The sequence below is a fragment of the Cebidichthys violaceus genome, unplaced genomic scaffold, assembly GCF_023349555.1.
Source record: "Cebidichthys violaceus isolate CVI_PGR_0920_01 unplaced genomic scaffold, fCebVio1.0.p SCAF_31, whole genome shotgun sequence".
Taxonomy (NCBI): Eukaryota; Metazoa; Chordata; class Actinopteri; order Perciformes; family Stichaeidae; genus Cebidichthys; species Cebidichthys violaceus.
In genome coordinates this window covers 2,882,117-3,003,890 of record NW_027176495.1, presented here as the reverse complement: position 1 = coordinate 3,003,890, position 121,774 = coordinate 2,882,117, and the positions used below count along the sequence as shown (strand labels likewise).

General features: G+C 43.3%; 8 protein-coding genes and 1 long non-coding RNA gene across 17 annotated transcripts; 3 read left to right on the top strand and 6 right to left on the bottom strand.

Moving 5' to 3' along the window:
* Positions 1-3,939: 3,939 nt before the first annotated feature.
* si:dkey-71h2.2 (low density lipoprotein receptor adapter protein 1) lies at positions 3,940-39,839 on the bottom strand. Its single transcript, XM_068724669.1, has 10 exons — positions 39,659-39,839; positions 23,499-23,641; positions 21,252-21,364; positions 15,283-15,397; positions 14,806-14,878; positions 14,055-14,141; positions 12,100-12,227; positions 11,077-11,111; positions 8,331-8,359; positions 3,940-7,931 (listed from the first exon to the last, which is right to left on the bottom strand). The coding sequence occupies exons 1-10, from the start codon at positions 39,741-39,743 to the stop codon at positions 7,885-7,887; spliced, it is 855 nt and encodes a 284-aa protein (XP_068580770.1). The 5' UTR covers positions 39,744-39,839; the 3' UTR covers positions 3,940-7,884.
* Positions 39,840-41,229: 1,390 nt separating this feature from the next.
* On the bottom strand, positions 41,230-62,288 carry si:ch211-278j3.3 (E3 ubiquitin-protein ligase RNF19B). 4 transcript variants are annotated; one of them, XM_068724665.1, is made up of 11 exons: positions 62,055-62,288; positions 54,853-55,145; positions 54,542-54,721; positions 53,423-53,922; positions 49,926-50,131; positions 49,666-49,813; positions 47,362-47,524; positions 46,772-46,886; positions 43,731-43,862; positions 42,959-43,229; positions 41,230-42,828 (listed from the first exon to the last, which is right to left on the bottom strand). In XM_068724665.1, the coding sequence occupies exons 3-11, from the start codon at positions 54,692-54,694 to the stop codon at positions 42,564-42,566; spliced, it is 1,953 nt and encodes a 650-aa protein (XP_068580766.1). In that variant the 5' UTR covers positions 54,695-54,721; positions 54,853-55,145; positions 62,055-62,288; the 3' UTR covers positions 41,230-42,563. The 4 variants fall into 4 exon arrangements, with proteins under 4 accessions (XP_068580766.1, XP_068580765.1, XP_068580768.1 ...); XM_068724664.1 differs by having other exon boundaries at positions 54,542-55,145; XM_068724667.1 differs by having other exon boundaries at positions 42,959-43,208; positions 54,542-55,145.
* A 2,472-nt stretch (positions 62,289-64,760) lies between these two features.
* znf513a (zinc finger protein 513a) lies at positions 64,761-72,548 on the top strand. Of its 2 annotated transcripts, XM_068724688.1 has the most exons (4): positions 64,761-64,890; positions 66,131-66,265; positions 69,301-70,071; positions 70,211-72,548. In XM_068724688.1, the coding sequence occupies exons 1-4, from the start codon at positions 64,851-64,853 to the stop codon at positions 71,167-71,169; spliced, it is 1,905 nt and encodes a 634-aa protein (XP_068580789.1). In that variant the 5' UTR covers positions 64,761-64,850; the 3' UTR covers positions 71,170-72,548. The 2 variants fall into 2 exon arrangements, with proteins under 2 accessions (XP_068580789.1, XP_068580790.1); XM_068724689.1 differs by lacking the exons at positions 64,761-64,890; positions 66,131-66,265 and adding an exon at positions 66,280-68,692.
* Positions 72,549-73,338: 790 nt separating this feature from the next.
* Positions 73,339-92,145, bottom strand: snx17 (sorting nexin 17). Of its 2 annotated transcripts, XM_068724691.1 has the most exons (16): positions 91,819-92,145; positions 91,378-91,591; positions 88,057-88,131; positions 86,029-86,146; positions 84,439-84,503; positions 83,130-83,240; positions 82,232-82,322; positions 80,039-80,126; positions 78,468-78,537; positions 77,853-77,945; positions 77,480-77,683; positions 76,071-76,199; positions 75,901-75,978; positions 75,595-75,669; positions 75,469-75,510; positions 73,339-75,354 (listed from the first exon to the last, which is right to left on the bottom strand). In XM_068724691.1, the coding sequence occupies exons 2-16, from the start codon at positions 91,435-91,437 to the stop codon at positions 75,235-75,237; spliced, it is 1,419 nt and encodes a 472-aa protein (XP_068580792.1). In that variant the 5' UTR covers positions 91,438-91,591; positions 91,819-92,145; the 3' UTR covers positions 73,339-75,234. The 2 variants fall into 2 exon arrangements, with proteins under 2 accessions (XP_068580792.1, XP_068580791.1); XM_068724690.1 differs by having other exon boundaries at positions 91,378-92,145.
* A 691-nt stretch (positions 92,146-92,836) lies between these two features.
* On the top strand, positions 92,837-95,730 carry atraid (all-trans retinoic acid-induced differentiation factor). The gene is made up of 7 exons (XM_068724585.1): positions 92,837-92,938; positions 93,081-93,214; positions 93,577-93,645; positions 94,063-94,134; positions 94,212-94,333; positions 94,420-94,520; positions 94,624-95,730. Exons 1-7 carry the CDS (start codon positions 92,840-92,842, stop codon positions 94,726-94,728), a joined length of 702 nt encoding a protein of 233 aa, XP_068580686.1. The 5' UTR covers positions 92,837-92,839; the 3' UTR covers positions 94,729-95,730.
* Positions 95,731-96,089: 359 nt separating this feature from the next.
* eif2b4 (eukaryotic translation initiation factor 2B, subunit 4 delta) lies at positions 96,090-100,227 on the bottom strand. Of its 2 annotated transcripts, none has more exons than XM_068724582.1 (13): positions 100,187-100,227; positions 99,722-99,759; positions 99,447-99,618; positions 99,154-99,360; positions 98,985-99,067; positions 98,155-98,246; positions 97,948-98,062; positions 97,649-97,725; positions 97,440-97,542; positions 97,198-97,325; positions 96,834-97,011; positions 96,547-96,727; positions 96,090-96,433 (listed from the first exon to the last, which is right to left on the bottom strand). In XM_068724582.1, exons 1-13 carry the CDS (start codon positions 100,206-100,208, stop codon positions 96,234-96,236), a joined length of 1,596 nt encoding a protein of 531 aa, XP_068580683.1. In that variant the 5' UTR covers positions 100,209-100,227; the 3' UTR covers positions 96,090-96,233. The 2 variants fall into 2 exon arrangements, with proteins under 2 accessions (XP_068580683.1, XP_068580684.1); XM_068724583.1 differs by having other exon boundaries at positions 99,154-99,357.
* A 1,366-nt stretch (positions 100,228-101,593) lies between these two features.
* Positions 101,594-104,188, bottom strand: LOC137882369 (uncharacterized). Its single transcript, XR_011103943.1, has 2 exons — positions 103,304-104,188; positions 101,594-102,039 (listed from the first exon to the last, which is right to left on the bottom strand). It is a non-coding gene; the product is annotated as an uncharacterized lncRNA (long non-coding RNA).
* A 6,307-nt stretch (positions 104,189-110,495) lies between these two features.
* On the top strand, positions 110,496-112,688 carry nme6 (NME/NM23 nucleoside diphosphate kinase 6). Its single transcript, XM_068724658.1, has 5 exons — positions 110,496-110,887; positions 111,345-111,447; positions 111,589-111,628; positions 112,057-112,217; positions 112,320-112,688. The coding sequence occupies exons 1-5, from the start codon at positions 110,795-110,797 to the stop codon at positions 112,469-112,471; spliced, it is 549 nt and encodes a 182-aa protein (XP_068580759.1). The 5' UTR covers positions 110,496-110,794; the 3' UTR covers positions 112,472-112,688.
* Positions 112,689-112,728: 40 nt separating this feature from the next.
* On the bottom strand, positions 112,729-116,901 carry baalcb (BAALC binder of MAP3K1 and KLF4 b). 3 transcript variants are annotated; one of them, XM_068724659.1, is made up of 5 exons: positions 116,747-116,901; positions 115,818-115,996; positions 115,176-115,395; positions 113,831-114,030; positions 112,729-113,488 (listed from the first exon to the last, which is right to left on the bottom strand). In XM_068724659.1, the coding sequence occupies exons 3-5, from the start codon at positions 115,354-115,356 to the stop codon at positions 113,324-113,326; spliced, it is 546 nt and encodes a 181-aa protein (XP_068580760.1). In that variant the 5' UTR covers positions 115,357-115,395; positions 115,818-115,996; positions 116,747-116,901; the 3' UTR covers positions 112,729-113,323. The 3 variants fall into 3 exon arrangements, with proteins under 3 accessions (XP_068580760.1, XP_068580763.1, XP_068580762.1); XM_068724662.1 differs by having other exon boundaries at positions 115,818-115,947; XM_068724661.1 differs by lacking the exon at positions 116,747-116,901 and adding an exon at positions 116,319-116,572.
* Between the last annotated feature and the right edge of the window lie 4,873 nt (positions 116,902-121,774).

The window sequence follows — 121,774 nt, the reverse complement described above, 5'->3', positions numbered from 1 at the left end:
CATTAAATGCTGGCCGAGACCTGCAGTACAGTAGAAAACTGCACTTCATGGAGAAAATGCTGGCCAAGTCACAAAAAGTGTTTTAACGCAGGCAATACTTCAAAGTGGTATAAATGAATTTGGTAATAATATGTTAGTTAAAATTACCATAACAAAATGCATATAGTGCAGGGCAGTGAGACAGTAAATCCTGACGGGGGCAGGATTTCAAACACAGAATTGTTTGGTGGAATTTATTTTACTGCATTAACACAATTAATGTTTAACATTAGATGACATTAAGTAAGCATAAATAAAGGAGCTTCCTTTGTTTGGATTCATCTTAAATCAAGCGATGCTGTTCTCTAAGTGATGCGTTTGAGACCAGAGAGGAGTCCTGGCTGTGATGTGAGGAATAATAAGCTCTTCAGTTCAAGAGTCTCTCTCCAGTCGAAAAGTTCCCTTGATGCTATCAGAGATGCTGTTCTGTGACTCACTGGATATCCATGTGTGTCGGACTGACGTTGGCCACGCTACCAAAGACTACAGTATACTCCTACTGGTCGTTCACTGTAGACACATATGAAACCATTGTATCTATGTTCCTTCTATCAAAGGTACAGATTTCTTAAATGTATTGTGCAGACGGCACATCAAGCGGTTATCTCACTAACAATTGCTACATTTATCCACAATGAAGCAGAAGTTACGAGACGAGGCTGTCTGCTGCAGTTCAAATAGGACATTTCACCCGGCCTTTAAACCGGAACGTTCCTAATCAAAAATGCAATTACACCGACCTAAGAATACAGCTCAACCTAAGGTAGAAAGTGACTGCAGCCTCCTGGGGATTAATAGGTCATGCTGTACACCATCTATTTTTCCCCACCCTAACTTTATCACTGCAGACTTCTTTCCATTAGTTGTTCGGGGGATTTATGGGATGTTGTTATGACTGAGATAAGCTTTGGTTAGAAGTGATTCAGAGATCCAAGTATATGCTGCATCTATAAATAAATAAATGCATAAATAAAGGGTTTGCATACAAGTCTATACTTTCATTATTATACTTGGTCCCAAGTGTTCATGAGCAGCAGTATTAGCAGCCTCCTCTGTTCTCCATATGTACTTTATTTCACTTGGAGCAGAAATAGATGAACAAGAAGGCCTGATATTTAAATAGGAGTCAACATTAACAATTTTAAATTTGCTAAGAAAAAAAAAACTATAACTGGTAATATTTAATGAGTTGTAGAGATCAAAGTTTGTTTAGGTTGAAAACTCCTGCTGCCTGTCGTGAAATGTTCAAGAAAAATAAAATGTCTTTTAGACCAAAAATACATCTTACAAACAGCAGAAACGAGACAGATGCGTCACTGCTGTGCACTAAATAACCTGCAGTCACACCTCTAACGGTAATGGGTAAAATTGGGGCAATATGGAAGTTATTTTCTTCCATATTGCCCTTTCTCAGAAGAAGTAGTTCAGACTTTAACGTATGACCTCCACAAGCCAGTCTCAATAGAGTCTCAATATAAACGGTACAACTGTTGCCAAACAACAGTGAGCCATAAAGCAATGTGAAACACCTTCTCAGTAGTGACGTAGCCATTTCAAAATAGAATTCAATAGACAATGAATTCATTACAGTTATGAATACTAAATGAGCTGCTCATTCGCAGATCCCAGGACAAGAACAAATTCACATTATAATGAACAGATTGCCCCCAAAGTTAAACAAAAAGTCCTAAAATAGAATCTAATGAATTATGAATCGTTTGTATTGTGAGAATAGTTATTAAGAATAATCTTGTAATAGAGTCTGAGGTGGTTTGAAGTCACTGCTCAGGACGCCAAAGAGTGACAGTGCTGCAGAGAGATTTAAGAGATAAAAGACATCCTATCCATTGTTCTTCATCATTACAGCAATATTCAGTAATCACACAACAGATAAGAGTCTGATGACATGCAGTATCCTGTTTGCAGTGAGCTCAGATCTGCAAAATATCAGCAAAAAGAGCAGTAAGCAGTTGAAGTCGATGGCTCATTATTAACTCACCATCTCCAGTCATTCCTGTGTACTGATCACAACAAAGCTGAATATCAAAGTCATTCTACAAACCTGAAATTGTGAAATGTTGTCACCACACAAATGTAATAATGCCACAGCGAACAGAAGCAGCAAACAAGCAGCGACGATGCTGTGGTTCTCAGTGCAGCGCATGAAGTAACACCAAGGCGCTTCTCAGTCTCCAGTGACTTCTCGGAGAATATCAAAGTTCCCTTTTTCTACTGCTTTTCTTTGGTGCTCACTGCAGGCTGATGCTTCTCCTGAAGACAGGCCTTCTTCTCCACAGAGCCTTTGTTCAAACACAAGACAGGGTGATCGCATCAAGTTCTCTGTACAGTCCGGTCCTCCAGGAGTAGAGACCACATTGTTAAGGCCAGAGTCCTGCAGAGGCTACAACCACAGTCACAGACTGATACGAGTGGACAGGTTTATAAATGTGAAATAAATAATGCACTTCTAAGTCATTGGTATTTACCACAAGGGATCTTCCAGATACAGATTACAGACACGTTTCAAACCCCTCTGTTGGTGTTGCATAGTCTGACAACGAGATTGAAGGAATGCCATGATGCAGCCTCCATGTCAAAAATGAAATGAATATTTACATTCCTCTACAAACATTCATCAGACTAAACAAACACTCTAAGAGCATCACACACACATTTGATTTGATTGGGTTTTACACCAAATATGAGAGGAAAAAAGCCCCAATCTGAACCAAGCTGCAATCTCCGGTTCTGACGAGTGAAGCCAATGCAGGTGCCTCAAACGTATTCTCTCTACTGGCCAGCAGGGGGCGACTCCTCTGGTTGTATAGAAGTCTAGTCCATAATGACTCTACTTCTCTCTTGATTTATTACCTCAGTAAACATTGTAAACATGACTTTATGGTCTGAATCACTAGTCTTCAATACTGCATGATGTTCATTTCGTAAATTGTGGTTTAATTTAAAGTAGAATAGACCATAAACCTGGGTATGCTTTAGGGCGGGCTTACTGTGATTGACAGGTCGCTGCCACTACCAGAGCCATATAAGGTGTCTCTAAGCCACTCCTTCGCAGTCCAAATATGGTCAATTTCCGTTCACTGGTTGCAAAAAGCCAAGATGGTGACAGCCAAACCGCTGATCTCGAGGCTTCATGATGTCACGATGACTACGCCCACTTCTTACATACAATCTGAAGCCTTGACAACGTTTCTGAGTTTCAGGTGAACATAATGTTCATGTTCATTCTTAATACCACTGGGAAATTCAGTTTGTTAAAATGCATTTCACTTACAAATACAACAAGCTTCGTTGTGTCAGGTTTTTTTCTCTATATATTACCTTAAAATGAACTTTAACTGCGTTAGGAATCAAAGTTCATATGAAATGTTCTTTGTTGTGATTGAGAGAGCAGAGCTATTGTTGCTTTGCACCTGGTATGAATTATTTGAGTTTTCATCATGAGCAGTGGGCAGAATGAAGACACATCGATGCGATTGTGTCAGTCAGACGGCCAAACAAGAGGCTGTCCTCGCTTTGCATCGACCGCAGTGAGCTGAGAAGTGTTTGAGAGAAAAACATCATGGATTCAAACTCTATGTTCAAACTAAAATCTTCTGGACAGATCAACGATGGCGACAAAGAGAGCGCTCGTCTGCACAGTGAGCTGTGATGGTTTAATTGGTTCTTTCTCAAGCTGAGTAGTTGAAACTCATTATTGATCAAATTATAGAGCAATTCTGGAATCAAATTGATTTGCTACACTTCGCAATCATATTGTCTGGCATTGCTGAAGGCCAAAGTGTCTTTGCAACTGTACTGTGAATGAGAGAAGAAGCTTTTAACACAAGACCGGTTTCTTCAAATGGTATTCTAGATTTGAAAAATCACAGTTGAGTGCAATTTAATATTTGTACAAAGTATTTTATTATGCATATGTAACAAACCATAACAGTTTCCAAATTCTGTACACTTTTTTTATAAACAGTTCAGGACAACTGCTTGTGGTTTATAGACACATTGCTGTTATTATAACACTGTTAAAAACCCACTAATTGCATAGATAGAAAATAAGCACCTTCTTTGAAAAGTAAACCGATACTGTAAACATCAGAGGGTAATTTGGGCAAGAAAATCTTATCTGAAATTTCTGAAAGGCTCAAATGTGTTCTGGCCTCAAACCTTCACGGTCTGATTTGTATTCAGCGCACTTTATACTCAAAGTGGCATGTTATACCTCCAGGAGCAGGTCGGTCTGTTCACCCCCACTCCTGCATGGAACATTTTCGGCTGAGCCAAAGAACCACATCCATTCAAGATGTGCTGGGTGTCAGTGTGCTCAGAATACTGGCTAACACGAAAGAAAGCTCTTCAGCTCAGCAGATCAATTCACGCCATGATACAACATATACGGTATGTATATACGGTATGTAAGCGGTATGTATATACGTATGTATATACGGTATGTATATACGGTATGTAAGCGGTATGTATATACGGTATGTATATACGGTATGTAAGCGGTATGTATATACGGTATGTATATACGGTATGTATATACGGTATGTAAGCGGTATGTATATACGGTATGTATATACGGTATGTATATACGGTATGTAAGCAGTATGTATATACGGTATGTAAGCGGTATGTATATACGGTATGTAAGCGGTATGTATATACGGTATGTATGCTGTATGTATGCGGTACATAAGCGGTACGTATGCGGTATGTATATACGGTATGTAAGCGGTATGTATATACGGTATGTAAGCGGTATGTATATACGGTATGTAAGCGTTATGTATATACGGTATGTAAGCGGTATGTATATACGGTATGTAAGCGGTATGTATATACGGTATGTAAGCGTTATGTATATACGGTATGTAAGCGGTATGTATATACGGTATGTAAGCGTTATGTATATACGGTATGTATGCGTTATGTATATACGGTATGTATGCTGTATGTATGCGGCACATAAGCGGTACGTATATATGGTGATTGATCAATTCTACATAATAACCCAGAGGGCGCACACTGCTTTTCTTCTATGAAAATCGATTTAAAAGGGCAAAGTCTGGGTGAAGACTATATCCAAGTGTAATATCTAACAGTGACCTGTTAGGTCTCTGCACTGTATAATAATGCAGCTTGTGGTGAAGCTTCTCCTTTTCGCTCCTGGACAACAGCCCATCTCCAAATACCACTCAATACTGAAGTGTCCACACAGGAATCAGTCGATGATGGAAAACGCGAGAACATTTGCAAAAATTATTTCTATACGCGAGGAAAGATGAGAAAGGTAAGGCAGAAATGACGACGTTGCGTTTTGACGGTGCACTCTGCTGAACAGTCGATACTAAAATGCAAACATGGCTCGATAGATCTTCCATAGATCTTCCAGAGGCTATTTATGAGACCCAAAACAGCAAAGAGCTTACTTTCAAAGATCAGCCAGTCAGGAATGAAACAATGCAATTAAGCTTCATGGTGTAACCTGATAAAGCCATCCAATTATTCTGCAGCGGGTGTCATGACAACGACACTGAGCCTCAGTCATGAGACATGAATACAGAGAGAAGGACCACTTCAGACAGACTGGCAAAATATAATATCCTCCCGACAGCGAACGTCATCCGAGAGTCATCTAAAAATAATTCAGAGCAATAATCCATACATAATAAGATGTGGGAAGAAGGACGTGTTTGTGGCACAGAGAGGAACATGTAAACCGTGTGGATGGATGTAACAGGTGATCACTCAATTGAGGACAGGATTTTGAATAATTGAATACTGTACATGGGTTACTGATGGCTATATTGAAAAAATAAAGCAATTCCTGCGGTGATGAAAACCACGTACGATTATATTTTGTACAAATTGTCTAAACTAATGCAAAACATACAGGCATCTACACATTCACATCTCAACAAGAGCGATAATTATTAAACTCTATTCATCCTACTTCTTTTATAATGACACCATATTCATACATAAATTACACAGCTTTGACATTGAAAAAATACAGAGTAAGGAAATATGTTTCTTTACTCTGATAATTTGGCCTTGCCATACACTTGTCCTGTTAACCGTACATCATCGCTATTCTTTAACAGTAGCATCATCTTTATGTACAGTGGCAGCTGAGTGACTGAGGAGACGGCAGAATGTAAAATAGTATTTTGTACTTTGGTTACATAAGCCATATTCATATAGACAGTGTTGAAATATACGTTTTACAGAAATGTCAGCCTGTCTGCTGTTGTGCTGTGGTTTTCTTTACATTGCAAACAATCTATTGACATTGTTAACATAAAGCAAGCAAGCACATGGGAACAGAATGGAATATCAATTTTGATCATTGATAATCCACATCTCTCACAATAGTATGGTTGTCTTTGTGTGTGTTTCAACATTTTTAAAAACAGATTAAGACGTGTTTACCTTAAAGGGGCACTCCATTGATTTTAGTTCAGTTGGTTCCTTATGATTAGTACTACTCAAAAACAGTTGTATTATGTCATAGCTCTTAAGTCTGGGAATAACCCTAATGATGTCATAGTGATGTCATCAGGATTATCTTCACTTTAACTCACAGCCTGTCTTATAGAACTGGGAGCGTGAAGCTTGGCATATGTGGGTGTTTAGCAGGCAGGCAGGCTCTCATAAAACACGCTACCGAACTGCATTATGGGATATGTAGGATCCAGTGTTTTTGGAGCTTGGCCCATACAAGGGAGAACAGGTGAGGACATCTCTGCCTCTGCTGCCTAAACCTTTTATAAATCGGTCTCTTTTAAATCACTCAATATTATGGAAGTGCAATACTAAATCACTGGGGTGCATTGCTATTGACCCTAAGCTGCAGTTTACTGGACCAAGCTTGTTTTTTAGCAACACCTCACAACCTTTGTCCGCAGAAAAAGTTGCTCTGTTGTCATGCTAGTTCGGTTTAAAGTCTCCGATACACGAAGCAAGCAGCAGTCCTGTTTGATTTGATGGTAATGAAATATATACACGGTACCACATTCTGTAAATGTTACATGTATGCCTCTTATTTCCAAAGTGGATTCTGGCCTTTTCTTTAAGACACATTTATGTTTCAAACAATAAAAAGATGACATATGGGTATAGTTTGCCCATATGTCATGACTTTATCACATGCCGTTTCATTATTCAAAGAACTGCTTGAATCAGCACAACAAGCTGAAAGGTGAACACATAATTCATAAAATATCATGACTGAAGATGTGTCCCAGCTTTGCTGATGATCTCTGAACACTGGACTTCTTCCAGTGACGGCCTTTTATGTACAAACATCTCTAAACTACTTGATGCTGAGAATATCTTCATCTAAATTCCACTTATCTAAGTGGAAGTGAAAGTGTTTTTTTACAAGTTCAGATTAAAAGAAGGAGACCATCTTAAGAATCTTCTGTGGAACTTCTTTGAGTAGAAACATGTAATTCGTGCACGTCTTGCAGTGCTGTGTTGTACGTCGTGTGCACGGCCTTTCGTCTGGCAGTTGGTGAGAGTAGGAATATGGAGGAAGATGGCTGTTTACACTGAGTGGAGTGTTGACTGGCAGGCATGGCAGTTTATATTATCAGGGCATCCATTCTGTCTTCTGCAGCAGCCACAGAAAATCAAGCAGAGCCTCACTGATTCAGGTTGTGCACCGGGAAGCGTGATGCGTTTTGCTGTCGGCTCAAGTGATGTTTGCCGTTTTGTGTTGTGATTCCCTTCTTTTTTCGGTGGTGCTCTACGTTGGGGCCGCTGTTTCAGCGTGTGTTATTCAAACTCATTGTTGTAACAGATTCTCGCAGGAGACCTCGCCGGGACTCAGAGCTGCATTGTTAGAGACGGGTTCGGAGCAGGACTCGGCCAGTCTGAGACAGAAAAGAGAAAAGTAATATTGCTAGAAGTAAAAGGCAGGAAATATGTATTCATCCAAGGGGTTCACAGGATATGCTGAGCTTAAAAACGGAGAGAAGAAAGGATAGGATGTGGAATGACTTGAATGACAAAACATAGCTTTTCAATAGAGTTTGTAGGGAGAAAAAGTCAGTTTGTCCTTATGTACTCTACAGGCTAAATAACTTGAATGTGGCTTTGTACAGTACAGTGTGGGTCCTTGAGGCGTCATCACAAAACGTCCACCAAAGACGACCACCTATTTAGATGATTTTATTTCTGGACAGTCTGAAAATTAGTAGCATTCTAAATGCAGGGCCTCATGCAACATGCAATATCAAGCATGCAAATAACATGCGAGTCCCATCACTTACCGGTGTCCATCTCCTCTACTTCCATGTTGCTGCGCGCCAGATAGAAGAAAGAGGGAATCGTGACCAAATAGGAGAGGTTTAAAAATGCTAAAACACTCAGAATGTCTCTTATCAAATAAAGAAGCATCCAATTACATACAATTGTAATAACTCATCACATTTAGATGAGATTCAATAATTCAATCGACTCATTCCAAAGGCGCAAATTAGGCTTAACTCTAAGGTCGCCAATGAATGAAGAAATCTTAAAAAGAAATGAAATTATGAAATAACCCTATTTGAACAGAAGTTCATGTCAACAGTTGAATATACTTGAATAACTATCTACTATTCTTACAATTAGATTTGTTCTCAGTCCCTAACCCTGACCTGAGCTTATACAGTTAATTAAAAGTGATGGAAGTGGTTTAACAAGTTAGAAGAGCATTGCTAGTGACCTAGAGGATGTGCTGCTACACACAAATAAAGTGAAATAAAGTGAACCACCAACTGGCCCCAAATGCTATAAGAGGCTAAGCAGCACATTGGCTCAAGAGGCCTGATGGTAAGGGTTTTCTTACCATCAGGCACAAAAACCAAACCTAAAAAGATACAAATGACGCCTCTTTAATTTGACTACTGGAAGGTTTTATGTTAAAAGCCACACAAAGCTCTCACAAAGGACCGAGCAGTTGAGAACCAAACTGCTCACAGCTGTGGGAACAAAAGGTAGACAAGATAGGCAATGACAATGTCTTGAATCTTTTAGTGTGCAAAACGTTGGCATGCTTCTTTGTAACCAGAGCAACATCTGATGTTTGGCCATTGGCTGGAGCAGTATTTAAAAGTGTGATCCCTGAACATTTCGTAAAGGAGCAGAGAGCACAACCCTCCTCTGCTGATCTAAAGGTACTCCTGAAGTCACACGTCACACTGAGGAGGTGTGACAGCCATGACAACTGAAGGTGATCCAGAGTCTTCCACAGATCAGGGCACATCTTATCCACCATTGGTGCACCGCCACAGCAGAGCCTGACATCCGTGCTGACCTCTGCAGGGGCGGTCAGCTCTAACATTCCCACAATCCTTCAGCATTTCCTGTAGGATGTCAAATCTAAATGGAAGTGTCACACCTTCCTCCATTTGGAGTTCACACTTGAGGTCAGCATTTCCTCGTCAGGAATGACAATGCCTACCTCTTCTGACCTCCCTTCACACCCGGCCACACTTCTGTAAATGATTCAAAGCGTTGCATGCTCCGACACAACAAACATACATTGGCCACAGGCTACACGACTTAATGAGTTGTGGTCTCTTTAATGTGTGAAAGCACCATCCCTCCGCTGCTCTTCTCTCTTTATGGATGAACAAAACAGCACTGCAGGACACATCCGCACATATCGGCTGGTAATAGGAGGAAATGAAAAGCCATGCAGAGTTTGACCTAACAGTTTGTTGTGCATGGAGGCACATTATCAAAGAGTATGTCAGAGGGAGCAAGTGCACGATGTTGTAAGTGTTGATATCATGTTTTGTGTCTTTGTACGTCTCAGAAGCAGGATTTTTATTACGCTAACCAAGTTTTACCTGTGTGCCTCACATTTCACATTTTAGTCTTTCTGCAGGTTGTAGTTACCAACAGTAACTAAAGTCTGTATCCATGTTCAGGTTTGACTTCTTCTTTCCAATGGTAACACTGAGTTTTCCCTGCATACAGAGTTAGGATGAGGCAGCCTCCGTTACATTTCGTTCCGCCTCCAGCTCTCCACAAAACTTTGCCTGGTGTCTTCATTGAAAACAATATTTTCTAACAAGCGTCGCACTTGGTGGATTTACGTCTTTTGTAAAGGCAGCAGCATTACGCCGATGTAGTGGCACTGTATCGCAATCAGCATAGTGAACAGGGAAAGGCGCTGCCAAAACTGTCAAAGAGGAAGAAAACAACCGTCTACTTAAGTCACTGACTGACTGACTGACACATGGTAACGTCTTTGCCACCGTAGCACATTCCGCGATCAATCGGCACACGGAACGCCGGTGAGGTCATTATTAGTCTCCTATTCCAATGTTTTAATATAGTTTTACATCAACAGCTGTTAATGTGTGCCTGAACGCCATCTTGCACTGAGACTACAACGCCAGTGAGTGTTTGTTTACATCAGTGAAATGTAGGAAAATAAGGTATTTTTTTATGTTTGATCAACTTTTTCCCATTTTATAGAATACAATAGTTCTGTATAACATATTCATTAGATTACAATATATCTGAGAACATTATAAAAGTAAATAGGTCTAATTTAAATTACGAAAAAAAGGCTGTGCAAGTGTCTTGTAAAAGTATTACTTAATAGAAATGTATTTATTTATTTTTTTTAAATACATTTCAAATGTTCAGCTCATTGCCATGGAGTAACATGTAACACAGAGCTACCTAGGACAAGGAGACTATTGCATATGCCTGTCTGTGTCTGTGAATTTCAATACATATTTGTGTCAGTCAATCTGTCAAATCAAGTTTTTCTTATCTAAAAGAGTCAGAAAGATCACTGACAGCTGACCATCACTCTCAGTGCAACCGTCAACATTGCTGGACAGCATTCAAATGGTGATCTACTGCATTTCTGTTTAGAACTGCAATCAACATAAAATTGGTTTCATAAATTTGGTTTTAAAGGAGGAAACATTTACGTATGTTGTGTGCGCGAACAATCCCATCTCCTTTCCTAAATAAAAGAATAGATCCGCAGTGTTCATAATCAAAGGTTACCTTGAGAACGCATCATCAAGGCCATCCTCCACGTCCTGTTGGGACATAAACAATACGAATCAATACACACGTACATTACCTCAAATAACAATCCTGCTGCTCCTGTGGCTCTTCACTGAGTCAAAGTATTTTATCCATGTGATACACAAATTCATGTATGAGCTAAAGAATCAAATACTGCACAACGCAGGTTTTTGTAATATAATATAAGTCATATGGATAAGAATACTTTTTTGCTCTACATTCTCTGCACAACGTTTGGGAAAGCAAGTGATCCAGCCAATTTAAATCTTGCATGGATTTAATTTATGAGATACTAATGACTATGATAAATAAAATAAATATCATTCTGTCCAATTCACACTGAAAATAATACACAAATGAAGCCGATGTAAGGCAAACATGGAGGGATTATAAAGAACAGTAAGAGAGAACGAGCTGATGAAATCTGACTCAATTAAAGAATAAGTTCTGCCAATGAGAGAAAAATCCCATAAAGGGAAAATATGCAACAATGAACACAGATGGATTTGTGAGATCAGCCTGTAGGTGAGATATTCTAGTGGATATAGTGCCACCTAGTGTTAAGAATCTGTAAGTGAAAACCAGGCTGGTGAGCCTCTGCAGCATAAACATTAAAACGGTTACATGTAACTGATCCGATTATACAGACGTCAGTGTCAAAGATCACTTATAATTCTCAGTATTTCCCCCACAAAACACAATAAAGGGGCTAAATTGTTGAATTTTTAATTGAAAATGAAAAAATGAAATGGCATCGTTACCGTATTATGGTGAGGTTCAGTACATTACTTTACTGTGCTCCATGGAGTGAGGTGTACATATTTAAACTTTGGGAAAAAGACACTAGCATAGGATCGGTACCCTGAGTTTCAGGTATCAGGAGAGAAGAAGTTTGATATAATGCATCCATATCTGTCACCAAAGCATTTAGCCACTTTAACCATTATTTTTGTCCCAATCAGACCAATCAGCAGTTTGGAGGCAGATGGTGTGACCTACCCAAGAGTCGTGTTTGATTGGTCGCCTTCGAGTGGGGTTACTGCGAGGTGAGGGCGAGCTGAGTGAAGCGGAGAAGAAGGGCCTCCGGAGCTTCTCCTCCAGCCCAACAGGCTTGCGTTCCTCTGGATCTGAGGGAGGTGGCAGGTGTGGACGAGAGGTTGACAGGGACACAGGAGGTGAGACAGAAAAACGGAAAAGGACGGGACGCATACAGACACGCGACAGAGAGGCGAGAAGGAGGGAGTTGTCAGTATTTTCTGTCTCTTTAAATCTCCCAGTCTGCAGCATCGAAGTGAAACATCATTCCTGCCTGTGGCTTTCACAGCTTTTTCTGTAACAGGCAGAATTTAATTAACCTCTAAAACTTTCATACGACTCTCTGTGCCGAGTTACTCCAAAAGTCCTCTCTGTCCTCGGGCCACTACCGCTGGAAGTAGAGCCAATTTGAATTGAAAGCAGCTGGGAAAGCCAGCCCTTATCTAACAACAAAGTGAATGGATGATTATGTCTCATTTAGCAGACCCTGTGACCCCCTAAGCAGTGGAGAACATTTTGACCTATAAATGTCACAGCTATTGGATAGTACTTAAAATCTCCAGTCCCCCGAATGACTAAATGAGTGGCGTACAATTAGGTGATTTGTCCTAAGTGAGAAGTGATTGACGGCAGTTAAACTGTGAGCATACCGTCTCCCGGAGGTTGTAGCGGGCTCATTTTAATAAGTAGCTAGAAGATGCTAGTATTTATATGGAACTGAAAAACGTGAGGCTGTGAGGCTGTGAGGATGTGAGACTGTGAGGATGTGAGGATGTGAGACTGTGAGGATGTGAGGATGTGAGACTGTGAGACTGTGAGGATGTGAGGATGTGAGGATGTGAGGCTGTGAGGGTGTGAGGGTGTGAGGGTGTGAGGCTGTGAGGATGTGAGGCTGTGAGGATGTGAGGATGTGAGACTGTGAGGATGTGAGGATGTGAGGATGTGAGACTGTGAGGATGTGAGGATGTGAGGCTGTGAGGATGTGAGGATGTGAGGCTGTGAGGATGTGAGGATGTGAGACTGTGAGGATGTGAGGATGTGAGGCTGTGAGGATGTGAGGCTGTGAGGATGTGAGGATGTGAGGCTGTGAGGATGTGAGACTGTGAGACTGTGAGGATGTGAGGATGTGAGACTGTGAGACTGTGAGGATGTGAGGATGTGAGGATGTGAGGCTGTGAGGGTGTGAGGATGTGAGGGTGTGAGGCTGTGAGGATGTGAGGCTGTGAGGATGTGAGGATGTGAGACTGTGAGGATGTGAGGATGTGAGGATGTGAGACTGTGAGGATGTGAGGATGTGAGGCTGTGAGGATGTGAGGATGTGAGGCTGTGAGGCTGTGAGGATGTGAGACTGTGAGGATGTGAGGATGTGAGGCTGTGAGGATGTGAGGCTGTGAGGATGTGAGGATGTGAGGCTGTGAGGATGTGAGGATGTGAGACTGTGAGACTGTGAGGATGTGAGGCTGTGAGGCTGTGAGGCTGTGAGGATGTGAGGATGTGAGGATGTGAGGATGTGAGACTGTGAGGCTGTGAGGATGTGAGGATGTGAGGCTGTGAGGATGTGAGGATGTGAGGATGTGAGGATGTGAGGATGTGAGGATGTGAGGAGCGGTTAAAGGAAACACTGAAGGGAAGCCAGAGGATCTTGGTAAATATATCTGAATTTTATTCAAAAGTTGAACATTTTCTGCTTCTAGCGCCACTGATTCAAAGGAATGAACAGAGTAGTAAGTGTATTTCACAAAATCACCTGAAGAATGATAAAAAAAAAATGGTCAAAGTTAACTTCATCTCATCTTGTAGTAATTATAAGCAAGACATTCTGCTGTGTCCAGTTCAACTGTTCAGCCTTTTACAAATAAATAAATAATGAAATGACTGCAGAAATGCACTGTGGCTGAGACAACATCAAGTGAACTTACCTGCAGGAACACACTGAGAGTCTGTTGTCTGTGTCTGACCTTTGCTTGCTGCACAAGAACAGCAGCTTCTGGCTTTTTTGTTTTTGTCTGAAAACAGAAAGAAAGTTTGTCAAAACTAAACCCTCAAGAAAACTATGGGATGTTTGAAATGTGTTGGTATTTGATGATACTCGCATTTTAATAAAGCTGATAATAATCATATGATCACAAATGAACGCCACTTTTTTTAAGCATGAATACAAATCGTCAGAAAGCTACGGCAGCCTAAAAACAAAGCGTGAGTTTACACGACGGGGCTGTGAAGGCGGACTAGTCAGCGATGATGTTTTGTCGTCTCATTGAGCCACTTCTTAGCAACCATCTTTTTTAAAACATGTAAAAGCTTCACAATTCAAAAGAAAAAAAAATTTTTTACTGACGTATTTTATAATGTAGAACAAAACTTAACATCTCTTCAGTTGTGTTAAACACATATCTTATTTCAGGCATCTAACCAGAGATGAAGTGCAAAACTGCTGACTCATTTCTGGGTGTGGCTGACCATGTGAAACATCTCCCTCAGTTCTTTTGATTGTTAAACACACTCAATAACTGCCCTCCCAACTTGGCTTCAAAACCAAAAGGGTTCTTAGTTCGATTAGTCACAGACTGGCTATAGTAGAGCCTTCCCTTACTTTTTAAAACAGTTCAAAAAGAAAAAGCTTTCATTGAACCGTCTCAGTGTGGCCTTCTTCCTGTTCAGTGAACTTACCTTCCTGAGCAATCTCCCACAGATCGAGGGCTACTTTAAAGGCCTGAGCCACCGTTAATGTCACAGCCTGAGCCTGAAGACAAAAGAACAGGGAACAACAACACATTTATGAAGAAACATTCATAGTGAAAATATAAAGCGTATGGAATAGCTGCGATTCAATTTGGTGCTCAAGAAAATGCTTTGCTTAGACATCTTTAGTCCGATTACTTAACCGTCCGCCGTGATCATACGTTTTAAAGTGAAACTATTTCTCTAAATCTCTAAATACAGATTGATGAGTTGTGAGGTGTCCTGCCACAAGATGGAGCCATACACCATCTACATTTACACCACTCGCTTCCCCAGGAGAATTATAGACTCAGTCCTCAAACAAACTGACCGTAAGTCCAAGAGCATGTATCCATTACTGTACATCAAGCTAAATCCAGACAAACACAGGTATACGCCACAAAATCACAAGCGATGCAAACTTACGATCTTCTTCTTTTGGCAGAGAAATGCATGGCACTCCAGGGTCTCATTGAACTGACTCTGAGAGACGTATGCGAAGACCTTATCCTGAGTTTTATCTGCTGTGCAGTACGAGATTCTGGAAGAGAAGACGAAACAACATTGTTCCTATTTACTGACACTATCATTTATCCTGACATGAGTGCATTTATGTTGATAAATTAGCAATTGCACCAGATAGGAACCAATTGATGAGATGAATAAAGTGTATTGGCAGGTTTTAACCTTTTGGCCTCACACACTCAGGCAGCCAGAGGATGTCTGTGTGAAAGGGGATCAAGCTAAGCTACAGGTCATGCATACAGTACATGTCAATTTAGGCCAAACTTGCTTTTTCTCTCAACCTTTTCCATATTCATAAGCAAACCAATCATAGCAGGATGGGAGCGCTGGTTTAGAATTTTATGCTGATTAGGTCCCACAGCTGGGAATGGTAGAGCAGGAGGCAAATGAGCAGCAGTGACATCCGTGAGAGATGCTTCAATACTTCACATTAATTATGAAACACATTAAGTGTTTTATGCCAAAAAATCTACCTTAAAGCTGATACAATATTGCTTTGTGGATTCAAAGTCTCCAAGCAAGGCTCAGATGGTTAATTGACCCGGAATTATTTTAGTTAGGCGTTGTGCTATTAAAGCTGCAGTAACAACCTGTACGTGTTTAGTATGAGTGTTTGTTGAATTCACTGTATTCAGCTAACCTGCATAATGCTACTCCTCAGAGTTTGGTCTCATTTGTCTCTTGAGAACATCAACCAATATAGAAAGACACGTGAAACTGCCGAAAATCTGATTCACAACAGTCACACTGAATCTCTTCTGGATCCAATATCTGGTTTTCAAGAAATCCAATTGCCTGTGACAGCCATGGCCAGTTATTTTAATGGTAATCTAAAACCAATCTAGACAAAGTCCACCAAGCCATTTGGCTCCCCCACAACAGCTCGTAAAGGTTTACTGAAGCGACAGACACAAAACCGATGGATTTGTTTTTGTCGGATTTTATACAGGCTATTAGAAGCCGTATGGATCCAGAGTCATGCCCTGTGTCTATCGGGGGTTGTTAGCTAAACCAGCAGAGTGTGTCATGTTGTGGCTTTGAATAGATGTGTAAAGGAGCCACAGTGAGTGATGGACTTGACCTTTGTCACTAGAGTTAAATATAAAACCTACATCACAAGAACCAGATTTGATGCTTTCACTCGCATAATGCAGGAATAGAACACAATTCATACATTCTTAATTAGATTTAGACACTCAATGCACGTCGTCATCATCGGTATGGAGGACAACTGCAGTCGGTCCTGTGTCGCTTTCTATACAATCCGCCGTCATTACAGTAACTTGTAAAGAAAAAGGATCCGCAGCTCTCAGCCGCTCATTGGCTGCAGCGCTTCAAGAGGAGCACTAAAAATAAAGTCATTTATTCAGTCAAACAACAAGCGTGAAATCACCAGCGCTCGGATCTCCCTCTCAGATTGTTTGCTTTCTTGCTCCACTGATGCATGACCCACATTGCAATGCCCATGACACCCAGCTCAGTATTTCCCCATCTCCTCCGTCCTCCAACTTATATTTGGGCTTTAATTGCAGAAAATGAGCGGGGGTAAAAGTTGAAAGGGTTGACTTATTTAAGTTTGGTTTTCCAAACTGCTCAATATAAAACTCTAATTATCATCTTATTGAGACGTTATCTACTTTCTGCCTAGAATATTTGGCGCAACCTGATTTCACTCCTTTTATCGTTTGAGCCTCCACAGATTTGCATCTCGCTGTACGCTCACTCTCTGAATGTCAATTTATTGTTCAATAATATTAATAACAGAGTACATTATTGATCACAAAGTAATGCATTATATACTGCACAATGGTGCATACTGGTGCTTTGTCAGCAGCACTACAGTAGCAGCATTATTAAAACCTATTGCTATGAAATCAGGAACTGTGGGAGCAGTGTTCCTGTCGTTTAAGCAATACGTTTTTTAACAGACAATATCAAACAGAAGAAAATATTGTGGGGAAAAAGGCCTGCGATTGATTATATTATCTGTTATAACCCCGTGCATGCTTCACAGAGTTGAAATAAAGGTTCTTCATCATCATGGACAGTCAGATGAGGACTGAAGCCTGAAGACACAGACACTGCCTGGAACTCATCTCTCTCTCTTATCGTTTACTGGTAGACACCCTGTTCTGAGGCGGAGTTTTATGAATGCACTGCACCAAGAAATGCTGTTTGTTGTCCACGACATGTTGTTAAGATGTTCAGCAGTAAACATACGCAAAATGAGCAAATAGGTCAGTGCACATACAGGGCCTGTCTGTGACACAATGATAGTGAACATCGATCATCAATAGCAACTACTTCACAACTATGAATGTATCATGCGGTATGGCAAACAAAGAAAAATGTTCATGTTATTTGCACGTGGATGATATATTATAATGAAGCTCAAAACATTGGACTGAATTTAAGACACACACGCCTGTTTCATTTACAGTCACTTCTATGGAGTGTGGTGAAACAAAAGGTCTCGTAAAAATCCTTCTGCACGCACATTTTACTCATTATAAGACAAAAAACACTTTGAATTACTGCCACCAATGTTCCATCCGATGGGTCGTATTCACAGAACAAGCCTTCAGCTTGAAACAACAACAGGAAAGAAAATAATTGACAGCATCACTGAATTTTCACTAAGCTTGAACAACAGAAGCTGAGCTGTCAGTCTGCATCATATCTCCAAAGGGGCTCTGTGGACCGCAAGCCTTTGATCTCCTCACTGTAGAGCACCGGTGTTTGTGAGGCAGAGAGGGAATATCAATGGAAATATTTTAATATTTACAGTACAAAGCGTGAATGAAACTTCAAACATCAAAGTCGTGGATTCCCTACGAACACGGACTAAAGCAGCTATGCCATTTAACACAACAATGGACTACTTTCGTTAAACTTTTTAACCGGACATAAGTGCATTGATGAAACACAGCATTTTGCTTTTGCTGTAGGGAAGCGGGCATCGACACTTTTTGCAAAATGTGGAAGAAATGAAAGAAAAAGAACCTGTCAAAATACATTCATGAAAGGTAGAGAAAAGACAGAGCATTGCTCAGGGGATCCGACAGACACGTCTGTTCTAATGCTGTCAGACCAGCGTGTTACTTATGGCTTCAGCTCTTCCTTTCGGACCTGTATGGTTTTGCTGATTGATATGCTGGTCGATCTCTGTGAGCTGCTGTCAGAATATGAATCAGTAACACCAGCAGAACATTCTGCTCATTGGGAGATGGAAGGTACACCGTGTGTTTGTTGTTCTTTTATTTAGAAATAAAAAAATACCACAGACAAGTAAGATAACAAGATTGTTTCAGTTTTCAGTAACGATAAATAATAGTTTCACATAAATTACTTGTATTCAGAAATGAGAGACTTCCTCTGTATTTATGATCCAAAGTTTTCTGACTTAAAAGAATAGTTTGGCAATTTGGGAACTAAACTTATTCCCTCGAACAAGAGTTAGATGAGAAACCAGACACCACCATGCATTAACTATGGAGCTAGTTCCAGGAGAAGGTTAGCTTTGAATAAAGGAACAGCTAGCCTGGCTCTCTCCAAAGTTAAATCAAAACTATTTAAAAAAGAACTAATAGCTCTAAAGCTATTAGTTCTTATACTTATATTTGTTCAATTTAGTGTTTTACTAAACTTTCTCTGAACTTCATTTGAAACTGTATTGATTGTTGTCAGAAAAAAGCTCCAGTGGCCTCTGTATAATGTTGACAAATCATATATTTTGATAACCCTATTTGGTAAAGAAAGAAACACTGTGGTACTTCATACTGTCAAAAAAGCAGCTTTACTGCTGTAGAATATCATCAAACCTCCTGCGCGGCTTAGTCCTCGACATAATCCCCGGCAGCAGTTAGACCTGCAGCAGCACTATAAGGCAGACGTGATCGTGTTAGAAGATCATGATAATAGAATCTGAGTCGGTGATACTGGAAATTAGATGCACTGTAAAATGGGCTGCTAGGAAGTGAGTGACTGTCAAGGCTGCTGAATTCAATGTCAGTTTGTAAACACTTAAAGGCCACTGATACGGGATGATATTCATTGTTTTCAGTGTGTGTTTGTGTGTGTGTGTGTGTGTGTGTGTGTGTGTGTGTGTGTGTGTGTGTGTGTGTGTGTGTGTCTGTATGTGTGTCTGTGTGTCTGTGTGTGTGTGTGTCTCTGTGTGTGTGTGTGTTTGTGTGTGTGTGTGTGTCTGTGTTTGCGTGGGTGCGGGTATGCGTGTGGGTGGGTGGATGGGTGGGTGGATGGGTGGGTGGATGGGTGGGTGGGTCATGGCTGCAGGATTGTTATTTCCAGTGCGATGGCATGATGCCTTCCTGTCTGTTTTCTATTCCTCACTAAGCTTCGCCTCAGGGAAAGTGTGAATCCAATAAGTGTGAATACACAATTAACTCTAAACTCACACATTTACATACACACTCGCTGTGTGAGGTGTGTACTCAAATGCTCATATGTCCATCGATGGACACATACACCACAGCCCTTTTGTATTTACCTCTTTTCTCCCTTACTTGTTATGCATAATAACACACATTTGATCCATGCCCTTACATCTACACTTTCTTTCACCCTCGACTTGCTGTCTTGGCCAATAAGTGGATTATGTGTAACTAAAATAAGACATAAGAAAGGAGGGGGAAAGGGGGAATGGGGCTGTAAGGAGGTGGGGGTGGGGTCTCATAAAGGGAATAAATCAATCCTCAGTCAACCCGAGCTCTGCATGTGGCCCTTCTCTCCTGCATCATTACTCGGGAGGATCGGCAAAGACTGGCAAGCGCGAGTTTCAAAGTGTCCAATTAGTGGTGGGGTATTCCTGCGTTCAGAGCTCTGTTTATGTTAATACGTGCAGAAAAGAAAGATTTCTTTCAAGACATTAAATAAAATGAAAGGGGGAGGAGGAGAGGAGGGGGAGATCAAAGACGAGGCTGATTCCCCTGGCCTGTGGTCTGTTACCGCTGATAAGGTGGATCAGGAACGGATGCAGACCGACACACACACACACACACACACACACACACACACACACACACACACACACACACACACACACACACACACACACACACACACACACACACACTAAAATAGCCCCCGTCTTCATCACCGCCTGTTCTGTAACCACAATCCAGCCATATGATATTGAGAATGTGATCCTCAATGACACAAGGACTTGTCTATAATACAGAATGCTATCCAGAGAGGGAAAGCCAGCCAGCAAATCACACACACACACACACACACACACACACACACACAGTTTACTGATTTGGTAGACTGGAAGAGGTTAGCTTTCATTGACCCAGAGAGACAGTATCAGACGTCCCCTAGGCGACCCCCACCTGCCCTCCCATTATTGGTTTCCCAGTGAATTGATCAAACATGAGATTCACAACTGGCTCTGAGCAGAAACTGTTTGGTTTAATCCTGCGAAAGGAGTCCAAGCGATGGGCCGAGAGCAAAGTGACCTAGATAGAGGATATCAGTTTCTTCGTGTATCAGATGAAGCCACTTCTTTGTTTGTAGGACTCAACTTGAGGGATTATGAGCATCGTTATGCTTAGATGATGGCCCAAAATTCAATACGGAATAGCAATACTCTAGTTTATGAACCATCCATCTAATGAACCATTGTTACGTGACTATGCATCATTTCATATTGCACACCCATCCTTATAAAGTCAGGCATTTTCTCTTTGAGGTAACTGAAAATGTTGACTTCTGCATGCAGTGCATCGGCTTCTTAATGCTTTGATGGTTCCAATTATTTGCATGAAAGTAATGGTCCTAAATGAGCTCACTGCCACTTGTAACATGTAAAAGCACAGACGTATTACAGAACACAGTATTTTCTTATTTACCTGTATATGGAGACATTTTCTATGAGGTCTGTAGTCTCTGTGTCTGTCAGGATGATGCCCTTCGGTGAGACCGTCAATGTTACTTTACGAAACTTCTTAGCACTGGCCCTGGCCTGTGAACATGAAATATAAAAACACATTTACATCAAATAGAGAACATCGTGCCCAAGAGCTACCCTGTCACTCTGACATCAATTTAAGATGATCTTACTTCTGATAAAACACCAAAAAACCCTCAAATGCTACAGTGGCTGCCGAGCTAAACTAGGCGGCCTGCATGAGTTGTCCCAGAAATGTGGGGGATTTATAAAAAGGTGGCGGAGCTTGGGGGAGGAAAGCTGCAATGTGTAGCCCAGAATGAAGGCTACACATTGCAGCTCGAGGTCGGGCTGGCAGCCCCCTCACTCCCCCTGCCGCTCTGCTCCATCTGGTGTTTCAGAAAATACGGCCATAGTGCTGAGCTTGCGGTCTGTGAGAGCGCCTTTCGACAATGACAATGACCTCCTTAGCATGCAATTAGCAAGCAAATGAGAGCCGTTTAGTTTCACATCCAAATGGTATCAGGTTAAGAATCAGTCGAGCGACTGTGAAGGAATACAGAAGGGGAAGAAGAAAGAAATGATTTCATCATTAAACTGCACATTTCTACATTCAGCCTGCATGAGAACTCTTTCATTTCTGCAGAAGGTGAAGTAAAGGCCAACAGGGAAGAGGAGCTGAGGATGAAAAGAAGTGGGATCTTTGCTTAAACAGAAACAAGGACTTCTGAAGGACAGCAGGATCGGTGCCCCGGAGACGGTGACGAGGAACAGCCTATTCTGCTTAAAACCACTTCAAATATGGGAAAGGTATAATAGAGAGACACTGAGGCAGCTCCTTCATGGAGGAAGTGCTAACAACCACGTTTTCTTCGGTCATGTTCGTATGTCGTGCCACAAGGCAAAAAAAAATAAAAAATCTGTCAGCTTGAGACACGCCAAATTCAGCCTTTCTTTCTACGCTTGGTCCCTCTGTCTTGTCTTATCATGCCTGAATGAAGCATGGAGCAAATGGAAAAGTCACAAATGTATTCAGTAATCCCATTTAGGTTGATTGGTTTCCAAGGGAACAGACAGAGACAACTGAGTTACTTTTCCTGTCCTGGTAAAAATCAATTGAATCTTAATCCTGCCATTAGGTTCGGTTCAGTCTCTAATTGAGAAGTGTGTGTGTGTGTGGGGGGGGGGTTATGATTGGCTTTTCTTTCTGTAGAGAAAGCCTTCCGGCAGATTAGGCCTTCTTATTGTTGGCAGCGCTCAGTGAAAAAGGTGTGCAGGTGTGTGAGCATGGAAGAAAGATGGGAAGAGGGAATAAGAAGTATGCTCACAAAAACATGCAATTAGTTTGTTCACAGTTTTCAAAACAGAACTGTGAAAACGGACAGGATTCTGGATTGATGTAGAAATCCCCCATGTGGCTCAGTGTGATAAAGTAAACATCATATCAGTGGTTTGACTGCTGCACGTGTGCAACCACTGATAATCCTGGATTAGCAGCTATGTTGCTGACCTTGATATAAACATGACTCAACTATAACTCCATGCCAAGAGAGTTACAGAACGTTACAGGTGAATGACGCGGTTTAAAAGTCATTCTGCTGGTCAATTCAATATTTTACAGAACTTTTAAATTTGTACTTTTCCTCTTGAATGGCCTGTTTGTCCAACATGCTAACTTGAGAGGCAACACTGAATACTGAATTGTATGATTATGATTTTTTTGCCATGAGAATACCTTTACTGAGGTGGCAGTGACTACTGTTGTAGTGTATAGTATAGTACAAGTTGTATTATACTGTAGATACGGTGCAACAATTTACCAATGTATCATACAATGACTATCCTGACAAATATTGTCCTGCATCATCAGAATAACCGGCATTCAAATCTGCATTTGACAAGTAGTCATTCAAATATTATGCACTGCAGTGTGAGGCTGTAATTTCACAAATCCCCAAGAGAATTTCTATAAAAAGCATCGGCGTAATTGAAATCTTCACAATGTCACTTGTGAAATTTCTCGTTGCTATTCAAGATGCTGACCTTGCCTACAGATTTATATGCAACTCCGTTTTCAAACATCAGAATCAGCTCTATTGTGTGTACCGTGTTCTGTGCTTACTATGAAATCAAAGCATGTTGTGCATGCAAGCGTCGACATAACTTCCATTATAACGTCGTATGAGTCAGAAGGAGACCGGTGACTCACCGTGGCAACTATTCTGCGAATGGCAGCTGAGGCCATCTCCTCTCCTTTGGGCTGGCCCACCAGAGTCATGCCCAGGTACTTCACGTTGAACACCATCCCCTCCAGCAGAGTCTCCTTGGTGTCCGTCCAGTTCTCTGGCAGCTCTGTTTGGACAAAAACACAAAGGACAAAGGATGTCACCAAAATGCCCTGATCTGGCTAAACAAGGTTATATAATGAAAAGAATTCTGTAGTGAAATGTGCTTTACTAAATATAATATCCGGAACAATTATCAGCTCAAATAGTTGTGGACGGATGCTTGATAACGATAGATGAACATGTTACATAATCCACTTTGTCATATGACTCCGTGCATGGGATTAAATTCATTTTGAAAAAGGATTTACATGTTAGGAAAGATCTCTTTGAAATAAACTACATTTAAAAAGTATCTACATTGCATTGTTTGTTGAGCAGACCGCTTACAATAATCAGCGCAGACAGCATGAGGGTTAGCACACAGTGCTGTGTGGATATACAGACTTTTGCAAAAATTATATTAAGAAATGTTTTAATTTTTTTGCAGTGCCTGGAATGTCGGAGCTCTGCAAGTCGTCGTCTTCTAAACTTGTAGAAGTAGAAAAAGTGTGCGCTGGAAGATAAGAATACAATAATAAACTCTCTGAGAGTATAAACACGTGGCTTATGGTTTACTTCGTCTATGAATCCATCCATAAGGGACCCTGGCATCCCACACTGTGCTTACATCCTATTTAACTGACATCTGTTATCATTCTCTTCTCACAGGAGACATGCTGCAGAGCCCCAACAAACCCGCTATCAGCTGCGCTCTGGTAAACAGAATGGCTGCAACGTCTTGCTGTTGCTGGGACTTCCAACAGGTAGCACAGAGCTGTCCTCATGCAGAGAGCCTGACATATCTCCCAAAGACACCTGGACACCCCACAGTGGAGCATCAGGAGACGGATAGCTTACCAAACTATGAAACGGACCACATTCTGTGATAAACTTAATGGGGCGATAAGTGAAACACGAGCCACATTTCATAGCAATGTCGCCGCGATAAAGACAACCACAAAACGCATGCATAACCATCTGATAAATAGTCATATAGAGCCTATGTTTCCCCTGTCCAGAGGTATTTCTGCCCAAACACACACTGAAATGATTGTGATATTTAAAGAGAGAGAGAGAAAGAAAGATGAAGAGACACAAACACAATGGCTGTCTAACACTCTACTGGGCTTTACTGGCACCAAATTCTCCAAATGGGCTCAGCCATCTGTCACTGGCAGGCCCCATGCAGCTGTGAAGGCGAACAGCAGAGAACACCATCCCCTAACAACGCTTCCAACGGCTCTGAATTATTAACTAATCTTCAATCATACTATGGGGGCTGCTTCAAAACCAGAGAGCGCATTTCATGTTATTAAATGCTTTGATGGTGGGCAGCACGGTCGGTTGCTTTCGACCTGTTCTGGATGAGAGGTGTGTGACGATTAAAAGTCTCATATTTTGTCTAATAGAAGTTGTTATTCTTAATAATACTTTTAGCAATTCATGGTTGTGAGCCTGAAGTTTCACACCATGTATGAATGGTTCTTTAATGTGCTATGGATCCATCAGGATCTACCCTCTACACAGGAGCTCAGAGGTCAGGGTCAGTTACTGAACACAGCACGTTTCAGTTACAGCCCTGTGATTTCCGCAATGCGGAAAACACAGACAGAATCGTGGAAAGTGATGATTAAGATAGAGTCCGATGGGAAACACGGACTATCTCAGAAGCAAATTGGCATTTGCCTCGGATAGTCGGAGAGTCTCTCAGCTGCATCACCTAGCGGGCGACATATCTGACCTGTCGGGGAGCTGCAGCCAATGACAGCGAAAGACATGCGTCGGGAAACTTGAGGGTCGTTGGTTACTCATCCAAAAATCGGAGGAATTTCAGTGAAAAAAATATATAAAAATGGGTATCGCCAATTGCGAAACCCGTCCCCTGAACAACATATTGTTCATGTATAAATTAGCAACCATACCTCGGCACTACAGGCCCGGTTTTAGAATTTCCAAAACAATAAATACAAGAACAAAAGTGGACCAAATGGATTAAACTATGTGATTAACATACGCTTCAAACACTAGCAAGCCCAGCTAACATTACCATCTACCCTTCCAGGGCCACAGGTTAGTATGTTCCTAGTTGGAACATCTGCCGTGTGGGAGCCACGATGCTACTAGAGTTTGGATTAATAGCAGTTTTCTCCTGCTGAGTTTAATGAAAGCAATCGTAGTCCAACTCATTGTTTGTTCCTCACATAATGCAGAATTTTGTATTTGTATGCAGCATTTAAGACCCTTTTCCATTGTAAGCGTTTGAAAACGAGTCAACTGGAAGATCCAAAAGTCAGCTGGTGACGCTGTTTGCAATCAACTCCTGGAGTTAGCGCTAGCGCCAGCTAGCTGCTGCTGATAGAATCTGCTAGCAATGAAATCAGTGGTTATCACCAAAATGAGAAGGTTTGGTTTACTTCTTTGAGAGATCGGAGACCCGTTATTAAAAAAATGACTATGATTTTTGAATGCACCGTGCTAGAATGGAAAGCATGACAGGCGTGGTAACAGTCCCTAAGAGTGGAACTTAGCGAAGTATCAATTCCATACAATTAAATATGCCTCACCTTGATCAACTCCAATATCAATCCTTCAGTCCAGTTTGGGTCAGCCCAAGCTGTGATACAGCAACTCTTGGTCAAACAAATGTATTGTATGGTTGCGTCTTTTTAAAATGTCACATCACTGATATGCTGAAGTGCTACAGTCCATGTTGTGTCTTCAGCAGGCTACACACATGAATTATTAAAAGGGCTTCATGTTGATGCTGCAGGGTTTCCAATACATCATCCTCCTAAAAGAGGAGTGCTTCAATTTTTAATAAATCCTGTGTGAGTCTACAGAGGGACGGCTGATAAGAGTGACAGGCGCAAGCAGAGGGAGGCTAATTGGATTTTAACATGTTGAGGAAAATACTGGGAGGGGGCCTGCACATGGGCAATTTGAACTTATATTTTTCTATATGCTTCATTTGTCATCTGTGTGAGTGTGTGTTAGTGTGAGAGTGTGTGTGTAGATGATCTAATTTAAAAGGAGCACAAAACAAGATTAGGGAGGGCTGAGGCCATGGTGGTGAACGGATGACGTTTGCATCTTTATTAAACTGATGCCTGGCAACACTTTCACACCCAGGCTGCTGCAGCAAGTGCACTGAATCCATTATGTTCACACAAAAGCCTCACAGTTGGGACACGCACTAAAGGAATCGATGCATTACAATAAAAAGGCACAGAGCGATTTGAGGACATTTTGCTGCACTGGGCCTCAAGTGTATTCACATAAAAGTTATAATACAAGTTATAACAGCATTGCCCGGAGACGTTGAACACTGTAAAATATTCAGCACTGTTGAACGAACAAGTGACAAGTGCAGCCATTTCATAGTAACTGATCCGACTGCTGTGGTATAATAGGTACCGTGTGCTCTGCACGCCTTCAGCTACATGCAGTGATCACCAGCTGTCTCCTTGAGCTCCACGCTCAGTAATTGAATTTGTGAATTCTGCTCTGGATGAACACACTGACGGTTAATTAAAAACACAAACAGGAGCGCACAGATATGCGCACTGGCACGACTTAGCAAGGGCAAATGCACTGGCATGCTGAGCGCGCGCACACGCACACGCACACGCACGCACACACACACACGCACGCGCACACACACACACACACACACACACACACACACCTGAAGATGCCATCATTTAACTATAAGGAATCTGTCTGTGGCCTTTGCATATCTCAAGAACCGTCCGTTTGATCTGTTTAACACTTGGCGAGACGTGCGGTGTCGAGTTTGGACAAGCGACACGTTCAATATGAATAACCTTTGCATAAACAAGTGACGAGTTCTCTGTTCAGCAGTGGAGGGGGGGGAGGGCTTCAGGTCACAGCGGACCAGGAGTCGAGCATGTCGTTTGCAGCGTGTAAACCGCGGCTCATTGACTGCCGCTGGATGCTTGATTTACTTACGTTACAACCGAACTCTTCTTCACTTCGCTGGAGTCAATGAGCAGTTCTCCACAGCGCTGCACTTCCGGTAATCAGGCAATCAGCCCACTCCTACCCCCCCCCCCCCCCCCCCCCCCCCCCAAATACCAGAAGCCAAGCAATCAGCCTGTCCAGAACAGGCACACTCTGCAAACATATGCGCCCCCTGAACGGGCTCTGCGTTAATCAGAGTTAAGAGCAAAAACTGTTGTAATAAGTGTCTACTTCAGGGTCAAAATAACAAAAGCATTCCCCATTTTCAATTTCCCTACAGGTCAGTAAATAGGCCATTTTTCCTCACAGCATCTTGTTTTGAATCCAATGGAATAAGAACAACATTCAGCTTTTAGACCCAAGTGACACCCCCATCCTCCACATCCTTACAATACAATCTCTTTGCCTGACTGTTTTACTCATCCGATAGAACTTTGAATCTAGGACACCACCTTGACAGGGAAAATAGGCCGCACGTTCAGGGAAGATGGTGGGCAGAGAGGTAGTGAGTGAGTGAGTGAGTGTGTGGGAGGGGGGTGTAACTGGTTTCCTGATTCTGCCTTGAGGGGGAACCGAGTAAAGCTTAGTCCTTCCTTTCAAACTCTCGCTCTTCTCACCATTTTCTTAATTCTATCCCTCCACTCACCTCTCTCACCTACTGCCTCTCATTCTTCACTTGCTCTGGCTCTAATTGAACCCACACATTTAAAAAATAAATCCCCCTCTTCAAATATAAGAGACTATATAATAAGTGGGGCTTGGGAATATTTATTAATATTTCAGATCATCAATCAAAGCTACAGTCCAAGCCACTCATCAAACGTCAAACAAAGATGGAGTCACGGGATCAGCCTGATTCTCTCACTAACAGCCCAGCAGCAGCATGGAGGTGGTACCTGCACATTACATCACTGAACACTTTGGCTAGGCATCAAAGGAAGGGTACGAACCACATTTAAAGTGCTCAGATGAGGAGGAACTACCTTGCGCTTCAAACTGGAGCAGTACATCCAACTCCCAACTCTGACATTTAATATTACACATCCAGTGATTTACGGCCTACTGGGCCAATTAGGGGGTACAGCTGGGCCACACCACCTTGAATCTATGCTCCCAATGACATCTGATAACAGTGATTTACTGAGACGATAACAGAAGCTGTGAAAATGGTCATTACAATTTCCTATATCCAAAAGTGACATTTTTATACTGCTTGCTTTGTATGACCAACACTTCAACAATCCTTCAACCTCCTTTTTGTTCAGCAACTCAGAAACTGTGGACTGCAAATATGATCAAAAAACGGTCTACTTTACTTAATGGTGTGTTCTTACATCACCAACAGGTGGAGGTCATATGACCACGTTGCTTTTCAGGGGAGGGAACATATGTTGGTGCCTTGTTCCTTTATGAGCACTAACTCCAGCACAGACACGTTCTGAAAGCTTCCATTTCTTTTGACAGAAGTCTCATGCTATTGTGAGGCTTTTCATTTTCTGCATACGTAAGTAAAACCAATAAAATGGATGATTCCGATCCTTGAAGACTATAGAGAGATTTCATTTGGTTTGTGTATACTTGTAAACACACACAGTGAAGTCATGAGGCTTCTGTCAGGAAGTATCACCAGGGCAACATAATGAATTGGAGTTGTTCAGGACAGACTGGGAATAAGTAACTTGCATTATGTAACAGAAACTGAGAATTTGTTGAATCTGACCAAAGTGTTTGACTTCGGGTCTGGACAGAGCTGCTGTTTCCCTGTTTCTACACGTTGCTAACCTCAGCTCACTGGCTCCTAGCTGTAGCTTAACATGTAGCACAAATGACAAAGATAAAATAAATTCATGTCCTTTTTACATGAAAGAAAATCAGCATTCAACTGTTAAGTGTGCCTGGAAGCATGAAAGACACGATGTGATAAGTAAGTTACTGAAAATGATAAAAACACAATCGCAACGAAATGAAAGGATGAAAGACTTTCCTATAATGTCTTTAATGTCTTCCACAGGATCTGCATATCAGTAATTAGACAGGATGAGACCCACTCCCTTCACAGCAGCACCCGGACCCAGAGAAACAGGCGTCTGACACTATTGATACAAGAACTCTTTAGTTCCTCAAGCCTGCATCAGCCTGTGTGAAATCAACAGGTCACTTTCACTTGTATATCACATTTGAAGTGGATTGAATTCTGTATTGTTTATTCTGTCTCATTCTGAACATGGTCACATGGGTGATATGTGAGTATGCTCTTATCTTATTGTGTACGTTGTGGTAGTGGTTTTATTATTTGTCCTCATGTCTGGAGCACTGGACCAAAGTGTGGAATAATACAATTCATCTGAATATGAAACCAGTCTATGTTTTAACTCTTGTTGTGCCCACATTGCACCACATTGGTTCCTGTTAACTATGACCACCATCTATATGCGTTGTATATCTTTATACTTTTAACCATTTTTATTTAGCCAGTGGGGGGGCACTCCTCCACCTGGTGACCCGTGTCTCTGGACCGGGGGGTTCTCCCGAGGGGCTCCATGGCTCACAATCCCTCCCCCACCAGTACCCTAATCTCAACCACTCTCCTTCGCTTGACTAAACCCGACCACACCCCTTCATCTGTACTTTATTCTAACATACCTCCATCCATACCTGATCCTAACCACCCTCACCGCTACACCCGCCATCGTACACCAGCAGCTCACAGCTATGAATATGACTCCGTTATTCCTCCACTGCCTTTCTTTTAACCGTAAACAAGTATTTTTAGTTGCCTAATTCTAATAAAACCTAAACCACAGCAGTGTTGAGGTCTGCCGGCTTGCTGGCTTTATTCAGAAAAGCTTGTGTACATCCATTTAAATGCTCAATTAATCAAACACAACACTGCCAGAGGAGCGATTGTTTGTTACACAGACTGTTTACAATCTCCTGACAGTTATAGCTTATCATTGACAAAAGGGCGCTACATGTCCATTGAAAGTACCGTGGATCATTGTTTATTGAGCCGTTATTGTTTGTCTATGTCTAACATGTAGACTGCTGCTCTCTGTGAAATTAATACTTTGAGATTTCAATATAGACCTTTTTAGTGCCATTCTGTTTCTAGGGCAACAGCTTTGGTCTGAGTCAGTTACTTCCTGTCTGCAGCTGTAATAACAAACACTGCAACAGGAAGTACAAAGGGGCCTATTTCTACGATCTCAGTATGAAGCATTAAGGTACATAACGACCTGTATGCATATTTCATCCTACAGTTATTACTTTAACATTTCCAAAGCTGTTTCTACAGGTAGAAATGTGAATTTTAGACACTGAACCACTGACGACAAAATCAAAAATAAATTGTCACGTATGAAAAGAAAAAAAGGTCCAATCGACCTCAATGATGAGGTGTAGCTCAGTACAGTACAGATTTACTAGAGAAAGAGTAAAAATCATGGCAAAATAACGTAACCACATTAACGATGCAGATACTGAAGGAAATCTTTCCTCGCGGCTATTTATTCATAAAGCATAATTGCTCAGAACCGTAGGATTGTTTTCATTAGCAATTCAAACAGGGCATGGTTCTCTCTTTGCTGATACAGATCTCTCCCCCTGGAGTCTGCTGGCTCCCATTTCAACATCTTCATCAACTATAAATAGCTCCCTCGACAGAAACCCTTTCATGGAACAATAGCTTTCTTTTTAATATTTTGTTTTCTATTCAAGGGTAGGGCTGTGACTTGTAAAAGAACAAAAATAAATCCCAAGGTCTCCCAGTCCTGATCTCAAGCCGAGTGTTAGGAAAACACCACTTTGCCAGTGCAATCATTAGCTTTCCCTCCATTACTACAGCAAAGCCTAACAAGTCACCTTCCAGAGCTGCTAATCCCATTGGAGACAGTTCATCTCTCACAGATGAGGGCTTCCCACAGGAATCCCCTCTCATGCGGTAGATCACTTCAGACCCTTCCAGCTGAGTGATGGATGCTGGTCTGACACAGCCAGATACCTCCTGGAGTATCGAGGGTGATGAAGGGGTAATCGATGCGAGTGTTTGAGCTGTGCCGTACAGTCTGGATGTGGCCCATTCAAACTAATGTATACATATTTTATTTGTATATTTTTGCCTTTACTTTCACAGGAAACCGTTAAAAAGGTAATTCACTACATTCTGCTGATTTGAACATCTAGAGCTCATCTCAAATCTTTCAGTAGATCAAGATAACTTCTGCTGGGCTTTCTGGGCTTTGTTTTAACCCGTATAACACGCACACCATGTTTCTACACAGCAATACAAACGTTTTCCATTTTCCCAGTGACGGTACAGAGTTATATTTAGGAGTAGGTAACTCGGCTCTTGGTGCTGAGCTCAGATGGGGACATGATGTGTCAGAAATGGTGAAGGGAGTTTGAATTTTTCAGAGGAACAGAACACGGAGATGGGATTTAGCTCTCCAGTGGAGAAGCAGGTTCAGCTGAAAGGCACACACACTCACGCACATATACACACTCACTCACACTCTCTCTCACACACACACACACACACACACACACACACACACACACACACACACACACACACACACACACACCGACAGAATGACAATAGAAAACACGCTCAGAAAGACTGTTACACCGGAGTGACAGCATTTCCCACTTCACAGACAACTGCCATGGAAATCAAACAGAAAGAGGACTCGGGTGTTAGGACTTCACTCTCCACACTGAGCAGGAGGCTGGATGTGTGTGTGTGTGTGTGTGTGTGTGTGTGTGTGTGTGTGTGTGTGTGTGTGTGTGTGTGTGTGTGTGTGCGTGCGCGTGTGTGTGCGTGTTGTTGCAGCAGCTCTCTCAAGATAGGGTCTCTCAGTGTCCTTGTGTTGCATAATTCACTTTACTTCGGGCCGGGGGAACCTTGTTGGTGCTAAAAACAGTCCAAAGAGACTGACCAGAGCAGAATAATAATGAGCTGCATACAGGACACTAACACTGTGCTTTGATTACAGGTGTTGGTGTTTCTGGAGGTGAAACAAGGAGCCAGACATGTACTTAATCTGTGTTCAGACTGTCGGAGTGAAGGATGCCCTCAGCTGTCAATGTTACTACTGGTTCAGTGAAAAAACGTAGGCTTAGATAACCTAGAAGACTTTAAACGAAAAACAGATGAGTTACCAAACATAACCACTTACAGCACATAATATATATACACTGGGGGCTTTGACATAATGTTACACACTTGCCATAATGCAACTCTCAAGGGTCTCACAAAGAAAATCAATAAAGAATATGATGTGGAGCAGTTTTTAATAACATGAGGCCGAGGCTTTCAAAATCAATATTTGTGGAGTGCAACAGTGAAGAAAATATACTCGCAGCTTCAAAAAAAAAGTAGCCAACATGAAAAGTTGGATTCAGTATACATGAGTGTTGATCCTCCAATAACTCAATTTCAACTAAGATACAACAAAATCAATACGGCAGTTGTTGTTCTGAGAGACACATTTTAAGTAACATTTGCAGTGACCTTTCCAACTACATGAAAAACAGGCTTTAAAAGATTGAACCAAACCCCTGATAATATAGTCACAGCCGCACAAACACGCACAAACACGCACATCTTGTTAGATCCTTCATCCTTATTCCAAAGTGTCTTGTTATCCTTAAACCACAAGGTTTTATTTAAGGTGACTCTCCTCGGCACACTGGGGATTTAAGGCATTAATACAGACATGATACTTGTGGAATAGAGCTCAGAAGGACTCCCACTAAGCTTTGATTAAACCCAGACAGGACAGAAAAAGAATGAGACATTATTCAATTTCACAATATTCAAATTAAAACATGAGGAGAGGAGCATTAAGTGTGGTCAGGTTAAACAGCCTTGTTCTCACCTGCCCAAACAAACTAGAGCTTCATTTGACTTGTTCCAAGCATGTTTAATGTGACTAAATCCATTTAATGCTGTATCAAACCACAATCACCTTCGTAATCTGAACTATTCATAACGGTGGAAACAACACATTTAGCATTTGTTACAGAGATAACAGATTCACTCTAAATATTAGCTACAGTAAGAGAAACAGACAGTAGTCCAGTGACCGCTCTACATGCTAGCAGCGCTGTGAGGTTGTACCGCAGTAGAACCGCAGTGTGTTTAGCTAAATGCTAACATGAGCATGCTAACAACGCTAACATGCTGATGTTTCTCAGACAAAATGTTTACCAGGTTCCTCATCTTAGTTCAGCATGTTATAGAATTTGCCATTTAGCACTAAATACAAAGTGAAATGAGGACCTGATGATGACGTTAGATAAAACGTCAGGGTCTCAGTAAAGTTATTACAATTCATCCCGAGAGGAACGGGAATGTTTAAACATTTCTGATGGTTGGAGACATATTTCAGTCTGGACCACAGTGGGAAGGCAGCGTGGTAATAGAAGAGCAGGACAATGATTTTCTATGTCAGAGACACAACATAGGAAATAATGAAGGAAGACCGTCACTGAAAATGTGCATAAAGTTCCACAAAAATGAAAAACCAAGTGGGGTAAAAAGCCGAGTAAGCGCAGGAAGCAGACCGAGTCTGTGCAGAGCTGTCACTGAGGTAGCTGTGCTTTTGACAATAATCCAACTAATCACACTGTTGGGGGATTTAGCTCATGCAGTGTCAAAAAGGTCACGCACTCACACAAAATCATCGCCGCCATTATTCATACAGCTAAATAAAAGTGCATTTTAACATCACGTTTACTGAGTAATTTTGCCAAACTTCATATGCAAAAAGACCAAATTCTGATTATCTCATGATAACTGTGAGCTTTTTGAGTCCTGAAGTCTAAGGACATTGAGGAATACACAATGGGTTTAAATAACTTAAATCTTCAATGAGAACCTGTTTAATTGATTTCTTATTTCAAAGCCGCTCCATGAAAACCCATTAGCAGGCCTTCATTATCTCATCTAACCTCAGTCTGCGACTGGTGAGACTGATAAGTGTGATTTATGCAGCGTACAGGTGTGAAATCTGCTTAGTTAAATGGTCATCTGATACTCTGAAGCTCAGCTAAGAGCACATATTGACTTTAACTGGTCGTATAAATGACTGAATGGTTATACGCTACATAGATCCTGCAGAGTGTTTCTCCTTCAAACTGGAAATGCTGCACCACCAGGTTATCAACGCATCTCAGCTATTTCCTTAGCTTTGAGTTTGTTGTCTTCAACACGGTTGATGTTATTGTAAAAATGCTGTTTATTCTGTCTGTCTACTCTTGGTACATTGTGTGTGTGTAGATGTAAACAGGGCATTGCTGTAAAAGGTCATGTACTGTATGCAAATTCAACCTTTCCTGCAGACATGATGTTAAATAAATCCAGGACCTAGCCAGCTAGCATTCAGGCGCTGCAAAGATTATGCAAATGAGTTCCACTAAACTTGTTCTCAGCAAACTTTTAGAGTTATTCAGAGGAAACTAGGACAAAGACCTTTTTGATTTTCACTGGTTAAGGCAAGAAGAGTTGGAAAATTAGTACAGTGATCGATTAGTCGATCGGCAAAATAATCTGCAACTATTTGGATATTTGACTAGACGGTTTAGTCATTTTTAAAGCAAAAAAGAATTAAAAATACCAAAAATTCTCTATATAAATAATTGAAAAGTAATAATTGGCAGGTAAATCAATAATGACAATAATTCTTAGTTGCAGCTCTATTAGCAACACAAACTAAATTGCATCCCCCGCTATTGTACTGTAGTGGAAAACTGAGAAAAAGTATATCTCAGAGAAAAACATGATGGGCGGATCAAACTAAGCCGTCTACTGGGGGCGGTGGGGAAATATGCTTTCTGTGATTTGGGTAAAATCTCTTTTTACATTAGTTTCCAGAAAGACTATACGGTATTTGTTATTTAAAGAAGCACTGATGACTCGTTAACTCTGCATCATAACACCAATACAAATGCTCCATCAGCCCCCAACTATCAACATCTTTTTAAATCACATTAAAAGCTGAGGCATCCGCTGTAGTTTGCTACACAGTAACCCCACATGCATCCCTCTCATTCCTAATGTATTGCTGACATTCCCTCTATCATCATCCTGTAGAATCCCTCCCGTTGCTTCTGCCCGTTCTCCTCTTCACTGGTGTGTCCCTGACTCACCGGATACAGAGCCTTAACAAGCCATTGAGAGATAATTGCTCCTCGAGGGTCAGTGCTAAGTGACACCGCTGACTCCTGCATGTCATTCAGTCAGGCCCTGTCAGCTGTATTGGACCTGCAGGCTGTATTTGCTGCCAGAGTTTCCAACAATCTCTCTGCAATAAAAACACACTTGAAATATGAATTCAAGAACTAAAAGAAGCTTCTTGTTTTTCTTTGATATTGAGAACACAGCTGTGCAGCAGAAGCAAGCTTTGATATTTACAAAAAGAAACAATCGTGGACCGAAGGATGCAGCATTTCTGGATTCAACTCAGTCTGTCCCACAGCTACACCATTTTAAACTGATGCAGACTGTACAGCACGCACATCCTCGGTGCCAAGGGCAAATGTGTGTGTGTGTGTGTGTGTGTGTGTGTGTGTGTGTGTGTGTGTGTGTGTGTGTGTGTGTGTGTGTGTGTGTGTGTGTGTGTGTGTGTGTATCCTGAGATACAGAAAGTTCTGCACCGCTTTTACATGATGTGATCCAAAGGGAAGGCTTGTACTCCAGGCACATGCTGTGTCCTCCTCCCTCCTGCCAGTGGCTGTGACCTCAACAGATGACAACAGACGACCACGAGGGGCGATGGGGAGGTGCGGTACGTGTCGGTTCTCTGTTGGCTAAAGAACTGAAGACCGGCTTCATGCATCTCCATAAATAGATACTTTAATGGTAGTGAGGTAGAGTGAAAACGTTTTTTTACTAGTGTAACTCAATACATCAACGGATCATCGTGGATTTGACTTCTCATGACTCAGAAGAGGAGATTTGGGTGTAATAGTTGTCACAGGTGCTGATCAGTCAGACCTGCACACTGTAAGCAGAACCCGGCATTTAAAATGCACATTAGGAACGGTGACAATAAAGTACTTCAGAAGCTAACATTACATTTCAACCGTCTTTCTATTTGAGCTCTTTACAGACAGGAAACACACAACACTGCTGGCCTTACCTTCATGCTAAACTAATGGCTTTGGGTCATTTAGACGTATGTGGCTGTTGCATAAATGATCCTTATAGATGTATGCAGGCTTGCAGGACCCTCACAAAAAGAGACAATGCATAATGTTTGGCACCTACTGCAAGAGAGAAAGCTGCGACAGCAGGAAGAAAAGTGTTTTCTGTTTAATCACAGGCTCCATCAGAGTTGCATTTCAGAAGTTATTTTCCTGTTCAAGCCTTAAATAAAGACCGTTGTGTGCCTGACAAACACTCGTCTCCTCACCTCCTCTTCGCTTCCTGGATATATTTTCTCAGCAATTTCACAAAGTACCCAAGCAATAACAATATGTTCAGTTGGGACTTTAATATCCATTTGGTCACATGACGTATGTGAAGCAATTTGCGGCATATTCATATTTTCTGACATGCCCGTCTCAGAATGAACATCTAAAATGTGCTGATCTGAATATTACTGTATGGAGCCTCTACTGCTCCACAAAAAGGGAAACCATCTTTTTGTTTTTTCTTTGTGCATAAGGGCTGATAGTTAAGTGATGATTCCATTATACTGGCAAACAACACCTTTAGTTTCTATACACGTTTACCTCGCTGCTGCAGCCTTTAAGTTAACCTCACTGCATGTCATTCAGTGCTGTGCTGTGTTGGTTGTGTTACTCGGTGCAACCTAGAAAGATTGTAACCATGGCTTTAACATTCAACGCACCCTGGTGCTCATTTAGACATTAGACTGACATGTTAAGTGTCCATTCACTGTCCAGGGGACGTTTGACCTCACAGTGGTGTCACAGAAAGGTCAGGGGGCAACCAAATGAATCACGCCGGTATATTTAGTAAAAGCTTTTTCAAATGACTTTGGAGGGACGTTGCCCCTAAAAAAAGTCATCATCATCATCCAATCATATGCTTCCCTCTCAACTCACCTTCACATTACAGCGTCATTTAAAATGAAAAAGCTTTACCATTTGAACTTTCAACAGAAACTCATAAGTCCCTGCTGGAAGTTCAAATGGGTCATATGACTAAGTCTCTACATAATGTGTTAAACAACGTATCAAGACACAGTCACAGTCAGAGCTGTCCACAGATTAACTGCTTATTTTCATTAGATGTGGTTATTTAACTAAGGTGACCGGTCCTCTCATCCAGGCAGGACACAAATAATTCAGCTCTTTTTTTTCTACAACTTTGATCACACCTAATTTGCGTGGATGAGCCAAGCAGCTGCAACGTTGCCTCATTTGCATTCCGACAGGCAGCTTTGAGGCGTCGCCACATGCTGGCATACAGACGCTGTCCTCTCTCCAAATGTCCTGCTGATAGCTCCTGGACCTCAGCAGTCAGCCTGTCTGTCTGTACTGTTTGTGAGTGCTGTGTTCACATTTCTACCAGGCTAATTCCTCTGGTGGCTCTGAAGACACAAACCGCTTCTGTCATCAGGCACTGAAACACAGCTGGATTCTGTCCGACAACATCAGTCGGCCTTTTCTGACAAAAACTACAATAAGAGAAGAAAAGCACAACGCAGAGGCTCCTCCTAATAATGTCTTTCAGTATCACGGTGATGTTTGTTTGTTCAGCTTCTGTCAGCGTAAAGTCACCGTGGTAATGATGAAGAATATGGTGGTGTTGAGGGAAATAATAACAATACATCCATCAATGTTTGCACAAAACCAAGATCATAAGTTTTAGTCCAACAGCCATCAGCAGCCAACATCTTAACATCATTAAAGCCCTAATCCAATGAGAACACGTTTAAATCCCAAGGACTTACTCTTAACACTCAATAATGTATGTAGAACATAGAGAGTGAAGATACCAAGCACAGCTTCCTGGATGTGAAATTAATCAGCCACATTTAATTAAAGCTGGCATGGGCTGCCGATTATTCACAACGTATGAATCCACGATAAGGCACAAAAAAAGAGAAGCAACAGCACAGCATGCTAGCATTTATGGCAGCGAGAAGCTCACAGGCAATGCAGCTGCAGGGAGGAAGCAGTCAAGACACCACTTCACACATCGGAGAGACAGCAGAGCCAGCAGAGCCGCAGGCTGCAGCAGCCCGACTCCAACGTGTGAGGAGCACTCCTGACCTCCTGCACTTCACACTGTCGTGGCCGGGGTGCAACCTTTCACAGCGACACTTTCTGAACCATTTGGAAAGAAAATATTGTTTAAATACATGCAGAGGATCTGTTGGCACACAGTGAACTGCCTTATTATTGTGTGTTAGGGAGATCAAGACAACCACACAACAGAATGACTGTAGACTCACGTCCCAATTACATTCTTAAATGTATTCAGCACCGAGTCTGTTACTCAGTATTTATCTATTGTTGTAGGTAGAAGTACAAATTGCCAGATTATTTGGATTTATAGCATTTAATTTAAGGGCTGCAACAAAAGATCATTTTAATTATCAACTGATCTGCAATTTCTTAAATTGATTTATTGTATTCTCTGTGCAATGTGAAAAAAGAGAGAAAAACGACTTTGATGCTTTCAAATGTCGTGTTTTGTCCGAGCAAATGTCCAAACCCCAATAATATTAAATAAAATAAAATAAAGAATAAAAAATAATATAAAACACATCTGAGCAGAACTTCGACGTACTTTCAGTCAGAATAAGCTCGCTTTAATCCACGTGAAGCTACCCTGGTTGTTTTGGTACAGGACAGTTGGCAGCGGGACGAGCCAGGAGGAAGTAAAGCGATTACAACTGAGACTGAACTACACAATAGTCTCACAGCATGTAACTGAACAGCCGTCTACACCTCAGTGCGGACACACACCAGTCCACACCACAGCCAGAGAGGCACACGTTGTCCTTCCTTTGCTACGTCGCCCACACCTTTACAGCATTGTATCCCAATCCAAACATTGCAATGCACGCGTTGCCCGACTCACTTTCGTGCTTGGAAGTTCCCCATGTGTGCCGCGGAACTCCGGGGCTCTTGATAATCGCTCTGCCGGCGGATTTCAGGGCATCCATCCCGAGGTGTGTCTGATCTCCCGGCGGCAGGTGGATTCCCCAGTCTCTCTCCCGAGTCCGGACCACAGGGAGGCGGATACAGCAGGCTGGGCTCGACCGAGAGGATGCGCCAAAAGAGAGGAAGCAGGCAGAGAGAGAGAGAGAGAGAGAGAGAGAGAGAGAGAGAGAGAGAGAGAGAGAGAGAGAGAGAGAGAGAGAGAGAGAGAGAGACGACTGATAGAAGTTCCCACCCTGTTCCTCCCCCCCTCACAGAGACTGGCAACCAGCTGAGGGACATGCACCTACCGCACGTCTCTAAAGGTGAGGGCGTGTCCCAGTCAGCTGATGAGCTGTCAGTCCACGGTGCTCCAGTTCAAAGGAGCGTCAGCGCGGTGACTCGAACTAATGACTTGATGGCTAATGAGCTCACTATTGCTAGGACTGGCTGTGGTTTATTGACCTGTGATGGATGCACTGTTGACAAGATTTGTTCTGAAAGGGTTGTGTATTATTAAGAAACAATAGGCTGTTATTGTTTTAATTCATGACAGAACTCAATATATAAGATCAATTCGTGATCTCATTATTCGCTTTTTTCAGGCTTAGTCACATGTATGTTAATTGCTAAAAAACAATGTTTAAATAACACAATATATGTTGGTACAAATGATAAACTAACAACTATAAAATCAGGCTTCTTTCTAGGGAAATGCTTGAATATGTTTTGTATTTTGGCGCCCTCTTTTGATGACAACCAAATATTACAGCCATCTTTAGCACGGTAATATTTGGGGATATCAGTAGCACGACTAGTAGCTGTAGGTTATTGTTTTAACAAAATAAACTATAAATTGATGTTTGAATAATTTATGAAGACAATGGTTCCAAAACTGAGGATCAGGACACCTAAAGGGTTGCCAGATGAATCTGAGGAGTCTCAAGATGATTACCAGAGGAAAGCAGACAACAGCTCATGTCATCCGCACAAAGTTATATTCATCTTTTTAGATTTTCCCCAAATATTTGCTTATTTTTCTGGACAATTATTGGATAATTTTATATAACATAAAGTAATTCTAGAATTACGGCTAGTCAAATTGCAGTTTGTCATGTTATCCTATTAGACATTTGTGTGAAATTGTCAAAATGTCCCAGATGGACGGACAGACAAGCCGTAAACATGACGCCTCTGGCCGTGGCTGTCGGCACACAGGTGTCAGACTGTTGAACCAGACTTGGAGTCGGTTAAACAGGTTCACAAGAAGATATTTCAGGGGCCACAAGCCACACAGATTATGAACCATTGGGTAAAATGATTAACATAATCTGCAACAGCTCCAGTTCAACTTCCTTTGTATGACCTTTGCATTAAGTGTCCTGTCTGTACCTTTACTGTAAAGCTCTACCGTTCAGGTAAAATGCATCAAAAACTATTGGACCATATTAGGAAATGGACAACTTCCCCTGAAGACAAATCAATTCGTGACACAAAGTATGCATTGTGTTTTTGTCCTTCATGGTGAAATCTTTATTTCATTTCTCTCCACAACCCAGCACAGGTTATCATTTCATGTCCGAGTTCATCTCTCACAAGTATTTCACACTCAGGAAGCTAAGCAGAGCGTACAGTCATGTATTCCTCATCAGTCATCTAGTGGGGTTATTAGAGTTTAGCCTGAGGTGGCATGCTGCTGTTGTAATTTTGGTGCTCTGTGATCATTTGAGAGGGTCTTTAGTTTATATGTAATGCTCTCAGCGGCGCACACTACTGCAATTACACAGACTGCTGTGTGTGTGTGTGTGTGTGTGTGTGTGTGTGTGTGTGTGTGTAATCCTGGATACACAGCCAGTAGTAGAATCATGCAGCTACTTTTAAATTTAAGACTCTTTAGAAAAAGACTGCAGTTTAAAAGGAAATAGCCTCTTAAAGGCTAAAAGCTGCACTAAAATGATGCAAACGTGACATTGCCTCCTGTCTGCTTCCCTGGAAGACTGTGGATTTGAGATCAATAGTTTTAATTCATGGATTTTAAAAGCCATCCAGTCAATAGAATCGCTGCCATAATGTCACAGAGCACGTTTTTACTCCAACAGAGAGCAACAGTTACAGGCTTCAACAGTTTTCAGATGTCATTCTCAACTGGTTCACACAAGAGTAACAGTGCAGCATGCTTCGGCAATTTAAAGTTGTCCAATTTAGGAGTGACCAATGCATCTTAAAATGCTGGAGGTATTCTCTAAGGTAGAAAATAAAAATCACCCGTACTGTCCCAACGTGGCCTGGGAAGCGTGTGATATTTACTTGCTGACACAACAGTTGTATAGATTCTTAATCCCCCATAAAACAAATCATGCTTGTGGGTGTCTCTTTATTTGTAAAGGGAGCAGGAGGAGGGAGGTGAGGTCACTAAAAGAAGTGTAGAAGTACAGCCAGACGAAGAGAGAGTGTCATGAAATAGATGTATGACCGGTGGGATGTAAAGTAGTCTCTTTGAAAGGACAACATAGGAAAAAAAAAACATGCTCTCAGTCACTTCCGCTTTAGATGCAATAATGGACGCTATCCTGTCTGCTTTACAGTCTATCCCCCTCCACTGCTTATGTCATAGTCTCATGCTATTCGTCTCACACACACACTCGCACACGTTTTCATTTGCTCTCTCTAAACCCGCGTCTTCCTTAGAGGCTGGAGCTAGAAGGCAACTGGTGGGAGGGCCTGTCTTTGAAGCAGGAGGTGGCCTTGGCCAACGATTTTCAGGTCAATCCAGTGACATGTCAGCTCATGGATTTCTATATTTCTGTAAAATCTCCAACCAAGTACAAAGCCTGCATTGGAGGACTTCATACACCGTCTATTTCAAAGACTGGGAAAACTGTCCCTTCACCCCCTCCTGGTTTCTCTCTTCCCTCCTGCTCCTCTCCTCCTTCTCCCTCTCGTCTTCCTTCCAGTTCTGAGGCACACAGGTAGTCTTGGGACTGGGACTGCGAGTGTCCCAGGGACTCCACTGACAAGCTTCGGCTAGACAGGATGCTACTTAGGCTGGACTGGCGGGCGCCTCTGGGATGGGTCTCAATTTCCACACGGACCTCAATATTGGTTCCTTCCCTGCGGTGACAGTAGAAAGACAAATAAATCAATGCAAAGCAGCCAGCTAGTTCACCATCTTAGTTTTAGGGTGTTAGAATGCTAAATAGCACTAAACACAAAGTGCAGTAGAGACAGAGGCAACATTTACCTCAAAGGCAGCGCTGGTGTGTCATCGCGCTTGCTGTCAGGCACAATGACCACCTGGCAGTCTGATTGGCTGTCCTGCTGGGTGTATCCGTGGTGTTGTGTGGCTTCATCCAGTTCCTCATAGCTATCTAGCTCCGGGGGCGTGGTGCTTGTACTGGGGAGGACGCCCACTTCCTGCACACTGACTCGGACTTCCTGGACGCTGGTGTCGTTGGGCGTGGCTTTTTTCTGACCTGTCCAGTGGTCACTGACTACATGAGAGAATAGAAGATCTATAAGAGAAGTTGAAACTTCATCAGATCAGGTCGCACTTTGGAGCACAAATTACAATGCACTTAGTACTGATGTCAAGAGTCCTTAACTCAGGTTGATTACAAAGTTATAAAAGGAATAGCTCTTTAATTTGGGATATACACTTAATAACTTCCGTGTTTTGTTTATTATATGAAGCTAGCCAGGAGATGATTCCCTTAGCTTAGCATCAAGACTGGGATCAACTAATCTGGCTCTCGCCAAAGTTCAAAAACATGCCTACCAGCACTTCTAAAGCATACTGATAGACACAATGTATGGTGTTTGTCTGAACCACACACAGACAGTAATAGTCTTTATGCTAAGCTAATTTAAGCTAAGCTATTTGCTGCATGGCTCTAGCTTAATGGTAAACGTTGAAAAATAAGAGCGGTAGCCATTTTCTCATCCAGCTCTTGGGAAGAAAGCGAATGAGCGTGTTTCCCAAACTGTCAAACTATTCCTTTACTTTCTGTACTCACAGCTGGCTAAGTCCTCCAGCTGGATTTTGTGTGTTTCAGGAGGCTCACTCTGCGGTCGACACCAGCCGTTCCTACAGAGCGACATGGGGACGACCCCATAGACGTAAGTCAGCATTAGCGGCACACCCACACCTGCAGGAAATCAGAAAAGCATGAGAAAACAATTCATAACACATTTCTCATTATGATTGGTCTTGAGTTTGAGCCCCCCCAAAAAAAAGAGTACCCTTGCAATTTAGTTTTGCACTTCAATAAAGTAGGAGGTGAGGGACAAAACCAAAAGCAGCAGAGGACAGAATGTCCAGGTGTTTAGTCCCTGGTATAGATCAGGCTCCAAAGATACTGGATTCTAGACTTCCCATAAAGCAACAGGATCTTTTGGTAGACCCTCCATGCCCAATAAATCCTCCACATATTTCAGTCGTTCTGTTTTTACGTTTTTGTCTCCTCGCCAAAAGCAAGATGTAACTTGAGTAAATGACAGACTTGGCTTCCCTGGAACACATATGATATAGTAGTACTCCCTGTGACCGATAAATGCATTTATGTTAATGGTTTAACATTTTACGACATGTTAAATTGATGGACGGCCCCTTTAAACAGTTTTATCGTTATACTATTTCTGTAATACCGCAAATGAACACAAGAGGGATCCCCTCCTGCTTCTCTGTGCACAAAGCTCCTCTTGGCATCATAGCCTCCATATCGATGCAACTGTATTGTTTCAAATACTGGGAGCTCTGCTCATGCTCCAGCAGGTTATATCTTCTCTCTTTGCACGCTTATTAATCCATTCTCTTTTAATTGGATGCAAGCCGATCATGCATTTTATGTTTTTATTATAATCTGCTGCATATCTAAATGTTTTTGTATATTTATTAATCTCATTTCATGCCCTTGACATTATGTGATTTGTGAATCTTGATTATTCTCATCATATTTTATTTAATTCATTGTAAGTCAGTGTTATATGTTTTGAGTTCTATGAGATGCTGTTATGTTGTCCGGGACACTCTTGGACAATTGAAGTTGTTAATGTGTTTAAACCTTTAGTTGCATATAGTATACTGTAAGTTGAATATGCATTTATCATAATGAGAAGCGGGCGAGAGTGGCCCTGCATTGGACACTAGAAAGGTAAGAGCTAGAAGCAAAACAGCAACCGGTATATCGTAAGAAATGACTGCATCTAAAAAGCCCTTTTCATATTTGGTTATTAGTTGTCTGATGTTAGTAGACAAAACTATAAAATAATAGACAAAGTGTTTGTTGCAATAGATCATCAGCCTTCATAATAAGTCAAAATAAGAAAAGCACAAGTTAGATTTCTCCCAACTCTCCTTCCTTCACAAAAGTACTTTCAACAAGCCACACAACTCGATGAGCAGCAGCCTCCCTCCGCTGTGTGATTATGCAACCTGTGATTGAGACAGGAATTTGGTAACACAAAGCGGAGCCGTCCAAACAAAGGGACATCATTAACACAGCGGGAACACCGGGGCGCTATTGACTCAGCAACAGGGTGAAACCAGGGCAAGAGGATGAGCCTGCCAACCAAAACGTCCACAGACAGAGCGGATGTGTGTGTCTGTTTGAGTTAAAAAGAGAGAAACAACAAGACCGGGAGCTTTGAGTCAAATATGAGAAACAAAACAACAATGGTAGTGCTGAGAGAGAAAACAAAATGAGACTAAGGGGGAGTAGAGACAGGGATGCAAATAGAAGTAGAGATACACAGGTGGTGGGAGGTGAAGGTGAAAAGTAGAGTGCAGCTAAATTCGTTTGAGTGTGTGTGTGTGTGTGTGTGTGTGTGTGTGTGTGTGTGTGTGTGTGTGTGTGTGTGTGTGTGTGTGTGCCCGTCAGTGTGCGGCTCAGTGATGGTCGTGACGGCGCAGAGGGAAGCTGAGAAGCTGCTAGAGCCTTGAGGATTCCTGTCACAGCCGTGCATGTTTCCTGCAGCAGCCCTGAATGAGTGCGTTAATGAAATCTAGTGGTATGTTTGCATACAGACACTTAGCGTGTGGGTATTTATATGGCTGTAAAGGTTTATGATAGATCAAGCCTGGATGCATGTTCATCTCATGATTATTTTTAGAGACCTTTTTAGTGTTTGTGCACGAACATCTGGGTAACAACCCAGAAACTGTGAAATATGACTTTGAGGGCTGCCTGGATCAGAAAACATGTGATTCCACAAGCCATTCAGATTTGGCTCCCCTTCCTATGTCACATGCAGGCTAATTAGAATATACCGCCCCAATCGGAGTACCTCTACCTACAGCTTGCAAACTACCTTTGGAAAGGAACGCCATTCTTTTCTTTTCAGGAGGGGGACATTCACACACAGGCAACAGTACGAGAAAAATGTGCTTTTTGAAGGGTTTGAAGTATAAACCTGAAAATAAGCGTAAAAATGCGCCCTTAATGTAATAGTTTCACATTTTAGGAAATCTGTTCATTTGCTTTCCTTTCAAGAACAATTATACCATTTCTGTGTCTGTATGGTAATTGTAAAGCTCCTGCCAGCAGCTCTTTAGCTTAGCTTCACACAAAGACATGAGAAACAGGAAACCGGCTCTGTTGTAAGGTAACAAAATCTAGCTGCTCACTGTGTCATACGTTGTTTGAAAATAAGCATATTTCCTAAAATGTTGAATGTTCATTTTATTTTGAAATGGTGTGTTGAGTGTGGAAAGATGTGGTGTTTCTCTCTCTCGTTGATCCTAGTCTCTTCACTCATTATTATTATTATTATCATTATTATTACTCATTATTATGGAAGGGATTATTCGAGACACTCCACAGCTAGAAGCCCACATTAATCATCTTTTCTTTAATGGCTCTTTGATCCACATGAATACTGCCCTCAGATATTAGATTCATTTGAACTACAGCTTTATTATTCAAATAAAAAAAGATGATTAACATATGCTGCCTCTCTGGTGTCTGACCTAAACTGCTCTGTCTCAGGACATGGTGGTCATGTGATGCTTCTCTGTGAGCAGTACAGAAGGTAGCCATGTCGTCGTTGTGTTCCTTACCCACAGTGATAGCCGCTATGACCGGCGACACAAACACTGACATCATCACCCCACTTGCCACAGTCAAGTAGTGCTTACTTCCTGAGATATTGTTTTTCTTACAGCGACCATGGACCTAGAAGGCAATACATAGAACACAAATTAGATGATGGAAATTGAATTTGATTCTTGCTGTTCTCCTTCTCTGCAGCCACTTATTCATGTCACTTATTCATGAGCACTAAAACATGCGACCCAGCATGCATGAGGGGAAAGGAAACCAGCCTCATTGAGCCACACGAGCAATCACAGAGCTCCAACACAAAGACCGACACAATGAATGAATATTAAGGGGTGCCTTTCATTTCCAATTCACTTGATTCCATGTATGAGTTGATTACATGCAACATTAACATACTATTCAAATACTACTGTATCTGATGGAAGATGTTGGTTGATTCAGAATAATTCATTTCACTTTAAACATACTAGTCAGCCATATTTGTGGACTGCCTGCTGTCCTTGCTGACACATGCACAGACTCACCCAGAGTCTACACATGCATTCAAAGGTTGTTTGACGTGGCACAGGATTTACTGGTGGTTTGGTACCTTGCGGCCCATGTAGATTGGTATGCCCACAATGATGACTGGGATGGCGATGCCCGCTATAAGGGAGATGACCACCGGCGCTCCGAGCAACATGCCCACCTGCCACAGAACCTTGCGGGTTTGAGACCACGGCTTCTTCCCCCAGAATGTACATCCTGAGGGACTGAGGCACACAGGAAACACAAGGGAGATCAGATAGGAGTTCAAAATATCAGAATGCACGCAGTTCAGAAACCAAATGGTAAAAACTAAAAAACATGTAGCCATTGTAGCGCTATGGCTGTATGGGTGGCAACGTCGCTTCCGTCAGTTTGTCCTCCACTTTGGTCCAGACTGAAGGAGCATGAAAACGTTTTGAACAGACCCTGAGGATGAATCTTAATGAGCTGAGTGATCAACACACGTTTCTTCTAACAAATGAATCGAATGACCTGCCCTGACTTTTCATGTACTGTCATCATTCATCAGGTCAACATTTTAAAATGTGCTGATTACGTTTGTTTTGTGACCCAATACCTGGCAAGCTATGACCTGACATATTACTTATTACATATAGTACCTTGTTTTTATGTCAGCCTGCTAACAGGTTAAACTAAGACGTGAACGTGGTAAATAACAATAATACACATTAATACATGTTTACCTGCTGAACATGTTAGCATTAAGCTCAAATGCCAAACTTCATTCTTAAAATATACACAAATGGTGTGAACACTCACAGAGCCCATAATGATCCTAACGCTTAATGCAGCCGAACGCTGACTCTCACCTCTAACGATGTTGAAGGACACTTTGTTTAGTACTGACAACAGTAAATGTCTCATTGCTGTGTTACATCATTACACAAACTGAACGACCTCATCTGCATTTCTCATTCTAGCTTTGTCTCTTCTAATCAATTACAGTAATTTGCATCTACTATCACACACTCACTTATCGTCCGTGCTGCTGTTTGATCACTTAATATGACGTTGGGTACAACAAGTGTTGCCTTAAAGTGCTTCTTTAATGTAGTATCAGCCTGTGGTGTAATTCTAACTGCCAAGGAGAGCAGTGCAACACTGAATAACGCCGTTTGTCTTAATCAAGTAGCAATTAAGTTGTCGGAGCAGCAGTGACAACATGAGCAACACAAATAGCACCTCAAGGCTGTGTTATTTCTGAAAGCATGCGTCTGTATCACAACAGCAAATGTCACTTTGAGGGTCTAAAAGCCTGGGGGGGGGGAATTATGGGAAGGTATTAAAGTCGCACTCTGCTGCTCTAAATTGGTCGATTTGTTGTGAGATGCTAAAAGCTTTGCCCTTCTTTAGGGCGTTCACTGTAATGAGAAGTGTGACAGGCAGCCAGGGATGAGAGGAGAGAAGAGAAGAAGGTGTTAAGACACAATGAGGCTCATGCAGACAAACACAAGAACTCTCTTTCTCATCTGAGACATTCATCAAAACACATGTGACACCATGGAAATGATTCATGACAAATCCATTCATATCGACACACTTCTTCAAATGCAGCTAATCAGCTTCTAGCTAGCCTCACAGCTTGAGTTACATATTCTGCCGCATGGAAATATAGAAGCAGATAGAGCATATTAATTGATGACAAGTCAGCAGTGACTCCTTCCAGCACTGGAAAAATCAATGGAAGCTCAGACAATGACTCCAAAGCAGTGCGGCCCTGAGACGATGACATAATGACTGGCCCAGTGTTCTCATCTCAGACTAGGTATTGCTTAAAAACATACTGGAATGTATGTTTTGTGAACACAGGTATACTAGTGAAACTACCAGTGAAACTACCAGTGAGACTACCAGTGAGACTACCAGTGAGACTCTTCTGTATCTTACACATGCTGAAGTTACTTCTTCTCTCCTTATGCTGCAGTGAAACTACCATCAAATTCTGCTGATCTTTGTGTCGTGGTTTTTGTGCGCATGCTTTCTCTGTGTACAGTCGGTCACACACACCAGAAGAGTTCACTGTGCTGATGCAGCTAATGATCATCTTTTAGAATATAGATATTTTGTTGATTATTTTTCAGATTTTAGTTTCAAATACTTTGTTTTGACCGACCAACAGCCCCAAATCAAAATATATGACATTCACAATGAATCCTCACATTTAAGTATTCTGCATTTTTGCTTGATAAATGACTTGAATGAATGATTTCTCAGTCATTATATTTGGCGTTGATGCATTCTTAATCGACTGATCATGCGATCGTCTGACCTCAAGGTCAATGAAGCTACATTGTTTGGTTAGATGTGGGCTCTGGGTTTGGCGTGTCAGCGTGTTCATGAGTACCTGAGGTAGTGCACGTCGGTAATCTCCTGCATACACAGCCAGCAGAACTGACAGGCACACACAGTGCAGTTCATACGGTTACAGCTGCCATCGTTGGTCTTCATGATGTAGGCACCGCAGCGAGGACACGCTTTGATCTCCTCTGCATCTTCAGCAACAGAGTTAATATGTGAGGGGTGTCCACACCATGTATGCATCCATGATAACATAGTAAACTCAAAAGAAAAAGAGAAACAGGTAACAGCAGTTGCGAGTCTCACCTCCTCCAGGTTCTTCATTGAAGACGTACAGCGTGGAGGCATCGTTGCCGCCGGAGGTGTGGCGGGCTCGCTGTCGCCGGGCCTGATCACACGTCTGGTTGGGGTGCCACAGCTGCCGACAGTGGTAGCAGAACTCGGTGTCACATCCCTCACGGCCACAGCTCAGCTTGGGACACTCTGCACAGCCGTAAGCTATCACTGCATAGCTGAGGAGAGAGGAAACACTGTCCATGAAAACATGATAGAGGGGACATACTGAAGGGATTCTGACTAAAGGAGCATCAGGCGTCTTGGGAGGATTAAATGCAGGCGCTCTTCCTACTCACTGCTCCACCCTGTTGCTCTGACATCTGCAGCTGAGACTCGCAGCGGCTGCCGTTTGATTCAAACGTCACAGCTTTGGTTGGCTGACTGGAATATCTGTGAAAAGCTGAGGTTTTGTTCATTGTTGTCTTTGCTCACAAACATACAATTGTTGACTGTGTGCCTCAGTAAATCTCAATTCAAGTGTCTGAGGAACTGCTTTTCACAGTTCAACTCCTTTCATCTCTAGAAGCCATTATGACGATAACAAGGAGCTTGATGCCTGTGGACCTAATCTCACTCCTCAGAAGGGACATTAACATACATTTTAATATTCAAAAGATCATGCGATTAATGATCAAATACAAGTGAAAGAAGCCGTGAGTGAAGGATTTGAAAAGCTCCTCTAGGCTGTTTCCTTCAGCAGCTCCAGCCTGATGTGGCTTTCAGGTTTGTCAGAACGGTGGATGAATCAGAGGGCAGCACACACACACACACACACACACACACACACACACACACACACAAGAGGGTCATCACACTGCTGCCTGGATCCCGCTAGATTTAAACAGTTTGTGTCTGATTTTCAAGTTCAGTCCCGATGGCTGAACATCAACAGCGCTGCGTGGACCAGCTCATGCATAAAAACATTTCAGGTATCTGTGAACATCTTCCTCAAAGAATGCAGCATATTAACACCATCTGTGTATCAAACACCTTTACACGCTTCATCATGCAAAGATTAATGAGGTTCTGACAGAACATACAGTCAACAGCAATCATTTCAACATTCATATCAATCCAATGTGGTGCACTTTTATTCCTTGCCCTGTAGATAGATCAACATTTCATATAGCCTTTTGGAAAACACATCCTTACACACGTATAATATATTGATTGTTAAAGATCCCCTCAGAAATGTTTTCAGACGTCTAAAAGAGACATCTATGAATTTGCAAATATTACTATAACTATTGGACACAAGAAGTCTCCTTCAGTGAATGTGTGGTGGAGGCTTCAAGCTTCCATATCACAGACGTGTCAGTTACATATCGGACCATGATTGACTCACATAATCCTCTGAAAGGTTCACATTCAGACTCATGAACAGAACAGGAAGTTTAGCGGTCGCCAAGGCGTCAGCCAATGAGGATCCAGCTAATAAACAACAATAGACAATCTCTGGTAGAGAATAAGTGGATGTACCTAAACTCTTGAAATACTTTAAAAGTATCAGCTACGTATATATATATATATTATATATATTCTATGAGAAAGGAAAAGCATTTGTTAGGCTTAAATACACACAATGTGTTTTGGAGGAAAAAACTGAATGGAAACAGAACTTTGTTTGTTTACCGGAAAGCTACTATATAATTAACAAACTATGTTAGACAGAAATTCAAACAAAGATGTTTTATATTATTCAGATCAATGTGATGAGCTTAGATCACGGTGGAGAAGTTAATGTAACGCTGTGCTCCGTCAAACAGACCACACAAAAACCCTTCCTCAAACATTAGTATGGTTATGTTAGGTAAAAATACTTGTATTTGACATCAGCACAGAAAGACACTTGAAATACTTGAAGTACTGCGGCTTCTGTCTGTGTGCGCTGAAAGACCCAGTAGCATCACATATGCAGCAAAAACATGACAAAGAAAGAAGCACTTTTTGCCACACTTTGTGAGAGCCGACATAATCTCCAGCTAAGCTTCTGTCACTAAGATCTCGAGGAATGCGTGTGTGTTGGGAGCATAACTGTGACCAGATTACATAATGGGTCACGTCTTCAAAGGCTACTCTATGTGGGAAGTATTTGTTAATTCAAGTATTAAACTCTGCTGACCTCCACATGTAAACTTGTTTTTAATATGTGGAGCTCAGAATTCTGCCGATCTGTAAGAGAGGCTCTAGAAATCCGATCCCGTTTCTCTGAGTTATATTTAATTCACCACAGCATCAGACAGATTGGCGTATTGATTTTTGCTCCACTCATTCATCATGACCAGGCTGTGAACACCGACAGTTGGGGAGACACACAGTCTAGCGCTGAGTCCTGAACCCTGGTGCATACATGCTTCTGACCACAAACATTCACTGAACATATTCACACACACACACACACACACACACACACACACACACACACACACACACACACACACACACACACACACACGCACACACACACACACACACACACACACAACAATTTCCCATCAGCAGCCCTATCCTGTTACCCCTCCGTGAACATTACGGTGATCCAGCGATGTATCAGTGTCTGTACATTTTGTTAACAGCAGAGGAGATGAGTTAACTCAGAACATGTTGCATTGCATTGTGGTCTATTGTGAGAATGGGGAAAAAAACATATCTAGTATATATTTCTTCTGTGTGTTTCTCCCTGAATCATTTATGATGAAGTCTTCGATGGATGTTGCGATGAAATGACATTGTAGCTGTGCTTCAAACATCTCTATGTAACATGATGTAATCCACATAACAGCCAGTTCTCCTCAGGGAGCAGGAACAAGTCGAATGGACCCAGACACGCCAAGCACAGAACTGTTCTCTAAGTGTCACTGGAAGTGAATTAAAGGCGAGTTCATCTCCCAATGCAACATGTATTCAATGTTACTACATGTAGTCCCGCGTTTACATTGATTATTGTAGATGCAAAGAGAGGCTTGCTTCATCATTCACGACCAGTCAGTTCTAGGATCTGCAAACATATTTTGGTTGCATCAAACTTTTTCACAGCCTTGGGATGCATATACAGCTCAAAGTGAGCTTTCTGTTGCTGTCAGTTCATCCTTTCAAAGCCCCGTCAATCATTCTGACAGAGAAAAAGTGCTTCAAGTCTTGTGTTTCACAACATAAAGCCGGTGGTGGGATGACAGGGCTTTGACAAGAACTGCCATATTGTAACATTGAAATAGGCCTCTCTTTTTTTGTCTCATGGTAATTACAGTACAGGGAATTGCTACTGTGTGACTGAAAGATGTCAATAAAAAAGTACATGTTTCTACAAGTTTTGATGATTTAGAGAAGCCATTGTTTTCATTATTCAACCTTTATTAAATGTTGTTAGGTAACTATCTTCATACCAAAAAAGGGTCTTAGTCATTATTTGTGATTGTGAAGGGAAACATTTTTTAATATGCAACCGACGGTGGTGTTCTGATTCTCACCTGCAGTCAGGTGCAGGACACCAGCGTGTATCTCGATCAGCAGCCAGGAAACGCCTCAACTGGTACTCCTCAAAGCGCTCCAGCAGCGCCTGGTCATCCAGGATGGCCCGGACGTCCAGTGGCGCCAGCGTCTCGGGGCACTGCGGGCACGCGATGCACACCCGGCTCTCTGATATCTCGATGCGCAGGTACTGGCGGAGGCAGTCAGAGCATGTTCGGTGGGAACAGGAGGTGAGTCGTGGGAAGTGGCAACGTGGTTGACTGAGCAGGCACAGTGGGCACTCCAGGTGTTCATCCAGCAGCTGCTCCTGGCTGGAGGAGGAGACGGACAGGACGCCAGTGGAGCCGCTGCTGACCCCGCCCACGCACTCAGCTGTGGTGGCACCGTCCTCGCCTGCCTCCGCCGCCGCCGCCACTGCTGCTGCTGCTGCTGCTGCTGCTGGCGGACCTCCTCCTTCTCCTCTTTCTCCTCCAGCCTCTTCTGCTGTGACGCTGAGGTCCTGTGAACCATTACAATCACGTATATTCAAAATATTCTAATTCACAGGTTGACTTGTGAGGGTAGTACTCTGCCGCTGTTCACAAAAATAGTTTATACTAAGAAATTCAAAAAAAGCAAATGAAACAGCCTCAAATTTCTAGTGAAAATCATTATTACTGAGTGTGTAGGTGGATACGGTGTACTTGGTTTCTAGGCAACATAATTTCTCTAAATTACCAATTAATTGAATAAACACTCTAATGGATTTGGGCTATAACAGTAGGAGAAAGGGAGGGAGCAAGCAGAAGCTAAAGTTAATGATCTACAGCCGCGCTGCAACTTCTTCTTTGTTCCTTACGAGACATTTTAATTCTGGCAAAAAGAAAAGACATAAAGAATGATGAAACAAATATAAAAATACATACACATGAGTACATTTTATTGTGTGTTTGCAAAGACAGCAATACAGACAAAACTCCAAGTAAACTTATTAACAGATTGGAATATAATAAAACCAAGATCAAACATTTTAGGGAAACTAAAAAACTGCTTAACTAAAACTCACCAAGTCTACCAGAAGCGTAAACAAAACTTGGAGGAATAACAGGATAAATCTGGGATTACATGCTGAGTCTCACCTGCTCTGGATGCTCGCTCGGGGTCAGGGTGATGGCCACGTCCTCTCTGGGCCAGGCTTCCACTGGCCTCTCGGGCTTTGGCTCCGATTTGGGCTTCCTGCTGAAGAAGTTCAGGAAGCTCAGCGGCCCCGTCTGCTGCTTGGGCCTCTTCATGGTCTATGACTAGAGCGGTAGCAGCAGCTGAGGAGGACAGGCCAATGACCATGAGCAGGATCCAAAATATGTGTGTGTGTGTGTGTGTGTGTGTGTGTGTGTGTGAGAGAGTGTGAGTTGTGTGTGTGCGTGGGTGGGTGTGCAGCGGGAGCTCTCACAGCTCAAAGTCTTGGAGCTGGGCGGCTGCTCTGCTATGCGAGGGAGGAAGAGCGGGCGAGATGGAGAGGCAGACGACAGGGAGGAGGTAATCCCTGCCCGAGGGGAACATCACTGATTTGGAACCTTTGCGAGGCCTGGTCACGTGATTTACTTTGTCTCTCTTCGGGCTCCTTTCCCTCCTCCTCTTCTTCCTCCACCTCCACTGCAGTTCGCTCAGTCCGAGCTAGTCCTGAACCGGCCGACTGTCCTTCATCGTTTTGGGCCTCCTCTTCACCGCGAGCAGTCCCTTTCCCTGGAGAGACAACATCACAAAATTACACTCAGAAATGATGGGATGTGCATTCTGCCTTTTGGTCAGGAAATATTTTGTTCCCTTCAGGAAAAATAAAGCTGTGAAAGGAATCAGAGGCTCTGCGATAGTTTCAAATAATTCTTCATGACATCATGATGATGATTCCAAGAAAAATATGAAACGTAAAAAGATTTTGTTTTGTTTAATGTGATGCATTACAGTAGAACACAATTTATTGTATTCCTTTTAATCATATTTTATGTGTACTTACATTTCCCATATTTTAATACATATCCAAAAAGATTTTACATTAATATTAATATTTTGAGACTTCTGAAATTGTATATTAATTTAATTTTGTGATATTGATCTAAACCTGGGAATCAGGACGAGGGTCATAGGAGAGGAGAGCGAAGCAAGAAAACCATATTTCTGTTTTACAGAATTAGATTTATTTTCCTGACTTTACTCAAACCTTCTTGTGAATTCATGGGGAATTTTAAACTATTCAAATTAAATTAAATTAAATGATGTAAGCCACACTGTCCAGCCCTACATCAATGCCATTTACAATGTAATAATGAATGTAATAACATGTTTTAAATCATTGGTGTTTAATCAGCTGCAGCTTTGATTCATACTGTAATTGAGCGTTTATTCTTTAACATCTTCTTGTGTGTGAAGCCCATGCATAGAAATGTCATCTATGAACTTCTTCTGAATCCTAATATACAGAACAACAGCAGCAGCAGCAGGACTTTGAAACAATCTGTGCTATGAGGTTTCATTTGTTATATTATATTAATATTAATTACTGCAAAACGACTCCACATAAATAAAAGATATATCATGTTTTAAATAGTGAACCCAGTCTCTGTCATTTAATGAAAAACCTAAGCAGACACATTGACAGCAACTACATTTTAAAATCTGACATTTCAACAATGTCACAAAAACAGCAAATTCAAACACAAGCAATGCCATTTAACTCTGAAATCTGTACAATCCCTTGAGAGCCATTTCTAATGACCAACAGTGGAGCAGATAAGACACTGAGGGGTTTGGGTCTCTGCGACCCGGCCTGGCCGACATACCGTCTGAGACATGAGCAATAAGGTCACAAGAGACGCAGAGAGCAGATGGACGACAGAGCGCTGTGACTGGATTGACAGAACGGATCGGGGGGATGCAGGGTGACGCAGAGGAGAGGCAGTGATAGACAGCGCAGACAACTCATTCTGTCTCCATTAGGCAGAGGCGAGCTTTCATAATCAGGCCCAGAGAGCAAAGAGAGCATGAGGTGATTCATGCAACCCCAGACCGATTCAAGTAGCTGTCTCCAGGTTGACGCTGCTGCAAACCGGACCGTGGAACACGGCATGAAATATATGTGATGATATATTGACATCTATTTAAAGATCCTTTTCACATTCTCTAAAGTAAAATCTTGTATCTTTAAAAGTTGTTTTTTTAATATCAAATGAATGAGCCAGGGTATGCATGGCTACAGGAGCGATATGCCTCATCATTCTTCTAACAGGGATGCACAAAGACTCTGGATTTATGTAACACTGCAGTGCCTAACCTGCCTTCTTGCATAGAGACTGAGAGTTGCAGTAGTATTTATATTCTAGTCTTGTGGATATGTTCAAATCCCCATGAATAGCAGGCTCTTCTTGCAGCAGCACATCATTATATACAGTATGGTAATTTAAGAGTACAGAACAGACATTCCTGCCCTTTGAAAAGTTGGCACCATAAACTGATGATTACTGTTGATATTTTAAATGCAAGATATTTTTCCACTGTAGCTCTGTTGGAAATACTGTATCTCTGGATTTTGCTGTGATACAATTTGGCCAATAGGCCAAAACGTAAGAAGGCGGTTTACTGAAATGCACGGAGCATTGACAAACAGCTGTTAGTTATCGATAAAAAAAGCTGCACAACTTTAAGATCCTTTATGAAAGGATGTTCTAGGAAAACTCATTCAAATGTATGAACCAAATATTCAAATGAGTTAACAGATTTAAAGAAAAGACAACTGAATGGGGAAGAGTGCCAGATAACAGTAACCCTAACCCTAGAGGTGAAAGAAAGTGCTAATAAACACAGATTCAATCAACATCTCTCAGGCCTGGTGCTCTTCCAGGCAGCAACAGGAATATGAACTGGCTGGACAAGAGGTGTTTGTGAACACATTTCACACAGGCAGACACCACGGAGGATAGAATATCAAAGTCTACCGTATCCATGCAACTCTTACAAACGGCTTCCTGTGCTGACAAATTGAGCTCAGTGGAGTTTGTTCAAAAGGTCTACTTTACTTGTTCCAACATTTAGAATGATACAACTGTGTTCTAGTAGAGATTCAGACTCATTTCTCTCATGAAAACCTTCGTGTGCAGGCTTTACATATTTCATGTTTCCTTTTCACCAAAGGTATCTTTTCTGCATCGGATTCCCAGCCCGTGTTGTGCATCCGCCTGAATTTCCTCAACATCCGTATTCCACAGGGACTAACTTTCTGAGTACAAGAAAGCCAAGTGCAGGTTCCAAAGCACCGACCTCTGTGATGAACACATCACTGCACTGCTGTTTATTTATAGACATAATTCCCACATATGAAGACATCACAAGCACACACATAACACTTTCAAAAGAGCTCAATTTTGCATGCAATGCACATACTGTCTGCAGTGTATCTACACGTTCACATTGACACGCTCAAACACACACATGCACACTGATACATGCAGCAGTAGACACATACACACTGATACATGCAGCAGTAGACACATACACACTGATACATGCAGCAGTAGACACATGCACACATAGAGTTCAGTGTTTTTGAATTGCTTGGTGGCTTATCACTCCACACTAAAAAGACAGATAGCCAAGTAGTTCAAAAAAGACTCTTTGCAGCTTAACTTAGACAAGTTGTCAGTTTGAGGGAAAGTTCCCATCAGAAAGTCAGAAATGTTTGATTTGCACAAACCTCATGCTCTTACATAGCTGAGCAATGATAAAGCCACAGGACTGTTGATATGAATTTAGATCGGACAGAACATTCTGTCAACGAGAAGTCAAATATCTTACAACCTAAATGATAACATTGCCATACACAGAAATAAAAGGGACTTTGTGCTGAAAGTTCACACATAAATATAGACAATAAATTCATTTTCAGATGAAACAAATGAAATTATACAAACATAGTATTTCACTATTAAGTGTTGGCTAACTTTGCTGAGTTTTGGCACCAAAGGACCAAATATGAGCTTGCTCTGGTCCATACATGGCTGCCAGATTCTACAAGGATTTAGTGACTCAGACTTGGATCGATCTGGACAAACAACTAAGTGTGCCTAAGTAAGGCGAAAGCTGGGCCAAGAACCTCCGGCTACCTGGGCAGAACTTGTTCTTCATCTGACCAAACCTTCCATTTATCACAGAACATGTTCTTTCACTCCATGTGTCTTGTTCACAATCTGTGCAGAGAATCCTTGCATTGTTTTGGATCATCATCATCATCATCATCATCATCTTGAATCAGATCATGTCTCCATCAGAAACAAAGACCACTAACACACACACACACACACACACACACACACACATTTGAATTATGTGGATACAGAGATGGGAATGACAGAAGAAGAAGCTTCTCGCTGATGAGACGCTGTTTGTCTTCTATGATCAGAGGCTATGATACAAAATGAATGTGTAGAAAAGGATGCAAGACATTTGGGAATATTTCCACTGGAAATAACAGTGGAGCCATAAGTTTAATTTGACAAAAACCTCCTGCTGACAGTTTTATGTCCCCAAAAAAAATCCAGACTAACAGCTGCACTAATAATGAAACATCCTCTTATATCTTCCGCGTAAGACGAAACAGGAAGACTTTTTTTAAAATGATTATTATGTTGAACAAACTTTATGACCTCTCTCCGTAAATGTGCAATGACAAGGCATTGGGGGTGAGATTAAGGGGGAAATAAGAGTCCTGCTGTATTTAACGTCATCCCTCAGAAGTCTCAGGAGGACATAGTTAACAACACAGGGGATGGACACAGAATGCTGCTCGGAAAGAGAGAGTACATCTTCTGTAAACGGCTTAATGATTTTTCTTTTCCCTTGAATGAGAGAGTGTGTGTGTGTGTGTGTGTGTGTGTGTGTGTGTGTGTGTGTGTGTGTGAACAGGATACAGTAAAATGCTCCTGAGGCCAAAGACACACTTACCCTCTTTACACTACAGGACGCAGGCGCTCCGGAAACACGGCCTTAGCAAGAATTCAAATTCTTAAGGCGTCTCAGAGGATTACAGAGAATTAAAGGACAAATTCAAAATCTGTCCTTCGAACTTTCTTTCAGTGCCAGAGCACGCAGTAATAAAATCACTAATTCTGATTTTCACCCCTCCATTCTAAATTCTAAGCTATGAGATTAAATTACCTTGAATAACTGTGATAACACTGTAAGTTATGTGGCATACACACGAGTGAAACTGCAAAGTGAATCATACTGTAAGCTGCTGCTAAAGGTTTGGGAGACATCCAGTACCGCTGACAGTTAAGTAGCCACACCACTGGAGAGGGTAAGAATCAGTTACGTTGAATTCAGTCCCCTGGGAATTAAGATAAAGAAACAACTCTAGTCCTGAAACATACATCCTCTAGTGCCTTTCTGAGCGCTTTTACTGTTGGTCTGTATACTGTACAACATACAGTTATTCATAAAATAATAATAATAATAATAATAATAATAATAGTCATACAACCTGTTTCATTTACATATAACGGTATGACATGTGTCTCCAGGATGTGGATCTGTCTAACTCAAGAGGACTTCCAGAAGATGGCTGTTTGACCTGCTGAAGCACTTTACAACTGACCGACACTCATTCCGTGTACTAGCAGCTACGCTAGCTCACATTAACCGAAGCTTCGGCCGCACGTCTCGCTCTTTAGTCACGGCAGCAAACCCGCATGTTTTATTTATTTCCAACAGGCAAAAGAAAACTGATCCGTTGGCCAAAAGCACCAGCGGCCTCATTACATAATGTACAAAGGTTTTGGCTGAAGTCTTGTTGACATGATTCAGCATGTTGATTCACATACATTCTAATCCGATATCACAAGCAGCACACACTCAACACATTCCTGAAGGAAAAGTAATAAAGGTAAAACCTTGTAAAAGGGGCATTCTGCCAACCGTACACACGAATAAGTGTTTACCTGATGATGTCTCCAGGCTTATCGCAGCTGGAGCTTGGAGAGTTTTTATACAATCGTTCCAAGTACTCTGGCTCAACATGTGTTACAAAGTGGAGGCATGGAGTTCTAAAGACACATTCATTTACCAGGCAGAGAAGACCAAACTGAATTATACTATTGGGAGCATTATGGGAAATGTAGGACATCTCAGGCTGTGCTTTTCTGATTTTGACCATTATTTTTATAATCGGTCTCTTGGGAGTCATCAACTTTATGGAAGTGCAATACAAAGTAGCTGGAGTAGCCCTTTAAATAGCTTATGGAGGACACTGAAGGCACTGTTCAAAATGAATCATTAATTCATGTACAGGTGATGACACAGTGAAATGACTCTTTAGAGTGACGCCCTCTCACCGTAACATTTGACCTGTATGGTTGGCTTTGTGACAAGAGAATGTAATAGCCAAAGATAATGAATGTAAGTTACATTTGAAATGGGAGGTCATGACTTTAATGCTCTCAAATGAATCACTGTAATGCTGCGCATGTGAAAGTTATTCCTGGGTCATTATAGCCTTTCTGATTTCACAAATGACAGTCTATAGGTTAGTCTATTGTGGCACTGCTCCTATTGATGGCAGATCAAATGACAATGACAGATGGGATTATTACACAACCAGCATCTGCCCCGAAGCATCCCCCCCTTTGAAAAGCCAAACAGGCACGAAACGGGCCACCTTTTTTTTCATGATGTCCTTTGAATGAACCGTATCATCTCCACCGCCTTATCTCCTTAGTTTTGAAGCGTTTTTCGAGGACACTTGTTCACAAGCTGTTGCTACGCAATCGCTGATCAGAGAGGATGTCTGATGTTGAGTTCTGCCTTAGCTGAGGGAAACCTGATGCTACACCCTATTAAAGACCTCACTCTCTTCACTGGACACAAGCCCACATCAGCAATGCGGGTTTCAGAGGCATGAGAGTGACCTCAGCCTGCCCACACACACACACACACACACACACACACACACACACACACACACACACACACACACACACACACACACACCTGCACTTCACGGCATCCCTGACCAAAATGTTCTGTTTCTGCACCATGTGGCGCTCAACACTGAGCCTTAGTGACCTCTGGCAGCCTGCAGGCTACTTTATTTTGTTAAATAACCACAATATAAGGGATTGACATTTTTGCATGATATTGAATAGTAGCCTATATTGGTGTGGGATTGCATAACAGTGCTGTATGCGTTCGTAGTGTATTGTAACTCACTGATCCATATGTTTTGACTCCACAGATTAAATATGAGAAGTGTTTATAATAAGGGCAGGCCATTTATCGGGAATGCAATTGTAAACTAAAAGGAGCCTGTCATAATAGCATACTGATCAAATGCAGCCTTGCGTAACCTCCACATTTATTTAAGACAATCATAAACACATTTTCCTACTTCCACTTGAATAATTTACAGAGGGGTCTGTCCAGGGCATCAGTATGCTGTTGCAGGGAGTGGCATGTTTAATAGGCTACGTCTTCGCATTCACCTCCACCTCCAGACATCATAGGGTTCGGGTTATAAACACGGCGAGAGCGAATGTTAAGCGGTCTAAACGCGTCCCGAGGTCTGCAGATAAAACACACAATATGTTCTATTACGTAAAGGTCTCTTACCTCTCAGTGCGGCGCCTTCTCTTTGCAGCGTAGAATCAACAACTGGCTCCTCCCCTTGAGGACCAAACAGTAGCGCAGAAACCTCCCCAGCCTCCTCTTCCTCACTGCTGCACACAACACGCTATCTGGCCGTCAAAAGCTGCAGAGAGGCTCGGTGCGGTGGTCCCGGTCCGGTGTACGGTGCAGGAGAGGCGAGGAGAGGATATTCGCGGTGAGGAGAGCCTTCCCCCCCCCTCCCGGTGCAGCAGCAGCAGACTGATAGCTTTGCTGTGCGGCGGCCTGAGGGGAGGCACACTGCAGTGACATGAGCCAATGGGATGACGCAGAATCCCAGGATCTCCTATGCATAAATACCCAGTCCATTAAAACACACACACAGTGGTTCTCATGTTTTCAGTGCTAAATATACACACATGCCATCTCTTTTTATATTGTGTCCCAGTCAACCAGATATGTGTTGCTGATAATTTTATATTAAAAGCACATCGTATAGACCCAATACCCACGAGAGTGAACGTTTATGTTCTGTAAATATAATAAGATACATTCCAGTAAATTCAAAACCAACAATTGCTTCGGGATCTCCTGACGCCCCTCCTGAGGCCCTGGACTCCAACTGTTAAAAAACACATGTTGCATAACTCACAGGGCACGCTTCAAAAGGGTGTGAGGTCAAACTATACATTCTTTGAGATTAGCCTAATCCCAAATAAATATATAGGCCATGGATGTGCGTCCCTGTTTTTGTGGGACGTTCTGATGTGTCTGTGTGTTTCGCCACACTGTGATGAAGTTACTATCTCAGAGAACTCTGCTGTCACCTGGTTTTTGGAAGTATGTCTTCTAGTCAAATTCCGTTTCAACTCGTGAAATGAGTGCATTGTATTGTTGTTGGACTGATACATAGAGCTATAAATACGAACTACAACTGCAATGATTCAGTTAGGGGTAGCAACCGGAAATTGTTTTCGGAAACGGAAACACCCTTCCAACAGCGGGGGGATGGATACACACAATGGAATCAAGACACATCCCGCCAGCAACAATGACACGTCCGGTGTGCGCTCCTAACCTTCACGATAAAAGCTACGAATATGAACCGCTTAACAAATAGGTTCTGAAATACTGTGATTTGATATCAGTAGTACTGATTCGATGCAAAGGAACGACAGAATTGGGACACTACCCACAAATCGTTTTATTAGGACAGTAGAACATTGTCTGGATGAAAATGGAAAGCCAAAAACAAGTTGAGCTATCATTTAGCACAGTGACTACAAGGCCATACAACTCATTAATGCCAATATAAATAAAATAAATGCATAAAACAAATCATAAAATCACCTCATTACACAGTGTATAGTGTTTTTTCCTTTTTTTTTTTTTACACATACACAGATTAAATTACCAAATAACAAGAACGTTACGTCTGTTACGTATTCATTCATGTGTTCCGTTTTTTGTTTAATTGAACTTTTACGTTGCCGTTGGTGTATATGTCGCTTTTATTCTGAAGGATTCATGCCGGAAGTCCTCTTGTTGTCGCTGCTGCTGCCGGATCACAGGCGCATCAGAAAATCAATTAAGTTATGAAAAATACCATTAATTGCCTTTCTTTGTCACCGCAGCTCATGAAGAAATGGCGGATCTCCAGACGTTGTACAATTGAGGACAAACCTTCCGCACCTAATGGCGTGTATTCCGAAGATAACAACCATCTCAATCCACGGGAATATTTACGTTTTTTAGGTAAGTTAGCTTGATAGCTAACTAGTGAAGTTGACATTAGCTGCTCGGCTAATTTAGCTATAGGTTAACGTGTGAAACCACGGCTAATATTGACTGAAGAACGCACTTGTCAATCATTACTACGTGCTGATGAGGACGCGTCTTGTTCAGCCACTCATTAGGTTGCAAACAGTCAGTTTTTCCCCAAATCTTGCTAACATTTCATGTTGTAAGGGACCCCATCTGTTAGCTGTAAGCTACATGAAGACATCTTTCAGTTTTAAATTGCTAGCTGATTCGCTTGATTGCTCTCTGTCCGATTGCAGCACCAGAGCTAACGTGTTAGCCATTTTGGTAAAGTAGCCCGATAGCTGTTAGCTACTTAATGGTGGAATCTGTGTTTGCTTGCAGCGTAAATACACCAAGTCCAGGAAATCCACTCGTTTCACATCTGTTTCCTGTGATGTTAGTTCATCAACTGCACTGTGTGTAACGTCCGCCAACTGGCTTCATTGAGACACAATAGATATGCTGAAGAATGAAACACTGCAGCAAGACTCATGGCTCTGAATCAGTGACTCATGTGTTCATAGCATTTATTGTTAACAGACGTGCACGAGCTAGACAATCTACACGTGTTTCTGTGAAATGACTACGGTTGTTGTTTAAAAGCGTTTATGTTCTCTATGTACTCTGTATGTACTCTATGTACTCTGTATGTACTCTATGTACTCTGCAAAAATGCCACAAATTCAAGGGTCCAACTTGTCAAATTTGAACATTTTCTGGTTTTATTATTCTGTTCTGATATTCATGTGAGTTTAGGACTGTTGGTAACTTTTAAAATGTCCCCTTATGCTTGAGGAAATTATGTTGGGCTTGAATTTAAAACCCCAAAAAATAAACTATTCATCTACGAAAATAACAACTACGACTAATTGATTTGAATTGATTTTGTCTTTCATCTATAGAAATACGGGAGAACACCTTTCCATCGGAGGACAATGAGCTGATGGTTTTGGAAGTCTGCAAGAAGACGTTGCAAAAAAGAGAGCGGCTGTCTGGAAGATGCCAAGAAAAAAACAACAGAATCCACAGCCAGTCAAGTGTAGGTATTCAAAGATCTTTTTACATTGGTGCGTTGGTTAAACATACAGGAACTGAGGCTTCACGTTTAGATTAAATCCCTTTGAATGTTTACTTGTGTCCTCTTTCTCTGCTCACATCTGGACACCAGGCGTGGCTGTTTGAGTACTGGAAATGTTTCACATTCTGCATACATTCAAATCATTTTGGAAATGTGCATACTGTATGTAAAGTCATGTCTAAAATTCATAAAGTGAGAGGTGTACAGATGTAAAAACGTTCACGTTAAGAGATCAGATCCTCAGTCACTCAGTGCTGGTTATTGTTAGGTATGTTCTTAATAGCAAACATCATGTTATTGTCATGCAGTAATAACACAAAGGCTTCCCTTGACCAGCATAGACTAGTGAGATAGTTTATGTTTGCACCTATTATCTAATTAGATTTGATGTGGTTTTGAGAACCGTCCCACCTGATATATTATCGTCATCGTGTCAAACACCCAAACGACCACTAGATGGCAGCATGGTGCCGTTTCTCAGGGATTTGCTCAGCAGTCCTGATGAGCGAGATGCCCTTGAGTTGGCCCTGATCAGTGCCAGCTGTGTGGTCTCTGTTTGGATTCCATCAGGCTTGAGAGACCAAGTTAGGATTTCAGGCATCATTAGCTGTAACTGCAGTAAAGGAGCTCCATCTGTCAACTGTAAGCAGTTCATCTGTTTCTGTGCATAAGACGGTGTTTGCACTCTGTAGGGAAGTAAGAGTGTGTTAAACAGATGACCTTGTAGTGTCACTGAGAGGATTGTTACCAGCAGAGATACACCCATGTTGGCATGCTTTACTCAACTTAATTATTACTAAGCTTAATTCTACAGTTGTACAGTTGTTCCCCGAATAGTTAAACAACTGCAACACCTGCATGGAGGCTGGTGTCCCAGGACAGGTGACCAGCCAAACGGCAGGGAGCGGGAGCAGTGTGGTGCTTTAGGAGATCCAAACAAAGCATTTTGTAAAGTCTGCAGGAAAGAACAATGCTATTATTATTATTATTATTATTATTATTATTATTATTATTATTGACACTGAGTGAAACCTGAGGGAGACCAAGCCCCCAAATCTGTTGCTGTGGAGTTTCTCTGAAATGTTGCTTTCTGCTTTCTGCTTCATTAAGAGTCACCAATAACTGTGACATTTTCATGCGACTTGATTAAAACTGAAATGATCGTCATCAAATGCTGATCTGCTCGTTTCTGTGACTGCAGTGGATTCTGAAGATGGAGTAGCCGTTGAAGCTCCTGGAAACCTCACCTTAGACACAGACTTCCTTCTAGGACAAGACCTCGAGTTTGGTGATCCTGATCATGACCACAAGATTCTAGGCCTGGACAAATTCTCAGGTTTGTAAACCATTTTTTTAAGGAAACGATGAAGCATTTAAAGTTCTAATCAAGATGTCAGTCCGTGGTCAACGTTACCGTGGAAACAGCAAGCGCTCGAGCCGCTGCTTTGTCATAAATGTACAACTGGAGAGCAGCTGCTACATTTCATTACATCACACTCATGATAGTTCAAGACAAAGCAATGTTGAAATAGTTTTATTGACTGCATCCAGTGCTGCCTTGTGACTAAACACTCGTTCCTGTGATTGTTCACGATGAACCCGACCATCACTGCAGTGAAGCCAGCGTCGTCTCTGGAGCGAGTAAGAACCGGTTTCAAAAGAAACAACACTCCAGTGGACGTGATGGGCAGTCTGTCAATAATACATGAACACAATTATTATAATAATAATAATAATAATAATATAAACCACCTCAGTGTCACTCAATGGGCTACATTGGTCCTTGCATGAAGTATAATTGACCTGTCTTTGATCACGTGTAAAGAACTGACAGTTAGGGCTGTTGCCTGGTCTTCCTGGTGTACTTGTACTTCAATGTATTGTGATACGTGTGAGTTCGTTCTTTGACAGCCAGTGCTGAATGCTTTGTGTTGTTGTTGTTGCATTGAATGAACACGTGCAGTTCTGCATACCAAAACATCTGCTTGTTCCATGATCCACTGTATTAAATGAAAATTGAGTCAAGGAAGTTGAGAGCCGGAAATAGAATGCGCATAACTGCATGATTTCATTCAATGCGACAATAACCCAGGCAGAGCATTGGCTGTGGAAGAAGGTCCTCACGCCTATATATTACATACAACATTTAGATGAGCACAAGTAGGAGAATGAGATCAGGATAAACCACTAATCTGTCATTGTTCATTACACAACGTGAACAATGGCAAATAAATGAGACTTCATGCACCGACGTACTTTCCCTCTAAATTCATGTTGAAGGGAATCATCCTGTTTCACTTCAGAGTGAAGGACCGCCTCAGCGTGAGGACATGCTGACATGTCATCAGCTATGTTCCCTCTAAAGATTAGCATTAGAAGGAAATGTCCTGCTTCCACAGACCACCTTACAGTAACAATATCAGGACATTCTGATGTGGAGTAAAAAGAATAAACTCATGAGCCACATTCCTCCTAAAGGGAACGGCTCAACGCTACTCCAGTGACAGCAGACCACCTCTGAGTAACTGACAGCATCGGGACATTAGTTTGACTTTAAAGACTTCTAACTCGTTGCTCATGACTCTGATACAGCGATGATGATCCTGGTAATCCCACGTGTGAAGTAGGTCATTTTAATGTAACCGTGATTACAGAGTGTAAATACATTCGAGTTTTTTTAAAAGGCGGCGCTGTCAGCTCGTCTGTCTTTATCTGACTGTGTTCATAAGTAGAGCAGTTCTCTCGGTGGGACACATCGTCCTCTGACAGTCTGAACTGTTTCCAGGTGCAGGTTCACCTTCCTGCTTGTTTCTGTTGGTACACTTCCTCCACATCGTATCCCACGTGTGATAGATGAGTATTGATTATACATAAAGGGGAATGGGAGAATCACACAGCCTGATCATTATAGCACTTTTCAATTGACTCCACAGTGTGAACCACACCTTCATGGTGGAAGGACAATAGAGTCATTATGTTCTGTAAAAGCCCATATTTGAACTTCCTGCTGAAGACACTGAATGAATCGTCGTACCTCTAAAGGATCCGCTCCACAAAGAGGACTGGTAGGTTTTCACAGTGTTTGTCAGCGTTGCTCCTCCGTGCCACCGAAACAGAAATGGAAGTAGCAGCTCATTTTTCCCAGCATGCCTCTTTGTCAGAGAGAATGATCTGAAAAATGGAAAAGTAGAGAAAGGAGCTGAGACACCATTCCATTATTATATAAGGGTCATAAAAACAGGACCATTACCATCAAGGACACCATTATAAGAGGGCATTTATTCATCATCATCATCATCATCATCATCATCATCATCATCATCATCATCATCATCATCTGCTGCTGCTGCCTCTGCTCCCACTACCATTTCCCCCTCATCATCATCTACATCTACCCTCATCATCATCATCTACCATCATCATCATCATCATCATCATCCACCCTCATCATCATTATCATCAGCCGCAGCAGCCTCACCATTATAGTCATCATCATTACCATTAGGCTCGGTAATCATCCACGAGGGGTTTCCATGGGGCAGATAAAAGGGCAGCGTCGACTCTCCTTCCTCACATTTTTGCCTCGGCGTCTGAAGGAGGGTTGCTTTTCTTCTGGCTCCCTGGTTCACTTTCGGAAGAAGACACCGAAGCCCAACGAGTTCTCCGTCTTGAAGCTTTCCTTCCTGTCCTCTGCAGAAAGTCTTTCCTTTTTCTTTTTATCGCCTGAAGCAGCACAGACCCGGTTGACCTTGCAGGGAGCACAGTGAGTATGAAATGTGTCTCTGCTGTGAAGACTCTGTCTGTAATGAAGTCCTCTCACTCTCTGATGGAAGCCGAGGGGCGTTGTGTGTCGCCGCTCGCCGTCGCTGGCTGTTTGAAGTCGTTCAGAGACGTGTTCAGAGACGAGTGAGGTGGATGTGTGCCTTCAGGAGTCTGACCTCCGTTGTATGTTAGTGAGCGTCTCGGTAAAACTCAGCGTGAACATGACAAATGTAGTGATCGCATAAATGCTTTAAGTGAGTTTAACATTGAACCTTTCACAATTTATTACAAACAAATCAATTATTTGTAAATGAGATGTTTTGGAGTTTTCTAATAGTTATGTTACTCCTCCTGTTCGACTTAGAGAACAATACAAATAGTCTCAGTGTATAATAGATGTGTGACGGCTGTTTGTCTTGATCTTGATCTTACTGTCCTTACCTGAACAAGGGCTGTACTCAGTAGAATATAAAGATGGATTCAGGACCGTTACAACTGTGAACCGTGGTGTGAAAGATTGCAGCTTGAATGATGGTGCTATAGACATGTGCTCTTGTTTGTGGGGGTCTTTGTTCTGAAAGCTGTTTTTCTGTTGTCGTCCCTGTTCAGAAGTAGCTGCTGAGATCGGTTTCTCTGTGTATCCTCTGGGTGATGAGGAGAGCCCCGCCTACAGCCAGCTCAGCATGGAGAGTGAAACAGACAACTCGCACAGCACCACCGACACCGGCAGGGAAGACGAGGGCGGCGCCGCTCAGTCCGAGCCCACCTTTCCGCCCTACCTGTCCTGCAGGGGCTGCGGACAGCTCCGCGATGAACCTCTGGGGCCTGGCATAGACCTGGTCGGTCCGTACTGCCTTAGGTGCTGCAAAGCCTCCCGGGAGGCCAAAAGCACGGACTTCTGCTCCCCCTTCGGGAGCATCGGCGGGATGCGCTCGGCTGCCCATTTGCAGCTCGACGGCGAAGGCTTGGGAAACGGGATGAGTGACAAAGAGCTGTCAGTTGAGGACAAATTGGCCAAACTGCACTCGTGCCACCTCTGTGGCTTCTCGTCGCGTTACGCCAACCACGTGAAGCGCCACATGAAGACGCACAACGGGGAGAAGCCCTTCAACTGCCCCTTGTGCACTTATGCCTCGGCCCAGCTGGTGAACCTGCAGAGACACCTGCGCATTCACACCGGGGAAAAACCGTACAAGTGTGACATCTGCACGTTTGCCTGCAGCTCACTTGGCAACCTCAAGAGGCATCAGCGGATGCATGTGCCCTCTGCGGGGCTGCGGCAGGACGTCCCGCCGCGACCCGCCAGTGGCCCAAACAGCCTGAAGAGGCACGTGATTGGACAAAGACCCAATGAAGAAGTGTCTAGTACTTCAGCCAAGGGTATGTATCATGTCCTTCATTCAGTATTTCATCTTCAGGACTACTTTTGTTTGCTTTTTTAATGTTGTGACTCCATGAAGCCTCAATCAGTCATTTGGTATCTAATAACTCTGTCATCTTTTTTTTCTTTTTTTTCAAGTTTCAGAAGTTGCAAGGCCAACTTCAAATCTGAGTTTGGGAGCCCAGAACAATGACTACCTGTCAGCCTTCGATGGCTTAAAGGGGGCATCGCCACCCCCCATACCGGCCTCTAACCCAGCTCCAGGCCACCAGCCTCCACCCGGACTGAACACCGCAGACGGCGGCAGCAGCAGGGCGACCAGAGGGGGCGCAGCGGACGGCGCCGCTCTCCCCTCTTCACTTTTCCCCTTCACCTGCCGGTTGTGCGGCATCGTCCTGGAGGACGAGGACGGCACCTCGGCCCAGATTTGTGCCAAGTGCACCCTGGAGATGCTGACTAAAGACGCGTCGTCGTCTCCCAACAGCCCCGGCGAGCGCAGTGACAAGGTGTACACCTGCGCCGCCTGCCCTTTCCTCACGCACTACCCCAACCACTTGGCGCGCCACATGAAAACTCACAGCGGCGAGAAACCATACAAGTGCCCACAGTGCGACTACGCCTCGGCGCACTTCGACAACCTCAAGCGCCACCACAGGGTGCACACGGGAGAGAAACCTTACAAGTGCCATTTGTGCGACTACGCCTGCGGGAACCTCGCCAACCTGAAGCGCCACCAGCGGGTGCACTCGGGGGCAAAGCCCTTCCAGTGTGCCGTGTGCAGTTACAGCTGCAACCAGAGCATGAACCTGAAGCGCCACATGCTCCGGCACACCGGAGAGAAGCCGTACAAGTGTCAGGAGTGCGGCTACACGACCGGCCACTGGGACAATTACAAGCGGCATCAGAAGAAACACGGCCTGGCCACGGACGGATGGGTCAAAGTTCCAATGACCGGCAACGACGACGGGGCGGAAGTGAGGAAAGGGATGGGAGTCGGCGCTCCGACTCACAGAAAAGAGACGGCCGTCGACATGCAGTACATGTCCAGGGAGGGAGGGCAGACTCTACACTCGTGCTACAAACTTGAGATTGTATAAAAATAGAACTCAGCAAAACTAAGCTACCAGCAACTTGTTTTTTCCACAGAGCCTTTATATCGTTTCCGTGTGTGTCAGACGTTTAGTGTTGTCAGATGTCTTCAGAGGCTGCTAATTGTTTTATTTGTAGAATCTCGCACAATTTGTTCTGAATATTTCGATGGAGTGGATTTGTTTTCTACTCTGCTTTTTGCGTTGGGACAAACGGACGTCTACTGTGGAAGCCCTTTGACCCCACTCTGCTAATTACAACAACCCCTCTCATGTTACAACACATCTGGTTATTCCTGTGAGGATACACATGTGCACACTTCTGCCTGAGCTGTTGAGCTGCACTGTGTAGTAAATATATATATATATATATAGGTTTGTTTTTTATAAGGGGGATTTGCTTCTTTTTTCTTTTAAAGTTAAATTTTTTTTAGTTTTGTGCCAAAAATCTAATGCCAGAGCTTCAATGTTACTGATAGAGGATGACATTTAGCTGGCTACACAGTGCAGCTTTAAGTAACGATGGGTCCTCATAAGGGCCAATATTGAGCTTTGTTTGCATTGGGGCCGAGCTCTGGTCATGGCATGCCTTCATGTTCTATTAGCAAAGTGCTATCTAATAATACTGGAGTTGTTTTTCCCTTCCTGAACTATATGGATCATTAGGTTGTGTTAACCTAACTAAGTCAGTCCAGTCTTGAGCCCTCAGGGTTGTGATCGGGAACATTATAAACATTATAAACATTATGAAGAATCTTCAGTCGTCACCTGGTTAAAGTAAAAGCACAGTCGTACTTACAAAGGGTTAAGACTAAGTTGTGCGGGGGGGGGGGGAGCATTGGTTGACATTTATTACAAATTGTAATCGAGCATGTTCAAAGATTCATTTCCTCTCAAACTTGTAATTTCTACAAATAATTCATTTACTGAGTTCAAATCATTCTGGGTCTTCTTGGTCACGTTCCTTTTGATTTTTACTGTCGACTGTGAAATTAGCCCATTTCTCGTGTTTTTACTTGAAGATCACACTATTAGTCAGCATGTGTGTGTGTGTAATACTTGTTTTATTTTTCTAATGTGGCTGTAATACACTGCTAGAAGTGCATACTTTAATATATAGAAATGTCTTCTTTTTTTATCAGTTTGAATGTGTGATGTCATTTAGTTCCCATGGGAAAGTATTAGGGACTGATTTAAGTTTACACTCGTTATGAATTACTATTATATGCAAGTGAGAGATTTTTCAGGTTGCCAACTTGCCACGACACAATGGAGAATTGATTAGTACCGACGTCCCCAAGTGTCTGTGTTTTGTCTGTTATGCAGTGTCTCATAAATGCCTTAAGTGAAGATTTGAATAAACATTGAATTCATTTCATTGAATGTCAGACAGACTGGATCTCCCTTCTTCCTCAGATCACACGTTCATTCCATCGCTCAGGTCCTGACTGAAATATGACCTTGACATTTGTGGTTCTGAGTAAGCGCCGCAACTTTTAAATGTCCCGCACACATTTCATGTTTAAGTAAAAACTGATGTTTTGTCATTCGGGCTCTAACTAGATAATAATTAAAGAACTTACAACAATCAGCTTCATTTTTAGTTGCAAGTAAAGTTCAATGGCTACTGTGGTAGTAAGAACCAACCGGTGAAGAGAGGAAGTGAAAATAATACGGGTCGACTTTAAATCCCTCATGAGAACGACCCTGTTCACTCCAGAACCAGTCACTCAACTACTCCTTCAGAATGCAGAACTATGAACCGGTTAGAGGCAGAACTCAAACTCACCGGATGTCTGAGAGAGAAATAAGTTCCGGTGTTGGTCTGCTCCCTCTTCACCTCCTCAGCACACGGGATTCTGTCCGCAGTCGTCGAGGTGACGCCATAGAAAGGAGCCGAAGGTCTTCTCTCCTCGGCGTGCTGCACAGCTCCAACCTTACTCCTCCTGTCCTCAAACAAAACCAAAACCCCCTCTGATTTTCCTCCCCCTTGTTCACCGGGCCACGCCCCCTTACACCTGTGGGAACGGAACACCTGACCAGTGTTGAACTGTGGGAAGTTAACCGGCGGGCTGAGAGGGGCCGTGAGGAGAGTTCCTCCCTTAAGATGATGTTTAATGTGAAGCGATGTACTCGTTACGACCGAAGTGGACATCAACAGACAACAGAAGCTCAGACTCGCCTACATGTGACTTTATTTCAGCATCATGACAGCGGTCACTGACCTTACCACTAAAATCAAAATGAACAGTGGACTGAATCTAGACAATACAATCATGACATTTGACATTTTCTGGGAAAGCAATGCTGATGATAAATGCACTTTAATTTGGCACCTACACATGTATTAACACCCAGGACCCAGCCGGTTCCATGTACGTGAACAGGAATCACCAACAGGAACGTGAAGAGCGGCGTCCATCGCTGCATGAAGACGAAGAGCGGCAGTGAAAGAACCAGACAATTAGTATATTGAGAAAAGATGTTTTTCTACAGTTCTGCTACCAGTTGAGCGTAAAGCTGTCGGAAGGTCGGCATCGAGTTCCATGGAGAGGCTCCGGAGCCGCGATGCGGCGCAGCAGAGATACAAAATGGAATGAAGTCTTATAAAACAGCGGGATATGTTCACTTTGTTCACTCCAGCAATTGAGATCACATGAGCCACTTCACCAAAGCACCTTTTCAACTGAATCCTCTGAGATGATTGGCACAATGTACATACAAATCACAATGAACCGAACACCGTCACTCGCCTCCGAGAGAAACAAGACAAAGGAGCTGTGAAGCGACGTCTGTAAACACTTTACATTAAAACTAATAAAGTCCCTAACATGATGTAAACAGCGGTACGTTAGTCATCTAAACGTTGTTCTCTACAGCTCAGGTTACATTTGATCTATTGGATTACAAGAAGCTATCGGTGATGAAGATATTAGTAAATGTTCAGAATACTTAATTGCATGTACATAATATAAAAAGTGACATTGTCATAATTTTTATGTCTATTTTGTGCAAAATGCTTTAGTAAACTATAATTTGGCATTGATGAGAAACCTTTAAAAAATTGTTTAAAAATAAAATAAAATCATTGATAGATTTACAGACGGGAAAATAAATCTCCACACAATGTTTGAAGTCATCTCACCTGCGATACTGTGCAAAACACGATGGGTTCAGCAAGTGCAAGCAGCTCGGCCAAAACCAACCATCCGCCGAGTTCTGCAAGATTCTAGGCGACGCCGTCGGTCGTTCGAAGCTTCGACCGACGTCTCGTTAAACGACAAGTTTAAAACAAGCTCAAAGTTAAGGCAGCATGAGTGACTGGGCCTCAAGCGGAAGCTGAAAACACCACCGGCATCCTGCTAAGCTAGTCGCTGACTTGGCACATGAGTAGCATGACACACACACAGGATCCCTAACGGTATAAAAACAGGACCTTTTGGTATATAGCCAAGCCAAGCTTTGATCATCCACACAAGGAAGCAGTTGATCTGAATAAGTCGACAGATTTGAGATCAGATTTCAACACATTCACTAGACTCTGGGTCGGGTCCAGCTCTGCTGCAGTGTCACTAGTGCCGGGTCGAACTAAACATTTGGCTCTCGCGTTGGTGGGGAACATGCAGCCAGCGGGGGAAGAATCCAGGATCTAGTTCAGAATATATTAATTTACTTTGTACCTACTGTGATGAAACAGTAATCCGTGTGAGTGAAACTGAAGGAGGAATCGGTCAGTAACAATGAAGCGGACCTGTAGCTCTACATGCTGTTTACTGTACGCTGCACAGGTTGAGTACTATCAGGACAAAGCTGTCATTGGATGTGACGAGAGGAACTGAAGGAAAGGGAACACGGTCAAAGATTAGGTGAGAGCTTAAGGCGGCGGTTTCTCCAGGAAGAAGCTACAATCTTGCAGAATCAGAGGTGTGTGTGTGTGTGTGTGTGTGTGTGTGTGTGTGTGTGTGTGTGTGTGTGTGTGTGTGTGTGTGTGTGTGTGTGGCCCGCTCGGCTCGGCTCAGCTTGTAATCTTTGTCGTCCCGGTGGCTGACGGTGGAATGAAGAGGAGGGGGGGGGTTACAGGTCGTCATCCCCGATTCCCTCGAAAGCATAGTTGCCATGGAAATCGTTGCCGCTGATATCATTCGCCGAGTTGGAGGCGCTGATCCCTCGGAGAGACACGGAGCTCAGCTTGGTCTGAATGGAACAGTGAAGAAGAACAGAATGAGGTAGAATACTGAACACCTGACGGACAACAATAAGCTGGGGATCATTCGGCTGCATGTCTTTATGGAGTCAGAGTATACTCACTGACAGTTTGACGATTTGTTCACGGTTCGGGTCAGGAGAGTCCTGCAGACAGAACAACAAATGATCCTGAAATCAACACCAATCAAATTCAAACCATCAAACTCGGCGTGTTATCCCGCTCCTCACCAGTAGAGGGGGAGATTTCACAGCTTGCTGACTGTCTGAGCGGTGGATGGAGCCGTTGAGTCGTTTCCTCAGCATCTAGAAGGAGACGGGACAGCAGGAGTGAACGAGACGAAACACACGACTGAGAAGACTTCCTGTGAAGAAGAAGCTTTGCATGTGTGTTGTGACTTCAGCACTGCATCATCTCCACAACCTCCAAAGTAAAAACCAAAGAGGCGAGTTCACATCCTCTGGTGTATTAAATAGAAACAAATCCAAAAGAATCTACCAGGGTTACCGGAGTATTTGATCTTTCTCAACACAAACCTTCTTAATGCTGCCGCCTGACTTCTTCACCATCAACTCGTCCACCATAGACTGAAGGCAGATACTCATCATGATAGCCTGGAATCACAAACTGAGTCAGTACCATCATGGGACGCTGTACACTATAAAGTACGCTTCTAGTCTGGACCCGGACCCCCGTCAGCACCTACCTGTTGACTCGTGATGGTGACCCACTGGAGGCGGTCCTTGCTCATCAGATACTCGAAGGCCAGCTCCAGTTTGACGTCGCATTTGGACGCGCTGCAGGGATTGGTGGTGCCGTTGGCTATCGGGACTTGCTGCAAGAGTCAAGAGGGTCGCATCGTCATTCTTATGAACGGTCGTCAACAACCACGTATGATTTATGTTTATTCTACTGGGGACTCCTTCAAGTTCAATACACACACACACACACACACACACACACACACACTTAACTATAAGGAATCTGTCTGTGGCCTTTGCATATCTCAAGAACCGTCCGTTTGATCTGTTTAACACTTGGCGAGACGTGCGGTGTCGAGTTTTGACAAGCGACACGTTCAATATGAATAACCTTTGCATAAACAAGTGACGAGTTCTCTGTTCAGCAGTGGAGGGGGGGGGGGGCACACACACACACACACACACACACACACACACACACACACACACACACACACACACAACGAGGGGGGTTGCAGCGCTGCACCAAATGAGATGTTTTGAATAGTTTGTTCAAAGGGCTCATTAAAATGACTGACTGCCCCCCCCCCCCCCCCGGACAGCGCGGGGGTTCAGCCTGTAATCAGACGAGCCAAGATGCATTTTAATGTGAGAAGTGTTGCCATGTGTACAGATCTCACAGAATCATAGAAAGCTTGAGAGGACCGTGCCGATGCAGAAGTGAATCTCCGTTAAAGGAGGTCTTGGGTCTGAAGACGGGGATCTGCATGTGAAGCTTTTCTCAGCTGTTCTCAGAAGTGAACATTGATAGGATGGTTTGAACTGATGCTGATACTGGGGACACTTTAAATTCTGGACGAGTGAGTACAAGCAGAGAAATCCTGGTTTTAGTCTCAAGTATTGGTCAAGCTGACAATCCACTGGATACTACATGTCCCATAATGCAGCGGGATCTAAATCTCCATTAGACCCACCCTGCATCCTGAATGCACACCTCTTTAAAAGAACACTTGGTGTAGAAATGATCAGATTCTAAACAGTATGTTCCTCTGTGACGTCTGCAGCACTGTGAATGTACGGAGTGGGCTGTGCTGCGTCAGCTGGAGTAGAGGATGCTGCTCTATATGCGAGGCTGCGGGCTGCGTGTTTGGGTAATTGGAACGATGAGGATGAATGTGTGAGGTCAGCACCAACGCTTTGTTTGTGGTGAGATGAGCTTCTCAGAAGCACAGGAGCCCTCGATGGTTTGAGATGGCCTCGAGCCAAAGCCGGCGATTCTCTGCCGGCTCATCGTCTAATGTGGAGCCATTCCAATCTGATCACTTCACAGCTCCGGAGACACAAAGCGCGCTTGAAGGTGACTTCCCTCGTCCTCGGGTCCGTCACGCGCGTGAACACACACGGTTGTACTTACGGAGGACGTGACTCGCCAGCACCGCATGCGAGTCACCTTGAAGCTTCCCTCCTTCATCTGTTCGTTGGGCAGCTTGACGTGGAAGTTGAGCTCGTTGTTGCCGGCGCTGACGATGACTTGGCAGCCCTTCTCGGGGAAGTCGGTGACACAAGGGTCGAACTTGATATAGCCGTAATATTTGAGAGTCTGACCCAGATGGATGAACTGAAGGGGGGGAAAAAAAACAAACTTTGATCCCTGGAGAAAATAACTTGGATTGGTGTAATTCAAAATTCATATCAGGGGAAAAAGGAGGCTAATTGCATCATAGAGAGCATTAGAGGCAGGACTCTCCCCGTCTGCAGACTCATCTGAAGAGATGCCCTCTGCTTACTTCTTTCTTGGAGCCTTTCTCCTGAAGCGATTTGAGCTGCCGGTGCTGGTCTTTGTTGACGAGTATCCAGCCCCGCTCGATGTCAGACACTGTCTGGTGAAGCAAAAACAAGACCTGAAGTTCATCTTTCTGCACAGACGCACAAAGCGAAGCGGGTGTTTTTGTTTCCTTCAGTGCATGTGGGAGAAATCACGCCCTAAGCCCTTCAGTGAAGCAGTGCAGGTCAGCAAACACTCACACAGAAACACAATTTAGTTTTCTCTCTGCTTCAGAGGCAACACTCAGCAGGTTCCACATTTTAATCAAAATGTGTAGCCACAAAAAAATAGCTCAATACAACAGATCACAGCTGTCGCCGTTAATAGGATCAGAGAGGAAACACAAAGAGGGACAGGACGCGAGGTGCTGCAAAGCCAAAACAAGCCGACATCCCATAATGGAGACCCGGGAGGAGGCGGAGCTTGATTTAGTTTCCTCGGTGTGAGGCTGGCACCAGGCAAGCTCGATAAAGCACAACGACGCAAGATGTACACAAACCAATCGCGTCTAATATGGATTGTTTCTGTTCATGTATTTGCTGTGGCTGAGAATAAACCTTCATAACGAACCTCTTACCTGGGCGTAGAGCAGATTCAGGCCAACTCTGTTGTCCATGACGTCCCCGTCGTACGCCATGTCCCAGTAGCTGCAGAGAGAACAAGTCAAACACTCTTTACACATCTGTACGCACGCAGGAATCAAGAGGAACAAAGCGGCTCAACAACACCGACCAGTGTGAGCGACTCGAGGAGACGTTTGCCACCAAGAAGATCCTCTCCTCTCGACGCTCTGCACACCGAGCAGCAGCACACGGCGCTGCCGCCATGTGTTCATCAAAAGACATCAGATAAACACAAATCAACACGCCGCTGGAACTGTGAACTGCGAGTGACTTGAGGACTGAATCCCTTGACTCAGTGTCAGGAAGGAAGGGAATAAGAGTGTGTGTCTTTAGCTTGTACTTTAGCCAGAAAGAGCTTTTCAGTTCATTTGACCTGATCCTGCTGATCTTGTGCACTGGGGGTCTGTTTGTCCTCCTCTCGTTAGTTCTACATTCATTCTTTCCTCGCTGCTCTACACTCCACAGAGAAACTAGGTCAGGAGTACTTTGACTTTCCTCGAGGCAGAGAGAGTAAACATCCTGTGTACCTCAGTCAGCAGGAGGACACACAGGAGGAAGTAGAAACATGTTGCACTGAAGAGGGAGGCGGTCACTAACTTCAGCCACACATTCATATCTGGAACTGAAAGGACAAATGAGCCACAAAGGGACCAGAAGCGTGCTTTCCTCTAAAGCCAAAGACAAACAGCCTTTTTTAAAACGGTGTAATGTTCAGATGTTGTTGGGAGACTATATCAGAGACGTGGAGGTTGAGTTTCATGGGAATTGTTGTCGGCTTTTCATTTCTCCTCAAGACTCAAGCCGTCCAGCTAGCCGTCCAGCTAGCCGTCTAGCTAGCTCTCCGCCAGGCGTTTGAATGTAATGAGTCGGTTCTCAGTGGCCATAGCTGAGGAGGACTTCACCTACAAAGAGCAGTCGGGCTGGATGATGATGATGATGATGAGCAAGATAAAGGATCATACATGTGGATTAAATGTGCATGGACTTCCTTCATGGGGCTGGCTCAGTTCTGGTTCCCATGTGACCGGTTAAAGATAACGGGCTGTTCTCTCTGGCTGGTTAAACTTCAGGTTATTGTCAGTTCATAGACAGTAATTGAAAAGTAGAACAAGAATACAATTAGATCATCAGATTCACGTCTCAGTCTAACCCCAGACGGTTACGACATGCCAGTCAAATGCACCACCTGTCTGGCAATGATGAACTGTTGTCCTAATAAAATAAAGAAATAATATATATGGTCTCTCTTCCACTTTGTAGAAGATCAGAAGTCAGATAAGAAAACCGCTGCTCTGAAGATTAAGAACAAGTGCTTCTCTGTAGATAAGGAAGGAAATGAGACACACCCAGAATGAAGACAGAACACAGTGACTGGTTGACTCATTAAAACGACATCAAGCACAGCACATGTAGTTAATGTACTGCTCACCAGAGCAAAGAGCACAGGCACGTGTTGGACAATAACACTTTGGGAAGAACATGATCAAATCCAACGTCATGGTGCGAGCAGGAGGTGGGTGGGTACCTTTTCCGTAGGAGAATGTGAAATTCAGAGCTCCGCAAGCTGGTAATGGACACATAAGGCAGCTCGAACTCCTGCAGCTTCCGCACAACTGAGAGAGAGAGAGAGAGAGAGAGAGAGAGAGAGAGAGAGAGAGAGAGAGAGAGAGAGAGAGAGAGAGAGAGAGAGAGAGAGGAGAGAGAGAGAGAGAGTAAGGAACAAGGGAAGCTCCAGAAAAGTAGGTCCCAAGGACATGTGGGGACTGATGGCAACAACAAACAATGAGGAGAACTCCATCTGGACCGGTCCCAGCAGGCAGAGTAAAACTGTGTGTGTGTGTGTGTGTGTGTGTGTGTGTGTGTGTGTGTGTGTGTGTGTGTGTGTGTGTGTGTGTGTGTGTGCCTAAGGAGAGTGAAGGAGGTCTCGGGTGCTTAGTGGGGCTGCTGCTGTTGAATAATATTGATTATTATATAATATTATGATATAACTGATGATCATTGCTGCTGTGTTTTCCGGCGTCTATAAATGTGATGACTAAACATCAGGTTCAGTGCGTTCGGGCAGACAGGCTGTGAACAGGCTGTGTTGGTTTGCTGTTGGAAATAAAGGAAGAAACAAAAGAAAATGAACTGAATGCTTCAAATGTTTTTGTTCGACTAAATCATCGGCAGAAAACTGCATAAAGAGCTCTAACATGCAGATAAGACCGGCACCGGCGGTTCAAACCAGGTCCTCTGGACTCGTCTGCAGATTTAACCGCACTGATTTACACCCAGACGTCTGGAAACTCAGCAACCGTCAGAGAGGAAGGACTTCTTGGAGCTGTGCCGTTGTGTCAACACACCCACCAGCAGTTGGGTTTGATCTGCGGCCTGCAGCGCCGGACTTATTCTGGTAGTCGAGTCACATTCAACACACGGACGTTCTCTTTCAGAACCCTCGGAGATCCAGATTTTAAACTGAGAATATACGACACGCCTGCGATATGTACAGACTCCTCCGAGTTCACCGGGAATCTTTTTCAGCCTGGAGTGGGTTTGGCGTGGGGAGCGTTTGGCAGGTGGAAGACGAGGGAAGAGAACCTTTGGGACTGAGGGGATTTGACCCGACGGGGCTGTGATGACTTGGAAAAGAAAGGGATCGTGAAATTGAAATATCTCAACGTGGAAAGCGATATGCCTGTGCCACCGTGGTAGAACATATTCTGCTAGGATTCGGTTCACAGTTACTAAGAAGTAAATGAGTGAGCGCAAACAAATATGCCCCCCCCCCCCCCCCTCTGAGTACTGGTGTGAAGGCTTGAGGGAGTATTATTGATGCCCAGGGGGACATGGTTACGTTCGGCTGCTCTTTCATATAATCATGAAGACGTTTGGACGCTCTAATATCTAAATGGTAGAATCCACTTGCAGTCGTCTGGGAAAAGGCCCGACTAATCAGAAGTAAGCCGGTGAATCAAATGACATTTTTGCATTTAGCCAACAAAAGATTTTAGCGCTTCGACCAACAGATACATCCTCAACACGGCCGTGTGCAACACAAGGTCTCTACAGGAATTTGGTGAGCTCATGCTCCATGAACCAACAAACACGGCCCTCACTGAGGCCCTCACTGAGGCTCTCACTGAGGCCCTCACTGAGGCTCTCACTGAGGCCCTCACTGAGGCCCTCACTGAGGCTCTCACTGAGGCCCTCACTGAGCAGCTGATAAAGAGATGATGCACCTCACCAGAGATACAGTAGAGCTCAGACACAAGAGGCAACTGTCACGAGGAAACGCGCTTCTTCGTTTTTGAATTAAACTGCAGTACATCCAAACGGTGAGAGAGGTAAACAGATGACTGTCGCCAACTTGATGCCAAATTGTGGGGAATTTAGAGAGAAAACTGAAATGAAAAGCGTCACATTCCAGCACATAATTCTCTTCGGTTACCCAGGAAGTTATTCCTCAGTGCACCATAACAGATGTCTCACTTCTTCCTTCTGTTTCTGTTTGCTGGAATCATTTGTCAGCCGAGGTCTGTGTCTTCTGAGAAGAGTCCTCGGCTGGCTGATGAAGTCGCTTTATGGACTTTATTTAAATATTTTGTTTGCTGGTATCAGATAATCAGCTGTAATGTTTCATGTTTCAAGCCTGACAGTACATTCTAAATACTCCGCAGTAATGAATTATGGAGAATCAAGAGAATACTTTAAATAGAATTCTGATTAGACTTACATGTCAGACCTCCATCCACACCTTCACGGACGAGGAAGAGGCTGAAGTAACCAACCAGCTCGTCTGGAAGATCGAGCTTTGTTGCAACAGCCTGCAGAGAAACGAGGGAGATAGATTCCAATCATTGAATTTCATTCAGTCATAAGAAACGCAGAGACGTGATCGAAGGATGGGATTACAAAAAAGATCAGTATTAAATGGGATTTATTTTCTCCATTATGGAATATTAGGACATATCTCCTGTCCTCTTCTACACCCTCTGTATATGTTGTGACAAGTCTCAAGTTATGAAGTGGTCAAATCAAACAGTACATGTACTTTGAGTATATCATAAGATAGTTTCTTAATATCTATATCCAGCCTTCAGAAGGCATAATTATTACACTCTCACATGAAGCAATGACACACACACACACACACACACACACACACACACACACACAGAGAGTGATGAACAGAGGTCAACTGTGGTTAAACTTTCACAAGAGCAAAGTGAAAGTTCTAGCGCAGAGCTTCACAGCCAGAGCAGCAGCAGGACGAGCAGAGGCACTGAACCGTTTGGTCACAGTCACGATGTGAACTGTAAAAAGCCTCATGTTGAGATCAATCGGTGGAGGAGTTCCATTAATACTCTCATTTGATAGAGTAGCTCTGACTTCACAACGTCTGTCTTGAGTTCATCAGAAGAGTCTCTATGAACAGAGAAGATCAAATGTCTCTAGACCAACAGACACAAACACTGCAGAGGCTGAAGACACACAGGGATACAACACAGACGAGGTCGACCATGAAGACGTCGTCTGGTCACTTCAATAGTTGATCAGCTCTACATCGTGTCTTAGTGGAACTACTGGCTGTTAACAGAGCTTTCATGTACTGGTTAACAGAGCACGCTTACATCAAGGACGTCCTCCGTCTGATCCGAAGTCAGAATGTTGACGGTGACCTTCTGACCGTTGGAGAGGCAGATGTCGAGAGAGACTTCTTCTGTGGGAATCTGCTGCGTCTCCTGTGGGAACGACACAAAAACACAACAGGCTTTCCTTCAGCTTGGTGGGTCAGCGATGTGTTTTCATTCCTATCGGTCAACAACAGAATCAAACCGAGTCTCGGGGGCAGAACAGACGTACGGGCTGGTCAAGAGGAGGCAGATATCCAGCGGAGACTAAAAACATAACAGAGCTACCCCAATGCCCACCCCAGTGTCCCAGAGCTCAAAGTGAGCCAACCACACACACTACTCTGAGCTCACACAGATATGAAGGGAACGGCATTCATTATAAAACCCCCACAGAACCAATGAATAACAAGCAAGCACCATAAACTGCCAAAACCTATGAATATTTCAAGACCCTGAGTAATAGCTTGCAAGCTAATAAAAGGAGGATGTGACATGTTGAAGAGGAGAACCCCGGGGCGCTGCTGTCCTCAGTCTCTCCCCACCGCTGCCAAGTCATCGCTTATCTTCCCTGTTTGGTCAGCGGGGGGGTCTTCCAAGTACAGCCCGACCACTGAAGGTGCAGATGAAACGACAACACCGGGTGGCAACTCATCTACGATTCTGCACCTGCTGTCCTCGCAGTGCATAAGGCGCTAGGGGGAGGGGGAGGGGGGAGGAGGGGGGGAGAGAGACAAACACAGACTCTAATGAGAGAGGAGGAGAAGCAGAACGGGGGGGTGACGGGGCAGCAGACGGATGAATCCGTCCGTGAAGGTTATTGGATTTACAGCCCTGCTGACGACGCAGGTCACAGCCTGAATGATGACGAACAACCTCTACCTGCTCTGCATGCGTCACTGAAGCACCACTCCTTCCCCTCAGGCAGCAACAACACATGAGGTTGTGTTTATTTTACAGCATCATCCACTTCAGCTAATATCGGTTTGCATGTAAGGATCTGGTGAGAGGACTCATTAGCTGACTTTCTTTAAAAAGACGTGATGCAACGATCTCCCTCTATTCGTTAAGAGCTTGCTTTCCCCTCGGTCATGTGTCCGACGCGATCGTTTCTGCTTACAAGGCAAACTCAAGCCGAGATAAGATACTCGCTGCCGCAAACTGCGACAGACGGTGAGAACACGGCTACCTCACTACTAGACTACCAGTCGGGCACAAATGACTGCATCGGCCTTTTGCCTCCTCAGCAGAGAAAGAAACTCGCTGATGCCGGCGGTCCAGCAGAGTGAAGCAGAAACACACGACCGACCTGCTGCGCCTTCCTCAAGAAGCTGTTGAACATCTCACTGGCTCCAAGCAAGGGATCCTGACGCACTGTGGAAAAGACAACACAGAGCAGAGAAATGAGCACCTTGAGAACACAATGAGTCCTATCTCCCTGAGGGAGGAGATAACCTAACAATTAGTTAAGGTCTTGAAGTGGACATCATGGAACGTGAACCTCAGAGGAGCCAGTTCCCAAACGTTCTTCATGTTCCCTCTTATCACAGAAGTTCATTTTGTTCCTGTGGAATTGCTTTGACCTTCCAAGTCACTTACTGAGGCAGTTCAGCTGAACATGTAGAGCGAGTGTTTTCTGGCATCAGTTCAATTGACTGTAAATTATTACAAGCCAGATTCATGGTAAAGTAGTCCTCCGAACTGGTAAACAAAAGACCAGATGACTAACTCTCATCGCCACGGCTGTGGCTTTCTATTGAGGCACCTTTTAGTTGCAGTGTAGTGCATTCAATTATCTGCATGATAACCCTGTATGACTAACATGACTGTGTGTGTGTGTGTGTGTGTGTGTGTGTGTGTGTGTGTGTGTGTGTGTGTGTGTGTGTGTGTGTGTGTGTGTGTGTACTATTGTCCTTTTACAAATGAGTCTAACCCTTTGACAAAATGTCAGAGCTCTGAGCCATCTGCGTCAGAGCAGATTGTGTTTGTGGCAGGTCATTTTCCATAACTATGTAAAAAGCCATGATGTAACCGAGTGAACTTGTAGCCAAGAACACCGTGTGTGCGTCTGCTCCCAGACTACCAGCAAACACACACTTGAACAACGCTTCCTTGTTCTGCTGTAACTGCCAGTGCTTGAGAGGATTAAAACAAACCCTCTGCATTGCTGCCAGTTCCACTTATTTGAGCCTGTGTGTGTGTGTGTGTGTGTGTGTGTGTGTGTGTGTGTGTGTGTGTGTGTGTGTGTGTGTGTGTGTGTGTGTGTGTGTGTGTGTGTGTGTGTGTGTGTGTGTGCGCACCCTCGGCCTGTTTACAACATTTGGGGCAATATGGTGAAAACCTGCCAAATTAGGATAAGAAAACCTTGAATTGGATTGAGCACTTAGCACTACAAAGCTTTTAACCCGGTCACATGCAGACGCTGTCACCCAAAAATAACTAGCTTCTCTCCTGACAGCACAGAGTCTGAATTATACTTTCAGAGAAGAGTATGTATCTCATGAGGTGGCACATCATCACTAGGGAATCCAGACCCACAGAACCTTTAAAAACCAGGTGTGTCCAGTGAGGCTTTGGCTCAGATCCTCAGCTGCTATATGGCATGAATAGACCAGTGTATGCTGGACTCCCTGCAGACACACAGCCAACTCACTCTGCTGATTGTTGTGTAAAAAGCAAATATTTCAAAATAAAATTGTGTTTCTGCTGCAAAGCTCTACTGTTACAAAAACAACAGAACAAATGGATTGTTCTGTTCCATCATGACATCCCTCAGGGAGGCTCATTTCAAAACTGACAAAAACAACCACACTGGAGCAGGAATTTAAATTCAGCCAGAAACGGAGTGAAATGCAATACAAGCCATCTGTAAAAAGTCCACTGGGCAGGAATAACTTACCAGCCTGCATGTATTTCTCCAGCTGTTCTCGTCTCTGCTCGACCTCAGCAGGAGTCAAAGTGAAGATCTTCTTCGGAGGGAATGCAGGCACCACATTGCTGCCATATTCCTTCTTTATCTGTTGGCACAAAACACAAGTTGTGAGAAGGTGAGGTCACAAGATGACAAGCTGACAACATTTTCATTTTAAATGTAGAAAATCAATGAAAACAGATTTACAAACCAATTAACTTCAGTACCGAGTAGCAGCGCCTTAAATGAAAGAGTCCTGGATTCATTTCTCTAAGAGGTACATTCATGCTGCTGGAGATGAATCACAGGTTTATTTTAAGCCCGTTTCAACAACGAGCTGCTGGAGTTTCCGTGCATAACACACACACACACACACACACACACACACACACACACAGACAGACAGAGACACACACACACACACACACACACACACAGACAGACAGACAGACAGACAGACACACACACACAGACAGCAGACAGACACAGACAGACACACACAGACACACACAGACAGACACACACACACACACACAGACAGACACACACACACACACACACACACACAAACAGACAGACAGACAGACAGAGACACACACACACACACACACACACACACACACACACACACACAGACAGACACAGACACACACAGGCACACACACACACACATCTGGAACCCTGGCCGTCTAGTCATTCCAAGTTTACTTTGTCTTCCAGCTTCTTGACTCATTTCTCCCTTTTCTTTTATCATTTAAGAGCTGTAAGCTTTGAACCGTGGACGTCTTAAACTAAGCCCTCACAGATCTAAAGACCACACGTCACATGTGCTTTAATGAAGCTGGACATCACACTCATCATGAGGGCGGTTCTTTCTCGCTATAAAGCCCTCCGGTCCTGCACATATGGCAGGATGAAGGGCTGGGCCCCAGAGGGTGCTTGAGGAAGAGACAGGGGATTTTCACCTTCACACACTGCCCTGTGGTGTTTTCACTACATCACTGGTTCCACACACCAATCAGCTCTCATAGCCAACAGACACTGAGCAAAGGTTACAGACGCACCAGAGTCCCCAAATCAATAAATAGAATAATAGAAACAAATCGGTTTTCACTGTCGGTTTTAAATAAGCTCTAACAGACGTGTGACCCTGTTACACATCTGTAGAGAAGAACACAAGAGAAACAGTTAACATTTTAATTTATGTTCTGTGTGTGTGTGTGTGTGTGTGTGTGTGTGTGTGTGTGTGTGTGTGTGTGTGTGTGTGTGTGTGTTTTGGGGTCATGCGTGCGCCACATGAAGCCCTCTGAGGTTCTTCAAGATTCCAGTGTGTCTTCCCCACACCCTGTTGCCAGGCAACAGCAACTGTCAAGACTACAGCCGTGAGGACGGAGACGGCAAAGTTTGAGCCTCACTTTGCTTTCTTATTGATGTGTGAGAACTTGTTTAGGGCTGATACACATACACGTACATATAATATGTACATTCACAGCCCACAGAAACACAAATCTACGTCTTTAGACGACGCCTCACCTCGGCAACAGCACCTGTTCCCAAAACAATGTACGGTAAGCACTTCCACAAGAAAGTCAACTTTTAACCGCAGCGCTGCAGAAAAACAAGTCGATTCTAAATACACCAACAGCTGTGTCTGCGTAATGCAGGCAGCTCAACCCTTCGTCTTCAGATGAAGATGCTTTTCCCAGCAGGTGAAGTGAAAGAAAGGCCGAGAACATTCCTCCACGTCTCCGACCCCTCCGACCTCTTCCACAACACTGCTGCCTTTATGTGCAACAGTTTGGACTCCGGGAGGAACAACGGCACAAGACTTCAAGCTGCCGCGTCGTGCTTCAAAGCGATGGAAGGTCAAAGACGAGTGGAAAGGTCGTCGCCCCCCCCCCCCCCCCCCCCCCGGGTCGGATGTGGTGACATTCAAACAGAGTTCGGCTTCACCTCGCAGTCACTTCTGGTCCAAAGCACAGCAATGGGGTGTTAATGTGACGGCTTGAGTTTTACCTGTTCGTGGAGGCCAAGAAGTTGACTGTAGCGCACCCGGCAGTGCAGCACGCCGTTGACGTGGATGTTGTAGGCCTGTGGGAGAGAGAGGAGACCAATGAAAGATGTGAAAGATGTGAAGGTCTGACACGGTGCTGAGAAACTATCAGCAGAAGCTTGCTTCTGTCTGACAGGCTTGTGGATGGACATCAAGTCTAAATAAAACAACATATATAAGGACAGGAATATAAGAAGGAAACATAGACAGACAATATCAGCCGTTCTTCTAGTAGAACGTTAATTCAACAGAATACCAGTCCACCTGACCTCATCACACCACCTCAATCCACCTGACCTCATCACACCACCTCAATCCACCTGACCTCATCACACCACCTCAATCCACCAGACCTCATCACACCACCTCAATCCACCTGACCTCATCACACCACCTCAATCCACCTGACCTCATCACAGCCCCGTGAGGTTCCTCCCGATCCGATGGACCACCATGTGGGACCAGAAGTCCAAATATCTGGTAGCCATCATGTTTAGAGCAGATCTGAGAGCAGATCTAGTTTTCGTGTCCTGTGCCTCATTGAGCATTGAGAATGAGACTAAACCACAATAATAACAAAGTGATGCTTTACTTCTGCATTCAGGAAAAGGAAAATAGATTTTAGTTTGCCCAAAAACTGGCTCACTTACAACACAGCTCTGTTGGACTGGAACAGAATCTCGTCTTTCGTAAGGTACCACAAGTTTGTTTATTGAAGGTCCATTTCTTCTTCTTCTTTTTAGAAAACATGACATAGAAACTTTTTCCCACCACACTGACAATAACTCACGGCCAAAGGTTTGGCAAACATTGTGATTAAAAATCACTAAATCATCATACGGCATGAAGATGACAAAGAGGAAGATGATCTTCCCTTTCCTTTTTTCCAAAGGAATATTTATAATCAACCTGGTGGGTCATCTGTTGTTGACCTTCAACCAACCAATCAACAGCAAGACAAAGTCAGAACACAGCAGAGCGTCCAGCGTGAAACAGGAACGACACCGAACTAACGGAAAGATGAGCATGTCGGCAGAATCCAGGCCGGACAGAAGAATGCGTACGCAGGATGTCTCGGCTCCGTTTGATCACACACAGAATAACCTTTTGTCTTTCTGCATAGCAAGCAGTTCATCTCAGGGACAACGACACAAACACTCTATTTATATGATCTATTGCTCTTTAGATTTTACATTTAGGTCGAACTCATTTAGACTCGATGATGCCGTTTTTGACCTGGTGAAGAAACCAAAGGTTCTCTTTGAACACATCGGTACTGAGTCAGTCTGCAGGCGTCGCTCTCTCTATGATGTCCAGCAGCCCTGAACCGACGCCTACATCCTGCCACCAGCATGAAGTATGTGGAGGAAGAAAGGGATTCTTTTTTAAAAACACATTAGGTTTATACATATTGCTCACTGATGCAAGCTAATACAAAGCTATAAACAGATGAACTTGTTCTCTTTAGTCCCAACCTGTTCCTCATCTAAAGGGTCTCTCTAATGAGTCACCACCACTGACAGGGGCAGCACCTCTCTTTTACACAGCCTCAAACAGAATACGATGAGAACCCGAGAGTCCAACAGACAAGAGGAAGTGATATGTCCGCTTGCACCATATTTAAAAGAACAAATAAAAAACTGCAGCCCTTGTAATTCTAAAACGCTGTTTGCAAACTCTGCAGTTTCTGTGGCTTACTGGTTCCAAAGGTACACATCCCATCGCTCAGCATTATAATCAAGCAAAGTCCCTTCCTGTGGGACAGATACAGGAAGGTCACAGTGACAGTCACAGGACCGCCAGCCCAGAGGTTCTGCAGCACCGGGTCAATAAACGGGCTCAGCCAGGTGGAAACGAGCCACGACTACAGCAACACAAGTAGATTTCAGTTTCCACCCAAAGCTAATGTTGTACTTCTTAAGAAGGCAGCAGGACACCGACGTGTTCACAATGAAGGAGCTCAGTTCCCTCCTCTCTGGAGCACATGGAGTCAAGATGGAGGATAGTCGTTCACAGGTGTGTGACACCGAGAAGAGCCAGCGTGATGTCACATGAAAATCAGATGTTGCAGATGTTATTTCACAGCATCTGGTGAACATCACAACATTCTTCTATGAAACCTCCACATGCAAAAACTACAGGAAGAATGATGGAAAAAGTATCCAAGTGTACGAAGGAAAGCTTCACATGTTTCACTGCAGCAGTCCTTCACCAACCTCCATGAACCACTACAGAACACGTCAGCAGGCCTCGAGGCACAGCAGCGCCAAACACAATGGTCAACACGGAGAGAAACAACATTAAAGACAATGAGACATGTAAACACAGTTAGGGAATGGGAAAGTTGCTGCACAGCAAGGTGATGGAGCCACAGAGTGTTGCTGCTCCTGATGTGCGGTCAACACTGCTATACTGCTGTTAGTCGAGGGACATGACAACAAAGTGAAAGCAATGGTGGCTGTAAACAACAAGGAGTGAGACATCATGGCAGCAAACCTCAATTATCAGAGAGAAATCCAAACCTGTACAAGCAAAGTGAGTCCCAGAGGGCAGTTCAGGGTTCCTACTGATGCGTTCAACGGCCTCACACAATCACATGCAGTGTGTGCAGTCTGTGCAGTGTGTGCAGTGTGTGTAGTCTGTGCAGTGTGTTCAGTGTGTGTAGTGTGTGCAGTGTGTACAGTCTGTGCAGTGTGTGTAGTCTGTGCAGTGTGTAGTCTGTGCAGTGTGTAGTCTGTGCAGTGTGTAGTCTGTGCAGTGTGTAGTCTGTGTAGTGTGTACAGTGTGTGTAGTCTGTGCAGTGTGTACAGTCTGTGTAGTGTGTACAGTGTGTGTAGTCTGTGCAGTGTGTACAGTCTGTGCAGTGTGTGCAGTGTGTGTGTGTGCAGTGTGTTCAGTGTGTTCAGTCTGTGCAGTGTGTGCAGTGTGTGCAGTGTGTGTAGTCTGTGCAGTGTGTTCAGTCTGTGCAGTGTGTTCAGTCTGTGCAGTGTGTGCAGTGTGTGTGTGTGCAGTGTGTGCAGTGTGTGCAGTGTGTGCAGTGTGTGTAGTCTGTGCAGTGTGTTCAGTCTGTGCAGTGTGTGCAGGAGGATTGCATTAGAGGTACAACGTGTTATCCCGTCGTCTGACTGAGGCTGTAGCTGACTGGTTATCTGAGTGATGCACCACCGTTCATGCGATCAGATCTGTGATAACAGGAACTCTTGCTGCATCGGCATCAGCCCGACCTGTGGGCAGATGAAGCCATGCAGTGAAAGCGGATACAAACACTACTTATCGTTGCTCACCACATAGGTTGATCCATTTTCTCCCGAACGAACCTCCGTTTCGGGTATGGAAAAATGCATTTTGGCGTCAGACGACCAGTCCTTTTTGTAACGCCACCACAGCTCTGCGATGGAGAGGAGACACCACGGAAGTCCCACTGCAGTGGCTGTCGGAGGAGGCGGCTCTCTCACGGTCTATCCGCTGGTTTGTAGTCCGAGTAAAAGCGCTGCCAGGCTGGGGGGGGGAGAGACCGCTGACGACTCTAATCTTTGGCCAACAACTCGTGCACCGAAGAGCATTCGCATACAACTTCTCCACGTCAGTGTCAAACTTTTCTCACTGCCGTTCCCGCAGCAGCCATGTTGCAAGTGTTAAGTAATTGCACCTTAAGTGTTGGCGTTCAAAATAAATCCCTTTTAACCCACTTTTTAATAATTCGAGATAACTTTAAAACCACCTACTGTGATGTTTGAGTTTCAACGTGTACAGGTGCCTGAATTCATGCGCGTAACCAGATGAAGTTTCGGCGTAAAAGGTGCAGTTGCTTCCTGCAAAAAAACCACAGCGTCGCAGAGCCTGTTGGCAAACCTTTCGCAATATGAGGGGAGACAGTTACACGTCCTGTGCTTTCATTTAGTTGGCTTGTCTCCTACATTTGCGGCAGAAAAGTATAAACGACGACGGAGGAAACTCATAGATAAGACGTGAAAGGTATCGCAGAGAAGGAAGATGTACCAGCGCCGTTTAAGCCATCCTGTGTTCGGAGTATCTGGTGGCCCATCGAGAGGCATTGCAACAATTCGTCTGGGCGAAACCATCTCGTCTTCAGTCAGGGGGGGTTCACTCTTCTTGGGTACGAAAAAAAAGGCAAAACAAGCATAATTTCCGTCACACGTCTTACACTGGAACGCATAACGCTGTAATATGATAACATACATCCGTCACTGACATGTTTTTTATATTCATTTTGAATCGTATAAGATCATCTAACTTAAATTGCACACTTTATTTGGTGCAACCCAAAGTGACAGTGAGAGCGCAGTCAAAATTCATTAGTCAGAAAAAAATGCGTCTAGATTTTGTCAACAATTGTAGAAATGTAATGAAACAGAACTGTGACGTTATGAGACACTTTGACTGGTGGGCTTATGTCATAAATAGATTATAAATGAAAACAATGTTTGAATGCATTGAAGGTTTTACATCCATTGATTAAAACATTACATTAAGGCATTTTGATTCGCTGCAAAATTAATTATGTAGAAATCTTGTTATTCGTTCTGCAGAAATGGACAAACTAGATGGTTACAGTATGTGTTCACGCGCTGCAGTTTGTTATTTACTGCATAATCAGATACTATAAAGGCTCTAAATTGAGTGTATGCGTAATTGCGGCGCAAAATCGAGTTGGACTTGTAGATCGTGTGTCGGACCTGCTTCCTGTCACATGTCCGTTACAGTAGAGTCATATGACTCCAGTCGATGAAAATGATAGCTGGATGCAGCCAGCTTAAACCTGTAGTGCTTGTTTTGATCTTGAATTTATGTTTTTACGCAAGTTATCAACTGAACGAGCTGCAGGTGAGACTTAGATTTGGTAATGTCACAGCTGTGGTTTATTGTAGAATACGTAGACACACACAGATGTCCAGGTAGTGGGCTTCAGGTGGGAATGTTGTTGTTTACAACCTCTTTCCTTCCTCCTAATGGCTCGTAATCGCAGGTATGTGAGCTCTGCAGCGGCGCGGTCCTAAACGGCACCGCAGTGGGCCAGTTCTGCTCCTCGTCCGCTGGTCGGATTGACGGGCGCTGCTGCTTGAGACATGACAACACGGGCGACACTGAACACATCATCGGGTAGGGACTTCAATGACGCCTTCACTGTCCGTCGTAAACAGAGATTACATTTGAGTACGCCTTGATAAATGGCTTGTGGAAAACCAGATGGGGTAAAAGTAAAGCAAATGTATGTAACAGTCGTATAAATTAATAAGTACATAGGTTACCAGGCAAAACAAGTGAATGTATTTTTAGTTATTTTATCTTTATTTATTATCTAGCTGTGCTTGTTTGTATTTGTTTATCTTTGTCAATATGGTAATTAGGAGAGAGGCTGCCGGTGCTAATGATGTCCTCTTTGTCTCAGTGTAATACCGATGACATCGAGTGTAACTTACACTGAAATCTTCATAATAAGGTTTTTGTTTTTTTTGTATCAGGCTGGATCTGTCTAATTGTTCACTGACTCACCTGGAGGATCTTCATGGAGCATCGAAAGCATCAGTGATGTATGTACAGTTACTAGTTCACAACACTCAGTAAAGTGTTCAGGCAACACCTCTGAAGACCGGCCTCAGTGCTCATCACCACTGTACATGTCGATTCCACGGGATCCAGTTCACTGCTGCACTCAGAGAGAGAGACGCTCGTGGGCGATGCCTCACAATGTTTCAGTGTTGATACGTTTGTTAGGAAGTGAGGAAAGCAAGGACCTCAACTCTTAAAAGACTCCGAGTAAAGAAGACTTGTGAGAGGAGAGAAAAAAAGAAATAGAGCAAATGTAGATTAACTCCACACGAGTACACAACCAGAGCCCTTCTAATACAAGGAATGGACCAGCATGTCTTCTTTATGACTCATGATCAGTGTCCATATAGAACCATTTGTTGTTGCCCTTTTTAACTTTAGAAACGTTTGCTTCGCAGAGACCTCTCACTCAATCCCATCGTCAACATCAGCGACACGGCATTTCAAGGATTCACGGAGTTAAACTACTTGTAAGTATTCTGTTGCAAACACTGAACTACGACAGCTGCTCCTGAGTACAACGCATTATGTCTTTGTGTGTCTGTAGGATTTTGCCACAGCACATAGTTTGTCCAGGGGGCAACACTTCTTGGGAAAAGGTGGAGATCAAAGAGGGAAACCGCCTTTGTGAAGGCCAGAAAGATATGTGCAACCAGACTGCACAGCTGGGTAAGTCCCCATCTGGTCTAAAAACTGCAGTAGCCTTCTGGTAATACTTGACAAGCGTTCATCTCATAGTTATTAACAATCCTCAGCCATTAACTGCCCCGAGAACTCCCTCTGCGCCCCCTACGGCCCCAGCTTCTTCGAGTGCAGCTGTGCGGTCAACTTCCATGGATACAAGTGTCTTCGAGAGGTCAGTCTTTGTGTCGATCGTTCCTGTTGTCTACTTCACTAGTTTAACATTGGTGAATCTTTTGCTTATTTCAAGTTGTGTCTTTCTTGTCATTGGTCAATAGGGGGCGTTCCCCAGTCTCCTGGTGTTTGGGCCTCTGGGGGCGTTCACGCTGGCGCTCTCTCTCCTGCTGTGGGCCACGCAGAGACGGAAGGCCAAGTCACTGTGAGGCAGAACCGACCCGCTTACCTGCAATGATCGATCGACTGAGCTGAAACTGAAAGGGAAGATGCTGACAGTCTGAGATGACCCCAGACTTCTTTTAAACATTATTTCATTTAACTTTATTCTATCTACGTTTTATTTGTTTTACTGCATCATCAGTGCAATTTTAGAGAGATAATTAATTTCAACATGTTTTAAATTGTTTTTACATTTTTGGCAATAATACCACTGTTACCATTATAATTCTATTTTTTAAATGTAGTCGACTGACACGAGATATTAACCAAATGTGTAAGAAAATTCTGAGAATTTGTTTGCTGTTAATTGTGCCAAACGAGCACTGAATGTGTGAGTTCACACGATGGAGCTACGTGTCCATATGCACATCAGAGGACATCTGAAGAATTTGTCAAATTGTTTACTTCATGTTGAACATGTACTTCACTCAGAGCAGAGTCAGGTTCCCTCTGAACCATGATGTGAATCATGATGTGAATCATCACAACTAAGGTTTTCTGTGTGAAGTTATATTTAAAAGTGAGACGCTGGGTTCAAGGACTTCAGTACGTTATCGGTTTGCTTTCATGCCGTCACCACAGCTGGTGTGTTTCGACTCCAAGATGAAACAAGTTAGTTTCACTTTGTCATTCAGGGTTCTAAAAATATTAATAATAAAAATATATATTGCTTTGCTTGAGTTACCACCATGAAATGACGCAAAGACAAGCATTTGTAAATTTGAACACCCTTTATGGAAATGTCGTCTGATTAGTTCAGACATGCGTTGTCATAAGCAGTCCTGGTATGTTCCTCATATAAACGGACGGATAACATCAGTGCATTAACTAATAAATGGCTACTTTCAAGGAAACTGTGGGTAACTTTTTCTTCTTCTTGTGTTCAGGACTAAAATGTGTTGATATGAGATTTGAAGCTGTGAGCGCCATGTGTTGACCTTTTGTACATAACAATAAACAATCTGACATCCTTTGCCAAAAAAACTATATTTTACTTTCTGGTTTATGTCTCACTTTATCTTGTTCAATTGATCCGGTCCTTAAAAACTAGTCAGAGGACTTGTATGGCTCTCATTAATTCTTCAGGGACTCCTGCAGCTTTGAGTGCAGTTAGGAAACCAGCTCCGACTAGTTTAAGTTGCAACGAGTGCGTGTTGTGAACCACAGCGGAATTGTTCTGCTCTAAATACGGGCAATTAAATGTTGAGTTGTAAAGAAAGATTCACAACAAAGCTCTAATAAAACATCTAGCCTTTACCCAACATCAAATGAAGACAGAACTACCCTCCTCAGCCCAGGGAACGAATCTCTGTAATTATCCAATCCCATAAACCACACATGGACTCGGTTTAAAAAAAGCCTAAGCCATTTCAGATATATATTTATTGCATGCTCAAAGCATGATATTTTGTGTTGTGTGCAAGCGTTCAAGCTCACAAACTCCCCCATCAACAAAAAAACCCTCAGAGGAACCCACTGAGCAGCAGGTGGTTCACTGGTCCACGTTTTTCACTCGGAGCACCACAGGGACCGAGGTGCACGGGATCATTCCCAGATCCGTGATGACCAAGTCCACGAAGTCCGGCGGCGTCACGTCATACACCAGGTTGAGCAGGCCGAGTGAGGGCACCTCCTGCCAGAGCTCCAGCTGGGTCTTCCCTTTACGCGTCACGATGAGGTCATCAGGGTCATCTGGAAAGCACAGATGAAGACTCACTCTCTACTGACACACGGGTAAAAACTGACATATTGTAACGGAACAATTCAACAAACCCAACCAGACACGGACTCTTTGTTTTCCATACCTAGTTCATTGGACACGAAGGAATCCGTCTGCACCCTCTCACAAAACTTGTAGGTCTCACAACACACCAGCACCGGCACGTTAAAGGCTCGGGCCACCAGAGCGATCTGTGACGTCCCCACGCGGGACATGACGTAACCGTTGGCCAGCAGAGCGTGAGCACCGAGGAACACCTTGGATACCTGTGGAGGTCCAAGACCAAGGCTTTATCATGACATAAACACACACACACAACAGAGAACATTTTTGTTTTGCTTTGGATACTCTTTGGGTAACGTGTGAACGTACCTCTGGAAGAACGTAGGAGACGGCCGAGATGAGGACGTAGGTGCAGCTGATGCCTCTCTGGACGAGGCGCCTCAGGGCCTCCCGGCCCTCCAGTCGGGGTCTGCTGTCCACCACGATCACGCGGAACTTCCTCTTCTTCTCAAAGGCCTCGCACAAGATGTGGTTGACCAGCGACGAGCTGAGGCAGAGATGGAAGAAGAGACGGCGGTTTACGTTAGAGAATGTGGAAGGAAGACGGGAGCTTCACAGGCGAGGCAAGAAAAGAGAAGAGAAAGTGTTAAAGCGGTTTAAACAGTAGCTCTGGAAACACCAACGACTCTTTAACTAAATGCTTTTCCTTGCATGTCAGCTTTAAGAGTCTTACCATCCATAAACTAGGATGACGTCTCCGTCACTGATCTTTTCTATGGAGTACTTGGCAATAGCTTTAGCAGCAAGGATGATCTTCTCATCAATGTAGCAGTCGATACAGCTCAGCAGTTTGCTCTTTGCCTAAACAGAGGAAGAGAGGAATCATGAGGGGGGGGGGGGGTATCGGTAACATTGAGTGTATGTATCTATGGAATAAACAACATGTTGTATGAGTGTTTCAAGTGTGACAAGAACCTCTTCTTCTTTGCATTGACTAGGAATATTGGAGATCTCTTTCTTGATGTATTTGATTGCATTACCCATGCTGGCTGATAGAGGGCGACACTGATTCAAAAAACTGTGAGGAAAAAAAGACAGTGACACGTTAGGAGAACCGTAATAAAATGTAGTAGGACTCAGTAAAACTACACTAGTGATGATACAATTGGAACACTTGCTTGTACCTGATATAAGGTTTCAGCTTGTTGACCAAGTCTCTAGATAGCTCCTCATTTGGAGGCGTAGTATAGTCTCTTATTACCTGGAGCGGGGGGGGGGGAACATTGCTTTAGTTTGTTGACTTTAAATCAATCCACAACAAAAACATAATGTGTGTCAACAAAACAGTAGGGATGTTGCTGGCTCGCATTTTAATTATACTGGATTACAAACAGAACCAGAGAAACGGGACCTTGTGGTTTGTTGCATCGGTCTAAAGGGTCAACGGGTCGGTACTGCAGTCAGACCAGATAGTGCTCCGTACCTGTTTGAAGGCATGCAGCAGGGCGACAGAGCGAGCGTTGGATCCGGCCACGATGCCCTGTGAATACTGGAGACCCAGACGAACTACAGCAGGATGAATCACTGTGGAGGGAATGCTGCAGCAGACAGAACAGAGATGTAAGATAATCTTAAGAAACTAGGACAAACTACTGGCCAAACATCCGACTGTACGGTACGGTCAGTTTACCCCAGCTGCTGTGTTAGAGGGGCTTTGCGACTGTACTGGTGGAGATGAGAAAACAGGCTGACTTTGTAGCCGTAGTCCAACCGGAGCGGGATCTGAAATTAAGCAGATCAGAACCAAAAATAAACACATTTTGAGACTTGTTCACATTTACCTTTGGCAACACAGGAAACCTACTTTTTATAATGTATGATTATGTTGTAAATACTCTCCAAGTACAAACAGAGCAGTATGGAGTGCAACCACAGACCTGCACAACAAACAGCTGGGCGGCGTCGGTAAAACACAACAAACAAAACGATACATTTAACACGTTTTCAGCTCCTCAAACGAACACACACCACCGACACACCGCCTCCGTCCCAACGGACCCAAACAACGCGTCTACATCCTCAAAGTACCGAGCGGTGCCGGAGTACGACAACGGTTACAGGTTAGCGAACAAAACTGGACGAATGTCAACGGCACACATTTAGATTTAAGAAAGTCAGACCTTGACATTTGTAGCAGCATTGCACCCTGGTGTCTGAAAAAAATGTCAGGTAGGATCACATGCAGTTAGAACTGATTATCTGAGGCTGCAGCGAGTGACAAACACGATCAACACACACTGAAGCTCAGCACATCTTAGGATTGTTGGTGATGTTTGGTGAACTGTCCTTGTTGTAAATGTCATAACATTAGAGAATCGGTAATGCAAACAGGAAATCCAGAACGCTGCTTTGTGAGTGACTGGCAGTGAATGCTCATTAGGTCAAGACTCAATGAGACAAAGCATGTTTTCAAGACTCACGGTTGTTGTTTTTTTAGAGATGACACATGAAGTTGCTAACCTGTTGTCTTTCCAATTTCTTTGCCAGTTTCTTTAAAACGTCCGGGTTGTCCACTTGGACATGTTCTGGGAGCCTCTTCACCACTGCAAACACACAGAAAGTGTCACTTTCTCCGCACTACATAATGTAGAAACCACTACTTACTCTGGCCTGCTGGCCACCACAGTACCTGGCTGCAGCTCACTAGGCGGGGCTTTGGGTTTTATCGTGGGGGCCGGCTGCCCCACGTCTCCCTTCTTGCCCTGTTTTGAGGCCCTCTCCGCCTCTTGCCGAGCTCTCCTCTCCGCTTTCAAGTCTGCTTTACTCTTCGCTGGCTTGTCTGCCGGGGCCGGAGTTTCTGAAGCAGACACGGGAACCGGAGCAGGAGCAGGCACTACTGAGGGAGGGTCACAGCTGTTAGAGAGAACATGTCCTTGACAAATATCACAGATACAACCAGTGGTGCGTCCCATTGATAAGCACCTTTCTGTGAGGGCTGTGATGGAGGCTGGGAAGGTGAACTCTCTTCTTTCTTCTTCTTCTTTTCACCTTCATGCGCAGCCTTGTCATCTTTCTTCTCTTTGTTTTTCTTCTGCTGTTTCTTCTCTTTCCTCAGCCGCTGCTTCTCCTCTTTGCTCAGCTCTTTGCCTTCAGTCTGTTCAGCAAACACGTCACAGAGTGGGTTCAACGACGACGTTACAATCGTGCAGACAGGCAGCCTTAAACGAGGCTGTTGCAAAATTCAAGAACACACCAACCTTTGCTTGTTCAATGCCATCTGTACTGCCGAGTCCATCTGTAAAACAACCAGCGATGGTTACATGGATGCGTGAGGCTGTGGTGACAGGAGCAGCCTTCGTTTAGCGTCCAGTCCTTCAGCTCTGATGCTGTTAGCCGGACACAGTCATTACATGTAACCAGACACGGGACGAGTCAGCAGCTATCAGCCGCACATAACAGGGACACGTCAAAACAGACAGCTTCACTTATTCTGTTCGTTTCAAAAAAATGATGCAATAACACGACTGCCTCCTGTCTCGCGCAATGGTACCGCTTGCAATGCTAACGTTAGCAGCACTAGCATAACTTTGCTACAAGACAAACCCAAAGACCACAAAACACGCGCCTACAAGCGCGAGACATTTCGTCGCTGCGCACATCGTTAAGTCATGAAAAATACCTGTAAACCGTAAAGTCCAGCTGTTACACACTCCCGAACTCACCTGTCACTCCGCTGTCAGCCATGTTTACGATGCTGCTCAACTTCCTCTGCTGCTTCAGAAACTACCGCCAGACAAAACCTGTATCGCCCCCTGGTGGCTACACGTAATGCTGCTATCGCTTCGATTCTCCTGTAGAATAACATGGTTTATTTCCTATCATTAGTTATCATGTTATCAAGGGTTGTTCGTTGTAAGCTTTAGTTGTATGTTACACCTCAGACGTTTGTACCTTGTTACAGTTACTTATATTTATTTTTAATACATTGATAGATGATTGATTTATTGCATGGCGTTTCTTTTATAAGTTCAACTACCGTATAACCTATGAATCATTATGATTCTGATTATTGATTGATCGACAAAATACAGCGTGTCTACAGGGATTCAGCCATGACTTAATACCTCCATTAAAAACATTAAAATAGTGTTGCATTTTCAATTCAGCTGATAGATTCTAAAATGTTGCTCCTTTAAACAGATACCTACTGTTTTGTTGGACTTCCACATTTCCTGCAGTATAATACACAAAACATCACTGAACATGGTTCTTATAACTGTGTGGATCACGGAGGCAGTCCGTGGTTCTGGATCATCTGGTATAAACTCTGAACTGATATGTAACTGGACTGAAGAGATTTAAATACATTTTTAAAAAGAATCACACAAATAAATAAAAGAGGATGAAACATTTGTTGTAGGAGATTCAAGACAGATACTGACATGTTTGTAGTGCATTTGTTGTCCAAATCCATCTCACATGTGTCACGAGGAGAGTATCTAAAAAAGGCTTCATATACTGCGATGGCCAGCCACACGGCATCTATCAGACAAGCATTTATTTCTATTTGTGTTTGTTTGTTTACTTGTTTGTGACAAAAAATAAGCAAATGATCTGTTCCAAATTGAGCAATTTCATTAACAGCACTCTCAAATCAGTTGTTTTCTGCTGCTGTTTCTTAATATATACTGAAGGAAAATCAAATCATCTCACAAAATAATCCTGGAATTATGATGAATGGTAAACAGGGTGGACAAAAGCATCATAACATTGTTATTATTATTATTATTATTATTATTTCAGTCACCAAGTCTTACTGAGTCTCAGTTCCTTTTAAACAGGTCAAGTAAGACTTTTAGTGGAGGTATTCTTTGCTGAATAATCTATTGCGCATTCTGTATAATTCACGTATTGAGTTTTTGGTAGTGCAATAAAATATGTTTTCATCAGACTTTAATTGTAGATATTTGGAGAAAATGTACACATTTCACACCACTCTCAAAACCAATCAAAACGCAGACACACAGTTTAAAATGCTATGAAGAAAACTGACTCTATGAATCTGTATTTTACAATCATGAAATGTTTTTGAGGCTTTAGACATTGAGAAGAATTTTAATTCACCACTGTATGTTGTCAGCAATCTTTTATTTGCTTTTTTCAAACATCCATTGCCATACAGGAAACAAACAACAACACAATACTGAAGAAAAGGATCTATGATTGTCAGAAGACTACCACCTCTAAAGTATGCAGCATATACACCTCAACGCCACTGTGTCTTTGATTCCACGCTGACTGAATTCACGACGCAGTAGCTGGTTGAAGGGGACCAAACCTCACAGAAACACCTGACTTGGTTCCGTTTGACCAGCCACAGCAAGGCGTGTTGCTTCAGCTGCAAGAGGCAGAGCGAGTGAGAGCAGGACGGGGCATGCAGTGAGGAGGGAGGAGAGGAAGAGGGTAGAGGGTAGAGGACATAGAAAAAGAAGGAAATGAGGGAGGAGGAAGAGTGAAAGTAAAAGGTGGACGTCATCTGTGAGCGATCAGGCCGTCATGTCCTCTTCAGCCTTACCTGATGAAACACAAAGAGAGAAAAAGAGCATCATCACCGAGTCTTTACTGATACATCCTGCATACACAGAAACAAGAGCCACCATGGGACCAAGATAGTTCCTATTTAGAGGTTTGGGAACCCTGACAGCCGGTGACATCGCCCTATTTCCTTCCAAATCCTCCTTCCCCCTCAGTGACAGCTCCACATCTCCGCCCTCCCTCCCCCTCTTCCTTTTTTGAGAGTCCTGCGGTTGCTATAATGGGGGACAGCTGTGGTCTGTCAATCCTCCCTGACTGTCAGCCGCTGGGGAAGGGCAGGAATTTTTTCAAGAAGTCCCTGAGACCCGTCATTGGCGCTGAGGGTAATACTAACTGTGCCTGAGCTGAAGGAGAGGGAACAGGCCTTTCACCTGTTGTGTCCTGCCACACATAACCACACATGCTCACGAACCCTGACATCCCCCTCCCATCTCATGAAACAGACAAAGGAGCACTCAGGCAATCACGCTGAACGAAGCTCCATCTTTTATAACCGTCATTCAATGTTATAAATAATAATAATAATAATAATAAGCACAAAATAGGACCAGTGTGTCTCTTCTTCCCAGTGTGGTTGGTGCTCAAAACCCCTTGAAACCACACACTTCCTTACATTCCATAAGTGGTGTATTAATATGGCGATATAAGGAAGCATGTCCTCGCAAGGGGCAACAACTGGATTCACCGCTCCTCAGACACAAAGCACCCTTTCATAGTCCCAGTTGGAGAGTAGCAGGAACAACCGGCTTAAGAATGGTTAACTGTGACAGAGGAGGATGGGGCTCAAGAGACACCATCATCTGCGCCACAGAAATCCAAAGTTCAGTTTGACAGACAGCTGAAGTTTAATAGCTGTTGAAAGTGTGACTTATTTGAGATTCATTGTCCTACTGTTATTGTCTAATACAGGCAAAAAGTAGGGCCTTGTAATACTAAAAGAAAAACAGATGAACTACATTGTTTGTCCCTGACAATACGTATTGACACTGCTAAATACCAGTCCATGGAGCTCTTTGATGGGTAATGCCAATGTAATGATGCTTAAACCCCTTGTGATAAATAACTGTGGAGGGCGAGGCACACAAAGGTCACAGTCTGTACTATTTCCTAAACATTGTGCCATGCCAAGTCCTGTTGATCCCAACAACTGTGCCATCGTGTCCTTTTTCAAGAACAGAAACAAGAAGAAATCAATGTTAAAAGGAATCATCTTTGAAATGAAATTGAGAATATGTTTTACTCACCTTGACTGAGTTCTGTTGCGTCTCCTCTTGTGCTTTTCTGTGCTGAGCGGCTTGAGGCCACATTGGGTTCAATAAGCTTCTCCTACACTGTCTCGTGGCGACTTCCTCGATAAACTAACCGCTGCTATGTCAACCAACTCCAAACCAAATGGCCACTGGAAAGACTTGCCCTTTTTCTTTGATTAGACTGTGATGAGAAGTTCCTGTATTACACCTCAGCTTCCCCTCACCTGACGAAGGTGTCAGGCTCTGTGTGTCGCGTCTATCGTAAAACTTACAGAAAGCATCTGACAGCTGGTTTGACGCCTGATTTTACTCACATGGTGCTGCAAATGAGTTATGAGTCAACAAAAGCATGTCACTGCGTTGCCCATTTGTTGATGTCAAATATTAACCTTTTACATTAGCCAATACAGAACAAAAGGTTCCTACCAAAAGTTGTTGGTCAAAAAGCAAAAGTTTGCGACCAAAAACAAACAGAAAAGACCAACCTCTCAGCCCAGCCTTGTTCTGCTGCCCTCAACACCCTTCAAAGCTCACCTCAGACTCTCCCTCTGCTCCCTGAGAACCTTCTCCCCCACTTCATCCTGCCCTTCTGCTCTCCTCGCCTCAGCTATCCTGCGATCAACCGTCCTCCTCCATATCTGGCCCAGTGGATTGTGTCCACAACAGGCCTTGCAGATCGGCCTTTTCTATCCCGCCAGGAGCGCCCCCCTCCAAAGCGGCCTCCCACCTGTTGGTGTCCTTTAGAAGCCCGGGCCTCTCCTGCACCTCCTGTCCGGCCCAATCAGGGCCCTGACAGGGGGGAGCCAGCCTGTGAAATCACACCTCTCAGCTGTTCGCACTGGGCTCGAGACACCCTACACCCCTGCCGTTCCTCTGTTCAGCATCCCCACCCACCCCCACCCCCCCACCCCACCCTGCCTCTATTTTACACCCAATGTCAATGGCTCCTTTTTGGAGAAAAAAAAAAAAAGAAAAGAGAGAAAGAGAGGGATACAGAGAAACAAGGAAGCAACTGTACAATGGGCGTGTTTTATTAGGTTTGGGGTACAGTCAGAACAGCAGTCACAGCTGAAGCCAAGGTTGAGCTTCATCCCAGTATGGTTTCCCTCTTCTCTCTAGTTCCATTGTATCATTTACAGTGAAGGAAAAAGTGACTGTCGAAGTATTCAGCGACCTCTCACAATTTTTATTTGACAACACGATGTCTTGAGACGATGACCTTTGTGAGGTAGCCACAAGACCAATCCATCTGCCTCACAGTCGAGTGTGGAACACCCTTTGATAAAGCGTAACGTCAACCTCCATGAAGACGTACAGCCCATCATATGTGAGGACTGAGACTCAGTTATATGGGTGCTCTCCTGGCACCGTAAAAACAAGCAATAAATTCTCCGGCGGCCACAAGGTGACCATCCTGCCGCCATGACACTTACAAAACAACACTGAATGTAATCAGCAGGAAGGGCAAAACAAATCAAAGAAATGGGTAAAAATGATTTAAAAAATCAATGAACTAAAAGAGTAAGTTACCATTAGAATACACTTTTGTCAGCCAAAACCTTTCAGCTAGAAGTTTTAGTGTTCTTCTCAGTGATCTCATGGAGCCGTAGTTCCTTATAAGACGGTTTAGGAGCTTCTGTGTGACCATACACTGATCACCATTACTGCAGAGGCAAAGGGCCCGAGCTCAGGGGTTCATTTTCCTCTGCTGCAAGCACAAGCCGCTCCACTAAGGTCAACACCTGTGTTCTAAAATCAGCGCTGGGGTTGGGTGTGATAGGAACCCGGGCCTCATTCACAGAAAGCTCCAGCTAAGAGAGGGGGGCTTATATTGAAACTTAAAACTCTCGCTATTTTCGAGGCACTCGCCATCCACAAATAGCTACCCCATCGCATCTTTGTAGCTCCCGTTTTTCTCCGCCACAGGATGTTGTCTAAATGCGACAGTTGTTCAATATTTCCCATGGCCCAAAGCCAGGGTGTATCACAAATGCAACATTTCCACTAATGTCAGCTATGCACCAAGGCCTTGCCAGATATATCTGGGTGCTATATCTGACTTCTGTTGTTGAGTGGATTCTTGATCGCTCACACCGGACACAATGGTTAAGACACAAATCATAATCCTGCTGTTCCTCTTAACGGAACAGCTGATCACGTCACATAGGAACTCATCGGCCGACCAACAGTTCAGCCAAAGTCTCTCATCTAATCATCCGCTTCTCTTTCATCATGTGTCATGCATCATGCATAAGATCTCTTCTTACTCTGTGATTCTTTTTTTCCATCCGTCAACCCCTCTTCTGTTTAATTCATTTGAGTTCCAATCATCAGTCTGGTGATCATTCATAGATCTTGTGTCCCGTGAAAACTCTCACAAAACATCATGCTCACGTAAAAGTTCAAATGAGTTTCAACGTGGAGATTCTTCTACAGTTCATAGATCATTTTTAAGAACAATCAACCCAGAATGGGAAGAAGACAGCACAGGGCTCAGCGGTTGGGCTGCATGTTATCTACAAATTGGGTCAGGAGGTTATTTTTAACCCGTGTTCACATACCGGGGCCCCCGTTTGCTAATCACTTTGTTCCCCTCTGTCATACCCATCTACCCCGCTGCCAATGTCCCACTGCTTCTGGGGAGGTCACAACACAACTCAGGAGGAAATAATTCCCCTCGGGACAGCAGGTAGGAGACACCAGATCAGTCCTGCACACGCACAAGATGGGACAACCTCGCAGATTAACCCCTGTACTGTGGAGGAATCTCCCCTGTGGGAGGTGGACAGTTTGACAATTTAACTTAAATCACCTATTACACAACACCTCCTGTCTGACTCAATGCTTTCTTTTTGTCGAGATTGCGTGCTAAAAGTCTGGATGATATGTTTGAGATGTTAGAGAGTGTAGTTACGTTCACAAATAATGTCTCCATTTGCAAAGTAGGTTTAGCAATGAATAAACATGTAAATTACGTGAGCAAAAAATGCTGCATGTAAGGCGTAAGGGGGGAAAACTCCCACAATATGACATTACAGTCATTTAGCAGACGCTTTTTTTATCCAAAGCGACTTACAATACAATATGAGGGAGTAAAACCTGAAATTAAAACTGGTAAAGGATAACAATGCTCCAATGACAAAGCAACATGTACAAGTGAACTGCTTGACCTGGTGTTGCTGACTCATTACGAGGCCTGACATTAATGCCACTCTCTGTCCTTCTCTGGGCACAACAGTTGCCAGGGCTGAGGTTGACACAGCTGTTGCAGGGAGCCTGGTCCCGAGTGGTAAAGCAACGGAGCAGAAAGGTGAAAGGTCACCAGCATTTAGGCTAAAAGAGAGAACAGGTGATGGAGAGGTGAAGGCAACTCCCTCCCATGATTCACAGAGGGGACAGATTTAGACGGACGCTATGAGTTCACTGGATTTGAGAATGAAGGACTGCAAAAACAACTTGTTCTGTCTCTGAGAATGAAGCTGTTTGGTTACAATCTGAAACACATCTCCACATTGGCCATGTAGTTAAACAAAAGGTGGTCCCCTTGATTACATTAGAGGTTTGTTCATTTAGATTGCGTGAAATATGGCATCCTAATTAGGCTGTGATCTGTTACTGAAGACCCAAAAGATGTTATGACAGGAAACACATCCCAAACTTTTCTCACCAGCCAAACAATTAGGAGATAAAGGGATTCTGGGTGTCACTCTGGGGCCCGTGTCCCCCTTTAAATGGCCCTGTTGTAATGGTGAGGCGGCCTCTGAGTGACCGGGTGACAGGTGAGATGCAATGTGGTGGATCAGTGTACACCAGAGTCAACATGTCAAACACCAGCATGTGTTATTTCCTCACACATAAGGTAAACTTCTCTTTCAAAGGTGTGAGGGAGAGAGAAGGCTATGAATGAAATGTAATAAAACAGCCTCTATTTACATGTATAGCATCAGTTTAAAGCATTAGGATCAAACATTGTATTTAAAATACTGGTGGGATGTGAACTCTGGTCAATCAGTGATATGTACAAAGAAGTTCAACGTTATAATTCTAATTACAGAGTCAACAGTTCACAAGACATAATAATGGTTTCAGGCACAATTCAGTCATTATTGAAAACTCTTTTCTTTGTGAATATTGAATGTTTTGTTTGCCTGTAGACACATTTGATGTGACCCGCTGTGCGCTGACTACAACAGTCAGGCGTCGATCTATTGGAAGAGTACTATATGTATATAGAATATGTATGTTTATGTACACATTCCTTTCAAACAACCTCCCTATGACTTTGCTCTGCATCAATGTAGTTTTAGGATGTCATAGAAAACTCTGGCAGCGGTAAAAGTAAGTGTTCCTAAACATACAGTGTAAACAGTAATGGGCATGTCAGCACATTTTAAGATCGACTTCAAAACCTATGTTTGAACCAACACATATCTCTTATACAATACCAACATACATATACATCATGTAAGTCCAACCTGTCTACGAGTTCTCCCTTCGTACTACATTGAACATATTTTACACACGATCCTTTATGTGGCTCCTGCTGAACGAATGAATGTGGAGCAACCTATGGACACCCAAGCGCCTGTGGGGGTCGTCAGTCAGCTGCCCGACTCCCACCAAAAGGAAACGACAACTGCAGGAGAGGCAGCAGCAGCAGCAGCAGCAGCAGCAGCAGCAGCAGCAGTGACACCACGATAAAACAAGAGATGGGGTTTATGGTGGGCAGGGAGCGGGGGGGATCAGCTGAATCAGACACCCAGCTGAGGATGTTTGAAGCAAGTGTCAGCAGTGATCAACGGGAGTCTCTGTTCCATCCTCAAACCTGTTCATCCGGAAAGAAAGAGACAGCATGGTTTAGTGTCTTTAATAATTTACTATCCTTCAAGTGGCAAACCTCAAGATTACAGTCCTGCTTGATTTAGAATGTATACTGGAGTGAAAACAATCTGGAGACTTTTGTTGACATGAGACCTTCAAGTTCTCAAAATTGTGATTGTTGTGTGTACAATAGAGAAAAACTGTAGTTCTGCATTTCTTCCCCCGTGAAAGTTGCCACAGACCCCCAGACTGTCACACGTGTGTCATACGTGTGTCATACGTGTGTCATAGGCTGAATCACCTTCGATCGGCAGATATCAAAAAGAAAATTAATTTAGACTTTCTAATTATATCTTCCTTCAGAGAGTGTTTCTGAATATTTGTGGAATGCTCCTTCAGCTCCAAAATGTCATGGAAAAATGACAGTTATGGAAGTTATTTTATGTTCAAATATTGGGGAAATTAATTATTATGTGGGTCATTGCTTTCCTACATAGAGGTAACATCAGATCAAAAGCTAAATTAAGTATCGTACGTTTAAATCAGTGGTTTGAGATCTTTGCTTGTGGCCACTGACTAAACAACGGCGTCTCGTTTGAGATCTTTTGTCATGTGTTGGATGTCTAGCAGTTGTCAGCAGATACATTCACCCTTTTAACGTCTCACATTTTAATTTGAATAACTGATCACAATATTTCACAAAACATGTAAGAGCTTATTAGAGATAAGTCCAAAACATGAAAAGCTCTTCTTTCCTCTCTCTTTATCTTATGAAGGAACCAGTAAACTAAACAACTTAACCGTCATGAAAACTAGCCTGACCAGCTGTAGCAGTAAGATACTACTCACACATGCATGCTTCAGTATTCATATGTAAGTTATTATAAAACCTTAATCCCAAGAACCTATTTTCTACCAAGCAAGTGTTTAGCTGATAATACTTTAACTGTAAGTGGTAGTGGTACTTTTACTTAAAGATCCGAGTACCTCCACCAGTGATAATCATTGTACAATGAATAATAACACAACACGTAGTACAACGTTTGTATATAAGTATACAGCTTTTTGTGTTACAGTCATTCAACTCCTCCCCCACCCAGCGCCTCCCTCGTCCTCTCCATCCCCCTCATGGGCGGTAACAGCTGTGGTGTCACCCTCAGTCACATGACATGGGCAGGTGGGAGAAACCTATGTGGGACATCAGTCCCCCCTTTCTTCCCTCCTATTCTCTGTGAATGTCAAACGACCCCACACACACACACACACACACACACACACACACACACACACACACACACACACACACACACACACACACACACACACACTCTTTTCAAGGGTGTGGCATTTTGCGTCGCTGGAATGTGCTCCATGTTTATAACTCATACTGTATTTCTGATCTCCCACATTGATGACATTCCTCACTCAAATGTGTCCCTCTTTCCAGTCCCTGCTTGTAGCTGTCGTGTTGCTGTCCCTCCTCATCAATGGTCCAGTGGTCTAACACTAACACTTCTATGTTTCAAATTGTGAACCGTGACTCTGTTGTGAGGACGGCCTGCTTGCATTGGACGGGTCCAACTCTGAAGCTCTGAGACAGTTTCACCTTAAAGTCCCAAAGAGACAGTTTGAGGACCTTGAGATTCTCTAATTGTATTGTATTTTATATTGAAAGGGAAATTAGAAAATATTACAAAAATAACAATTCCATTCACTTTCTTTTCAAGATTCATAGTTCATCAACCAAGATGCTTCTTTTTTTAATGAATGGTGAATCAATGGGATACAACATGGAAAAGGAATCTATCTTTTAAAACCGTCAGTATGTTGAGGGTTGTATTTTACAGGGATGGTAAAAGTAAAGAACCTCTTTGTAACAGATGCTTAAGTAATTTCTGGTATTGTGGAACAGTGACATGCACAGCTGGGGGGCAGCTCAGTGCAGTGAAGTGGGACAGTCTTTTAACTTGAGGATGGAAATTCAAGCATATGGAGGGAATCTGCTTTGCTGCAGTGCCGTTGTGCAAGGCACTTAATCCCACTCTGCTCCATCTCCTTTATTTCACAGTAAAGAGAATATGTTGGACCAAAGCCTCCCACGTTTACTGGCCTAGTTTATGACACAATTTAAGAAAAGTTCATGTGCGTCAACCTGTTGCACATAGATGCACAACATACAGGTTCATTTGTAAAGAGTTATAGTTAGAAGAATTGACCATGTGACAACCAGGAGTGTTTTTACTTGAGCTTCCGTGATTTAAAGAACTCATAAAGCTTATTTTGGGGTTTGTATTCAGTGTCACCCTCGCAGTGGGAACATTGTGTGCTGGTTGAGTTTCCGGGGACGATATTATCGAGCGGACTGACCGCGGAATATTCGCCCATCGTTAAAATCGCGTTCATATTACAGTACGTAGTTACATAGACGTGATTAAAATCACGTGTGGCTGAAGACTTAGTTTGTATCAAAGAATCGAGTTCGTGTTTGACAACATGGCGGCAGCCGCTGCTGCGCTCTCGTCTTAAACTGACCCGTGTTGTGGACAGAGGTCGGTAACGTCAACGTCCAGCTAACTTCTGATGACGGACATATTCATGAGCTCGAGTTCCGGTGTCTTGAGGTGAATCGTATTGAACATTATCTGTCTGTCTTTGCTGAGGACGATGTTGCTCTCGGCTCGCCGCCTCTCCAACGTGCTGCAGCTCACCCTGGCGGTGCTGAAGCCGGATGCTGTGGCTCATCCCGTGATGCTAGAGGTGAGCTCTCGTCTCCTACGTCCTAGATCAGTGAGCTTGATCCGGACACGGCATGAGCAACACGTACAGAAACATAACAACACACACCCATGCACGCATATACATACACGTTTATTGAACTGAATTCTGAATTAATTTAAAGTCAATTCCACAATTGGACTCCACAAAGTGAGATCAAGTGTGAATAGTATTAAGTTTAGCTTATTTAGTTATTCTATAAGATTTCAGTGTCTCTTTTTATTCATGCATTATTTTAGCTCCCTGTCCATTGACATGGTGTCAACTGTCCTCTAACTTCATCCAGACAGTAAAGAAGAAGCCGTGTCTAATACTCAAATGTTCCATTAGTGAAAGTCTCTTTTTATCGTTTTGATCCAAACATATTTGTCGTAGTGTAGCGATCATCAGCTGCAGTGCAGTAGAAGGACTTGAACCACTGGTTCTTCTTCTCCTTCAGGCTCTTCACCAGAGGATCCTGGACAGCAACTTTGTGATCGTCAGATCTAAAGATCTGGTGTGGAGGAGACGGGACTCTGAGAGCTTTTATGCTGAACATTCAGGTGTGTGGAGACAACTCGTGTGTGCTCCAATGTATTCAACAGAACAAAGTGATTCACTCTGACCGAACGGTGGAGCCAGCAGCTCCTTCTAGCAAACATTACAGGACAAAGGGTTAAAGCTGTCTTCTGTTTGCTTCTTAGGGCGATTGTTCTACCAAAGACTTGTTGAATTCATGTCAAGGTAAGCTTGAATAAATGTTGTTTCTGATGTGGGAAACACTCACAACCCACAGGGCTGACGTCAAGTGACTGACGCTGCTCCAATTTCAAGCCCAGCAAGTCGCCAACGAATCGTTTTCTGAACCTTCACAGCAGGAGTTTCAATTATCAGAGGACAACAGCCCTTGAGCAATTTGTCTGAAAATAACGGCTCAGCCGCTCACAATAGCTCACAATAGCTCACAATAGCTCCACACGGGTCTCTGGACTCAAAAGGTCCTCGTAATCTCGCCGTCATTCGGCGCTCTCTTCCTAGGAGTGAATAAACTGGACTTTTGACTTTATGTTGAAGCACAAAAACAAGCATCCGATGTTTAAAATGTGAACGTCTGTAACGGCCACACAGAGCAGCAGGTGGTTCTGCAGTGACTTGGTTGTTCCTCCCCGCAGTGGTCCGATGAGAGCTTACGTTTTAGCCAGAGAGGACGCCGTCCGTCACTGGAGAGCGCTGATGGGACCGACCAAAGTGTTCCGAGCCAGATACACCTCGCCCGGTACCATCAGGGCCCAGTTTGGACTCACGGACACACGGAACACAACGCACGGCTCAGGTAGGAAGTATGTCGAGTGTCTTTACATATGTGAGGATGTCAACACGGTGTTCTACAGACATGCATTACACAGCTTTTCAAATATTCATTGTTTTTCTCCAGATTCTGTTGAGTCGGCACAAAGAGAAATCCGTTTCTTCTTCCCGGACTTCTGCGCGGAGGAGTGGATGGAGAAGGAGGAGCCATCGTTTCGATTGGGACGGATACATTACGACCTTAAAAAACAGATTCACACACTTTCAACGCACAGCTGACCCCAGAACTGAACCGGCCTCTGATCCCCAGAGAGGAGCGATGGCGCAGACAAAAACACACGGTCCCAGAGAGGACGCCACAGTTTGACATGCTGTATAGATATCACCTCTAATGTCTGATGGTCCCAGAAAAGTGCATGCTGTTTATGTCACCACAGTTCCTCAAAGTGTTCCTCCCATGTCTTTGTCAGTAAAGGCGATTTCTCCGTGAACATGACAGATCTACAGCCATGAAGTCATTGACAAGAAGGACCAGGAATGTTTGTTCAATTTATTGTCATTAGAAAACACGAACGACCAGATAAGAAATATTATCACCGTATTGTACAAAACAACAGGACGTAGAAAGACGAACTCCTCTCCAGGCTTCACTGTAAACAGTCAATCGTCACGATCGCTTTCACTTTAATGAGCCGTTTAGATTGTAGCACAGCAGCAACTACACGTCATGTATCGATGTCAAAGAACAGAACTATATGAAGCAGCGTGTGAATATTCACCAACGTGAAATAATACTGTAGTAATAGCTGTACACGAATATTTAATCCTCAAAAGCATCGTAAAATAGCAACGAGAAGACGTCTTAGATTGTAGTCACTTGAAGCTCGTCTTCTGTGATGAACTACGAATCCTTCCTTTGTTTTTGGTCCGATGCTGATGTTCAGTTTACGTGTCGGTATGTTCTACAGTACAGCAAGACATGAGGCAGCGTAGAAGTCCATGTTACAGTAAGAAGAACCAGACACACTGTGGAGGGTTATGAGAATGAGCATGTCTGCAGTGTGACGATCACACTTGTAGAGTTCCTTGTGCTTTCATCGGCGCTCCTGTTTCACCGTCCTCCTCCTGTGCTCAGGTGTCCTGTGAGGCCGCCTGTTTCAGGCTTTCCACGGGCTTCATGACCTCGTAGGTGGTGAGCGACTTCTTCACCTTCCCGTTCTTGTCCACCTGATGGATGCTCTGCGTCACCGTGATGGTCACTTGCTTGGTCGACATCCGATTGTCCTGCCATTTTGTCTGATGAGGAGGAATGAAAGACAACGCAGTGTTTGTGAGGGCAGATTGTGGCACGACGAGAAGGAAGCTACGTGTTTCTAAAGCGGAGCATCGATGGACGTCATGGTGTGTTCTTAAGTGTGTTCATGTGTTTAACAAGAACGAAGAGAAGCAGTAACATGTCACATCTGAGAAGCTGTGAAATTACCAATGTAATCATTCGTCTAGCAAAACAGCTGCTGTTTACTTTTCTGACAATCGACTAATTCATTATTTCACAAATAGCTTCAGCTCTAACTAACATGTGAGCAGAACATGAAAACAAATGACTCCTAATCACTTGATGCACAACAAGAGTCTTACGATCTCCTCGGTGTGCAGAACGCTCCTGCGCTGCACGGTGGTGCCAGACGACGGAGACACCGCCTCACCGGGCGGAGAGCCCAGGACTGCAGGCGGGCTGCCGGGTTTCACGTCGTTCAGACTGGCTTCAGACACGGCCGAACAGACCGTGAGGTAAGCCTGAGCCGGGAGAGGGAGGCCGTCCTCAAAGAAATCTGGAACTGGAACAAAACGAAAGCTCAGCTCGGTCTCATCCTGGGTGTGAAAGAGGAACCGTCAGCGTGGACTTCAGAGTGTTTTTAAGCAACGTTCACTCACAGAGAGCTGGATGAAGCTCATAGATGTTTGAGATAAGATGGTTTTAAAATGTATTTTTACATGAAGTAGCTGTAAACAAAGGTAGGGACGTCCAGACAGCATGCTAATCAACCCAATCAGACAACAAAGAAAGAACTGTTAGAAACATTACATGGAGTTATCTAGACTCCGTGTTGAACAACAAATCGTATGAAAGACTTAAAACCCAGATAGCACATATTCATTATGTGGACTATATTAGAGGAACTATTTCAGCGATTATCCACATAGTCTGGAAATATTAATTCAAATGATGAAACTGACATTTTTCTGATACATTTGGATTCTGGATCTGTTTTATCTCTGCAGAATGGAAGACATGATTTGTCTTCACAATCACATCAAGGCTCCTCTCTGCATTCACTAACCGCTGTATCGGTTGCCATGAGAGCCGTCCCGCCTCAGCCCAGTGGCTTTTGATGCTGCCTATTATGTCTATTATGTCCATTTACACATTCATTTCCTCTTGGCTTCAAAGAAAATCACAGACGCGCAATTAGGAGCACAGAAGAGCAGTAGAATTACAGTCCGATCCACTGTGTGTGTGTGTGTGTGTGTGTGTGTGTGTGTGTGTGTGTGTGTGTGTGTGTGTGTGTGTGTGTGTGTGTGTGTGTGTGTGTGTGTCTGTCTGTGTGTGTGTGTGTGTGTGTGTGATGACTAAGTGAACAAAGTGTCAGGTCTGCCACACATCCCTGTGTCATACATAAAACATGTCCACACATGAGGCTCACAACAGTTCTTCTACTTCAAGTACGTTCTCTGTGCTTCTCGTTTGAATCGGTCGTGCAAAACCTCTGAAAGTGTTCGACGTCAAAAGGGAAACTGTTACTCATGCAGATTTTCATATCAACGAAAAGATAAGATTGAATTTGCTCTGTGGTGGGAACCTAATTAAGTGCTAATCATACAACCATAAATGCATTATTTATTGGTTCAGCAGTTAAATTACTGGCCGTTCCTGTCAGGAAACCAATTAAGCATTCATTCATCCGTGATTGATGCTTCATACCAGGGCTGATTGTTTTCTCCGAAGCGAAGCCGGCCTCGGAGTGATCAGACGGGATGCTCTGGATGGACGACAGCGGGATGTCGGTGTCGGTGCTGGTCAGCCAGGTGGACTCCGTCTCTTTGGTCCAGCTCTCCAGGTACCGAGGCTCCAGAGCATCGGTCCTGCTCCCCCCACAGCCCATAGCTCTGCCTCAGGTGCCCTCAGCTCCAGCTGGACCTTTCTTCAGAGCGGGAACAAGAAAAACCAGGTTTACACTTGAGTCTAGTTTAACGATTGGAAGCTGTGATGCTGACTGAGTGAACTGGTTTGGGAGCTGTAGTGCTGCGTCAACACCAACCACAGATACATATATTCGTAATAAACGTAATACATATTCATTGTTCTTAGTCATGTTTCACAGCCGGGTCTCCAAGAGACTTGTTGGTTGGAAAAAATACAAAATGCCTCGCCTTTGGATTTGTGGAATTTAGTTTTTCTTCTTTTATAATAGATAAACAATGAATCTTAACAAACACCTGGCAGATAAAACAACGATGACAATAATCATTAGTTGCAGGCCTAAAATAAATACTGCATTGTTCCAATTCTGTCCATTTGACCAGACAAGTTCTTATAGAACCAACACAAACACAAACTACTTACAGCACAGCTCACAGCGGTGGGGAACACCTGGCATCCTCTTAAGGTCAGGCTGCAGGACTTCTATCCTTCACAGGGTAGGTCGAGTGGTCCCCTCTGTCCCTCGATCTCGCTCACAGTTCTCCACCTGCACCTGAAAGCACCATCTTCCTTATCAAACGCTCATCAAACCAGCTACTCACCTGTGAGAGAGAAGACAGGGAGGGAGACTGTAGAGGTGGGAAGCGTCTCTTCTAACATGTTCTACAGTCGGTTGATTTGACAGCTCTGGCCCTCTATAATTAAAGCTCTGTCCTGCCTCAGACACACAGATAACTGGAGATGAGTCACCCACTCTTGATGTGGAGCCTTCATGCTGTATTGTTCTGCAGTGTCTTGTTTGCTGTTACCATGTGTGGTGTCCTCGTTTATTGTTTTACGTGTACAATACTGAAGCTGTAGAACTATCTATTTATCCATAGCCTATTCAAATCAATACGTCTTGAGAAACAATTACAAACCAACCAGATCTACAGCCTCACCGCACGTTCACGACTGATCAATAGCTTCACTGAGCCCCAGTTCAAACGAGTCGCGCTTAAATTAGATGCTAATTAAGCCTGAACGTTATTGATGCACTGACACTGAATACGCTGTCCACGACCAGGCCTCCTGTGTACATCACCTTTTATCTATCTAGATATAGATATAGATATAGATATAGATATAGATATATCTGTGAAGGCTCCTAATGAATTACCCCCCGATAGGCTCACATAAGGGAACGAGGGAACAGCCATGGTAAATGGTACATGAACACTATGAGCCTCTCGAGCAGCGCAGCTCCGTCATCGTTAGAGAGGAAACAGAACGGTCGCGTGAAGCAGCAGCAGCTGAAACATGCCGGACAGAATCGACTCGCAGAGCAAACAGTGAAATACGACTCGGCTTACTGGTGATGGAGGCTCCCTGGTTTCGTCTCGCCCCGGTTGCTCCTCCGTGTCGTCTGCTGCCAGAAGCGGAACATGTTGTCAATAAATGAAAGTGCTCCGGTCCACTTTGCGTCCGTCCGTCCGTCCGCACGACCCGCTCCTCCGTGAGTCCCCTCACGCACAGTAGAGGAGGGTTTATCCGGAGACTAGTACACCACTTATTAGACCCCTGTAGACTTCTATGTGATTCACTATTAGTATTATTATTTATTATATTGAGATGCTTTAGTTGATCTGTTCTGGTTCTCCGTGCTCTTGTTTGGCCTCACCGGTTGGCTCTTTGTTGTTACATCTGCCTTTGCTTTTGTCTTTCAAAGAACAACTCTGTTAATAAATAAAGTTATTATTATAATAATTATTACCTCAGTGATCCATCAGAATATCAGTAATCTATCATTTTAAAGTTTAGGCTATCTGCTGTTAGGTTTTTAAATATCATACTGGTTCTCTGTGGTAAATGTATAGATCTATTTAATCATAGAGTTAAATGTATAGATCTGTTTAATCATGAAGTTAAATGTATAGATCTATTTAATCATAGAGTTAAATGTATAGATCTGTTTAATCATGAAGTTAAATGTATAGATCTGTTTAATCATAGAGTTAAATGTATAGATCTGTTTAATCATGAAGTTAAATGTATAGATCTGTTTAATCATGAAGTTAAATGTATAGATCTGTTTAATCATAGAGTTAAATGTATAAATCTGTTTAATCATGAAGTTAAATGTATAGATCTGTTTAATCATGAAGTTAAATGTATAGATCTGTTTAATCATAAAGTTAAATGTATAGATCTGTTTAATCATGAAGTTAAATGTATAGATCTGTTTAATCATAAAGCTAAATGTATAGATCTGTTTAATCATAGAGTTAAATGTATAAATCTGTTTAATCATGAAGTTAAATGTATAGATCTGTTTAATCATAGAGTTAAATGTATAAATCTGTTTAATCATGAAGTTAAATGTATAGATCTGTTTAATCATAGAGTTAAATGTATAAATCTGTTTAATCATAAAGTTAAATGTATAGATCTGTTTAATCATGAAGTTAAATGTATAGATCTGTTTAATCATAAAGCTAAATGTATAGATCTGTTTAATCACAGAGTTAAATCTATAGATCTGTTTAATCATGAAGTTAAATGTATAGATCTATTTAATCATGAAGTTAAATGTATAGATCTATTTAATCATGAAGTTAAATGTATAGATCTATTTAATCATAAAGTTAAATATATAGGTAACACAGTGTTAGTGCTTCAGAAGCGTGCCTAAAAATACAAAAAGCACTGATTACATTTTTCCATGTTTCAACACATCAATACGATGTTCACTACTCTGCCCACGAGGGGGCAGTCACGGCCCACTCCTACTTAAAAGAATGCGTTAAAGGGTTAATGTGGTAAATATTTGTGTTTCTGGTTTATCTGTAAATCCAAACCAATTCCAGATTTACCGCAGTGTGAATGGAACTCTGCACTCTGTCTCCAGGACACAGATTTAAAGATGAGTTCAGTCACACAGTGATCAGAGCTGGTGTATGAAGCTCAGATGAGGATGTGCTCTGGAATCCAGGCTTTTCAAGGAGAAGTTTCATGTGCACGAAGCAAAGAGAATCAGTCCCACGCCATCGGAGAAAAGCAGCTGCTCGTTAACTAGAGGAGTGGAAACAAGCTTGTAATTACTGTTTGCTGTGAGTCGGTCAGAGTAAGTGTGAGAGGTGGATACAGAACTGCAGTCCCTCACAAACGGGCCTTCTTCTCAGCAAACACCTTGGCTTGTCATAGTAGAACTAGTACAGGTGTTACTCATTTAAAATGTCTTCAGTAGTGGATTCTTTTTCTCCAGCTGCATTTCACTGATTGCTTGTGAAACTTCTCACTTGGCTCTCTCTGCTTTGGATCTTTGATTTCCACAATGAGCTGTAGCAACATAAACAGAAGCTCTGGTCCTGCTCTGCTGAAGTGAAGCCTTTGAAAAATACAGCTGCTCTGAAGGAGCGATCTGCTCCTGAGAATGAAATTCATTTATTTATGATGTATCAGCTGTCAATGAAGCCTATTACTAAAAAAACAGAAAGAATGGAGCTTCAACCGAAGATCAATTCAGACCTGAAGCCCAAACCCCTTCAAAAGCAGGTGCTCTAACATGATGTACAGCTCTTGGAAGGTCTCCTGATGCTTTTATCAGTCTGTAAACTCTCTGCCGTCTACATTACATTTTTCTTCATTACCGGACAAACAGCTATGGAGACAGAAGAGTACAGATCAACACGAGACTCCTTCATCACTCATGCTGCACCCCTGAACCTCCACCTACACTTCTAGTACTGGATTCTGGTTCGCTGTGGCGGATTATCTGACAGGATTAAACTATACCAATTGGAGTGTTGCCCTTTAAATACATATTCAAGCATCATTTCGTGCAGGTCTGAGCTGAATCAAATCCCTGTGACTTCCTGCATGCGCTCAGCCCCCGCCTCCTTCCCTCCGTCACCCAGAGAATGAATCTCGCTTCCTGTGGACAGTCTGGTCAATATGAGGCTGGACGGCTTTGATTTGTGTGTCCTGCCCCTCTGTCCTATTGGGCTACTGGTCAATAAGCCTGTCTTCCCATTATACCCAGGCGATTAATGTGGCGCGCTGCCAAACGCTACATGGTGAATCATGGGTGAACTCTCAGCTGCAAACAAGGACGCACAACACGACTTCTACTGAACATGTGCTGTACATATAGTTTACTGCATGCCTTCTCTCAGCCTGTGACGCCTTGAGGAGGTTATTATTAACGACACAGCATTTAAACCTCAAAGCTTTGTCAAAAGAGTTTGATACAGGAACGAGCAAGAACTTTAAATTCAGAGACCGAATGTGAAGAGTTCAACAGTTTAGGAAATACACCAAATCACCTTCATGTAAGAGTTACATGAGAACATCGAGACAATGGAAATAAAGGGAAACAGCTGTTCAACGGCAACAACATACCAGCACCACGAAGCCAAAACGTCAAACTGCAGAGTCTTCACAAGCAAATTGTAATTGCTGTCTGAGAATGCCGACCATTAAACGTCTCTTTCAAAGTTGTGGTAATATGTTGAGATTCAACTTTTTGTTATTCAGGATTTTACAAAGACAAGAATGCAAGTCTTGTGGGAGTCGAGCCTCACAACAGAGTTGATGAAGTGAGGTCCCAAGTCCTCATAGAGACGTACATGTGAGTCTAAAACCTGAAGTCTCCAGCTCCGACACTCAGACGGCTCCACTGATGACAGAGACGTATTCAGTCAGTTTCCTTCTAAGTGACAGACTCCTGAAAGTTCACACGTGGTCATTGTGTCCCCACTCTGTTGTTCATGACTAGAGATTTGGCCTTGCTGAACGTGGTGTGTGTGTGTGTGTGTGTGTGTGTGTGTGTGTGTGTGTGTGTGTGTGTGTGTGTGTGTGTGTGTGTGTGTGTGTGTTAAACCAAACTCTGTTTTCCAGTTGGCCACAGTGCTGCTTAATTTCTAACAGCTGGTCAAGGTTGATAGCGAATAATATGCACTCTCTACTGATTTGCAAAGTTTTGTGGGAGTTAGAAAAACTCTTTTCTGGCAACTTGTGTCAGGAGGCGGAGTGAATGAGCCACAGCGAGGCAGCGAGGCAGCGAGGCAGCGAGGCAGCGAGGCAGCGAGGCAGCGAGGCAGCGAGGCAGCGAGGCAGCGAGGCAGCGAGGCAGCGAAGTCCAAACGTTCACAGGATCCCAGAGAGACAGCGGGTGACGGCGGTGGAAAACTAATCAGGACGCTTTGGGCTGAGACAGGGACAAAGTTGTCCTGCTATGAATTTCTAATTGTCAGATAGTATGATTGTTGCAGTTATACCATATTGTTCCAATGCTTATTGAACGTGATGTGAAGTCATTAAATCTGCTCTGAAATGTGTCCCAAATATGAATTAAAAAATATGTAATTCAAAAGTAAAAGGTAATCCTCCAGACTCTCCTGCACCTTGGAAAACAAGAAAACACTCGACAAAGGGTACTGAGATATTATCATGTTCACTTGGCCAGACTCCATCAGCAAATTGTTGATATTGGAGCTTCCAGCAGGACAACGCGCGGCTTACCCAGACTGAGCTTTGCCAGGAGGTTGTGCTGCAGCGGCATCAATCACATCTCCGGGACACTTTTTCTGGCAGAGACGCCTCTTCTCCTCGTTGTGGAGGAGGCGGCCTCTCCTTATGCAGAGCCGTGCCAGAGATCTATCAAGAGGTTGTGTTCTTTCAATCCATCACGGTCGGAGCTAACGCGACACCTTTTCATTAGTGCAAAGTGCTCCAGAGGAGAGGCACCACTACTGCCCAAAACACACACAAGTGGGGCTAATAACAGAATTTGTAAAGCCATGTGGAAAGGTTTATTGCTCCCAAGTTTATTAAGCTTTTGGGGAACAAGAAGAGCGGATCAGAAATATGCAGCCATTCAGTTAACATGAAGATTTCTTGTTTCTACATTATCTTGTTCTTGCAGACAGATGATTTAAATAACCCCTTTGAAATAGCTTTGATGGTAAAATTCACAGACATTATTAGCAAATGTTCTTGCAGGTATATATATATATTTTAAACGTGGGATGTCTTCTGGACTCAATAAGAAAATGCACAGCACTGCATCATTAAGTATGTATACATGGCCTTCATGTTAGAATTTAAACATGAATATATTTCATCATACCTTGACGAAAGTCTTTTATCTCTTTGAATTACATGCAGAGACGCAGAGCCTCCTTCCAAGTCTGTATCAGAACTTGTAGTCCATTAAAAGTCATGTTTGACCTAAAAATGATTAACATTGGCACCATAACAAAGTCATTCTCCATGACTGATTTATATAATTTCCCTTACTGTCATTTAAATTATCTGGGGAAGTGCTAAAATCGATCTTTAGCCTCAATTGATATTTCCCCCTCTTAAATTCTGGTGAAGACCGGCCCATAAATGCAGCC

Excerpts from the sequence above, each read along its gene's own strand:
- si:dkey-71h2.2 (XM_068724669.1), bottom strand. The coding sequence starts at position 39,743 with ATGGATGCCCTGAAATCCGCCGGCAGAGCGATTATCAAGAGCCCCGGA. Across the intron at positions 23,642-39,658 it reads GGGAACTTCCAAGCACGAAA|AGCTGCCAGAGAACTGGACG; the intron begins GTGAGTCGGGCA and ends TTGTCCAAACAG. Across the intron at positions 21,365-23,498 it reads TTCGCAGAATAGTTGCCACG|GCCAGGGCCAGTGCTAAGAA; the intron begins GTGAGTCACCGG and ends TCATGTTCACAG.
- si:ch211-278j3.3 (XM_068724664.1), bottom strand. The coding sequence starts at position 54,694 with ATGAAGAGGCCCAAGCAGCAGACGGGGCCGCTGAGCTTCCTGAACTTC. Across the intron at positions 53,923-54,541 it reads CGAGCGAGCATCCAGAGCAG|GACCTCAGCGTCACAGCAGA; the intron begins GTGAGACTCAGC and ends AATGGTTCACAG. Across the intron at positions 50,132-53,422 it reads TGTCCTGCACCTGACTGCAG|CTATGCAGTGATAGCTTACG; the intron begins GTGAGAATCAGA and ends CTCTCTCCTCAG.
- znf513a (XM_068724688.1), top strand. The coding sequence starts at position 64,851 with ATGCCAAGAAAAAAACAACAGAATCCACAGCCAGTCAAGT. Across the intron at positions 64,891-66,130 it reads GAATCCACAGCCAGTCAAGT|TGGATTCTGAAGATGGAGTA; the intron begins GTAGGTATTCAA and ends CTGTGACTGCAG. Across the intron at positions 66,266-69,300 it reads AGGCCTGGACAAATTCTCAG|AAGTAGCTGCTGAGATCGGT; the intron begins GTTTGTAAACCA and ends GTCCCTGTTCAG.
- snx17 (XM_068724690.1), bottom strand. The coding sequence starts at position 91,437 with ATGCATTTTTCCATACCCGAAACGGAGGTTCGTTCGGGAGAAAATGGA. Across the intron at positions 75,979-76,070 it reads TCACCATCACGAGTCAACAG|GCTATCATGATGAGTATCTG; the intron begins GTAGGTGCTGAC and ends TTGTGATTCCAG. Across the intron at positions 75,511-75,594 it reads TGAAATCTCCCCCTCTACTG|GACTCTCCTGACCCGAACCG; the intron begins GTGAGGAGCGGG and ends TTCTGTCTGCAG.
- atraid (XM_068724585.1), top strand. The coding sequence starts at position 92,840 with ATGAAAATGATAGCTGGATGCAGCCAGCTTAAACCTGTAGTGCTTGTT. Across the intron at positions 92,939-93,080 it reads ATCAACTGAACGAGCTGCAG|GTATGTGAGCTCTGCAGCGG; the intron begins GTGAGACTTAGA and ends TCGTAATCGCAG. Across the intron at positions 93,646-94,062 it reads GCATCGAAAGCATCAGTGAT|AGACCTCTCACTCAATCCCA; the intron begins GTATGTACAGTT and ends TTTGCTTCGCAG.
- eif2b4 (XM_068724582.1), bottom strand. The coding sequence starts at position 100,208 with ATGGCTGACAGCGGAGTGACAG. Across the intron at positions 99,361-99,446 it reads ATCACAGCCCTCACAGAAAG|TAGTGCCTGCTCCTGCTCCG; the intron begins GTGCTTATCAAT and ends ACCCTCCCTCAG. Across the intron at positions 96,728-96,833 it reads TCTCCTACGTTCTTCCAGAG|GTATCCAAGGTGTTCCTCGG; the intron begins GTACGTTCACAC and ends GGACCTCCACAG.
- nme6 (XM_068724658.1), top strand. The coding sequence starts at position 110,795 with ATGTTGCTCTCGGCTCGCCGCCTCTCCAACGTGCTGCAGCTCACCCTG. Across the intron at positions 111,448-111,588 it reads CTTTTATGCTGAACATTCAG|GGCGATTGTTCTACCAAAGA; the intron begins GTGTGTGGAGAC and ends TTTGCTTCTTAG. Across the intron at positions 111,629-112,056 it reads CTTGTTGAATTCATGTCAAG|TGGTCCGATGAGAGCTTACG; the intron begins GTAAGCTTGAAT and ends TCCTCCCCGCAG.
- baalcb (XM_068724659.1), bottom strand. The coding sequence starts at position 115,356 with ATGGGCTGTGGGGGGAGCAGGACCGATGCTCTGGAGCCTCGGTACCTG. Across the intron at positions 114,031-115,175 it reads GGAGAAAACAATCAGCCCTG|TTCCAGATTTCTTTGAGGAC; the intron begins GTATGAAGCATC and ends GTTTTGTTCCAG. Across the intron at positions 113,489-113,830 it reads TTCTGCACACCGAGGAGATC|ACAAAATGGCAGGACAATCG; the intron begins GTAAGACTCTTG and ends CCTCCTCATCAG.